The following is a 144179-nucleotide window of genomic DNA, read 5'->3' as shown; positions in this document are numbered from 1 at the left end:
TGATATCGATAACGGCGACCCCAGCGAAAAAAGAGGCTGAATTCAATAGGTAGATTGAAGAAATATAGCTCTGGTATCTTTAAACCGATAACCTTTGTCGGTTTTTTAAGTGCTTAAGACAACAGCACGGACATTTCGAATTTTTCGTCCGAAGCTGCTATTGAGCATCGCGTCAAATGCGATCAGTTCTGCTATAGTAAGATATTATTATTATATACAGTGACATCATATTAACATATGAAGAAATATTGACGCGTATACTGATAGGTAAAAAGATAGATAGAAAAAAAAGTACCATAACAGCAGCCCTTATAATTAAAACTCTGTCGATTACAATTACCAGGCTCCTAGAAATGATCTTCTTGGTAACTCTACCTATTGACGAGTGGCCCAAAAGCATCGGATTTGTTTCATTTTCATTCATTTTTTTATGCCATCGAAAATATTCCCGGCCAAAAGCTGCTGATGAGATCGCACATAGCTTAATTGAACTGTTGGGCTCTGGCACTGGTGGCGAACTGGGGATCGCATCGTTTAGTGAAAGGGCGAAACCTTTGACCGATCCGGAAAGCGAAAAAGGACAAAAAGCACGTAAAGGCCTCTTCATTTTCAGTAATGGCAGCAAAGACAGAATACCATCGCAAACGATATCTATTTCAAGTGACAATTGAAAAAAGACGAGGCTATTGGTCGGCTACGGTGGGTCACTGTGTGGTATGGCAACAGCAAACGCCTTTCTGACCGATTGCAAAGGCAATCATTCCCTTTCATCGAATTCACCAACCAGCAGTACGTCACCTTCCTCCAGTTCGTCCAAAAAGAGCCCCGCTCTCCTAAAAAGATTTTCGCTTTAGTCATATAAATCGAGGAAGCGATTTGTGGCAGCTTCTAACTCAGTCTGGTCCTGTGAAGCTCGCTCAACCTTTTTCGTCCTTCTATCTTCTCTAGAACTGCAAACGACGACTGGCAGACTCGTACGGGATTTTTTTTTTAATTTTGGAAAGCTAGAAGTAATCTTTCCATTGCCATAGTATAGCATTCATGTAGTTTGGTTGTTCAGTCAACCAATTGTTTCCAAGTAACTAATACTTTCTAGCTTCCCGATTTGTTAGCCTGGTCAGTTTTACGCACCATTCGGAAAATAATCAACGCTCGGATGCAACGAAAACGAGAGAGAGAGAGAGAGAGCGGGGAGTGAGTGTGTGCGTGTGTGTGTGTGTGTGTGAGAGAGAGAGAGAGAGAGAGAGAGAGAGAGAGATGAAAAACAAGTCGACCGTGCCGCTAAGGCAAGCGCACTTAACACTAAGCGATCACGCTGAGTTTTACGATAACTATACTGAAAAGAAATACATAAACTAGTAGCCGATGAAATTCATAATATCCGTTAAATAATTTGTTACTATTGCAGTTGTGCTATTGTTAGCTTATATAAGTGTGTCGGATACGCTAGTGGATGAGCGCTGATCAGTTATCGTTATAGCTGGTTTCATTCATAAATCTAAAATTTATATAGGATATAAATGGCATGAAGAGGAACGCTCTATCAGAAACTAGCGGCACATTTAATAAAATACATACGATTAGCAGAATCCATATATATATATAGTACTTAAAAGATCTGTTTAGAGAATATTAATAGAACTGCGGTACGTACTCTCAACGTAGGTTCTGCAAGACCACACAAGATCTGTTTCGGGTATTATCAAACTATACTCGCGGTTACCGTATTGCTCATTAGTCTTCGGACGTAATAAAAGCACTAGACCACCAAACGATCACATGCCGTGAAGCTTATACAATGCAGAGACCTGGTCAGCTCTTCTGGAATTGCACCGTTATTTCGCCTGGTGTTTAGGCGGTCCACGTATGTTACCAGCAGGAACTTGAACAGGAGATTTTCTGTTGGCCAGTCAGTGCCTGTTGGTAAAGCTGATATGGCATTTGAAACATCGTAAAGATATGTTGAGTACCGAAAGAGAAGCACCGTCGTAGTGCTTACCCTTGGCTTACTAATCGACCTAATTTACTTCGGAAGTTTTTGCACGTAAGCCAGCGATCTTTTTATAATAACAACAAATCATTGGACAACATTATATACCACATACAGCACGCATAATATCATGCTGTTTGTAGCACGGTTTGTAATATTTCAATTCTATTATCAGAATCGTTATTTAGTATTACTCTCAGTTTTTAAAGTGTTTCGTGCCCATCAATTTGACTTTCGAATATAATATTAATTTCATATACTATATAAATATAATTTCCTACATCCGAATAACAGAGTTGCAGTATGTGCCATGACATGCTTTGTATACACAGAATAGATAACAGCGTTTTAACAATATGGGAGTTTTCACGTCACTGTTTTTTTTCTACTCTGTTCTATGCTAATGCAAACACGACAGGTGTCATGCAGAAACCCCCAAACCGTCAAGTGGTTTTCTTTTAGACTATCAATAGACCTTTCCGCCCTGTAAATTTTTCTAAGTAAAAACATATACTTCAACGAATTTTTGCAAGTGCTAGAAGTCTGATCTTTGACATCGATGCTTTTCTTTTTTTTCAATTGCAACATTAATTGAGAACCTAAACATCTGACACGCTTGTTTCAAATGTTCTTTTTTTTGCAATTCTATGGCTCCGGTATTGACAGATGCACAAGCGGGCGACGAATCGACGTTATCTTGCTTGTGGGACTGTTGCCCAGGAAAATGCTTCATGCATAGTCGATGGGACATTTCGGCCATCAATGATTACACAAAAATTTATAGAACGTGTGGATGATTTTTTCTGATGCGTTTATTTAAGAGATCTACTCTATCTGTCTCTGACAGAGTCAGAACATGGATCTTTGGCCGAAAATTTATTTCTACTCATTAGTAGATGATTAGTACTCATTAGACAAATGTATATCCTCAGGATCGTAAACGAACCAGCAATCATTCGTTAGGTATATTTTTGCATTAAAGATCGAGAGTTTCTAGCTCGGAGAACATCGAAAACTATCCGTTGCTTAACTTTCAGGGAAACTAAGTAGCAAAAAAACGTCGGCTGAATTGTCATCAGAGGGCGTTTGTATGGCGTATGACGTACACCTAAAGTCTTGTCCTTATTTCCTCTTCCGACTTTCCTTATTAACGCTCTGGTTGAAACGGAACGATCTTTAGAAATGGGTTTTTGGACGGCAGCGATCGGTTCACGCTGTTCTTTTTTTGGCGTCGACCTTCTGTTTCGCTGCGCTTTTGTCTCTTCTGCAATCGACTATTCATTTGTGACGTTGTATCCTGTCGATTTGGAGTAGCCTAAGAGGTTTCCAATGCCTGTGGGAGTTTTTCTAGTGCATTATAATAGGATAACGGCTGACATTTGCCCAAAGTCTAAAATCGACACACTGATATTACGTATGACAGGGTTGCTGTTTCGTGTCCGCAGATATATATATGTATGTATGTATAGATTAGCGTGGGGCTAAATTTACTTAATGCTATCGTTCAAAACAACCGGCCGCCACGGAAGTGCCAGTATATTTTGTAAAGCATTTTTTATGATGTGGCCCAATTTGGCTCACGATGTTTGATTAATTTTCGAGAAAACAGTGAGTGAAGATAGTCACGTCATAAACCAATACAGCCCCACAAAGTAGGGTTATTCAAGCCGGAGGTAGAACTACATGGGCCACTAATCATTTCGTGCAGGAAAAGATCAGTTACTCAATAAAAATACAAAATACATTTATTTTTTTCTGAAAAGCTCTGTGAAGACACGACAGGTAGAGGAAGCGACGCTTTTTAGTTACTTGCCGTTAAGTTAGCTAGGCTAAAAGTTATGATTGTTTATGACAGACTCACACTCACTCTGTCTCAAGCCGAATTTTGCATGCATCTATTTACAAGTAGCGATTAGTTCGAGAGAGACAACATGCGCGTAAGACTATGTCTGTTGAGGCGGTCCTCATATACGCTAAGATGCCATCTTGAATTCTACGATATGTGGAGAACGATCGTGTTGGCGGCCAGAATAGCAGCGATATGAAAACGGCAAGATAAATCATCACCTGGCATGGGAAGCCGAACGAGGTCTTTCGTATCGGAACTGCGAATCTGGTGTGACAATAAGGGTGGCGACCTCATGTGTAACTCCACGCGGCTATTGGATACGATCAGTATTATACCTATATGATAAAGATAAAAAAAACCGTAGAAGAAGTAGGTATTATGCGCGTCAAATGAAACAGATAGCGTGCGCTATTTGAACGAGGAGTTTTTTGAAACGAGCGCAGTCGAGTAGAGTGGAGTATAGCTCGCACTACAATCAGAAGCGCCATTGGTCATAGATTTGAATCTATCGAGGAGTGACGTAAAAAGACAATTTTGTTGAGATAGAAATGAGCAAACAAAAATTTAAAAGGGGAGTACTACTTCCGTTCGAGGAATCTAAAAAATTTCGAAATTATTCTAGGCCTCAAAAGGAGTAGCAACAAGGATAGGGGTGCAGTAAGTACTATTGTGACCTACGCCATTAAAGTACGGTTTCGTTTTTATACAGGCAGATCGCTGAGCCTCATCAAATGAACTATAAAGGTGAGTAGGTCTGGCCGTGCTTAGATGCCTATGAAAAAACACGTTCGTTTCAGAAAATAGGGAAAAAATAGCAATGCACGGATCGTCCTTTGCCAAACTTCTGATATGCAGACTTCTGTCTGATCTGATTCAGGTATAAATCAATATTCACGGTAGATTCTGATCTATGATCATGAGATGTCAATAATATTATTTTGTCCAAGGAACGTATCGTATGAATCAAACAGTTGAAATTTCCCTTAAAAGCAAATTCATGTGATACGTTGTCAATAACAACAATATATCGTACGACAAATGCGAGACTCTAATGTAACTTGTCATATATGTTTATATAGCTTTTGCTTCTTTATAGATCAGTTTAAAGGTTTGATAAAATACCTTAGGTATTTAATATAATTCCACCATTAAAACTTGGTTATACAAAATTATCCTGTTGAAAGTTAGAGACGTGTCGATGTTACATTAGAAAGTTAAAATTTATACAAAGTAGTAACTATCTGAGCTCGCCACCATAACACGAAACCAGCAAAGCTTCCCCGCACAAAAGTAAGGTAAATGTGCACTGCTTGCTTCTGCTATTAAAGAACTTAATTGAGCCAATTTCAAAAAAATTCACGCTGGTGCCTTATCCATTTAATAGGTATATCTAGACTTGTAATAAATTTCCCAGTTTCAGCTTGGGTTACGATTGCGTTTCTGTAAACATGTCCAAGGTCGAGTGTCGAAATGCTCATCTTAGGGAGGATTATCGGGGAGTCTTTAAGAATACTAATTTTGTCTGCATAATGAAAATATGAAATAAATAACTTAAACATTTTTACCACCGTAATAAAATCTCTGTGTTAGAACTTTTTTCTATATTATTATTATTATATACCTTGATCATAACCATACTGAACCCAAGTTTTGTTATAATTGAAATGTACAGAAATAGATCGAATCAATACATAATGTATTGAAGATTGGACCCGATTTTTTGAAAATTTCAGGAACCGTCCACTTTGTGTCATTAGACGCTGCAATGACAGACGTTATCGAAGATAGCGGATATAATATCAAGGAGAGTAGAATTTTTACGGATCATCTATGTAGTTGTTTTAAATCTTTCACAACTATTCTAGGAGACGTTCCCCTTGAACAACGCTGAAAAATGGATCAATGCGGATAGACAGAAATCCATCTAAGATGTCCCATTGACTTGTTGAGAGCTTGTCATAAGAGAACCATAGCTACATAAAAATATCATCGGGATACAAAAAGTGCGTCGGTCCGACAACAGGAAAAGCTGACGGGAGAAAAGACCGGTTCGATTAATAGTATTTTTAGTAAAAAAAAAAACTCTAGAATAACATAGGATAATAACAACGTGCTGTCGTGCTTTTAATTGTATAGAAAAGAAACGGTGCAAGAAAAATCACAACCAATTAAGCTAAAGAACTATATAGAAGAATAGCAGTAAGCCTTACAATAATAATAATCATTTAAATTTATTTCCATATTATCCACTTATATTTTCGAACAAAGCAACTTTTTAGTTCATCTAGGGATACCTTTTAAAAGGCAAATGAGCAGATTTTTATCTATTTTAGTTAACATACTGAGCTTCAGCGAGAGAACCTAAAGGGAGCTGTATTTGTTGACGAAGTTCAAATAATCTAATAGTCGCCTTCTGTGCATTTCAGGTAAGCGTAGGAGATCATGCCTTGTCGTTTACCAAGATCATTTCGAGGAACTTAGTGACTTAGGTCTGAGTCAACGGATTTCAAACAAGTCCGATTTTTAGCAATAAACACGTTTGAGGCTAGCCTACTAGCGTAGCGAGCTATTATGGTTTTCTCTCGGCAATCTCTGAAAGCCTAATCAATATTCAAATTTTTGCTTCAGCTTTCCCATGCTAAGTAAGCGCAGGGCATGCCCCACGGACAAGATGTTATGAAGCTAAACAAGTACACCTAATATGTTTATTATCTAGTCTTTTATCGTCTATAGTAAGATGGAGCTACGCTGAGATTATCTCTCCTCCTCGCCCTACATATATATATATATCGGGAGAGAGAAAGATTATTAGTTAAAACAAAAAAAGCTTGAACCGGTATCCTACCTATGTGATTTCTTGTAAGTTAAGTTTTTGTACAGTCTTCCGGCAGAGAAGTGATAGACAAGGAATTGTTTTTGAAGAATTCTTTAAACTATGACAGATGGCTTTGTCATGGTCCGATTGTCGTTGTAGACAGAAATATGGCCAGCAATTTTCCTACAACTTCAAATCCAATTATCAAATTCGAGATTCGAAGCGGTATAACTGCTTTCGTAATTCATAATATCTCTGGTCTTTTTTTTGTTCCGTTGTAAACGGGACGAAGTGGACGACAACTACAGGATGCATTTAATTTCGATATAAATTGGCAAACATGCGGGTACAGAAAACTTTCCTTCCCATTGAACGGATCATAGCTACCCATTTCTTAACCCCTCTCGCGGCAGGACGTAGAAAAGGGGGAAGCTCTCGTTTGACTCGAACGTTTCCAGCCCACTCAATACACTGAGCTCGAAATTCGGTTAGTTATGGTTGTTCCCCGAAGAAATTTTTATTTTAAAGTAAAAAAATTTTAAAGAAAGATAGAATATTCAAAGTCTTACTTCGCCGTGTGCCTCCATTCCTACCCCATGATGCCGATAGAAGTTAGATTGGTACTATAGAAAAGCGTGCTATGCGTGTTCGTGTCCCCAGGGCATGCTAATCGACACTATCAATTCTATCGGCGCTTCCGTGGATCGCAGATGGCTTAGTCAACCTCGATACTGGCACCTCAAAGGAGGAGCTTTTCGGCCACTAACACTTCAAATTGTATCATGCCGCTTATGCGTCTTCTTTAATTTGACTAGCAAATCGCTATCTTTCTCTGTAACGCAACTCGACAGACTCGTCATTCGCGTGTTTCCAACGGTATACTTACTATACATGTCGATAATTCATTTATATCCTCCGTATTCTCAGTCGGTATTTTCCTCGCTTAATCGCCGTTATGACGCACGCTCGTTTATGATTATTATTAGATAAATTAAATTAAATAACAAGGTAAATGATTATTATGACAGATAATCACGATAGGTTTCATAGGTCCGTTGGCGACGGCCCGAATAAATCTAGCAAGAAACTTACTGAGGGTAGGTTCTTAAATACTATACCGAAGAGTTGATCTTAAAAGCTTGTTCGCTCACACATGAACAGCGCTACTATACAAAATCTCAGATAAACAAACGGAACAAAACTTGTTTGCCAATGATTTTGCACTCTATCACATAATCCAATATCACACGTATCGTTATTTGTTAATCGTATTATTGAATAGTCTCTCTATCTAAGCACATATATCAATGGCGGGACCTGATTCAGTGTTGCTCTTTTGAATATTCTCGAACTGTCGCGCATCTCGATGGCGATCACCCAAAACTGAATAAACGACCCATTAAATGTTACTGTTCATGTGAAACGATGCCTGGTACCGCGACATTTCATCACATTTAATGTGCTCAGAATCTTAGTCACAGTCGTACGACCGCACCGTGATTTGGCTCTACAATAATCTTTGGATATGCTCTTTCCCCCTCGCCTTCAGCTCTTGACGGGCTAATTAATCAATCGTCAACCACTGCGGCTCTGATGGTTTCGAAACAGAGTAGTCAAATCTAGTGTTAACAGCTTGAGTGTCGCGGCAGACGTTCGAAAAATGCTGCCCGTCAAGCTCCTTCTATCTCTCCCTGTTTCACGACCCGCAAAGAGTTTTGGATAAGCACGCTTGCACAAACGGGCAGAGTGGGCTGTTTGCCCCTTATGCAAATCTAATATACACAAACGTACTTACACTCGATAAATCTCCAAATTACGCCAATTCACACAGAAAAACAACTGCGTATACGCGGACACTTCGAGAGACTAATCCAATCTTTCGATCGGCTTTGCCATCGATAGCCTTTGTCGTCAGGGCCATTCGGCAGATTCCTTCATACTTTTTTCCTTCTACACTAAAATAGGAAATGCTGACATGTGAAATATAGATAAGATACCAGACTTTGTTGCCGTTTACTTCAATACGCCGTACCCATAGTTCAGCGTGCACGGATATGGGTGGGTAAGTAGGTTTTTGCAAATCGGCAGTGGGGAAAGTCGTTCTTACGTTTACGTAGACAGCTAGATGAAAATTTTTCATACTATCTACTTGAAACGTCTTACTAGGTGGATTAGCTTTTTTTTTTTCAATGCGCGAATGTAAACGAACCACATTCACGCTTTCCTGAAATAAATTGCAGACAATCATTTGTTTCGTAAAGATGTATTTAGTCATGCATGGTCAATATGACTGAGAAGATTAAGTGTAGCAGCCGATTCTATTTTCGAAACGACTAACAATCTTCAAGATGTATTGAGAGTTACTGACGCGACAAATATCGAGAATGAAGTTGTATACATCGGCAAAGGTTTCATTCATTTAGTAACGGAACAAGATACATGGCAAAACGTCAGTAGGACGTCGTTGTGTACACACATGCACGTGCAATACTGCGTCCCTATTCCTGACAACGAAGTGCAATGGGCATTGGTCGGTGCGACCGCGGACTTAACGGGATTTCAAGAAGTTTAAAGGAAAATTGCGATGATTTTGGGTAATGGGTATTACTTCAGAGAGCTCTATACAAGTGGATTTTATTAAGCGCAAATGTTGTTTCAACCATCCAGTGGTGCTAAAAACACTTACACTAGTCGACGATTTGTTTCTCACATGTTTCTTATCTAAAGTCGGTTGCTTCGTAATTTAAATATTGCATAAGGCGGGCTTCTCGCTGGATCTATAGAGTATAGTTTTGTTATTTGTTAATTCGACTTTTTTCGTTTCCTTAACTGAACTCGTCTCACTGTTGTTAGTTTGAAATTATAATAGACGCTCTCCCCCCTTAAAAGGTTCTCACCTTGAACTTTACTGCTACTGTACTTATCAACATGAAGAATATTCAGGGCTTTCTAACAATCTTACTGCCTTAGCTTCAGGCGCCTGACGACTTCTTCCAGCACAAAAGGTATCGTGCACCTGTCTACGCCCGGCTGGTTTCAAACCTAAAGCCCAGTTTATTTCGTGCTTTTGAGTTTAGCAATAGGCAAGCACGTTACTACTGCACTATCACTGGGATCGGAAACATCCATACACAACCATTTTAGCCCACACAAATTAAGCCGAATATATATAGACGCCGCTGCTTACGACCTTTGACCACTACCAGTGCGTGATGCTCCTTAAAACCTTAATGCCCTCTTCAATACCTACTACTAGGCTGCGTGTTATTACTCCTTTGAAACTCTGGAATAGTCATCAGTGGCCACTGTGCTCCCTTCTCTACTTCGCTGGTTTTTCAAACTTCCTGAAAAGACAAATCGAATTTCCGATACCTCTACCTCCTGTCCAGCCATCGTAGTGTTCTGAAGCGAGAGCAGCACATATTGTACAATAGGAGAATTCCAAGCAGCGTCATTGATGACGTTATAAATGGAATGCGACTGCCCCATCGGTGGGTCTCATAATGTCTGCAAGCTGCGCAGGTACTGTACGGTTACGGCGTTTGTATCCGTTGGGAGCCTTTTGGGTTGAACCCTCTTTCTTGACCGAGTCTATTCCGAATGTGAGGCGGACCGGACGGAGGAGACGAAGACCAAAGGAAAGCATTTTCCCTACAAAAAAATTGCGCATTCTCAAATGTCTTACGAGCGTGCTGAACATAGTCCAGAACACATAGGGTCTTTTAAAAATAGGATTATTGTTATTGTCAGTCGCTGCAATGAATATATTCTTATGGTGCGGTTTAATAGGTAAATAACGATTTAAACAGAGCTAAGCTTGAACATTTGTTTAAAGAAGGTTAAATATTTTGCCTTTATTGCAGACTAAATGAAAATGCCAAGTCTAAACATAAGGAAGATGTCTGTTTTTGCTTTTTCGACGCTACGCTTAAAAAATTAAGCGCCACAAGGTATATTTTAATGGGCATGCATTGTGAAACAATGATGCGATTCAGCGTACAATGACAAGATTCTGTAAGAGTTATCTGTTTAAATAGAACATTAAAGTCTAAATTAAAAAAAAATTTAAGTGAATTTTAAAAAAAAGTAAAGATTTTATTTGAGAGCACTAGCTTCAGATAGCAACTGTGGTCATGTGGCGCTTTTCGATTCATGCAAAACAGACATCAAGGCAGAAACTTACATCTATTTACTCAAGTTCCTCTATTTCTCTAAAGAGTCGGCGCTAAAGAGGCTAAAATAACTTCAGTTTCACGTCAGGTACCGCCGTTGATCAAACAGCTGGTTCTTACAAGGAAACGAAATTTGTCTACACTCGGATTCAAACTTAGACCATCACGTGCTTCCCAAGTTTAACAGGTAAACAAGCCATCATAGTGACTCATTGGAAATACCTACAATAACCTAACTAACCATGTTAGAATAATTTTCTATCCTTAACTATTGTTTCCGTTTCTTTGAAAGTCGTCGTCGTTAGAATCATAAACAATAATAGCACCGCCACTCGCTCATTGACATGTCTGAATTTCGAGTTCGTTTGAGAGTTACTTCTCAGCATGGGCCATACAATCAGACAAACAACGCGTCCGGTTTATTCTTAATAGCCTTATTTTCCTGTTTCTCATTGGCCATCCATAACACGCTTGGTGGACTCCAACCGTCTTGGACAATCTACCCCTTCGATTCGACCGTTCTCGGTGGTTCACTGATTTTCTATCGGCGCAGAGCTGAGCTAACAGATATTGTCACCGTTACAGTCTGCAGCGGTCGTGGTACGTAGTACGGACGTGGGAAGCCTCGAACTGTTATTTCCACTGGGTAGTACATGTTATAGATGGGCGGAAGCAGCGTCGAAACTAGCAGCCACAGGTCTGAGTGGAGTGGCTCGTGCTGTAGTTGTATTTCTCAGTCTGACAAGCTGTGTTCGTCTTGATTTGCATATGAACGAGGCGAACTGCACACGAATCGCGCACGGATGTGTTCGTCGAGTCGGGTAGACGAACACAAAGAATGCGCTAGTAGCAGACGAAAATAAGAGAAGAAGAAGGAAAATTCGTCGAGGAACGGGGGAAAGGGAAAGAGTAGACACCAAGATGGGCCTGGCGGTGTTCCGGAAGAAAAGACATATGTGGAGTTTGGAATCTGAAGGAACTAGCGTGGTCTCGTGAGCTTTCACCGAGCTCTCATTGCATATTAGAACGAAAAAGAAAAAAGAGGCATAGACCGTCGTACTCCGTTTGCTCGGGTGAGAGCCGGTGGCGACAAATGTGAATCTAGGCGCAGTCATGTATATAGATACATTGGCTGAGAGCAAGACAGTCACAATGTCGAGAGCTCAATGCTCACTAGTCGCCCCTAAAAGTACCGTTCTGCTAGGAACACAGCATCGCACTAACAACTACATTCAATGCAAACACCACGTCGGCTGTGTGCGGTATGCGGGACCGCTTGTCGAGTACGTCCCTTTTTTCTACGCTGTTTGTCGAGCCTCTTCTCTTGTATCGTTTCAAATCACACTCAAATCTAGATAGGTAGAGAAACGTTTTATCTAGCCGGCAAGATACATCGAACGAGAGGTACAGGAGCAGAAAGCCCCTGTGGATCAGAATTCCCTTAGGGGACCCTAGTTCACATGATACGCTGCGGATACGAAGAACTAGTTACAACAGAATTACTGTATCGACGATGATATCGGAATAATATTAACAAGAGCCTGATAACAATGTTGACCTAGCTTACAATTCTTCCCAGTGGGCTTCTTTTTGGTAGAAGCTAGAATCGAGTCGAGATCGACCACCCTTTTTTGGCTTTGGCGTCAATCTTCTGTCCATACATTGTATTCATTCCATCTGGCCTTTCCAAATGCTTCGCCCATACGGTTCCGTCGGTGTCCTTTGACCGGAATTAGCCAGCGATTGGACAATAATGGCGAGCTGTCGTCCTGGCCATACCTTGCATCCGGCTTCCTACCAGCACCTTCGTATAGACCCTACCCTTAATCCCATTCCGGTTCTCGCGTCCAGGGCTCAAGTCTATCTCGAGCCTCTTTCAAAGCCAACGATTCCGCCGTGTCGGTTTACGCCACTTCTGAAACAGAACAGAACGATGAGAATTGTATTTTAGCCACTGGCACAACGCTGGACGAGTTCAACCGAACCATTTTTACCGAGAAACACAGAGGGGTTTGAGAGAAATACCTATAAGCCAGGAAATAAAGATCCCGGTAAAAGTCTCGGTAGCCCCATCTAAATACTAACCGAGTGCGAATATATTAGGGTACAAAGCAAATCACTGACGACGGAAAAGCGCTTATGGGAGAAATTTCGTTGAGAGCAATTGATATACATAGGCAAGCCAGGACAAAGGCATTTTATGGTGATGTCTGGCCTCTCTGATGTCATGCCCATTCTGGACTTTTGTTTCGTCCGATAGTCTGCTAGTCGCTGATAGCTTTGCAGATGGTCTTAAATGAATATACAAGCGTAATCTGCTTAATTTTTGTAAGCGAATCATGCAGACGGCTGGTTGGGACCCATGATGATATAAACTCAGTAAATAATGCATACATTATCTATATATGTAGACTCTGAGAAATGAAATAACCCATACTTTATTTCACTTGTTAGAGTATTGAATCCATAATGGAGTTTCCTTTAATCAGGATCACTACGTCTGACATATAAAATCAAAATTTGGTTCATAAACGTAAAAAAAAATAGCCGTATCTAATTATCGCTGTTCATATTTTCGAGAGCTAAGTGTTTGACTTTATTACCTTTCAATTTATAGGATTAGTTTATAGGTTCATTTTGATTTACTTACAATTGTATGCGCTCATAATTGCTTTTCGGCATATTTGCTAGCAGCTCGAGGAACATAGGCGGTATTCTGTCAGTTACGTAACTTCATACAAGCTTGGTCGAAGTGAGAGGTTTGACAAGAAATCTTTTTCTACGAGTCTTTTCTTTTGGTTCTGCCTGAAAATATTTAGATACTGTTATATATATTAACTAATAATTATAACACCCTCAAAAGAGAAAACGAAGGTTCGTAAAATAAAGTGTACTTTATCTTGTCTTGTCTTCCTGGCAAGATCACTGATTTAACGAAGGTCCAGACGTTACCGCTAGGGCATAGTGGCTCGCTACACCTCGTCAACACTCGCACCGATTTTCTAAAGCGTGCTATAGAACTGGCTTAAAACTAGGCTTGAACGGCAAGGGGGAAAACACCGCTTGGAAAAAGAGTTTCACTCAGAGCTCTATTGGAAATGCCCTGTGGGGCATCTGTTAAAATCGCACGTAAAGCTGCCTTACGTCTTCGCCGCTTTCATCTGTCTTTCTTTGCATTCGAATCGATTACATTCCACCTACACGGGCAGTTGTAAACGTAGCTGTTCCCATTCAACGCTTAGAGGACCCGTAGATAACTTGCTAGAGCGCATTGCGGACTTCTTTTAAACATACTCATGAACAAGTCTATAATAAATACATGATTAAAGGAAAATCGATGCAAAAAAAATATACGTGCCGCTTCCTTAAGATTTGATGAAAATACTTAGAGAATCCTAGCGGTTTTGTGTGTTATCGCAATGGTCGAGCGGTCCGTATGTTGAGGAATTCTCAATGAAAACGCGAAATAGTAAAAGACGTGCAGTTCAACGTATAACAAATCCTTATATTGACCCTATTTATATGTTTTTCCTCACTTTTGCTATCTAAATTTTTCTAGACGACTCGATTTTATTACTAGGAAATTGAGTCACGCACAAAAATAGCCAGGCCAAGTCACGCGTCATCAGGAATCATCACAGACCACGAAGGTCCGCAGTGTGTGAGTAAAGCAGGTATTAACCTGTTATTTTTAAGAGCTCCGGAAGGATTCTTATTTAAACGAATGTATAGTTGTCCTCTTCTGACCCACTCCGTTTCAAAATGCTGTTTAAGTTATTCATCCGGACTGGAAGCTTCCTTTAAATAACGAGGAATTTTTTTAGAAACAAGACCTTTGTAATCGGCCATGCTTCTTGTTTATTATTACACTTCGAGAATTGCTAGTCTTTGAAGTTTTTGTTATTTTTTTGAATCGAAGGCGTTTTTAATTACACACAGAAGGTATAACTTACGCCTATTCTAATGAGCTCATCTGAACTTGCAATTCACTGACGACTGACGTTATTTTGTTCTTTGATATCCTATTATTATTAAAGGCATGAATATATCTAATTACTCCAGTCGATTAACTAGGTACCACTACAGAAATGGACAGTATCAGGTAGTGAGCTGATTCCTAATTTTAGTCTCTATAACTTTAGCATTTCGTCAAGTTATGCAAGTTCATATCCGCGACCAGTGCATTTCTGTATGGCCAGCTTTATATTCTCGACTAATCATATATAACAAAAAATCATCTTAAACGCGTCCCTAACGATATTGTTTCATTCATGCGTAGAGGCTTGGGTCCCTGAGATAACCAACTATATTCGGATTTAAAGCATATCGGTCAAAAGTAGCTTCATCTCTACATAGGATGTAAAAGTTAGAGATAAAAATGAGGGAATTCTACACGGTCAATTTTACGGAAATCGGTTAATAATATGCTATAATTCCAAATATTTACTTAGAATGCTCTTTCACTAATGTTGGTTTACGTTTAAATCTACAGAATCTGACATGATGCAAGTTTCGCAAGTAATTCTCTCAACGGCGGCCATCGCGATGTAAATTCATCTACCGCAACGAATGTACACGGCCTGTACGACGCACAGCTGGCAGCTTTGTTTACTTCACTAGACATAAAGGATCGGACCATCATATTGTGTCCGCCAGACTGACTTTAAAGCTTTGATAATATTATACAGTGCTTCGTTACATTATAGTATTAAATATAGGCACTCTGTTGCGCTTGCCTTGCCAAACAGACCCTGCATCAGGAACGGCAAGCGCTTCCGCCAGCCTTCATATCTAGCTGACAGAGCAATTAACTGGTTTTTGCTTTCCCTTCGAAATTAGCTATTTTTTTTTTCGATAACTTCAACAACAAACGAAAATGAAATTCGTTAAGCCGTTTACCTTGTATCTGAGCGGTTCTCCAATAGCCACTGTTATCAGCGTTCAAAATGGTTACTGTTCAATGGTACTGTCTCAATAACCAAGCCGGATCCTGAAGGATGTACCAAAGTCGTTCAGCAGCTGCCCGACAAGAAAGAGACGACAGCGCCAGACGTTAGTTTCTCCGATTCAATAGCAATGAGGCAATGAGCGAAAAAAAAATGGGGCACGTATTCCGTCATACTACATTCAGTTCAACAAGAGAGTAGTTCTGTGTACATCTTCTGCTCTTTTCTATTTCGTTTCTCATGAATTGAACAATTGATCCTTTCTAAGATTTTCGCCGAACTTTGTCAAATTATAGACCAGATAATGATTACGCCGGCTTTGCTGCTTTGGCACCAGCGGACATCAATAGCATTATTCATATATTGTTATTATGGCTATTATGTGCCGTTGGTTCATCGACAACATGGCGTGACTTCACAGCGGTTTGAAGCGATATTTTTGTGTAGGGAAAACCGCAGAACAGAACTCCATTATAGACTCACATGCATCTCTTTGTGAATTCTTTTTCTCTCATTCGATTGCGCTTTTGTCCCAAATCCCATATAACCCCAGGCCAGTGGGCATGAATGTGTGGTCCTGCATAAGACGCCAGTACTTCTGTTGCCTGCGTAATTTACGTCAGTAAGTCGCAATACTAACATCTTTCGACGTCAACAGACAATAACATTGAGCACATGCACAACAGTTACCTTCCTCCGCACAAAATGGTTGTTCTTTCGCCAATTCCTATTAATAAGTTCTCTGCGATTTCGCTTGATGCTGTTCTGCAGGCCGTGAGTTTCCAGCGTAGCTTGAAGATCGCGTCCTAGCTGACCGTTTATTACGTTATGCGGGCTTCAACTATAAGCTGAGTCTAGCTTAGCTGGTAGGCCAAGTAGTGTTCCATAGTGCTACAGCACAGATATGCTTCTGGTTGGAATAAACGTAATCCGAAATAATAATTCGTCAAAATAGCCATCGATGAATGAGAAGATGAGCCAATAAGGCAGGAAGAACGATCGTCTAGCCACAGTCTAGTACATTCAGATAAAATGGCGTGCGTTCGCAACTAACGGCTTAACAGAAAACGTTTGTGGGTAACTTTGCGGTCAATTCTATCCCATTTTCATCTGTCTGACATCGATTGTTGAGCTACATGGGTGACGACATAAACCACAATGTCGCCTAACCTGACCGGCGACTTAGGTGTGCCCAATTCCGTCAATGGCTATAGATGCTTTAAAGGTACGTACTGAATTCTGCCCTTGATCGAGGGCAGCTGACAAAGAAATCTTTTAAGCTTCATGTCTGGTGCTAGTATTTCAATCAAACGTCGCTTCAGACAGCCGGTCTTCTACAGCACCACTAAACCAATTTCTAAACGTTCGTTAAGGAAAAAGTAACGTTGTTGTAATAAATCCGAAACATTAACCTTTCAATCTACGAACAACCGGACGTTAGCTACCATCATCCACATTTGGGAGCGTGAAAAGGTAGAACCTCAACAGGTTTCTTCTCGGAAGAGTACACCCAGAACGACGACAAGATCTGATGAAGCGCGGGTTCCCTAAGCAGTAGCTTGCCAAGCTACGTGAGGTCAAGTCAGATACATGATGATCTAAGGTCGACAACAATGATTAAGACAAGGTCATTTACGTAACGTTATTACCAGATCGAATCGCATACGTAAACATAAGTGAACAGGGGAGAGATTTACACAGTAAATCGGTAGCACGGAACCGCTTTTAGAATCGTGCTATTTATTTGTACAGCCAGTAACAAATAAGAACACGACACAGTTGCTGGATCTAACAATCCATTATATCATGTTGGATGTAACATCGTTAGATCGATGATTTCGATCATGGGTTGGGAAGCCTGAACAGGCGGATTAGAAAAAGAAAACCTAATAATAAATATTATATTAAATCTAAATTATAATTAGTAAATAATATTTTTGACTTAGTGACTTATCAGGTAAGTCGTAGTTTATAATCAAGATCATATCCCTGTAACTGCTACGTAACATTTTGGATTTTCGTGAATTTGTTTTGAGTCTAAGACGGTAAGCAGATACCTCATAACTATCGGATGAAAATATTATAGTATACAGTCGACTTATCTATCATAAAGATCGGCTGTATTTTGCACACAGTGCATTATCCTATAGAGTTTGAAGCTATTTGATGGTAGGATTATTATTGCCCCCAAAGCAGTTATTCATTATGACACGATAGGGAAAAATAAAGAATATATGCTGAGATAAGTATATTTAACAGAACATTTGAGTATTTGTCTCTAGATAATCTGCTGACAACCTAGACGCGTACCTAGGCAGTTCAGGCCAAAGCACAGCGTCAATTTGGTACGTATGTGCAGTGTCCAGCAATAGCCCATCTGGCCGCAGCGTACGATTTTTAGAATCCCTACAGGTGAAATCGGATTATGACCTGCGACGACACCAACTAATGCTGCTTACAGAACGAGGGTATCGAGCAAGGCCTAAGCGATAAGCGAAGACTATACCTTCGTTGTCTTTATTGAGCTGTTATTATTACTTTACTTTGAGGGACGTCCCGTACTTTTTGTCTTATCTAAAATTTACTCATTTCGGTCGGGTTTAGAACGTTTGTAGAGACGTATTTGCCCGTTCTCCACATTTATATTACTAGTCATAACGCATTGAATCGCCGAAACATTATATATACGAAGTGATTTGTTTTTTTCGTATCGTTCGTACGATGAAACAATAAAAAAGAATATTGAAAAGGAATAATTAGTTGTACCCCAACGGACCGGATGGGAACTGGGTTATTGATAGGTGAATGCTCTGCATAGACGTTTATTTCATTTCAACATATCTAAGCAGATGGAGGACATGGTCGTTTTTTTTTTCGTTTTTGCGCACGAACTTACAAAAGGCAACAGGTTTCTTTAAAAAACGCTTCTTCCATTTGATCACTCTTAGCACAGATTGTTCTTACCACATGCTTTGGGAACAATTTGAAATTGGAAAGATGAGGTTATGGAAACAGCCAAGTGTTTTCCTTTTAATTTCATCGACTTCTTGTCGAGTTAATAACTAAAACTTATCCGAATAGCTTTACATTTATCCTATGTATTCATATGTATGCGGCTGGTTTTACCGTAATCGAACTATAGAACCTGTATCATCTAGGAAATACCAAATACCTATTGCATATTCTGGTACTTGAATACCTCTGTGAATGATACATTCCGTACATACATACAGTACGTACATTCGCATACACAGGCAATGACTGGGCAACTATAAGTGGCAAGCTTATTTAGAAAAGAACCAGGTGGAACGAGAGGCAATACATACCAGTAGATTCGCTCAAGACTCTTCTTTCTGCGCAATTGATTCATTTTCAAAATATTAACTAAGGACACCTATATAGCCTTGCAGGATCCAAGGATAAAGCCATATGGCCTGCTAATAATAATTTTACGATACGAATTTTAATAACGAAGTTATTCACGATATTCTCTAATCCACGCTCGTTATGTAATGCTTATTCCGGCAATATTGCTCTGTGCCAACTAGGCGTGCCAGGGAAGTAATTTAAATTTTCTTTAAACGTAACCATATGTGACAATAACATGTCGCATATGCACGTGTCATGTTTGTACCATAGCAATGATAGTCATACAGGGATGCCTCAATACTTCGGTCATTCAAAACCCAACTTCACACCGCGTAACCCAAGTTGATTTAGACCACCGATGGACGAACCATAATGTTTCATAACTTGGCACAGCGCTTTCTAGGCAGGAAAGCCTTTGCCCATAGCTTTGCTGAATGATTGACATCTTCATTATTAAATTATTACATCCTACATTTATATTTACATACATTAGTGGCCCATATAGCCTTACCCTCCTATATATATAATACATCGGATTGAATATATAATTCACATACGTATTATTTACCGCAAATATGCCTCCAACATACTGTATGTTTCGACAATCTTAGTAACAACCTATTGATAAAAGAGGTTCGACAGTTTAACCGTCCATGGTGATCAAACGCTCACACACATAAGTTGTCACATGATAATACACAGAGTAAATGTGGTTTTATGCCAAATTTTAAAAAGGAGGCACAATTAGTACTTATAATAATGTGATGTTATACTTATAGAGTAGGACCGTTTTGCCATGTCATCATGTATATCCGATAGTATTACAAACTGCACAATGAACGGTTGTCCAGTCAAAAAGTTCCTCATTCCCGGCTTGCCTAGCTAGACTGATTTGGAATTATACATATGGACATCGATCACTAGCAAACGTGATAGTACGGGCGGGTCCAGCTTTTATCTCGTGTACATTTCGCTTGAATCCCATCCAGTGTACATATACTGCCCATACGTTCTGCACTCGGTTCAGCAACAAGTTTTTTTTTTAGTTATTCTGCTAGTGTTATCGAAGATTAAGGCACTGCTACCTCGTGCCTGACGCCTGAGACTTGACAAATAGAGCGTGTTTTACCTAACGCGAGTAAACCTTCATTCTTCCTCTATAGAACAAAGTCCTGCTAAACCCAGAAACATTAAACAGCAGACAGCTCTATATATTTGGATTCATAGCCGGCTCACCTTTTACAGATACCGCTGTGGTTAGCCTAGACACCCCAACATCAGCGGGTTTGCTGAATATTCATATCTACGCCGAAGTTCACATGCTTACCAGGACGTACAATCACCTACGTAGTTATACAGACCGCAAACTTCGTTCTAAGTGGATATATTCTGCCCCGCCTGAGGCAAAACTATGGCGAAATTCGTGCATACTGCCCCTTTTGTAGATTTTGGGGCCGGGCAGCCGACGAAAAGAAACGAGTTGCCAAATGCGAATATTCACAAAGGTACCAGACACAAAACTGAGTGCCTCTGAAGTCAATGTCTGCAATAAGCATATCTCGCAATGACAACATCATTCCACAGCGCGTTGCGACTTGCTCCAGGCGGTCCTTTCCCGTGCACCCAAGCAAACTGAACAAATATAGAAAAAAACGTTCTGTATGTTTCGGGCGACGGTGAACGGTTTTCGTAGTCTGAGGAATTGCAGATTTCGTAGTATAATTCCGGGAAGCTCACCCGTACATATGCGTACGGACATATAGACTCATTGGCATAAGACAAATATACACAGGGAGACATTAATTTTCACACTCAAAAGACGTCACGCCGCAGCTACTGCGGGTGACAACTGGGAAACGCCGTAGCTGCGGCGTGACGTCTTAGTAGTTACAACGCCCTGTCGGTCGGCTGGCCGGCCGACCGGCCGTCGGTCTGAGTTGACCTGGCAATTATCTCGTCTCTCCCATAAGGTTCGGGCCTTGGAGCTTGACTTTTGCCAGAGAGAAATTCCTCTAGAGCTTTATAGCTGCCCGCTCTGGAGTCAAACTCGTCGCAGAGTCGCCCTTGCTTCCGAAGGCCCGAAAACAAAGCCTGCTTCTGCGTTGGCGGCAGACGCACCGCAGTGAGTACTGACGCTGGCAAGCAGATCCAAGAACAGTGTTACCATCCTTACGGGAGTATCGGTACCGCCGCAGGGAAAACATGCGCGGCGCAGTAGCGTAGGAAGTAAAATACACCGCTGTGTATGCTACACGGTACGGGTGAATATGCAGTGACTGGCTTGATACATAGTACGAAATAGAGTGTGTCTACTGTAGTATTAGATAACTGAGAAGCTATTATTATGGATACAACAGTCGGATGAAGATTCGTGCTGTTTGCGTGTTGCTTCGGCGTATCGTGAATCCTAGGGATTTGTGGTGGCCGCCAATATTAGCCTATGCACAACAGCATTTAGTTAAGAGGTACCAAACTCTGAATAGGACGCTGTCTAAATGAATGCTAAACGATAGGAACACAAAGGTCTCCTAACTATAATGATTATCTTTAGATGAGACAACTCTAGCGTTACTTACTTGCCGCCCTCAAGTTAACTGTGGTCTGACATAGAGTTACTGTGACCATTAGTTTGTTCTACTAAGCTTGCCTAGGAATATTACGTAGCTGCCTAAAACTTTTAATGATCTTGAACTCTCTTTTGAGTGATATGTCTTCATTATTATCTGTATGTATGTTATGAATGGTTTTTGTGACGATGGCCTGAATGGGCAAGTTCCTGGATCAGTCCTTACGACACCGTCTGTCCTCATACGAAACGTTCGCGTAAACTAATTAAATGGGACGTAATTAGACGTACTTATAGACATGTGTTTGTTGACGATTTATTTGACTTTCTTATATCTGGATATATAGTCACCTTTTGAGAATATTGACAGAGAAGATGATCATTTCATAATTATAACGTATTCGTTTACATTCGTCAATCTTTCAATTCAGTTTCACTTGTTTTTAGTTAAATCGTACGCGGGGTATTAGTACAAAGTTTGCAAGATACAAGTGGAACGTAAATAAAACTCAAGTTTTCTATGATCAGTAACCCCTAACTGAAATCTATTGGCGGCTGCGCATTTTAATATTATGGAAAACCATTTGAGCTATCGAATCAGTGCTAGGATGGTTCACTTTCTGGAAAAGGACATTGCCTTCTAAAGCCTTATTCCGTCCCTCTTCAAACATAAAACTAATAATAATGATAATTTTTTTTCATCTGCACACTTAACAGGCGGTCCGCAGCATGAGGCAATCAATAAAAGCGGTTGCATGAACTAGAAGACAATGTACACAATATGCAAATCTCACGTTTTCTTTTGTATCAATGCCTTACTTCGGTTCAACGCTTTCTCTGTTTCCTGTGATGTTACCCTCAATATGTACACTGTTCTTCAAAGTATTACCCATTATTGAACACATATATTGTATAAATATAATATCACCGTGTGCACAATGGAGAGGTAAATTGCTGCTACATCATCTTTTTTCTATCGAAAATTTTCCCTGGCATTGCGTTCGAACCAGGACCTAGCTTCCTTCAGGTGACACATGCGAACAGACGCTGCAGACTGCTAAAACTGTGGAAAAGCATTGTGGGAAAATGAGCAGAAAATTGAAAAAAAAGACTGAAAGATGTGCCAAAATTACGGAAAACATTGTCCAGATGTGATTCCAATGAATAACCTTATGATTTTCTTAGAGATATCAAGTTCACATTTCCTACTCCTAAAACCACGAAACAAGCTTTCGTGATGACAAATTCACCATGGCGACTCACTGCTTCGTTTTTTCGAATATCGACTATGACCAGCTACTATTCAATTGTTTTGCGGTGAACGAACCCCATCAAGATTAAATACCGCCGTTTTTCGGTCGACATTATTGCCTGTTTTTATGCTACCTTTGAAAAATGCGAGGAAGACTCCTATTTGGCAAATCGGAGGATTTTCAACAATGTATAGATATCACAATTTCAAAACTTAACCAAAACGCTCGAAGAGACATTTGTAATACACCTGGGTTTTTGATACAGAAATTAACGGTCGCTTTGGCGACGGCAATATCAATTACTAATTAGATTTTTCAAATAAGGCTTAATAGCTGGTCGTTTTAATGTTTCTTTGGACCTTTTAAACATCTTTGCCGTTTTTTTATTATTATCGATAGACGCATGGTTACTATTGAAACATTATCCACAGATTAAAGTAAAAATATTTCGAAAATGACTAGTTAGAAATAGAGGACCCGAATCGAAGCGGAGATCGCGATGAATGATAGGTACAATGAATAATCATGGCTATCAAAAATGATACTTTTAGATTACGCAAAAAGACGAATAGTTATAATATCTTTTTTTTTGTTTAAATACAAAAAAATATTTGATTTTAGGTGATCCGTTCTTCTCCAGCGTTTTAAATAATAGTCACAGTGGTATTGCTCTCAAACGTTTCACAATTTATTTTCAACGTAAATGCTGCTATACCGTCCTGTTCCGCTTAGCCTATTACCGAAATCATTCATCGTATAAAACGCACTTTGTTTGTATGTGTATCTCCCCCCTGCTCGTTAGCGTCTTAACACAATAGAAATGACCAAAGCGGCAGAAAATTATATACACATAGAGTTTTTACATGCTCCTGGTAAGCTATACTTATAGTAAGGAATAGAGACATCCCAGGTGGGTAAATGTATGTATCTAGCAGTAAGTTTAGTGGAAAATTTTGTATTTGCAGATCAGGGCTTGTTATTGTTATCAGTAACATTGCTAATATCGGTTGGTTATTGACAGAAACCATCGGAGCAATACCTTTTATTGACTTATAGAGATCTGGTAGTTTACAAATGTTTGTAATTATATTAAATTTATAAGAAAGCTTTCAGCAACGTCGTATATAGAGCTTTTATACACAGTATGCGTGGTTCGGAACACTTTAGTTCTGTTTTTAGTAGTTAATGTTATTCTTATCCTATTATGAAGTGTTTCATAGTTAAATGGCTTTTTATGTCTGGTGTAGAGCCCTGGTGTCTGCTGTAGGTAGGGTTGCATCCTATAATATAACCTTTGCTAGTTAAATCGGTTCTGTAATTTTCGAAAGAATGTCATTGGAAGTTTTTGCCCTATATCCAGTCATATTAAAAATCGAAAGCATTCACAGGTTTCAGAACTACCTCTAGGTGGCCCTAGAGATAGAGGGTCGTACAGACGGAGTGTTGCCCAACCATTTGCTCAGCCCAAAGCCTATAAATTTGTCTGGTTTGTCCTGGGAGATCTACCTTGACTTTCTGCCGCATTGTTAAGCTTGCCCCTGCGATCGTCGAAGGCCTGATATCATAAACAAATTTGGAACTGCTACTGTTTAAAGGGCTGAACTGCAGGTCGTATTTAATTTTTTAACTGTAGTATGTGTTAATTAAGGTTCGTGTCGAACTAATTGAATTGATGAGGCTATGCGCCAGCCAAACGCCGGCCTAAGTGTTTGTGGTAGAATCTATAACCAAGATGAATTTCATCGCTTGATCTATGGATGGGCTAAGAGCGAAACTCGAAATAAAATCTCATGGATGCTTATCAAGAGCTGGTATACAATTAACAATACTAATATAAGCATGGTCATATCCTTGAATGTCGTTATCCTTCGAAGGATCGTTTATTCGGTCCTTCGAGTTGACTAGGCTCATTAAGTACAATATGACTACACAGGGCCATTTCTCCTTTGGAGTACATTAACGTGTTCCTCAATATCTACTTTTCCTATCCGCATCGTTGTGAAATACGCTAAAACTCACAACATCCCCGGACCCTTCTATTAGACCAATCCCGAGTATAGCGCTTCGTTGACTGTCGCATCCTACAATAAAACGTGCCTATATGCCGTTTCAAAACGAAAGTTGCGAAGGACAAATACTGCAACATTATAGACGGACTATATCATAAAATGACTGAGCTATGTTGTGTCTAGCGGCTACGGATAATCAGGGTTTATGGTAACGACAACGCCTGGCTAATATCTGTAGATTCTGTATCATTGGACCCCTAAAGCTTCAACTACCACCACTGTTTCTGGTGCTTGGGCCGCCAGTTGATGTAGTGACCACTTATCGTCTCGTGTGCCTCTGACATATATTGCTATGGCTTCTATTTTCGTACAACTTGATGTCCTATTTGACTTGTTTTGCCTCAGTGATGGTGATGATGTTACAGGGCCGAGGGAAAAGATGTGTTCATGTGAATTCTATCCGTAAAGAAGAAGGGTTTCATTGTTATATGCGATTCTATGGTACGTCGGAGCTACAGAGCAACGAATACACATGAGTCTTCATGCTCCATCCAGAATCCATGTCTGTGTTGCATTTTGTTACACAGTTGATCGCTTGACGTTTTTCGTTATTCCTGGGTTGGCTGAATACCAGGCCAATCGAGCATTATCGGTAACATCACGAACGGCACAAAACAGGCAACCGCGCTGGACCGCAAAGAGGTCAATGCCCAAAAGGTTAGGTTGCATTACCGATATGATATACTATTCCTGAATCGATACGATCACTTCCACGAGATCAAGACATCATGACGGGGATGGTATTACTGCTACCGCATTCGGGTTAGCATCTATGTACATTTCTGTGAGTATTGTAAGTCTGTTGACCGTTGGTTTCTTATTCCTAGGTCCGCCTTTGGCCATTTTCTCTGACCCATTGGTCAGTCTCATAGTCCAGTCGTCTCTCTTCCCTTCGTGCACTTTTTCTAGATTTTTCTTTGGCGCGATTTATCTACTTTAGGCCTATCGTGTCGCCATGACAGGGGAGCCAAAAAAAAATCGTTCTTGTGAACGATAGGACCCGTGAAACAGTAATATGAACTTATTTTTTCGGGCTCTTGTATATGTATATGCATATATATCTCAAATATGTAAATTCTTGCTCTGTCATCAACCACGAGATGCTTAGAAGATGCGGGACTATCCTTAATTTAAGCCTACCCTAGGACATCGTTTGCTACAGAAAAGATCTAGATCAAGAACAAGCCTTGAGTTGAAAGAAAAAAGGGCAAAATGATGCAACCATTAGAACGGCTGCGATGAACGGGGCGGTACGCTAGGAGACTTATCAGACAAAGGCATAATCTATGCGGAAGGCCTAGTTCAGGCGGAGATATCAACGCATACGCATTTTGCGGCGGTGATACTTGGAATTTACTTCGGAATTAGCTAGGCGATAAATTACAATATTAAATGCTAAAAAGAGACTGGATGGACTACAGCCTGCGAAGGGCAAAGATCCCTACAGGTAGTCAACTATTGTCCTAATCGACTGGAGTTTTATCAAGTACATTGCTTTTTTTGTTTCTCAGACGTATAGAAGCGCATACGGTTACAAGTGCAGCTCATAGTAAGCAAATACTATGTTTTTTGTCATCGCTATCTTCTATTTGTTTCTACTCTTTAGGGTCTACGTGTTTCCTACCTAGTTTGTCCTGTATGATGGTAAACTACCTCCAATATCATGTCATGCAACGCATACATCCTTGAGTATGGACAGAAGGTTAGCCGTGGTAAAAACGAATTGACCAAACAATGATGTTAAAGCGACAAACGGTTATGTTGTTTACTTGAGTGGACTGGAGCAATAACGATCATAAATGCTGTTAGAGCACTCGGGGTTTGCAAGAAAAATATAGCGACTACAATGTTGTTTGGAAGCATAATCCACAAATAGAAACTTATTTAACTTGTAGTGACGTGAGAAGTTGTTGACGGAAAAGCCGAGAGGGAAGCTGTCGCGATAATGTGGTTCGGATACACACAGAATGGAACGGAGGGCATTTACTATAGTTGCCGACTGTTACGAAGCTGTTACAAGCCAGCTAGTGTCATAAATAAAGTACACTCGGACGGCTTGTTTTAGCACAAAAGTGAGAGATTCGGTCCGATTAAATGAGGTGCCAAGTTTGCCTCACCATGCAACGATGTACGGTGGCAGGGTAAACTTGAGTACGATGAATTATTACGCGGCATAAGTTACAATGAGCATTTAGTAGTAACTACGGTGAGCAAATCATTTTTCTAAGTTTGTGAATACCTAACTTGGCTGTGTGAGTAGATAGTACCTCTACGTATCGTAGCTAATATCTGCGTGTCATCTGTATTAAAGAAGTGTGGTTTATATATGTAGTTACTAAAGGTATCGAAAGGCGGAATGCATAACAACCCTAGCAAAGATCGGATGTCAGGGCGACCATTGTGATCAGTATCAGAGTGACGATCGAGCGCTGAAGTATGTGCGAAGCAGATCCTACAAGGTTTTGTTGGTGCGTCTATGGCATTGCTTTTCGAAATATGTCTTAATTACGATGGGGTAAACGTAGTGTAAAATGATGTAACCCCCTTAAGGACGATAAGGTATTTAGCTAATGCGCAAGTCTCAGTTTTAAAAATAGTGTAATCAGGTAGCGATGCTATGTTCGCTAATCCGGAAAGACAAGAGTCATTGACATGCTCTGATCACATAGACGAAAAATTATTCGATCCAGATTGTCTTGATCATTTTATGATTTATACTATAAGTAATCATAGAGGTTTCAGTAAATATATAAATGACCAGGATAATTTTAAGAACTCGAGAAAAACTAACTCTCATCATCGTTCGGCCTGACAAGAGGCCTTTGACAACTCTTCTCTCACACTGTCTTCGATGGGTTAAACCTTGTGCATGACATGGCTAACATTTTTTCCTATTGTATCTCGTTCCACAGCTCTCGACTAAGATTCAGTCCCTTTTACGAGCATTTTCCGTACCATAGCGCATGTTAAGGGTCTTCGCCTAAATTCCAGTAATACATTGAATTTGGTTTGTGGATGGCATTCTCGCACCCGTAACGTATCTAATTTTTAACTGCTGCTTTCTCTGCATTGGTGGAGCCGATTTGTTTCGTGCACCGCGTCCAGTTGTCTAATTCATATATCGGTGCTCTTGACGTCACGGCGTTAACGTCATGACGCGCGACCGCACATACGCTCAGCCATATAACTGCCAAATGAAACGTCCATTGCCAGCGATCCGGAATACGCGCATCGTGACTTGTTCACGTTGCGCGTATACAGACTGGTGGTTTATGATCTTACGGCCTCATATCACCGTTCCGCTGCAAGGTGCTTCAAGATCCGCTTTCGTGTTTAGGGCGGTGTCAAAACCGGACTGGAGTTAGAAATGTAAGAGACGATGAGGTGTCTAAAGTTTACACCATAGATTTGAGCTGATATGACTGTATATCAACCGGCGCGGCCACTTTTTTCCGTTGCGGGACGCTGTTTACTTGTAGATATGAAATGGCGCTGCGTAAGCGGTATGTTGGTTTGGTCGACGCGGCCTCTCTAGTTAGGATAATCACATAGGATTATGTAAATTAGCTGGGGGTTGAGTTTCCTGGAAGAAACCAGTAAGCAGAAACAGAAAGCAACCTGTCTGTCCCTACTTAACCTGGAGAATCAGGCAACGGCAAAGGTCTGCCAGGACGGTTCATGCTGCACACGCTAATTATATCACGCACTTAACATGAATCGTTATAATTATACATGGTATAATACTTTAAATGGGATACTTTCAGTAAAGTTGAAAAAATTGCAACTTTTAGCTAGACAGTTCCGGCTAGTGTTAATTTGTGGAACACCGTTATGTATCGGTTGCTATGACCATTACTTAGAGAAGAGCTTAGTAAATAATTGAATAATAATAATGCCAAGTTGCAGTTAAGTTACTCAAGGTAGAGCTTTTTTAAACTGCTTTAATTAATACGACAGTATACAGAAACGCTTGTGCTTCAGTGTAACAAAAACATCTTTTGTTATACAAAAACGAAGCTCTTTTTTTTTGTTTATCAGTTTAGATCTTTGTTTCATTCTTCTTTTCATTCGATTCGACTATCGTCATCTGGCACGCATGAGTTGGCCTAATCTTGTCCAACGTATATTACGTTACTGCACATATGTGCATCGTACAAGTTACGTGAATATATATAGAGAATCTGCACCTAATCGTTCTGCGACGAAACACTACAGACTGCCATATTGTTCAAAGGCTTCCTAAACATAGTTGTAATTAGAATCAAGGTAGCTTCAATCAAACAGTTGAATTTGGTATGTGGATTGTTGTTGCTCACACAGCAATAGACTCCCATAAAATGCGTATAATATTAATGTCGAGTATAAAAAACAACTCCAATTACATGACAGACATTAGCGTTAAAAAATATTTTGTGTAGATTTTCTTAGAAACACTGAAAATCTGTGGCATGATGTGTCTCAGGCTCGCTTTTCTAAAGCGCAGAACGAATTATTTTGTTTACATTTCGCGAACAGAATTACATCGAAAAATATATATTGAGCGCCTTGCTGACAACCTACGTCCGTATGGTTTTTCGTCGTAAATTTCGTTGCTTGCTAGATATATACTAAAGCGAGTAAATAACAGCTTCGTATATAACTCTTAATGTTATGCAATTTTCGAAAATGCGATGAAAAATAGCTACATTGAAGAAAAGACTGAAGAAGTTAACTACAATTTTGATGTTCGGTGCTAGTGAACACTCCGCTTGCCTCAAAACACTTGGCCTGAAGAAACATGCCATTGCCATCCAGGAGCGTTAGTACTGAACTAACGAGGATTCGCTTTAAGGCTTAACACCCAAGATCTCAGCCTTCTTAGTGTGGTAACACAGTGTTCGTATATGCTAGACACGCAAAGCCGATACACCTTCATTCCTCGACTTTCTGTATTGTTCATTGGACGTCGGTTAGATAAGGGGCGCCATTATTCACTTGCTTTTTTTTTTTTTTTGCGCCTTTTTGTCATCACAGATTGAGTGTGCTGGGAACAGGGTGAGAAAAGCCTCTTCGATCGATTCGACACATCTGGTGCCTCTATCCTTCTACTAGGGGTGTGTTACGTAGCGTTACAGCTGCTGCCGAAATTAGAAAAAGCCAATGTCGTCTCTGCAAGACTAGCCACTTTCATGGCGCACCATTGGACGAAGGTCGCTGTCGACAACGTCAAACATCGAAAGCTGCCGTCATGAAGTTGTTATGTGCAATCACAAGTATACCACACGATGTTCAACGGTGAAGTACTGATGTCGCGTAATCATGAGGCGACGTGCAGAGTCTTTGATATTTAGCACTAATTTTTTTTTTGTGAGATTAAGTAAAACTATCGAGCGAGGGTTTGGGTCTTCACTATTTCGAGAGCAGGTGTCAAGAGCGAGTTACATGATTGTACAAGTACAAGAGGGATGAAAAAGATGTCGATACATCATTGTAAAATGGTCGCTGGCAGAATATTGCTAAAATTAGTCATGCATAAGAATGAATATAGATGGGACGAGATTTGCCTTACAATTTCCTTCAGATCTTGTAGAGCGCTTATCGTTGATACGGGTAACCTGTGTGTTTCAAGAGCAATATTTAGATAAATGCACATTTTTCCACCGATTTGGGCGGTTTAAAGTGGCCCATAAAAATTACTTTTCGAGTGTCAACTCTGTTATTGTCTTAGTTAAGCATTGATTCGAGCAATTACCTCCTGACTCGAAGCGGAGTGTTTCCAACATAGCACATCTTCTTAACTTTTGTACGTAATGATACGACTGGTCCTGTAGCACTACAGGGCCGCAGACGTGTGCTATACGATTACCTATGGTTCTACACGAATTCACGGGTTTCGCGTGTTACATTCGCAGTGGTCCCCTTAGTCCAGTTTGTTTTATTCCACTGTTAGACAGCAAAAAAACTGCACGCAACAAAAGCTCGACACATGGCCAAAAGTCCTCTACGGAAATAGCGAGAACGAGTCACGAAATTGCAAAACAGTAACGACCCAGGTTACGGTACGTTATTGGTGCATGTGGGCGGCACTACGTGATTGCGAAAGTTTCAGATACAGTTGCATTTCCTGTCCTCTTGGGATATGACAAACCCTTCGCATTACCTTCAGTTGGCTGGTTCACTTACCCGTGATGAAGTAGAAATAGTTCATCTTTCACCCTGTGCGCGCCACCTATGCATTCTCATTAGGAGTTTTGGAGGCTACAACGCGGTCTAGGGCAGTTGCATGCTCGAAGGATCGGTTTGGAACATTATGTTTGCCTTAGCCATTAAACTCTATTTGAATGATAGTATTTAGGTCTACGTGATTCGTGTTGAAAGACTAGCAAGCACTGTAGCGTCAAAAAACACCTGCAGCTTTCGCGGAGTGCTTACTTTCCGCGCTTTAAGCCAATTTGTAGTAGGTACAGATGACTTCCGTAAATAGATGTTGCAATGATTACCGTTGCCATTTACCGTTGCATCTGCTGTTGGATGCGTGTATCCGATATAAAATCTGACAACATATTAGAGAAATCTTAGTCACCTTGTATCATGACCTGTACTATATACTAATCAGAACATCATATTCTCTTTTTGAGCGCATTAGGCATATTCCTATATATTAGATTAGCCAAAAATTTCTGGGCAGTCTGAAAAAGGTGCCCTCTTACGTGATGCCCTCTTCATTGCATAAATGTGCTACCTTAGTAAAGATAACTGGAAACTTTCTAACAGATTAAAGTTTTTTTTCACACTGAACAGTCTGAACTTTTAAAACTGTGTGAAAATCTTCTTACACTGCTTTAACCAGCCTTTCGTTTTACTTTGTATAGTATATTCCTAAAATAATAAATAAGCTTGCTAAATTGACAGTCTCTAAAAAAAAAGTTTGTGCATTTAAATTGTACCTTCCTATTACTGAACTTTACTCAATGAACGTGTTTGATTACCAAACCAAACTTGTTTGTTGGGTCAGTTATCCTAACAGGGGATGGTATAAATAGATAGAGAAAAAGTGTCGATACGTTAAGTAATATTGAAATGTATGGTGGTTCGATAAACAGTGTTTTTACTATGTATTTCTTTTTTGAGCTTGTTGTGCCAGACTTTCCCAGTTCCTTTTCCAGTAGGTTAGATTGTCTAAACTTTATTTAAACTGACCAGGTTTCGAGCAAACGGGAGCCCGATCGTTCTCACTTCCTACGCGCAAGAAATTTATCCGTCGGTACCACAGCAAGCGCTAGATAAAAGGGCACAGGTTAATGCGACTTTAATGGTCGGAAGAGGTTGTCTGCGGTCAAGTTCCAGAGAAAAAGAGGCCAATCGATGTTGAATAGGAAATGTTTGCGGGGAATCTCCCGACACTTGGTGCTTGATGACCGAGGTTAGAACTGTGAGTGGCTTTTGTGCCTTAGACCTAGGAGATCTCCTATTTAAAATAACGAGAACAAAGGGGAACGTTTTTTTCCGAACTTAAAATTCTCTAAATTGTCTGTTCGTAAACTCGTGTGCGTGTACGGCCACGTGATTTCACGTAATAGGCTAAGAGCAGGACTCAACTTCAACGTAACCTTTTATAAGCAAGAAGCCTTACAGGAGCACATATATTTCACATCCGTAACCCGCCATTCTATTACGACGCAGAGAGAGAGCTAGACAATTGAATGCTAATATTACACATAGTTGAAACGTCAGCTTGATCCCTACGAAAATTAAGTAATTCAATCTTTGAAACAGTCGTGATTATTATGATCTAGGGAACATTCAAACTTTGGAGAATGGCACAGACGCAGTCCAGGCATGACCATTATGATACTGGCAAAAGTGGCTGCATAGACCGAGCTCTACGCCGATAAGGCAATGAGTGTAATCTCGGAATGGATGACAAGAAACGAACTGGAGCTTGCGCCGTGGAAGAACGAAGGAATCTTACCCAGAGGACGAACATGTACGTGCGGAATCAATCTTCACGTAATAGGTGGACAGATTGGGACTGTTAAAAATGCTAAATGTGTTTGTGTAGACCAGGACAAGGGACTTGATATGTTGCTCCATGTTGGAATTACTATGGGTCGAAATAGTGAAACGGTAAGCGCAATAACAAGGATTCTGTTTAATATATATATATAGGAAAAAAGGGACGAGCAGACAGGAGCTTCAAATATCGGTCGCCAAGTCAACACCGCTTACGTCTTACGTTCATTCATTTGCTTCAAATTGTCTATAAATTTTAAAGTTAGTAAAAAGTTTCTCCGTAAAATACAAAGGGCTGTTGGAATGAAGATTTTCCAAGGGCATAGAATACCGAGTGCGCTGACGGCTCTTGCCGTGACCGACACAGCTTCCTCAAAGGTTAAAAAAACCGTCAGTGGAGTAGCGGTCTTAAAGGCTCTAAGGAAGCTGAGCGCAAAGCTACCATGGAGGCATGACAAGCTGGGTGGGCGGCTCGACCAGGCGCAAATCCGGGAACCAGAGTCCGTTAACTAAAGCGTCTCAGAGGAAAGATAGATTTTACGTAACACAGATGATTACGGTTCATAGGAGTAGTACCTGTATGAGATTGGAAAAACCTCATCTGATATACGTATTCACTGCAGCCAAAGGACAAAGAATAATTCCATCCGTATATTACTAACCTATCCCACATTAAAATCACAAGGAGAAGAGCCAGAAACAACCTTGACTAAGCTGAACAAAAAAGGCATTTACTTTAAAACAATCCCTGCTTTCAAATTGCCTGAACAGGGCTACCCGAACTTATAAAGTTAATGTACGCAACCACTAAAAATGAACTCGGAGTGATGACAGCCAGAGATGTCCAAAGCGAAAAAGGGTACCTTACGTGGCAGCGGGTAATTAAACACTTTTCTGAAGCCGTGGACGTCGCAATTAGATTTCGGGGTTCACAAATATTGGGACATAGCACGTTTTGTGGATCTCCAAGATGAACAATTGATCTGTACGCATTTACTTTTTTTGTTGCAGTTCGTAGTACTATTAAAAAATTTCTGACTCGCAGAAAGAAAACTGAAGTGTGCAAGCGCACTAATCGGTATCAGTCTCGGTCGAATCCGGCGCCAAACTGGGTGTCCGTATCATTTGGCACTAGCTGTGTGCGTCAGTGCTTCAATTCCGACTTGTAAGGAAAAGGTATACACTCCAGGAGGGCTTTGGCTTAGGTTAATTAAGTATTCGGCTCAAGACATACTCCGACATGTTTTTATCGTGCTACCACTTAGCGCACTTTTCCTTCTTGACTCTGAGCTTCTTTTCTATGTAGATTAGCATCGTCATCGTTGATTTGTCATGCTTTGTTACGATAGGACACCACTCTTGATCCATGCATTCACCTAATTATAGAGTGGCTAATACAGATCCTATAGATATTTAATACCACACGGCTATAATAATTTGCTCGACACTGTCTGTTACTATTTACTATTATCTTTCAATAACGACCATGCAAATTTTCGCAGCCGTAAATCGTAACCGAAAAATCGGACGTATGATAACATCGATCACAATTGCCGGGAGCTTCAAAATCTGCGCAAAAAACAGACACGGAGAATATAACGAGACAGAACCTTTAGAAATAACGTTGTTCGTATGACACTATACGAAATGTGTGCCCGTCTCTTCTATTAGGATAATTAGTGAGAAGACATTTAATGGCTAACCTAAGGTATGTTCATGCCAGCCTAAAGGATGGAAGTCACCTTGACCTAGAATTTGCCTCTGTCCCGACCACTGTTTGTAAGATTCCTTTGAATTATTTCCTTCTACGTTAGACAGCGCAGGGAGATGCTATTATACACGCACGTAAAGAGTTTGAACCCATCAAAAAGGGCAAATGGTTTGGATTCGATAGTGCATGTGTGTGAGGGAATGCAAAGCCAGATTTTTATTGAAAACTTAAAGTTGTGCTAAAAATGCCAGGGAATGGTAAAGAAATTTTATATATACCCTGGTGCCTGGTGTATAAAAATATATACCAGGCAACTGAATCGCACTCCCTGAGGCTGACTAAATTTAATATAGTCGCTTACCACTTGAACACGTGGAAATATATGTATGTCCACCACGTCTTATCAAAAAAACGAGACAATCTTTGCGTAGATTGTGCAAATAATCAGATTACATGAGACGAGCTAAGCAAATAGGACACTTTTTTGTTAGGCTTGCATTGCAGCGTCAGCGTATCAAGTGTGCAGTCAATCGCCACGCGCCTTGACTTTGAAACTGCCGAACTAACAAGATTTTCCTTTACAAGAATAAAGTTATAGCCTGTATGTCAGCTGCTTTCTCTAAATCCAACAGTTAACCCATCTTGCTTCGTTCTTCTGTTGTTTAGATCTTCGAAAGTGTGTAATAGCTTGATTTAGTGAATCTATCGAAACTTTCTATACCTTAAAGCGTTTCTGCCATCGCAGCTTCAACTATAAATGCCAGTTATCACGTTTGTTACTGACTCCCCGTTATTGGCACTCGTTGATAAAAAAATCCTCGAAGCATTGCCTAAGTCTGCTCGGTGCAATTTGGTTTTATTCCCAGTGACCTGCTCTGACAAACACGCGATTCTGGCAAGCTACCCTGAGCGCATCCGTCGAGACAGGCCTCCTCGTAGTTATCTATTCGTGCAGTGTTGCTACTTGGTTAACTGATCAGAAGCATAGCAAAGGCTATAAACGGAAAAGGGAAATGAAGATGAGAGAAACGCCGTCATTGTTTCAATGTTAGCCGTTCCCTTGCGGACGAATACTACCTCGATCCCATCTTTTGTCTTCGTGCACTATTTAAGCAAAGCTCAACGGCTCGTTAGCTGTTTGACTATCAGGCTGGAACATATAGACAAGCGCAGAATATGGCACTTCGGGCTACGGACGAATAGAACTCCAGACAAAACTACCTCAGCGGGTTTTGCCGACCCACCTTCTCCTCCAAGTGTCAAGCGTCACTCCTCAGAACTTTTCTAAGTCTAACAAAACTTTTACCGGTAAGTCTGCTACAGTTGTGGGCGATGGCGTCTAGATCTACTTCCTTCACTTGTGACACTAATTGTCCCGTGTCCATATGTACACGTGGTTTGATACCGGGTGTCGTTACGTCCAGCTCATATTCAATGCATGCAACTTTAATTAGGTCAGTATCCATGTCTAACTTTACGGTCTGTGGAGATGCGATCGTTTGCTATATTGTGTAGATTTAATACTATGTGCCGCTATGCATGTTCATATTACCTTAGCCGGGTTCTTTTTCCAGCTGAACGCCTGCTGAAATTTCCGGAATCGATATAACAAAACGGTGCTGTTTACTTTCTTTCACCTATATAATCTGCGAATGGCTTCTTACTGAGAGTTTGCTACAATAGGTCATTGTAAGGCCGATTTTAATCCGGTTCATTTTATGGACGTTAGGCGCAGATCCCTACGTAATCTACGAGCGATAATTGTTGCTGATTACTATCGTATGTATACTATCTTATTGTAGTAGTCGGCTTGTTAACAAGAAGTGCGCCTTTTCGCGCGATTTACTATTTTCCACTGTTTTCAAGTCGATATTGGTTGTGTACAGCCATTATTACGCCGTTTGATACCTGAGGTTGGAAGAGGTTCGTGAATTTTTCAACTTTACGGTAACCTCCTTGCTCTTTCCATGCGACGCATTACAATTCTGCGATCGTTTCTACAGCGGAAACGGCGCGTCCAGTGAGTTCATGTTGTTAGGTGCCGCTGGAAATCCCACCTTTTTTTTTTTTTTCTCTACAGACCTGTTGTTACCATTTTGTCGGACTCTAAAATTTGGATCAAACAATGAATAGCATTTGCAGTGTCGGATGATGATAACCGAAGTCGGAAAAATACTCGACGACAACGGTGAGTTCAATACGCCCGACATTTTCTAACTATAACTGCTCTCTAATGCAAAAAAACAGAAACACAGATATTTCAGAATGTTTGTTAGGCTTTTTCTAATTCACAACTCTAATGCGTTGGGGCGCTCCTATTAATGCACCACTGGTGCATACTCTTTGCTTTCCATGGAGCATTATCCTGACAAAGGAACTGGACCAGGGTTATTGGCGGGGTGTGGGCGCTACAGACAAGCAGAATGCATAAGAAAAAGGATACGTGATTAGAATGTGAAGCACTCCCTTTCCTTTCTGCCCTTTTCCGGCTTTGCCTCATCGCCGCTTAAGCGGAAAGCGATGATTCGGCCAGACAATATTCAGCGAGCATCGGTAAACTCGGTCGATACGAATGCTCCGTGGGGGAAAAATGGGCGAAAACGTTTAGAAACAAAAAATAAGGTTTGTTGCCAAGGTTGGGCAAAGCGCGGGTGAAAAAAGACCGTACGCATCGGGGTATCTGGGGCACTGATATATATAGACGCATATACATACGTGTTTTATTTGCCGCTGACTCGGAAGGAAATAGCCGGCTGGCCGCAATGTGCGAACACGCATTTCATTATCTCATATCGACTTGAATTGAATCTAAAGTTATTCCAGAATAGGCACGCCATTTAGGCCTAACTTTTCAATTTGTTGATATGTCTTTAACTAAGTAGGATCCTTGAAGTACGTAGAAGTTATTCAGCATGGCAAATGTAGTCCCGAATGTGAGATGCAGTATATGTACACCGTACAACTAAAATGCGCAATAAAACGCTATTCGTTCAGATGCTAGTATGAAAAGACCTAAGTTTGAAAGAAGGAGAAAACTAAGAAAAGGCATAAGATTTTTATTCACTCTTCTCAAAGTCAACATACAATCAATGTTTACATCGGCGTAGTCATCGTCACGTGCTATCTGCTTCAGAAGACTTCGAGCCGGAGGACTAAGTTTCTTTAGGTGTCCTAGGTAGGTCCTATACCTAAGAGCACCAGTTCAATATCTATTACACCTTCATTTTTTCGTTTTCCCTCTCGGTATTGACATTACTGCTCTCACTCGTAGTCTTTAGGTTCTGGATGGAAACCTTCTAGGAAATTAACCGTACTAACAAGCAATATAAGTATTGTCGGGCGACATTTTATTTGAATGAATGGACATACAAATTCTAATAAAATAGGCCTCTATGACTTGTTATGATCTGTTGAGGTTCTATGCGTGAGGTCCCACGGTAAAAAAAAGACGCAGAAGACCTATTGATCATACAAAAGAGACCTTTTATGCGAGATCTATATTGCTGTTTGTCCTAAGAACAGGTGTAGTTGTTTTCGTAACCGTTAAACAAGTTAAACTGTGTAAAGTGTATGGCATCGATCTGTTCTGCTTTTTCTCACTTACTCGAACATCTATCACTTGGGTTGCCACATATTAGTTCAAATGCGGTAAACTATGGGTTGTATCTTGCATTAAATTCCCGGCTGAATTCCGACAAGCGAAATGATACGCTATATGGAACATAGGTAATTTCCCATTACTTTTTTTTGCCTTTAGTTTATATCTCTCTGCATCTTTTACAAAAACATACTTAAAGGCTATATATTTCCCAACGTGATATAAAAATCGAGGGAGAGGCATATACAGGTCACGTGGACAAGCGATGAAATGATATAAGTAGAAATCAGTTAAGTTCATAAAAGGGATAACTTTATCGTTTTCCCTTCACCCAGAACTAAAACCTTCGGGTATCAGTAATCCCAAGGCCCTTGCTTATTATAGAATTATAAGCTGAAATATTTGCCATAATCGCTAAGTCCTAATTTAGGGAACGAATCCCTCTAAAGAAAAGTCATTCATTAGTTCATTCTTTAACCTTAGAAAACAAAGTTTTCGTTGAACACTTAAAATATCATACCGATGTCTTCCCGGGCCCAATCAGAAATACGAAAAAGACCGGTTCTTAATTAAAAGTCATATATTAGCGAACAATGAAATTAGCTAACCCGTAATACTATGATATGGTCGGTAAAGGATTCACAACAAGAGACTGTGCGACAGTACTAATGAAATGAATCCTTTGACGCTATTACTATGCTGATGCGTGTCCTGAACGTGCAACGTCACTCCTACCAACTACGTCTCTGTGAAGGCGCCAAGAAGATCCGTCTTGAGTCATAGCCCGGTGTTCCGCCTTTCGCTTTCCAGAAGTGCCCTTCCATGCTGTTACGTGCCATCTAAAGGCTGTCTTACCCAAAGCCAAGTGGATCAACAACGGCATAATCCACATAACGCGCGCACACTACGGTAGCAGCTGTAATGTCTGAAATGTAATTTTCCCCTCGGTTCTCCTTTCTCCTTACCTCACATGAAGCATCCGCTACAAGCAAAATGAGCTGTTCATTCATCTCGATGGATATACTTGGGACGCCCCTAGGATGCTCGGAGCAGAACCGTGTTTCGAGGGCTTATGGCGCAGCACATCTGTCTGGATGTGTCCCTACGAAACACTGTGCATAGCACACAAGTGTCAAGGCTCTGTCCCTGGAGTACTAGAAAAAGCCAGTGGGTTTAGACAAAACGACGGACACGATAAGGACAAGATCAATGGCAATACGTTTGGGGTAAGATTTGTAGTTGTAGTAACGTCGAAGCCACTAGTGAATACAGCCTGTCCAGCAGCCTTTCATCCAGGGGCATTATGAGACTGAAAGAGAGATCGTCGAGTTGTCAGTTAGCGGAAAGCAAGAGCTGAGGGACTGAAAGCTGTCTCAGTAGGTGCCCTCCACATCGGACTCGACATAAGGCATCATGCAGGCGTTTGCTAGCATATCACACAGGCGCTAGTCCATCATAACGTAGCCTTCTGGAGACCTGGTTCCATTTGACTTGTCTAGCACTGTTTGCTTTTTCTTCCTATATTGTCTCGTTCGCAAGTGCGCAGACGGACTGCTATCTGAATCAGAACTGGAATCTGGCGTATCGTTAGCGAATATCGTGAATTAGTCAACGCATCGCTATAATGGGGTCTGGGTTTTGGCCGCATTTGTGACTGCTCAGGCGTCGAACTGTTTGGGAGACTGTCAAGCACTGATAGACGCGACAAGCGAGCGTTCGCCCAACGTAAATGCCGTCTTCTCAAGGGACAAGTAAGCTATTGGTATTTGCCTTGGCCACGATCAGCAGTTGTTTTTAGTCGTTGTAGCTGACTTATCCAGTACAATTTAGCCTGTATGGTCTGACGTTGGCCACTACAAAGACATTGCATAAAGATAATCTATCTTTGGTCAAATTAGATCTGTTATCATAGCGACAATAACGATGAAAGCCAAGTCAATTATTTATTTCTTGACAATCATTGTCAATGGACATCGCTCATCTTAAGTACTATAGTAATTAATTATACGAATTATTTGCGTGTTTCTACTTTGCCCGATTATAATTAGAGCATCATCCTTACATACTATTTTTCTTTTTATTAATATAAACGCACACTCGTTATATGTAGCTATTTCATTAACGAAATCACCTAATTAATAACTAGATTTTCAAAATTCAACTATAACCGAGAGTAAATGATTTTCGCGCATCACCTGACGACCCGTGCCATTAAACATGGTTCCTTTTCTTCTGTCCGGAGGCCAAAAAGCCATCTTGCCAGTCTGAATGAAATAGCTATTTTCTTATTTCAATAGCGTTTAAGGATCACACGTGGCCATCGTAGTAGATGATGGGAAGACAGATCTTCGTTGCAGCTATAAAGAAGCTATATATAGCTATAAATAAAATAGAACCTAAACGAGTGAATTTCTTATATTATTCTTATTATATTATTGTTTCGCTCGGGAACAGCCAACAAGCATTCGAAACCCGACTTTAATGTGCTCTGACAAAGCGCATTAGAATATACGTTATTTTACGAAACGTTTTTAGGTATAATTAAGCTAAATTGCAAATTATCGTAACGAGTGTACGTTTGTTAACGCTCTTACAATCCTTGTTCAGCTAAATATAAATTTTTACAATATGTACGTATATATAAAATAGTTACCTTGTAAGCAACATAAACATGCCAAGGTGAAGGTGTAGCCTAGAGCTCTGTTTTAGGCTGAATACTACTGCGTATGTTAGTGGGAACGCCGGCAAGCATCGCTGACGCAAAAGTCAATTCATGTTGTTATAGCAGATGTTCTATCGCAGAGAAGAGCAGCTTGTCGCTTAAGTAGATTGTGGCCATCGTGTTATTTCCGCAACCATTTGGGCAAACAGTGCAGTTACCCCCCTCCTCGCCCCCGAAGGAACTTCACGAGAAAGGAACAGAAAATGTAGAGGGAACATACGGATGATGGCTGGCTAAGCTCCGTTCGAGGTTGGGTCATCTCCGTGTGTCGGCTGCTAGGCTTGTCGGCGTTGGTCAGCAATTGCGATTTCAGTAGACGCCATCGTTTTACCGGCTAGATTCTTGTTCATTGCTTGTAGCATTGCGTAAGCTATAAACGGGCGGAAGTATTTAGCCTCTTTGCCTGTGGCTTCCCTTTAAATTTCCTTCAATTTCCGTTACTAACAGCATCATTGGGGCTGACGCAGAACCTATGGCGACGCTGGCTAGAGCAAGCTGTAACTCGTATGTGTACGGGGGTATAGCTCATCGTACTGTTGCGCGTGTCTGTCACGGCTTTGATCACCTTTACTTCAGTGTTCACGGAAGAGATAATGACTTAGATAAAACTATTACAAGACGCCACACAAAGTTGAAGGCATAATGTGACAACCATGAATTTCGACACACTTTCTTAAAATCAATTAAATAGGAACCTACTTAGGCAGTGAAGAGTGCGTTTATACTTTACGAAATATGAAATTATGTGTAATCACGCTTGATTTGTTTATTACACACACTGTGCTTCCATGGCCAAACGCAGGATGTAGCCGTAGTCACAAAACAGTTTAATTATAACCGCAAACTTACAATTTTGTTTGTTTCTATGCGGGGGGTGGCTTCTCCACCCCTGGCTGGCAAAGTTAATGACGTAATTAAGAAGTCCAGCTTTAGATATTACTCGCTAGTATATGCGACGGACCAACCGATTTCATTTTAAAACGTCCCCATAATACTGTTACGTTACTACGCACTTCGTCGTTGAGAGCTAGCTTTACCTAGCAAAAATTATTACAGACGAGCTATCGCCTGTTGCTTTGTGGAATATTTGCAAGTTTATAGAATACAAGATGTCCGATCTTTTATTGTGCTCGTGCCCCTCATCTTACTTATCAATTAGAAACGCTCTTGACAAGTTTGCAAATCTAAAATAATGCCCTCTGTTCGAATAAATGTTTAGCTTTAACTCAGCTAAATATGCTATGGAGGGACTCCATAGGCACAGCTGAGTGCGCGGAGTGCCTTTTTACTATAAACTGAATAGTCTCTGTTTTAACTGTGACGTCTGGTCCGCTGTTCAACGATCCTGCAGCGTCAGCTTGGGGGTTTCCACATCTTTATGTTGAAACTGATCAGTTGGTGACATTCAAGCTGTGAGGCTTTCGAAATCGAAATAGTGAGCATCTCGAATGGTGCTCCAGTAAGCATTCTCATAGAAGAATATGCGCAACTAATTTTGAGGTCGTATAGGTTCAAGGCCTTCTACTATCAGCGAGGCTGCGTACCCATTCGAAACAGCGAACCCTCATCTTGGTGAGGATTTTTTTATTGAACAACAACTACTACCTTGTGATATTGAACTATAAAAGAGCGTTACAGCTGATAGTTATTGTTACACGTTGATGATGCTCGACAAATATGGGTAGGTTGTTGACAGACATGTCGAAGGATAACATGTAACGAAAAGTAAAATTCAGAATTCAACATTTCAATTTTCAGCGCAGCGTACGACGCGACTATTTCGACTCCTAGCACCCTTTAAGAAAACCCTTATAGGCAAAGTATATGATTTTTAACACATACTCAGAAAATTGGGAAACAGTGCCAGTAGGCTGGTAAATTTAAGATGAGTGAAAGCAATCGGACAAGCTCTAGCTGAGGTCAACAGCTTAAAAACTATCGAGATACCGGTACATTTACGTGGGTCAGACGTTTAATGATAAATCGAAGATGTGTATGCAATCAGACACATAATCATTACTGCACATCACATGTATACATGAATAGTACGTATGTAACGGTTTCGTAATAGCGGAACACGTTCACATAGTTCTTTTTAGCTACTGCTAACAAACACCGAACCTGAATTGTTAGCTCTATTTATTTTAATTTTACTTAGACTGTCTTACTTATCTACGTCATTCTAAAGTCGCATGATGAAGTCTCTAATAGACAGAAAAATAAGAAATTTCGCAGTGAACCGTCGTTTGGCCGCATCACTCCGATTTTCTCTCATTGAAGAGCATTTACAGGGTGGGACAAATTTAGGCTTACAGTAAAAAAACGAGGTGAGTCGAAACTTAGGACAAAACCGGGTTTGCATGTCAAACAGCGCCTGAGCGGACTACAAAATAACCATTTCCCTAAACAAAAGTAGATTAAGTCTAGATTTATGTCATGCCAAACTGCAACTTTACTTTTGCTCCACCCTGTATACTGTAATATCGCATAATATTAATCCTAACTTCTGAGTTCTTTTCTCGCCACTGCCGACAATGTTTTTTCCCGTTCTCGACCGCTCTAGTTATCCCATCCTGCACAAATATAAAAATTAATTAAATTTCGCTCCTAAATACACCGGCGACGGAGCTTCCTGCTGGCGGTGTTCTCGGTCGTTTCGAATGCCGCTATCAGCCCTGCGTACAGCTGACCCACTCGGCCGTCGAACATGAGCTAGACCGAATCGACCAGTGCACGCTAGCAAAGAAAAACTCGCCGTGAGTTGACGATGGTCAGTGTGTACATTTCTTGTTATTGAAAGTGGGGGGGGGGAGCTAGGGCGCCGTTAGTTCGAATTTAGACCTTATGCTTGTCGTCTGCTACAGCCTATACTGTTGCACAGATCTTCGACAGTCGCCAGCGTCAGCAAACGTCAGCCAGCGCCGGGCAACATCGAGTTCCACAGAGACGGAACCGCTGCTACCACGAGTGTTGCGTCCATGGAACATGGTAGCTGGCAATACTGCGGCGAAGCCAGGAGAACTTAGAGAAGTCCCATTAGAACCTGGGTGCCTTGTGTCCGCAGGCGCACCTGACATGGTTCGTTCCAGACTTTGGCGGACTATTAGAAGTAATAACAAACGCGGAAGGAATAGCAAAACTGCCCGTCCACTGGAGTCAAACCAATAGCAGGCAGGGTCAGTTCAGCTGATAGAAAAATAAAACCTTCATGCTTATCTATCAGAGTACTGAAACCGCGATGGTGGCAAACATAACAATCGTTTAACATGCGCGTCCGGAATACGTGTTCCCTTGGATGGGGATAGTGCGGACCGAGGATGTTGCATACAACATTGCAGGATAACTCGGGATAATTCTAATTGTCCAAGATACTTTCAGTGGATGTCACCTTGTCACCTCACTTCCCGTGCAGTTTGCTTTTCTCTGTAATCGGCAATAGAGATCTGACTCGTCAAATTAATTCAGAACGTAGTTCACTGGCGTTGGTACAGCAAGTAGCTACGACTCTCGAATTTGTGTCTCTCGAAGGTTTACAATAACGAATGAGGGTGTAAAGATTTAACTGAAGACTAAATAGAAGGGAAGAGAAAGTTTGAACAGATCACTTAGTAGAATTATTCAAGATGGAAAGCACGAGTTGAAGGTGAAGCTTTTTTTTGTGACGGTGCTATGCTAGAAATACTAACTGAAAGCTTGACTAATCGAAATGACGAGATTTCTTCGAGACTAGTGCGTAGAGACTTTCAAATTGTGTGAAACTGGCTGCCGGATTTGCTAGTAACGGCGATCGAGAAGAATAGATGCCTGAGGATATGTGGGGTAGGTCAGCAAAACGAACAACAAAGAGGCGTTGCGCTGTCGGGGTTCTAATCAGTTGATTGATTGGCATGTTAGGTGACCGAAGTGGACGTAGGACATGTCAAGAAGGCAATGAGGTGTATGGGGAAAATTAAGGGGAAACAATTACGAATTCCGAAAGTAATACGTTAGGCGTTATTTTGTATATAGTTTTAGGCATAACCATAACCAGGCAGTGAGAACAACCAAACCAACAGGAATTTATAGGCAAACATTTGAATTTTGCCGACCAGACCAGGATAGGACTTGAAATAGACAACGAAGACATTAGGGACCAGGGTATAGTTACTAGGTTTTCTAGAAGCTTTTTATAACTCATTGAATAAGCCTTCTCTGCTCTCTTCGCTGTTACCCCGTGTCTGACAAGATGCCAATAGAATATATGGAATTTCCGTTATACACTGGGTATCGTTTAATTTATAGGGAATATTTATAGCGAATATTTTGTGTGACAAATAGCTAGCCTATAAACTTCAGCAAACGTAGATTAGAATTATTAGACACGTGTCCATTGCGTGTGTTCGCCTTTTAGTCTGAATAACTGTCATTAATCGAATGAATCTTTTAATAGCTATTTTTACTATCTCAGCTAGTCTCTCTTATAGAGTCGAGCCTTTCATTGTGCCCCAGATCTGATCAGAATTACATGGATAGATCATAGCTACAAGTGGTTCTTTAGACTTGTTGGCCGAAAAAATTTGACTTTTAGTGTTCAGGCTCCGGAGCGCTCACTCTAACCTTATCAGTATTGATTTTCAATTTCAGGCTTCAAGTGCTAACGTCCCTTATCGCTTCACAGCTGCCCATCTTGATGAAATTTAAAGAAACTAGGCCAAATAATAATACCTAGTAATAGTAGGCTTAGATGTATGCCAAGTGCAACCAAACATACAAGCCAATGCTGGTATAGCCCAGCAAAGAGGCTTGGTAAAACAATAAGTTAAACGTTCGAACATTTTAACATGTGTAATTTAAGATGAAAACTTTTCTGACTCTACACAAATCGAATACCATTTGTCATAGGTACGGTACAGAGCAGAGACTCGGCTGTTCATTATAGGCATATACTGTGTACCTTTGCCCTATGTAATTGCTCCTTAATCGTAAAATCGAACCAAGCTGGAACATCTTTGCCACTTCGTATGGATAAGTATGCTGTAAAAGAAGCGAAACTATATTGCATACGTTTCGAGTAGGACTTGAAAATAACAATAATAAATAAAAGTTTATGAAGATCTGTTTGATCTAAAAATACTATTTGATCATTAATTTTCTTTCGTTTCTCATTAATTTCTTAATTCGTTTCTCATTTTGCCCATCTAAAAACTGTCACAATATATTATGGGTAAATAAAATGTGAGGGTTGAAGTGGTAGCAAAAAATTTCGATAGCACCAATGGTCGGCTCTGTAAAGGCGCACACACTTATTGTACAAATACGAATTTTGATATATTTCGTAAAAAATTAAGCATTTAACTTCTTGTTCAAGTTTCCTACTCCAGTTTTGTTATATTTTTACGCTTATTTTTCAATGACGTTTTCCTTAAATCAAATCTATCCATCATAACTATATGTAATAACCATTAGTAATAATAATTATCATCATAGAGTGAAAGCAATTCCGTCTTATCATCGATCCGCCAACGCCAAATAGTAATAGGCTTGTCGTTGACAAAACTCGTTTGCCCCACTTAGTACTCTTCCTCTTATTGCTCACTATGCGTCGAGGGGCCTCTTCGGTTGAGAAGCGTTTTTTACATCAATCATTTCCACCATCGCTTCTGAGACTCAAACGGTTCCTTTCGCATTCACCGGTGCTGCTGCTGCCGATAGGCCGTGGCTATGGATTATATCAGCATATATTTCGACTGAGGTCGCTCGCGCTCAAATATGTGCACGGTACCGCGCTATTCTCCACCACGTACACAAAATTCAAGGGGCTTAGTGTGACGAATAGGAACCCTAAACACTATAAACTCCCCGTGTTCTGCGACGTCTGCTAGTCCACGAGAAGGTCACTCCCTTTACTTTGGCCTTCGTCTGAGCCGATGGCGAACAGATGCGGCCGACCTTTCACGCAGTCGTTGGCACGTAGACTATACATTACCACCGAGTCCTGGTGGCCTAAAGTCCTGAAAAACCTTCCTCTAGGTCGCTAAGCCCCTTTGAGAGTGAGCACGCGCAGTTGGACTAAATCGATCAGTTATTTTTGCGTATTGCCCGCCTAGAAAAACTGCACCGTCGAGCGAAGCATCTAAAAAACATCTGTTTGAACGTGCAAAGAGCAAGCACTTACATGATGTATTGTGACGCAACAACCTTATTCAACAACATTATTTTTTTGTTTATCTAAAGCAATAGACGCGTGGAACAATCTACTTTTTCTTGGTCTAGACGGTGCTAGGAGGCTTAACCATAGGAGGGTTATTCTACGATGGATCAATCGATCAATTGATAGACGACACTTGTCTCTCTTTTTTGTATTTCTGTTCTCAATAATCGAGAGTCGTATGTTTATCGTGTCGACCACTAGCTGCGTGGCAAAACTTCTGATTATTCAAGAATTACAATAAGTCCACTTTGTATTTAACTAGTTTCATTAAAGCCTCCTAGCAATAAAATTATCTATTATTTATGTGTATATGCCTTACATAAATTTGCAAGTATTTTATTGTGTGTTGTTATTGTTGTCTGATTACTTCGGTAAAATGTCGTGGCCGAGGAGTCTCAGTACTTAATTAGTTAGCCAGTTCGTTTGATTTTGATTTGACATGTCTTTCCAGTTTCAGCAACACAGGGGCTTCACATTATTTAATAACCACGAGCTTGCATGTATATACATATATAAAACGAGCGAGAGAGGAGAGGGAGGAGGGAAATAGTAGCTTAATGCAATGCTAGGTATTAAGTTGTCCGACGCAATTCAATCGGTAGAAATAGGTGCACGATTACGTGCCATAAAAGAAGAGATTCCGAACGAGTATATATATACACTGAAACGTACGCGACATAAACTCTTTGCACAGGCAGGGATAAGAAAATTTTCGACTCTGGGGTAATGACAGAGGACGTGCATTATTTCGAAATAACTAGCATGCTCTGATGACTGTATGTGTATATATGGCTAACAAGACGACTTCACGGTTTTGCCGATGCTGCAGTCATGTATTTTACTTAAAACGGGTGGATGACTTTTTAGTGGTGATATTAGACAGCTGCTGTTCGCCGGAGCACAGGATACTCTCGCGAATTTACAACGAATTTTTAATATATTAAATTATCAAGCAAATTACAAGCTATTTAGTGATATGAAATAACTTTTTTTTTGTTGCCATTCCATAGTACTTTGATTTATGTGTTCTTAGACACGCAGTCTTAGAATTAGTACATTATTTCAAACCGTTACGATACTGAACAGATACGACTATGGGGCTTTTGAGGCCCAAAAAAGCCAGCGGAATTATTCGCTTGCTATCGATGCCTCTTTGGAATACCTACAAAGGCTTTCCCTGAAACGCAGGAACGCGATTAGTTAGGGAAAATGAGCGCTTTCAACTAGCGATGGAAATCAATAAAGACTTACAACGGAAGTTGTTTATCAATATGAGCCGTGTAACTTCACTGAACGCGCTATACTTAGAAGCCAGTGTTATGGTGAATTAAGTTCAGACTCGACAGTTTATCTGTCTGCGCCGCAAAATCGTTTAAGCCCATCAAGAAATCAGGTTATCGATTTCTAACGGTAGGAACTATACGAAACAAATGGAAGATTTTCCTAGTTATATGAATTATGTAGTCGGAAATGTCAGCTAGATACTTTGCAGCCGCTTGCTTGTTTTTCCCCCTTTTTCTTTCTTCTTTTTTTTTTTAAATGATTTTCCTACTAAATTCGATTCCACTAATCATGGTAAACACTTTCAATTATGTAAGGTCAAATCTGAAATTGGTGAAATTATAACTAACATTTTTTTTTATATATAATATAATAATATATAAAATTATAATTAAACTCATTATGTCTATATAGTAATATCTGCCTTGCCGTACGCACTTAATAAAATGTTTCGTTCCACATGTAGTACGATAACAGAATAAATTCAATTACCTTAAATGATATCTTCTAGTTCAATTTACGTACGTTTATCTTTCAGCGATTATCTACGCTTGTAGTTGGTCCTTACAGTATCATTAGTTACCACACCTCACGAGTATACGCTAACAGCAAACTATAAACAGTCAATACCACTACAGAAGCCCTTAATTTTTGCTTGTTTCACGGAAGTTAAACAATGCATATATATATATATATATATATATATATATATATATATGACATTGGCGTTCACACTATTCATCGTTGTTGTGTTCTGCCGTGGTGCTGATAAACCCGATAAATAGTTTAGTCGAACGAATCGTTCAAAAATGCTTAAAATGAGTGCTCCCGTCGGGCCGATTTCAGGACCCAACACGAAGTGGATTTCTCGCTGACATGTACGGCGGCGGGCAACGCTTTTCCGTTGGGCATAGAGATGAGACGCAAGCGACCAGCATCTCGAAGAAAACCAGGGCGAACCAGTCGGACAATCGAATCTCTTGAAACACTACTGTGCTCTTTGGATCGGCATTTCGGATTCGAATCTGGTCTCACGGGAGCGACCGCAGGCCTAAAAAAAGACACTGCTCTTTTCTAACTGCAATGGCTCCTTCGTCCTGCTCTTGTATACGGTTCCGTTAGCTGCTATAATATTGCAGATATCCTGCAACAGAGAAAAAGCTTGTTTATTGTTGGTTCCGGTGAATTTTTTCGACAAAACAAGGATAAAAAAAATGCTACCGTGTCACGGGTTCGAGTATTAGGGAAGATGCGTCTAACGTTTGTAGATTATTTGAACCAAATACAGGTTCGAAGTGGATCCATTGAGGTGCTACACGAGAAATAACTTGCCTTTATTGCAGCTTACATCCGTTTAGACCCATTAGTTTGATTTTATTAAACATTTTAAAGTATTACGATTATGGGTTTCGTGGAACCTTGGTTGAGCTGTCTATGCACCAATCAGATTATAACCAAACAGTTCGATCTAAAATACAATTCTAAAAAACGTAGTTTATTATGCGCCGACGTGTATTTATATGTTTAAAAAAAAAAAAAAAAAAGCATAACAACTATTGAAAAGTCAAAGACAGATTAAAGAAAAAGAGTTTACTTTGTCACTACAATCTACGGTCTTATATCTACAAAAAGCCCCTCGTTTCCAAATGACATCTATCTTTATACTCCAGGTATGTTAGTGAGTAAAGAAGTTTAACATCAACAAACAATCTAATACTGGTCTTTTTTTTTTTGTATGAACACCGTTCTAGAACAGAATCAGCTGTGAAACTTTGTGAAGCATTATGGGGCATATGTTTATGAGAGTTTCGGCCTAAGTTTACAGTATCTTTATTTTTCACACGCATAGTTAGTCAAGGATTTTTTGCGCTCGCCTCGAGGACTACGTGTTTCTACAGCTCTGTCGCCTTCGCCAGACCCAGACTTTTGCTACATTAATTTTCACTACTGTTTTCACAAATTTTCGTTGATGGTAACAGTGGACGGCAACAGTAATGTGAGGGGTTAAGAAATCGTCCACCTAACTCGAGTTACCCGCAAATAAACTAGCTGTATAATGCTCTGATCTGTAGAGGCCGACATGCTCTTGTTATGAAATGGAAGAGTGAAAAAAGTAGACTTGATCCAAAGATTGATCTTCGTTAGTTTTAACATAGGCATGCCAATTTGAATAGGACCGTGGAAAATAACTGAAACCTGAGGTAATTGGCTATCCTGCTATGACTTTAGTACTATTAGGTGTAGAAAAAAGTTACCACTCCGTGATCGACTTAATATAATGATTTTATTTCTTTATCTATCACTGGCTATATTAATATGAATTTTTTTTTCTTTTAAAGACACTGTAGTATATACATATACAGTATGTATTCTGCGTCCGTTTAAAGCGACTATTTAGATATTTTAAATAATATAGTCAAGGAGCTTAATTCGCACTGCGGCCTGCCCAGCTAGGACCAAGCGCGCTATGGGTTTGCGTTAGCGGAAGGCAATCACAACAACTAAAATAGCTTCAGCCAAAGCCTACCAAACATGCAGTACTAATTTAATGATATCATATCATAATGCACAGTTATATGCAATAATGCAAAAAGATCCGTTTCAAACGATTTCCTGCCTGAAACAGGACGATCTGCGCCCAGTTCCTACTAGCGAAATTGTCAGTTAGATATTTTATTTGTTATAAGTTCATTAGCCGTAATAGCAAAGCGCGTGCGTGACCTCCAAGCGTGTAACCTTCTGCAGTTTTCGCGTTTGATCCTAACGATTCGTCTCTGCCGCTGTTGTTAACCCTTCTAACAAATTTAGATCATTCGCGACAGATCGGTGTGCTCAAGATCACCCGATGCGGCGTCTAACAGCTTAGAGGAGTCCAACGATCGGGCAAGTCGCTTCTGCGAGGTCTTCTGTTATTTGAACCGAAGCCGGAAACCCAAAGGGTCCGAGAACGATATTTTCCTATCGTAAATTTTCGGTGAGCTTAATTAAGGCCGTTTAGTCGCCTGGATTGCATGCCTGAGTTGCCAAAGTTTGCACAAACCAGAGCCGGGACATGAGTCAGGGACATATACCTTTCTAAATCGTCTGTTCTCGCTTCCTCCACACCCTTCTATTTGCCCCTCCGCCATACATTTGCTCTTTATTTAATGTTTAGCGGTATAGTAAGGCTACAACGAGGCTAGAGAGACTATTGTTTCTATTATTACTATACCATGGTTATCAGTAGCAGTACTGAGTCTCGGCCAATTAGGGCGACCCACTTTGTCTTTGGAATACATAAGCCTATGACGAAAACTCTATCACAGCTCCCTATGAACCCGACCATTGGACCCACGCAGTAGTCGCTATTGTGGGTTTTGGTACTGTGTGAGTACTGAAACAGAGACAGGAAACATTTGGGCTCGTGGGCGAAACTGCCCAACACAGAAGCAGCTCGGCCGATTGCTGATGCCACTACTCGTCGTTGATAAGTTCATTATCCTCAAACAAGACAATGTATCCATCTCTCTCCATTTCGTTGACCGACAGGCGTTGCTTGAATGGTCCTTATCGGAGAGTTTGTTGTTAAAATAGCGTGCGACAAATATCGAAAAAAGATGGCCTACTTTAGCTTGCTGTGCTTAGATCCTATGCGACATTGTTAAAAATGAACGGGATGTGGTTGGTTGGAATATTAAAAATTGTTTACCCATTTTTGACACGATGCCACACTACAAGCATACGCTCTATGCGTAGTGTTACTTTAGTGGATCAGTAGAGTAATAAGAATGTATAACTAATGTAGAATGTGCTAGTTAAAAAAAAGTCATAGGAACTAATAGTTGTCATCGTCTTTGTAACAATATAGTGGTGACGACTGGGAGACGTGAGGTGGTCTAGGTGCAGACCTGTATAATATAATAAATTTGGCCTTTCTAGTAAAAATCTGAGTAGCATTGGGAAGGGCAATAAATAGAGCGATCATTTGCTCTACCAAATCTTTCCGAATTGCTCTTATTAAGGCCGTTTCTATATTGACAACAGATTCTTGAAGGCATGCCATACAGCGATAGCGAGGCCCGTTGCTAAGGGTACGACTAAAACTGTTCGCTATGGGAAATAATTTTAGCTGATATTGCTATTACACATTAGCCTATACCATATTTAGTTGACGTTATCAATAAACATCCTTTGTCCTTGCACCTGTTTTCTGAATAATTTTTATATTGCCGCAGGTTGTTGCTTTGTTGTAGCAAGTAGGAGTGCCAAATAATGTGTGGAACTTTATTGGGAATATACTCTTATTGCACAAAGCTCGTATCAATAAATATGAAGCAATATGCCGAACAGAGAGGAAATACAAGAGAGTTTGACTGAAATCAACACCTAAATGTTTGTACTAGCCTAATATAAGGTTGCAAGTGCTGTCATACTTTATGTCATCCCCGCACATAATCGTACGCTTAAAGATGTTTTAAACAGAATTACTGCATAATGACAGTTAAGAGGAAATGGCAGTAAAAAGAGTAACCACAGAATTTTTAAAAAATCTGACTTTAGTCTTCCAGTTTTGAATTTTGTAATTTCATTTGCCACGGCTAGATCGACTGTAGCATTCATGCATCACATAGAGCATAGTTTGTGCTTTTGTGTAGAGTTTTTTGGTTGGGTTAATTGACCAGATCTCCGACCAAACCCGCTATCCCAACTGTCGTCCCATTGTTTTTAGCGTATTCGCTCATTCAGAATCCATGAAAAATTTCTCGTCAAATATTGATACTTACTTACATTTGAATGACAACACCGGCGCCAAACAAATCATTGAACAATATATCGGAATTATGCATCTGCTTTGTATATTTTTCGATCGCTCGCAGCTCTCAATGGCTTGCAATCTCAGCAACTATAGCACCAGAAGAGCGGCATCTACACTGACAACGTTATACTTATTTCTGCTTGGGTCGGTTTTGTCAGATCTTAAGAACGACCCATTGGACATAATGGTCTTTATGTGACTGTATGTTTGAATATATTGTGAAAAGACGAGAAGTCTCGAATACTGGCCGGGTGTGTACACGCTTTCGGATTTGCCTAAGGTAAATGATAAACGAGAGAACCAGCGGAGTTCGAGCAAAAAGGCACCCAATGCTCTGTGTACCTCGATCTGGTCTTTCGGGATTTGTTCTCACCCCACTGTAATACACGGTCGTGTGTTCCTGTTTAAACGACACGTAGCGTAGGGCAAGGAGTACGGTATAGTCAACCTAAATTGACCCAGGCAAACGGAGCTTTGCACATTTTAGAGCTGCCGAAATCTTTCTGTACTAATTGCCTCAGCAGATCAACCTGGGGTAGACGACGACATAATGGCCGACAACGAAATCCTATTTCCCATAAAAATTCAGCGCTTTCAATCCAATTGTACATACACGCTCCAACGTAAAGTTTCTCAGAGGGAATCTCATGACTGAGTTTTATAGATGGCAGTTGAGAACAAGAGATAATTTGGCGCCTGTAGCGTCAAACGCCCTTGAAAAAGCAGATTAGAGTGTAACCGTAGTCATAGCAGGCGAAAGGGCAAAAATATATAGGGGCTTAACAAAGCAACCGTTATGGTCGAAAAAAACAATCTCTCGATGATTAACTCAAGAAGGCTCATGGGGATAATGCTTAATAATTCGAGAATTTTACACATACTGAAATATTCTTTATACATTTATTTATGTTGGTCAGGGTTTACTTAGATTTTAGTTATACATTGGCTAACAACGTTGGTATTAGGCACGTCGCCTACATACCGGTTGATTACAAGCAGGAAATTGCTTCATTTTCTTTTCCGGAATGGGCCCTTTCCCTAGCTGCTGTGCAGGGTGGAAGCCGAGAGTGCTTCGAGAAACCGAACAGAAAAATTTTTGCGCAAATTGGCTCCGTATGAGGCTAGCATTTCTGTACCTAGACCAATGGTCCCCGATATACAATTGGGCCTGAAATAGGTGCATTATCATTTGCGATTTTGATGTTTTGCAACAAGACGTACCTCGTATTCTGATGCTTGCTCTCGCAATACTGCACGAACTACTGATCCACATTTGTTCCTGAAAACCTTTCCAAAGTGACCTTTTGCATAGTAACTATCTTGAAAAGGTCTCAGTTTCTTAAATTAACGAGTCAAGCGCCATTAGTTACCATGGTCAATCTCGGCAGATGGAGAGTAACTCATCCAGTCGTTCTTTTGCAGATGTTTTTAGAGAATCTCACACACGTCAAGCTCAACACTATCACATTTATCATTCGTAGTAGATTACGTAGTTTAAAACCAAATAATTGACCAGTTCAAGCAATAAACATTAATCGTACCATTAAGGGTTCGCTTCGATGTTTCGAATGGCTTGTTCTCCTTTGCATTAAACGATGAAGGATATTTCGGCCTGGAGAAATTTGGCACCGCTCATGTAACGCACACTAACTTCTGTTTAAATTTGCATTAGCCTTGACTCGTCGAGGTCGCCATATTCCAGTAGGCCTAAACAGATGGTATACCACACCTCTAGCGTACTTCCCGAACGAATCTAATAAAATAATAATCATGTTCCATTTATCAATAACGGAGAGAAAATGTATCACAAATTAGTGATAAACGATGTAGATCGCCTGCCAGTAAGCTAAGATACTGCTGACCACTGGACGCCTTTCAGCCGTAGTTTTTCTTAAACTGTTGCAGGTATATATTTGAATCCTATCAAAGAAGCGCTGTGCTCTGTATTCATCTAAATATATTTGTTTAAGCATGATGCGTCTTAACGCTACAATGTTAAATAACCTTTTGTAGGAGCTTGTTCTGCATCTTGACAATCGTGGCCTTATTACTTTTATGTCTGCATTCCATACGTGTACAGGAACGTATTTTGTACAGTGGCACGTACAATTTAAAATCTTTCATAACAAACTTGGGTTGCGTGACGTATTCTTTAAGGCCGTACTGAAAGCGGCATTTCAAGGCCAAAAATAGGATACGGCCCTTTTCGGCACAGAAAGCGTGAGGTCCAAATTAAAAGACCACCTTCCGAGCCGTTTTAGCGATTCTTGAAAAGTAGTCGTCTGGTATTCGTCATCGACTACTATCTACACTCCTACGTTGTCAGCGTAGACTTTATTATGTAGAGTGCTACACGTAATATGTTTACATGAATCAGTATAGAATATGTACACACGAAAGTCAGGAATCGTCCCCTACAGACGGCCTTACGTGACCGGGCAATAAAAGGGGAAACTGTCGTTCAGGCCTTCTGGGCATTTAACGACTTTTTATGAAAAAAACGGTTCACGTTTTCTTTCTTTGCCAGGCAACTTTTAGTACTAAGTAAAGCTATCGTTCGAACAGAGCCTTATTAGGAACCACTCTAAGGGGCGGTCTTTTAGAGCGACTACACCTTTAGATGAACCCTAATGAAAGACCGACCTGCAGAAAAGGAACGCTTGGGATACGATGGAAACTAGATCGTTTAGGTTGTGCCGTTAGGTCTGGTACGAATTTTCATGAAGTACAGAGCGCAGGGCCATCCGCCTGTGCTCGGAGCTGAACTTCCGTGAACAAACGTCTCCTTTACGACTCTAAGTACCGCGGTGCAAATCAACGCGGTCGCCGAACAACTGACTTCGATAGACTCGCTTATAAGTACCAACGATTAGTGATCTATAACCCTTGTGAATTGCGTACGTAAGTACTTGTATGAGTGTCAGCTTGGTGTTGCCAATAAAGTACGCCTGAAATCCCTAGTCCACCATTACAAGTACTATGTTTTATAGAAAACAGTTGTTAAATATAGAATCATCTAAGACCCTAAACATTCAAATGTACCGATACGATAGCAATGTTAAAAAGCCGCAAAGAACCGTATATAAGTTGTTTAGTTACGAGGTTGAGCGCGCTCAGCTTACGCCAATTCCCGTAGCAGTGAAGGTCCTAAGAGTTCCAAAAGGCTAAAACTTTGAGGCCACGGTAGCATACAAATGTTCTCGTTAAGTATTTTCCCAACAATTTTAATCCCAAAAACGCGCCTTAAAGCTTCTTATTGCTGACACGTGGGATACTAGATATGGAACTGCGTATTATATGTGTTTCAGTATTAACTACGTTAGATCGTGCACCGTTTGCAAGTCGGTTTTGAAGTTCGAACGCGGCTGTATAGATATGCCCATTTTGGCGGTTGACACACTCACCTCTGAAGTCTTTACTCGGTCCTTAATGTTAAAAGAGGCTACATTACATAAATGTGCGTATTAAAGCCACATCGATAAATGGTCTGACTTGGGGTTTTCAGATTTCCATCAATAAATGACAGGGCTCAAACTAGCGTTAGGGCGATACGAACATGCGAATACTCCAATTGTTTTTAGCGAACTAAGTGGAATCGCCTTACCTACTTCAGTTTGGCTCAAAACAAGCGCGCGATTAATCTGCAACACTTCCTAGAGCCTTTATCTTGAAGTTGTCGAAGTTGATTTGAAGCAGTTTCTATTACTTGAGAGATTTCTCTTTCTTTAAAGTATCCCGGGCGGTCTCTACCAGCACGAATTGAGCTGCCCGTCTATCAACACCCGGCCACTTCGAACTTCAACCCCGTCTCCTTGCTTAACGTAACTTACTTTAGTAGCAATTCAACTGATGACCAGTGCCCTAACGAACATGGATAGAGTCACACGGCTAAGTTCGTTCCAAATGTTTAATGCGGTTCGGGGAATTTTGATGGTAAAATTTGAAAGGCTTTTTTTGCCTTTAAACGAAGCCGTTGGCTTTTTTAATTCTAGGAAGGATTCTTGGGTCACTTCATGTATAGTATCAAGGCATGTATGGTACCGTGCACAGAATAAAAGTCGCACGTGGAGTCGATATATTTTAGCGTTTATGAATCCATCTAATGGTCGGATATCCGCTTTGCCAAAATTTTCGCAGGAAAACTGTACAGGATGAGTACAAGCTATAGACTTTTACGTTTCGATCTTGTTGTTGCTTTCTTCGTCAGATAGTTTTTTTCATATGAGGCTGTAATCCATTAGAATTCATACGCGTTCCTCTAGTTTTTAAGGACGGGGCCAAGTTCTTTATGGCTCACCTTCGTCGGAATACAGCGCATTCTAATGGGATCTATTTGATTTTTTTTTTTCGTATAGATTTTATCGTGCTCGAGATAGGTAACACCTTCGGTGACTTGCCTTAAATGTTAGGTGATCTTAACTCGAATTCAAGCGTAGACACACGAAACGTGAAACGCCAAACACTATACTTATAAGCAGCTGCATCCCCCGAGCCACCTCGAATACTTTTCCTGATACTCGACCTCCGATTTCTCTGATACTAAATCTCGAATATTCTGATCTTTTAGATCATCCAGCCGTTGTTAATTCCGCTCTCCATATTCCTTCTAGTTTTAATTGAATTAGGCAATAGACTCCGTAAGTACGACGGAAAACGTCGTATCAGATGGGGTCTCTAACAGGTTTTATTGTACGTGACAGTGAGGGGGGAAAGATTGGAATCACAAGGCAAATATTGCTTAATAGCGGCTTAACGGACGTGTGATAATATGCAATAAAATCATTGCTTTGATGTAATTTCAATAAACTCGTAGCATTCTGCAGAAGATAATGAAATAAAGTCAAAAGGCTCTCTGAGCAGCCTATATTCCATCCGTGACCTTAACCTAAACCAGATGTAATACTATAATAATTAGTCTATTTGGTAAAGCTGCGAACCGAAGCCCGCAAAAAGATCTGAGGATACACAATAGTACTAAAAATATCCCTGGTACATTTTAGTAACTAGAAAAATTTTAAAGCCAATTGACGTTGAAAAAACAAACATATTCGAATAGGCTCAACTCCGCTTTGTCGGTGCAAGATTACAGGTCCTAGGTTTCATGGCAAGCTTTAATCACTTGACCTACTGGGTGCTTGTCGAATCGAAACGTATTCGTTGAACGTACGCCGACGTAGCTCTGAAGATCTAATGAAAGTTAGCCAGTTCATTGAGCTGATATCACTGAGCCCCTTGGGGCGTAAAGCGGTCTGTTACATGTTTATTTTACCTGGACGCCACACATAATTTAAACAGATTTTTTAACAGTACAACGAGTTAAACTCTATCTAAGCGTGAAGAAATAGATGTTGCAATGGTTAGTATACGGACGTTGCTGTGGCTGCTTGTACTGGTTCGGCTACCGTAAAGTATTACAAATACGACCATTTCAGTTGGTTTATGAGACTGATGAAAAACCGTGTATAGCTTGCGATGGTTATTTTATATTGTTGGACGTTGTAATGTTCTATTCTCTAGCAGTGACGGAAAGTAGAGCGAGGCTTCGGGAGACATTATGTCAAAGAGCTATCCCCAATGGTCGTCACGTCCTCGACCAAATCACGCACCCCAACAAAAAGGTAGTGTTGAAACAGCACGTTGCACTGGTAGCAGACCGCATCCGCCTGTTGCAGCTTTTATGGCAAGGGAGTAACTACATTTGACACCAGTATAGCTCTCCTATTCTGGTCTCTGGGAAGTCGACGTTTTTCGGCCTGGATATGAATGTACGTTGCTAGGAACATGCACGTATAAATATTATATGTATAAAAATGGAAACGTACCAGAAAGAATGAAACTGGAAAATGTGAGATTTATTATGACCTGTGTATATACACAGTATTCATAGTAGCGCTTGAATAAATATACGTGACTGAGATAGGTGTCATTGAATTGAGGGACACAGTGTAGCAACAATAGTTGTAGGCATTAGGTCAATGTTGTATACAATATTTGTCTTTGTTTTCCTTTTTGATTTGATTAAATAACGGAAACTGAGTGAGACATTAGTCAGAGACACGAGCAGTCGACTGCGTTGGCCGTGTTATCCGATATTAAACGTATATAATGATAGTCGTATTATAAACATTCGGCCCAGGGTGCCTCACAACCCGCGCCGGCTACAAGATGTCTCCAGATTGCACTACTGTTAAGGCAGTACAATTTTTTCGACTTTTTATTAATTTCCCTCTATTTTAGAAATATTTTTTACTGCAAGTAGTTCTTGCGTTAGATGTGCGCGTTATATGCCCGTTCCATAGATAAACGAGCTGAAACAGCATCGTTGTCTATGGCTAGCTAATGGCAGCTCGAGTTTTGGCCTTGACCGTGTCAAAAAAGGCCAAAAACTAACAACATGGAGCATGTTTTGTTTGTACTCTTCGATACCAGATTTCTCTCGATTAACATATGTTGCATGAGATATGTGAAATGTATCTGCATATAGTCAAATATCTCATCAGCCATTTGTGGTAGAGGTAATTCACCTACATTTCGAAGGCGCTGTATGGTTACGCAGATGCCAAACCGTCTCTCTGAAATTCCTTTAAACTTCGGTATCTCAGATTTGATGAAAATCTAATTAAAACTAAAACCTTTATTCCGTCTCGTGTACATGTATACATTAGGACGTATTTTGCGGATCAGCTATGGATACCACAACTTTGAGACTGCTTAAAGCCAGTGTAGAATTATCTGACCTTTTAAGGTTTGCTTCATTCGTACGTTTGACAAAGAGGCCAATTAGTACTCGAACACAGATTTCATTTTTAATTGACTAGTCATTGCCCTTATAGACCAGAAATCCACTGAATACGGCGCGGTATTAAAAAAAAAAAAAAACTGTTCCGCTTCGACCAACACTGGCGTGCCCTCGATCTAGATTATTCATCTTTACAAAGCATAGGATAAGCATGATCTATCGCTATGTGCCTTTGGACATAACCCGAGGCGGCTGATCGTCGTCTTACGAGACTAAAGGCCCGACAGAACGATTGTTATTTTTGAAACAATTCAATTATAAGGCTAATTGCATTCAGTCTTGACGTAGGCACCCGTTCGAATACGATTTTTTTGTCGACCCGTCTGAAAATGGCAGAAGCAATAGACTAGGCATCCTAAAAAATACTAGGCACAGTCAGGGCCTTTCGCTAATCAAAGCGACATGGCTTCCGTTCATAATTACATTCAGCTAAGAGCAAATGTTCAGACCAAACAAATAAGCAGACGAAAAGTTGTAATAATTTAGTAGAATAAATAAAATTTGGCCTATTTGACGGTCCTCTACATTATTACAATATCTGCATACACTATAAATAAGGCTGTTTAGTGATAAATAATTGATGAAGTGTATACATAGTGAATAATATCAGCCATTAATAACTTACATAATTCAATTAAATAATAATAATTAAAATTGAATTATCATTTAATTTAAGATAAAATGTTTGTGTTTTTATAATTCATTAAGAAAAATAGAAATTAATTAACAAAAACAGTTTTGTGCTTATCAAAGATTGTGATGTCAGTCTTCTATTCAAATTTGACAACAGTTTTAGATCGCGGTTGGTGTTATGATTGTGATGCTTAACGCTGAAAGAACAACGTTTTCCTAACAGGTTTGCGATAGCATCGACTAGCTTAGCTGGTAAATGATCATTCTGTGATCGATAACGTCTGCGGCTATCTGATTGATCCGGAAATATTTAAATAAAAAAAAAAAAAAGGTTAGTGAATAAGAATTATCTGACCTGGGAGTAAACATGCCTAGGCTGTTCCGGAATGTTCCGGAACGTTTTCTTCGATAACAAAAATCGACTCGGTGATGTTTCGAGGAACGCCTTCGTTCTCCAGGAGGACACTAACTTATTTAAATATGAACATTTTTAAGCGTTCATAAAATTCATGCAATGGAAAAATTATAAGTGCAGGTCAAAGTGTCCTTCTGAGCTCAGCCATAACATTTTCTTCTATCGTTGTTATTATTATTTAACGATGAATCGAGAAAGGCGCGTTTCATGATAGGATTTCATATGTGATTTTAGTTTACATTTATGAGCAATAGAAACGTACAGCATTATGGGTAAAATGATGGAGTAGTGAGACACCTTTGTATGTATAGGACAATTTGTAGTGCGCCTTTATTTTCATTCATTATCAAAGTACGTACAATTAGGACGAGTATGGCAACCCAACTTGAAACTTGTTTTACCTTAGTATAGCATTTGAGGCGGCCCTTCTTTGCTCATAACCAGTTGTGATCGCTTATATTTAAAAAAGCTTGTATTTGAAAGCTTATATTTAAAAATTGAAGTTTCTGGTGTAAAAAAGTGCATTTTCGACACCTACTGCATTTTGCCTTCTGCTAAAACCTAGGCAACCAGGAATATTTATCCACAAAGTGAGCTCAGTATCTGAAAGGTCTGCTCAGAGCTGGTTTGCCTAACGGGAGACTTTTGAACCAAGGGAACACCTCTCGCTTTGGCTGGCCATCTGGTGCCCGTGAGAATCGCATGAAGGCGCTTGCAAAGCAAGCTAGTCGGTAAACAGCTCGTGAACCGGACTTCACGTGACTTCAGCCGTTGTATCGCGCTCATTATAAAATTAGCTTGAAAATTTATCTGAGAGTCTGACTGTTCGTTAGATCACGCGAAGAGTACGAAAAAATGGTAACTTTTTGGTCTTTTCTTAAGAACCGGCCTAACACTGAACCACGTACAGCCATAATAACAGGTTTTTTTTAATATAAAACTGTTACATGCACCGAGAGGTAGTATCTCTGCGTCTATGTAAAGCGGAGAATAGCTCTAAAAGATACGCTTATGTGCATAGTTAGAATAGATCTCCATCCGTAAAAAGCCGTGATGCACGTTTGCTGAAATTGGACCGGAAGAAAATTCCAGGAAAAGCAGGCAACCAATAGGGACCTGTATATGGCCCAGTTACATTAATCCTTAAACGAAGCTATAGCATAGATAAAATAGATAGACAAATTCATCATCCTCCTCAACGACAATGCCAGAGATGGCTAAAGCCGTCCGGCAGAAGAAAGGTTCCTTTACAGTCGACACGCCCATCAGATTTCACGTTAACCGATGGCTGTCGAATGAAGTTCGTATGAGTACATTAAAAATGTGGTAGATCTCAAAAGCTGGCTGGACGAGTTCTTCTACACCAACCTAGATATTTCTAGCGAAGAGCATAAATGAATTAGTGAATAGACGAAAAATGACCGTTAAGGATGACGGCAAATTTATAGTAAGTTATTGCACACGAGCCACTGAGATCATAAGCACACAAGCAAGTTTTTTTTTGCTACTAGAATGCAGTAATTAAAAACAATGACACAAGTCAGCAGCGGTAGATTGTTAATGAATTCCTTCACCTCAAGGTTGTTAAATAACAGCGAAAAATGATCATAGAGACCTTATTGTGCCCTGCGACGAGCTGCATCACTCGAGTCCCTAATCGACTTACACTCATTACTGTCTTGTCTATCCTAACTTAACCTGGCTTAGCAAACGATATTAGTAGCATATTCGCCTTACCTTTCCTTTTCAGTCGCCTTGTAACACTACTCGTTCTTAGTACCCAGTTCGCTGTCCATCGCCTCCAAATTGGATTACGTGGCAAGACCAACAAAGACTCCTGGTGCAAAGGAAAAGCTGAGCTCGTCCCGATTGTCGAGGGCAGTACCTTCACAGTCGGGCCCTGGTTCGCCCCTGTGTCCACGCCTTTCTTGCCAAGCAGTCAGGCATATTTATAGTGTTGGTCCGGGACTTTACACACGTCCTAGCCAAGCGCTGGTAAATCTCCGGAGAGCGTCGGGTCGTTTGAACTGGTTAGCTTTCGCGCTGGTAGCAGACGCCATGGACGTGGTAGCTAAGACTAGGGGCAAGTTTGACTAGCAGTGCTATGCAGCTAGTTTGTGTTGCTTTTTCCCTTTCATTACTCGTCGCTGTCGTCCTTCCTACTTTGTCCCCGGGCTATATCCGCACTTATGCCCAAAAGCCCCGGGAATTATTGTACTCAAGGGAAAGTGGTATAGCGTTGTATTGTACGGTTGTTGAAAGACCGCTAACGCTGGGTGGACAGTTGAATCGAGCTGCAGCCTCAATCCGCGGTCAACAACTGTGGTAATGTGCGCAGGTACTGTGAAACTGCCACTGCATCCCCAGGACATCAAGATCTATCCAGGAAGTGAAGGCTTTTTGTGCACACTGCCCTACATTAATTCTGTGCGTAACATATTGTAGCTTCTAGTTTCAATAATATACAAGAATCTGCTAGACGGCGGCGGTAGAAACCTTGTGGCGTCCAGCTGTTTTCTGCTTATTATCATTGCAGGTAACGTACAGAGACAACTACGGTAGTAATCCAACAGTACATTGGCGCTTATAGACCGAAAAAAAACTGACAGAAAAGCGGTACATGATAAGTGTAATCAATATATCAAATATAAACTACTTCAAACAAATTTTGTAATACAACGCTAATAACTAGTCACGTTTCGTTATCATGTCTAAACATATCTTGTCTTACTTTCCCTGATAATATTACTCTATTTTTCTTAAAATTATGCTTTACTTAGCAGAAAATTCTTAAATCCACAATAAGTTCAATTATAATAAAAATGTCTTGTAGTTAAGAAGTTCTCTTACTGTTACAAATCCTCTTACTATCACTCGAGCAACTTCTAAGTGGTAATCGGTTTTCATTTGATCATTGGGTCATCATCACATAATTGTCCTGGTCACTACGCTTAACGTCTGGTGACGTATATTTGGTGAAAGATGAGATCGCAAGTTAGTCGTACAAAGTTATTTGCTAGCCTTTTCGCAATCCCTACAAGTGACAGGGATTAGCGTTAGGTAACTTCATTCTCCTCTCGCCATATAAGCCCATAGTGTTCTTTGTTACATGATAAAACATGCATTATTGCCCGCATGCTTCATTGTTTAGCTCAGCTTTAGCCCAGACCTCACTAGGTCTCTCGCTGGTCTTTCTGGCTAACGGCACAAATTTTACCTTGATGTTTGATTATCGTAACCTGTGTTTTTAGCTCCCTACTACATCGACCGTTGATTTCGTCCGTATTACAAAGTGATATTTTGCTTGTCGAAGAAGGTCAAAAGCTCAAACTTGGAACTAAAGGACTCATGCGGTTAGACTTCAAGATTTAAGAGGACAGTGCAGTATCTTTCGAGTATTAGTAGCCATCAGCATAAAGGACATGTGATCCTGCATCCGTTGTCTTTCCATCGATTCCTATAATGCTTTTAGATCTGGATGCTTGCGGGTGTATGGGCAGTCGGCTAATAACAAAACATTTAAACCGTACAGACCGATATGAGAGCATGCGCAACACGTTTCATTCCGTCTTGGTACGTAATGGTCTATGTACTGCATTCTCTCTGTCGAAAAGGCGTGTGGCTGGATCAACTCCAGGCCCTTCCGCCTCTGAATATTGACATGATAACATTGCCTTGCCAACTTAATGTTTGACTGCTGAATGTTGCAGGCAAGGACGGCAACCAGATTCGTAACACGACGATCACCATTTCTGCCTGGCCCTCAGCTGCTGTCCGTTTGTTCGGACTTCAGAAAAATGAAGACAAACTACATTAGGAACGAGACACACTACCACTGCATACACGAAAATCAGAAACTTGATCCGGCCAGACATTGAGCATATATTAGTCAGATACTAAAAGCAAGCATACTGCGTCGCGCGAATTGGCTGACGCAAGGGCCATAATGATTATCTAACTTGTACCATATCACAGCCCCGACCCACAGATTCGTATGGGGATATGGCGCGTGGCTGTGAGCTTCGAACGGGAAGAGAATGTTACAGGAGTCAAATAAAGTCCCACCTTGTCCATCTCGTTCGATAGCTGTTGTCCCTACTGCAATGCTCAAACCAACTGTTTCTAGTGCCGCGTCCACTCGACTTGTTCAGGATATTTCCACGTCAACTGGACATCCGGTAGAGACATGACTACATTACTGGCCGAGCTAAGCTGACGACACAGTTCCCACCCGGATTTTAATGCCGCAGCTAAGGTAACGTCTATTTATGTTGTAAAGGTGGTCCAGCTTTCGTATCATATAGCCTATTAGCTCGTGTTCTTCTATGCTTGAGGTCGAAATCCAAATAGAAGATGCTGGACAAGTAACATACAGTGTTGTATAAAGCTAAGTAGCATCACTTAGCGGAGCTGTGCTTGTTGGCAACACGGAGGGTCATTGAGAACCACTCTATGGGCTAAATATATATATATTTTCATCATGATATATGGGTAATCATTTTTTTCTCGTAATAAAAACATTTATGCTATATGAATGGAAGGAGAAAAGGAATAAAAAATACTAAAATTGTCCCAGTTATTACAGAAAATAATTTTTTTTTTTAATATTGAGAATCCATGAGAATGTAAGGGACAACGACAAATCAACCTATTCTGAGCCTTTGCTTTTTTATAGTTGTCTATTAACCCTAATGCTCAACTGCGTATAGCCCAGCTATTAAAATACTATGTTTGGCAAACTAGGACTTTGCGATAAAGACTATGCAATAGGCCAATTCTATATTTCTGTACGAACACCTTCTCCGTGCAAAAATGCTGTCCTGCGCCAGAACTTTCAACAGGGGACAAAAACACCTAGAGAAAAAAAGGTCAGATCAATACTGGATGCACTATTGCGATGATAATTAAATACTTTTACGTATAATAGCTCCTTACACGTACGTATTTTCTATAGACTTTCCCGCAATAGCTCCTACTAGATAAATATTAAGGTCTATCGTGTAGCCGACTACGTCCTCTCTGCCTATCATGTAATATTCTAATTGGAGGCTTAGACGCAATAACTCCCTGATCCAATTGTTTTTTTGCTTGTTACCAACGGTCGAATGAAGTTCTACTTTGAGTACTTACTTTGAATGAAGTTCCACTCTAGAGCGAACGTGCGTTATGCCTTTTGTGGTAGTTGCTGAAAAATCAGGTAGTATTTCAGCAATTATCTTTCATATAATGTTCTGATTTTACTGACTTTTGTTACAATTCTTGGTCACGTAATATTTATTAGACTTATTACGTAACTGAGGTGATTTAGAGTTCGCAGCTTAGCTTAATTCTATACAATCTTACAACTCAAGTTGAAATTGCCAGATCCAAGCAATTTGCTGAGGCAGGGTCAGTGAAGTTCCTTCAATGCCGAGTTACACACGTTATGCTCCTGTCGAATATTATACATGTACAGTATTAGTTGAAGATGTCTCATTCAAAGCTGCCAACTATATTTTTTAGTACTACGTCACATCTTGCGCTGTCCTTCGTTCTAGTAAACACATGAAGTCGAACGTCACGTTCCGGTTACATAGATAACTGCCCAACCGGAGTAAGCATCGTATTCCTGATCCACGGTCACGTCGGGCGGGTCGACTTCCGATAAATCGAACTTAGAACAGCACCACTGGAACCGTTGTGTATCATTTCATACCGATAGTAGCAAAACACGAAATGACTTCGTATGGGGAAATTCACTTGCAAATGTAGGCTATAAACAAAAGCGGCAATGAGTCCCCATATTTTAGACTAGTCTATGCAAGAATTACAAGATCCTATACAGCGAGATGTTTCTCCACCGACGATTAGGATTAAGAACGAGATTATTACGCTTACTTATTAACATTATACCACACAACTTCCCTTTTCGAAAGATTGCTTCGGAAACGGCAGTGGTCCTAACGAAAAGCTTGGCTTCCACGTAGAGCATGTAGTAGGCGAATCCAATTAGCTTAAAATAGTCGCTATAAGCTATTACCTTATAGTTTTCAGCTAGATATTTCGAAGCAGTGAAATTAAGCTCTACATCGTGAACGGAGTAAATGAGAACGTCTCGTCTTTTTTTGCTTTATCGGATCGGCATTTGATGGTTGCTCGCAAGTGCGTCGACGAGTAACCTGCCCAAATCATGGGCACCATTGTGCTAAAGATGTTATAGTGTATGAGCATCATAATACTCTTATAGGTGTGTTTATTTTTAGAAAATAGTATCAGTAGGTGCGACAGGCGATATACTAAGTAAGTGACAAAGCACTTGAGCCAAGCAAGAATATCTGACTGTAAGACGTGTGTTATTTCCAATATTGGCCTGAAGCAGCAAAAATTTACTATTCTGTTTAGCTGCCCGATACCATCCCATCGCATTGGGTACCGCTAACAAGCAGACAGACAGCTGGTCATATTACTGACCCATGAAACATTCATATCAGGGCTGAAGCGTGCTCTTGAGAGTTCGTTTAAGCCGCTCAAGCGAAACAATATGTGGGACGAATGTGAGACAGTTTCTCCAGCTATTGCTGAACTCCTTAGACACTCTTCGTACAATGACTATCATTACTACTACGTTTGACCTTCGGATGGGCGACCCTGCGGAGTCACCTAGGCGACGCTAGTGACACGATTTTCGTCATAGAAGCTCCCACTGTGCCGTAGAGATGGCTGCCTTTTGATAGAGATTCCACACTGGTGTATATACGACCTACTTGTGCGAAGTTCTCGTCAGTGAAGTCGAAATTGAAGCCCAGCTATCAGCAGTACACACAATGTTGCCACACTTCGGTGGCGCGACCTCATCCTAGTCAGAGGTGGAGTAGGGCTAAAAGCCAGAAGGGTAAAATGCTGAAAATCTTGGTAACTGATAGCCATCTTGTGCATCTTGACAAGTCTACTGAAATGACTAACCATGGAAGGTAGCTTTTGTACCACATTCGGCTTTAGATACTAATTCGAATTGATTTACTCCTTTGAAGTTATATGTGAAGAGACAATTTGAAGGGCTCAGTGTCTTCGAATTACGAAATGCTCATATTTTTTTAACTCAAATTTTCGAATAAAATCCGGGTTTTAAAGCACCAATCAGGCAATAGCTGTGAACGATTCATTTTTTTCTATATATAATTTTTATTGTAAGATACATTATGAATGCAATGTGTTTCTTCAAAAAACAGATATTTTTGATTACATAGAGGCCGTTTTTTTTTTAGCTGTGTCGCGTTTTGAAAATTCAATTGTTCTTGATAGATACCTAGTTATATCAGTGGTCATTGCTTCTGTACCGCCTCGATATTGTCGAGTCCAATAGATGCATACTTTTCTTGAAACTCGATTTTTCTAGTGGTCATTGTTTCGCGATTTTTCAAAAACCCCAGTGCCCTTCTTTCCTCCGAGCCCAGCCACTAAAAGTCACAATTACGTACGTCACGCGTCGAAGCACTTGTGAACAACCGTCAAATTTCGACTATTGTTTCGCTTCTGTCGATCCTTAAACCGGAAATGGCACAATTTCCTTTCCTCTGGGAGAAAAGTTTGAGTGACGAAAGGATTCAAAAGATCCTCAGTTGATTTGAGATCATTAGTCAAAATCGATGTTCACACACTACTGTTACTGAAGAAGTTTGGTCAGTTCTTCCGGCATGTGAATTTAAATTTGAGCTTAAATTAAATAACTAGGATTATGCAGAATTTTAATATAATTGGCATCTCCCCACAACATACGTCCAACTATTGAACGATATAAATAGCGAGCTCCGATAATGGTGAAATGAATTAGTTGTGAGAATTCAATAATCTACGGAACGTCCTACAGTGACATCCATCACTTTATTACGAAAATAAAGTTTTTCACGTGGTCGAATTTGCAGCGTCAGGAGTTTGTTACAAGACACTGTTACAGGAGATGCCATGGGCTGTCCTAGCTCGCTCCCGTAGCCTCTACGCACCTCACATGTGTCCAAAATCAATAATCACTTGATCGAAGCAGTACGAGGAGTGAAGAAGTGTAAGCTGTTGAAAAGCATTGTACCAATCGAATTTAATCCTAGCTATTTGTTGGTCCAAAGACAAGGCCTAGATGTGAAATAATGCATTTAAATTCAGCCCTTCTTTTGATTTTTGTTAGTCCCTTCTCAAGAAATTTCTGAACTTGTTTAATATGTATCAAAACGACCGGCAACTATTGTCTCGTGCGACTTTCGAGAATGGAGAATTTCAGCTTTTGCCCAAGAACTCTGTTTAATAAATCTCTCGATGTTTTTGTCGATTGCAGGTGGTCTGTTCGACGTGTAGCCTGATTTCATTGTGAAGAGGAAGGCGGGTAATGTTAGGTAAGCTATTCGCAAAGAGACTTCTGTAAGTGTCTTGACGTTATTATCACGTGGCAGGTAGGACCTGATCGTCGTCTTAACAGCGAAAAACATCCGTAATTTTGTTTTTTTGTAGAAACATCATAGTGAGTAGGCGGAAGTCTTTGTATACAAAGCCCGTCAGAGAAGTTTGGTCTGTATTAACCTGAAAGCCTTCGAAATAACGAAACTAATTTAAATAAAGGTGACACGTGAATAATAAATAGTAAGGGTACCAGTGAAGTTGAACTTTTCGCAATTCCTGGAATCCGTATCTATTCGCTTTTTGCCGCGACGCAAGCCCTTATGCCGCTTTTTTAGCAGTGCTCAAAAGACCCATCAACCAAGAATGCTCTTTGAAGGCAGCGTTGACAAGTCAGTCAAGGGAAAAACTACAAACAAGTACATTAATAGCTTTTTCTATTGTTACTCAGATTTTTTAGGATCAAAGTGAATCTATGGCTAGATCGGAAATGAACGTTTCAAGTTTTACTTTTTACGTTCAAGGTTTACTAAGAGTTATTATTTCTGTAATTATTATTATTACCATCGAAATATGCTTACGTCTGCGTTCGGCCTTCACCTCGTCACCGCGGTTCCTCACCGCGGTTGGCAAGCGACCACTTTACCACTGCATTATACACTGTGGGAACGCCACCTATTTGCATACCGTGTGGGAAAGTTACGAAATCTTTTCACCGACTAACAATGTTGTTTTTACCCAAGCAATTGTTTTCTCTACGATACGATCCACACCTGCATTATTATCAATAAAGGTATCTTTCTAATCTATTGGATACCCAACTATTGAGCAGGAAATACGTATCCAATTAAACTAACGTCTTCCTTAAATTTCCTCCGAACCTAAAAGTCTGTGGCCAGTTTTTTTCAGGACAGCGTAGCAATTTGAGCAGCGCGCACCGAACCTGTCAAAGGCGACTGTGTAGTAAACGAGAAACAAACAAGTTAACAATTACCAGTACAGACTTATCAAAGCTGTTCTCTTTGAGTCGTCCTGGACTCGCATTGCACGACTGTTCCAGGTTCGTATTCAAATACCTAAGCTGTTACCTACCCGCCGACAATTTTCTATTGAACACCGGAAGTGAATACGCAATGTGTAAAGACTATGTAGATCTCTCCTTTATAAAATTGGCTTTCGGATAGCGATATATATGCATCGGCTTTGATATCGTATTAGATAAGTTGATGATGAGCTTCGTTCCCGGTGCCCCTAGCAATACAACTTTTTGCTATCAACTTAAAATTCCATTTGAAACCCCCAGATGGCCAAGTTAGATTACCTCTCAAGTTCTGATTCTCAAATTTGATTCAAAGGAACTCAGTTGAACCCTTAAAAAGCAATAACCTATTTCGGCGAAGTGCCACACCCTTGCTGTGGTACGTAGTCATGTAATGCTGTGACTGTTGCGCTTCGGTAACAGGAAAGATAGAGGCTGATGATAGATACCCCCATGACGTTTTTAAAGGCGTTAACGCGTAAATTAGGCCTCAAACCTCGCTTCCAGGATTCTGCCATAGCTGTGCAAAGTGCTAGTTAACGCCGTCTAAATTTATTTCGTGTCGTCCGTACTCGTTTCTACACAACTTCGGCTCTTTAGTAGTTTAATGAAGGTTGAGTAACGTTTGTCTAGCTGATCAAAAAACGCATGAGGAGAAATGCTTGTTGAAATTTATGACCATAGTGAAATACGGAAGTTATTATTGCAGCCATGAATTTGAAGGCGAAGGTTTTAATTAAATAAAGTGTCGACTACATACAAACACATAATATGAATAAAGTCTCTTGACATACCTTCCAACGTTATTTTCCTAATACGTTATGTTAAAATGTACATTAAAGCGTTACTGAATGTTTATTTTTGGACGAATATATTTGCACGAACTTGGAGGAATATTTTTAGATGTTTCACATATATGTGATAGTGACCGTGTAACAAGCTCATATAGAGATGCAACAACACATTTCTATTTATATAATATAGGTTCTCTATATATAGAGCGAGGGGAGGGGAGAAGTTCCGTAAATATTTGACGGCGAACTTATAATATTATCCACGTCCAGCTAGTTACATATAAATGCCCGCGTATGCCACCGATGTACACTAATTGTTATAACTATTGACGGCCATCAATTTTCCAACATGCCAACGTCACATAATCCAGGTTTGGTATATTGGCAATACTTCGCGCCCGTCGGACACAACATTTCATCGCTAAAATAGCAAGCCTAAATTAAACTAACACACCCTTAATTAAACATTAATACTTAACTTAATAGTAATTAAACAGACGCTTCTCAACCGTGTAAAAGTTACTCGCGGTTAGCAGATTTCCCCTTACTCCTATCGTTTATTGAATCGCTAAAACGGATAAGTTTTTCATTCAATGACAAAAATCCAGTCAATGCGTTCGACCTGCGATCGCCATCCTTACTAGCCGTTTATAAACAGCCGACAGCAAATATTCTGCAGTCCTCAAGGTTGTTTTAACAAGTAGTACCGTTACGATAGTAACGTCTGAGGCCCAAGTGAGCCTCAAGCGTGGGTGTACATATAGCCTAGAGCCATCATAGCTGGCTACGGTAGAACGTTCGTGCCAGCCGATAGTGACGGGTACCGAATATGTGCCGAGAAATGGAATACCTTATGGGATCGCAGCTTCATTTAGCTTTGGCAGTTCTGGCCTGTTTCGTTAACCGCTATGATGCATCTCGATTATCTTCATGTGTTTTCTCTTATGGTCCCTTGTTCTGTTTTGGCCTTCTTTTCGCGGTGTATGCGCCGCCTACTACCCGTCCTTACGTTTGTGCGCGTCAAACGTGAGGGCTAAACGCTGGAGTCTAGCAAAGAGGTTTTTACTGCTGTCGGTGGCGGTGTTGCTGCTGCCTAAGTCGCAGTAAAGCGGTAGTGGATTCAAGTGATATTCGTAGCTGGCTAGCCCCTGTGTGAGTTAGAGTCCGATGTAGGTTGGGATGGATTCGCAGTAGCAGGAGAGTTTCATCTAAAGTAGCTCATTCCGCCGCTACCATGGCCGGCACGCCATTCGCTTGGTGCTATATGGTAATTAATACAGGCTCGTCGTATGCTATTTACCAGCAGCAGCAGCAGCAGCAACAGCAATCGCAGACCCTGTGGTCAGTAGCTTGTCGAAATGAATGCAGAGACTTTAGGCCTTCAGGCTCACGCTGCTACGCGCTGCTGCTGCTGCTGCTGCTGCCAGGGCCCGAAGGAGTCTCGTGGGAATTACTCGAGCGCTTACGACCCTCTGGTAGCAAAGCTACTAGTCTGTCAGCTGGGTTGCCTGCCTGCAGAGCAGTCGAAGATTCAGGCCGAATTTTCCATTAGGACGATGGCAGCTAGGTAGCACCGTTACGAGTGGCGTAGCGGGCGAACGTCCAGTTCTGCACTGCAAATACAGCTTTGCTACGCTATCTTGCCTCGGTACGGTACACCAGTCGTGGCCATGACAGGAATCGCAGCAACCATATTCGTATAGTCACATATGCATATAATAATAACAATGAAATTTCCCAGTGTCCAAAAAAAATATCTGTTTTGGAAGAGGCCAGCGTGTTGGAGCAAGGAGTAAAGGGCTAGTTGGGCCTTGTAGTTCCGCCATTGGTTAAAAAGACACTGTGGAAGCTGAATGGACGGACGTGATTTTCTAAAAAAATCTTTCTTTATTGATATTTTTGCGTCGCCATCTTTTAGAAATGAATGCTAATAGGTCTGTGTATCCTTTAGAGGATATTGACAAAAGTTTAGGTTGAATATTGGAAGCTAAATGACAATGAGTTTTTAATGCGGTTCAGGTGACTTGAGTGACCATGCCGCCTACAGCTTTGAAAAACTCGATTTATAGGGGAAAGATCGTCACATTTATGTGACAGAAAGAGAGAGAGAGAGAGCGAGAGAGAGAGAGAGAGAGAGAGAGAGAGAGAGAGAGAGAGAGAGAGCGAGAGAGAGAGAGAGAGAGAGCGAGAGAGAGAGCTTTTTAGAGAACTTGTTAGCTCAATCTTTGCCTGAGATGAACTTTTATGCCTTTACTTGCATGGTAACGTGAAGAATGCGGAATCTTTAGCTCATTCATTAATGAAGACACGATCTATGCACTCGATAGGTTTAACCACCTGCTAAGTAGGTTGTCATCTTTCACTTACCAGCAGCAGTAATAGTGAAAAATCTTGGAATAGATTTGTTTATAACGCCGTAATGGTAGACTGCAATTTCTAACCTTTGACATGACGAGTATCGCGCTATACCCTCTGTACTTAATGTAAGAACATGTCGTAGCTAGAAGATTATAAGAGTATACAAAGTCAAATACTAATAAGCTGGAAAAACGGGGGACACAGAAAAGAATGTTAACACTACTCGGCCTTCAAATCAACTCTGCTTTCCGACAACGACAGATAACAAGAATAGCTACAATGCAGTGCAACGATATCGTAAAATTAAGCTTTACTTAATCTGACGAAGCTCAATGCTCTTCCGAGTTACGTTTTCGCACAACGTAACGCTAGTTTTAACCACATCAAAACATCTTGTACCTAATACAGTAACATGGAGTGCTTTTTCAAAATTCACACCCTTAATGCCTGTTCTCCAGGCAAACAACTGTCAAAAAGATCATTTGACTTAGGTTACTTTTCTAAATTATTCCGTTCAGATTTGGAGAAACGATCTACGCACCTGGTCATCTATCAAGACTAAACAAGCCCCCCAAATGATGCTCCCCACCTAACCTACCTGACCTCACCCCCTATCTGTAGAAAGGATTAGGTAATGTTTACACAGCACGCTCGGCAATACCATCCCACTGGCAAATCAGACCTGTGAGTGGATTAAGAATCAGACCCGTTCATTTATGAATGCTAACGCATTTATTGAAGCCATTATGGTTTTTCATAAACCAATCTCTGCGAGATACTGTTGCATTTCGCTCAGAATGGGGGCGTCTTCGCTAGGGGTTTGGAATCCCTGAGGGTTTTAGAAATATTGCAGTACTGTGTATCAAAAAATATAGGCCTTATATAAGTCTGATGTATTTTTTTTACCAACGCAGCTCTTGGGTGGATATTCACGACTTTTTTGGTTTCACTGCCCAGGAGTTGTTTACGTGCTGTTCATTTGAACTTCCTATAACGTTATTCGGCAAGTTTATTTTTGAATACAGATAAACATTAACGCGCTGACTCTTTGACAACTGGACCAGCGGCTGATACTAAGATCTCAGTCTCATTATTTTATAAAATTACAGCATTTTTTTTTCCAAAGACCCGTTTATGTGGGAGACATTCGTTCGGATGCTCTAGATACTGTGATATTTTTAATGTCCTAAATAAATATGTTACACGTATTCATGGTTTACAAACATGGTGCAAATGGCAGAGGAGCTGGATAGCAAATTGTTTCGCTTTTCGACATCTGCTTCGTCCATATAGTTCCGCGAACTAGACCAGCAAGTTATTTATATAAACCCATAGTTATTATATTATATTAACAAATCAGCCCTGACAACGAATTATTGCATAGATCGATAAGCTTTGTTTTGAGAATCTGAATTTTCAAACGAAACGGGCGTAGTCTGAAGGTTAAACTCGGACCCAGAAAAGTGTGCTTGTCCTTTAGGCCCCTATGACTGATTGATCTGTTCCAGTCATCTTGTCGAAACGAACCGACATACACAGATGTTGAATTATTCAAACATTCATTCAGCCATAGACAACGAATACACGGTTGCTATTCTGACGCTTCCCGTTTTATGTAAGAGATAACGAAGGCGAAATACTTGCCGTTGCCGAAACACCCATTAAGCTAGAAATTAACAGTACATGTTCCGCGTTTGTATAGTTCACTGTCGAGTGTTCGATGACAAAACCTGTACAAGGATATACGATCGCTAGAGGACGGCCATCTGACCTTTCCATCAGAACGATGATTGGCACACACTTAGAAGATTAGGCAATACTTAAGGAAGAGCTATTTTTCAAACACCCTATACCTTTCTACTGGTCACCCTGGCCGTTCAATAAAACTTGTCCAACGAGTAGCCCTAGTGGCTAATAACTATGCTTCAATGAACCAATTTCTTATTATGACAGTCAATCAAGGACAGAGAAAGAGGGTAACACAGTTTTACATTAGTATTATTATTTGTATTATTAGATATTATATATTTTTTTTAATTTTAAACTGTTCTGTAACTTGTATTTATGACAGGTGCAATTAAATTAGGACGATAATTTTATATTTAATGAATTCAACAATTCAGCTGCGCAATTAAATAAACAAACAATTACTTAATCACATCTGTCAACATTGAACCAGCCACTCTAGTACTTTGATTCTATTCTATACTATAATACATTAACAAAATTCATTGTAATTGTCCAAGGACACTATATATACGCGTCATGAATCGCGCTGAGCCACCGCTGTGAAACACGCCTCCTTTTCATGTTGTTTTGCCTGCGTATATCGTCTTAGTCCTGGCTACGTTCTTCTCAGCGTTTTCTTAACTGGCTTAATCTCTATATAACAGCTCTCGTAACTATATGGTGGTGGATACTCGCTAAAACCTCCGATTAGCTGGATTCTTCTGACTATAAAAGATGAGAATGATGTTTAGCCTAAGGCAGATGAGTGCCAGCGCAAGGCCAGCCCATCAAAATGACAGCCCACATCCCAGCAACGCGCTGACGGCAAAAACTTGTAGGAAAGTTACATTATCGTAAGGACATCTCATCCTCCGAATCGTTGCATATTTTCCAAGGTGAGCTGAACGCTATCCAAAGCGTTAAGCTGGTTGATCTTTTAAAGACTAACATTCGAGTTTTCACTCTGTTTTTATGGAAGGTCCAACAATTCCACGTTTGCTATCTAAAAATGGCTTGATTTATTTGAGATTTGCCACCTACTATATGCGTAAAGTGATAAAAACACTTCATGTAACTGTCACTACTTGCCCCTCATGTTACCTTTTCCATCCAATTTCTATTCGTAGATTTTTCTTACGGCGAAAATTCTTGTAACGTTTTTCTTAAAGCCGCTGGTAGGTTTTCCAGATATTTCTCATGGCGTCAGGTCGCATTTTTTTTAGCGCGTAACAAATATGCCTTGGAGATCTTTATTGCGATAGAGGATTTGTTGCAAAATTGGAGACTAAAAGCAAAATATCGTTTTCAAATTATACGTACGTATATTACTTCGGAGTATCAGCCTGCCTTAAATCAATTGGCCTGCCAATCTCGTAATAACCTAATATTCTAGGTTGGTTATGGTATAATTTTAAGTCTGTATGAAATTTATCATAAATATTTCTTAGAAGGTGCTATTATATCTTATATACTAATCAGAACTAAGGTATACTCAACCAAACCTCCGATATCTTTATTATAATGTATGCTATGCAATCAATTCCAAAATTCATCTGAACGCTTCTTTCTATCAGTCCGGTAACTGAAGAACTACTATAGGCTTTGATACTGAAAAAGCTATGTTATATTTAAATTTCTTATAGTCCGCTTTCTTTGATTGCCCCAAAACGTTTAACATAATTATTTCAGGTATGAAATAAAACTTGTCTACGGCCGCTTTTAAATTGAGACCACCACATGTGGCTCCTCCAAGTTTACTAGTTAACTCTAACACTGCACCATACACGAAGACCTCTTCGAATGTTCATTCTCGCATCGAAGTCTTGCCTGACCGTTTTCCGTTTAATTCGAATACACACATAATTCTGTCTGAAAGATTCTTCTGAAAGGGTTCCACTGTTGCCTCTCAGCACCGCTGCTTTACGACGTTATTTTCCAACTGAAGGTAGTCTTCTCTTTTTTTTTTTTGTTCGATTTTGTTAGATGAACATTTCGCCTTTTTGCGCGCTTTGTCTTTGCTGTGCCATCTCCGATTGTCAGGTCGGAGCTCTTGCGATCTATCGGTCCTCAATAGCCTGCCGTCGGTTAAAACCTTTCGAGATAAGTGCGCAACGGGTCTTTTGTCACGGACCCATTTTTGCCGAGTTCTAGATTTTGCTGTATATAGAAAGTGATGCGTTCAAATTAGGAAAAAATTTCTATATTCTATACTGGGCATGCATTCATTCACTATTACTCGTACCAGATGAGAGCTCTTACCTTCTAGAATAAAACGACAAATCCGTCGTATAAAGGTCCGCTATCATCTAACATTAATTAAAAACAATAAAAAACTCAACTGAAATCGGCGCTCTGTATTATTGAAATATCTATTTATATATTTCGACACAATCTTACGAACAATATATAAGGGGAAAAAATTTATTCAGACACACTGAGCTGAAGGTACGGTTGTGGCATACAGGCTGAGCTAAGTTAATGACGCGCAACGAAACTTCGTAGTGTACGAAGATTGTACGTTTGGCGTAACCGTGAGGTCTAAATGGCTGGATGTTTCTGAGCCGCAACGAGCAAAAAGGAGTGACGTGCGGCCAGTGCAGGTTAGTTAAGATGAACTCGTCCGCTTTTTTCGAATCCAATGTTCTTTGAAGACTTTGCCGGATACAGGGTATGTTGCTGCCTCTGCCTTTCGCGTCAAGACACGCCTTAACGTACGCGCGACACCTGCAAAGACGCGATGGCTCTTATGTATCCGAAGATCAACTGTACAACACTAACGGTAAGCATGCCGTTTAAACACGCTTTGAGAAAAAAGAACTAGCAAGTTTTATGCCGCGTTGTCTAGCATGCTTCGTTATTTAACCGCTTTTCGATGAGTTACTTATTAGATGTCATGGACAATGATACTCGAACCCACGTTTATATGCCCAGAAAAAAAAGCACACTGACATATGTACATATGAACGAAGTTCGTGCCTCGGTGCGGCATGTGCACGGAGTTGGACGATAATGTGGAACATCAGAACACTCAGTAACATCAAACGCAATGCTGTAGTGCATTGCCCAGCAGGCAAAGGGTGCTCAAAGCTAAGACTATGGTTATCAAAGGTCGAGAGAACTACAAGATTAAACTAAGAAGTACTAATAATGTGACAAATAGTAAATGCACTATTCTCGATCTAAATTCGTGAGACAGACATTTTAGATAGCCAATATCATTTGGCTACTTTCACAAGGCAAGCAATATATAGCAATTTAGGAAAATGATCGGCTCGTGATTTTCCATACGAAACGCAATAACAGCTCGATACTATTCATCGAGCGACTTCGTCATAACTCATAATGGTAGTTAGTTTTATATAACGTTCGTCTTTTATTCTTTAGTTCACCCCATAATTTAGTATAGTACTTTTCCTTATATACTATAATACGACGACGCTTCAATCCAATATGACATGCCTACATATTCTGTCTAATGCCCTAGCAAATTGTCATGCTCAATGCTATAGATACAGAGGCATATGTCATCGTTTCGTATCCGTTCTTGAATACGCCTGCATTCTCAACCGTTGTCCCTACATAAGCGAAAGTGATTGTGTCTGCGCCCCCTAAGTAGTGTCTACGATCCGCGCTAATGACACGTGCACTATCCAAGACATGGGGTAGTCTCAGAGTAAGGAGCGCCAGTCACTTCAAACGCTCCAACCATTTCGCTTCCATTTTCTTTTTCCTGCTCTGCTGTTTCATTAATATATATGAAAGAATGACACTAACTGGAGCAGCAGTGTGGTCCGGCATCTCATATAGCCTTACCCTTTTCCCTTTTGTTCCTGTTATATTTTACTCGGTCCCTTAGATCAACACGAAAATTTCTCACCAATTTCACGCCGTTTGATGCCAGTATGAACGAATAAAGCAATGGTGTCGCTGAGGGCATTAAGACGTTTTGGCTTTCGTCGGGTGCGTTTAGTAGTACGTTCATCATCAGCATGCTGTGCGGTCTAAGAGGCCTCTACATATTACGCGGAAGCGCTGTTCTGGGGACTGATACTCAGGGTTGTAAAAAGGTTTATTTGAGGGTGCGGGTCAAGAACAAGTGTTCGCAGCAGAACAGATGTCCTTCTGACATAGCTAGCCATTGGTGCTGCCTGCTGAGATGTTGAAACTCATGGGGCTCGTCCGCGAGCGCAGCAGTAGCAAGCACAGTAGCAAGCAAGGTATTAACAGTCAATTGGCTTGTTTGGTACACTTTAGGGAACGATGGGCTTCAACTGGAACGCGTTTTGGTGTTTCGGAGTCTTATTTGCTCTTTTCCTTCCTGCTCCTGTGCCTTTGCGTTAGTCACAGTCCTCTCACAGGATCACCTGAGCTGGAGTGGGTTAGCACAGACTCTTGCTTTTCGACCCTAATAAATGACGACGTTTACACCGATTGCGGCGGCACGAATGCCTCTGCTAGATGAACGGTACTAAGACAACGGAAGACCAGAATAAAAGATGACGATATTCTCCTGTACGCACTTAGTAGCAGCGGACGACTACTTGTATGGAAGTCGATGCACTCGTGCTTCGAAGGACTTCTACAGCTTAAAACAGCTCCCTGTCGACGAGTATGTAACCGATACCAGAGAAAGGGACAGGATTGTGATTTCAAAACTATGGGTCCTGCGACAACTTTTTCCTTTTTTATTGGCACCCGCGCATACTCGATCTGTCCTCAGTCTCTGTAAAGCCTGTCGCATAGTAGCATTTGACCAATGCAATCAACGGCGCGTTTTTACTCGTTCGATAAAAAGAAACCGTAGTGACGAAGTAGCATCATGTATCTATATAGTGTGGAGTGAAGCTGGTGACTCGTTACTCAGACTGACTTATTGTCAAAGCACCTCTACTTACGTATGTTATTGTTCGCAACTCCGTTAACGACCGTAGCTGCGTCGAAATTTCCGTGAACCTAATTTAAGGTAACCTAGTCCATTCTGGACATATGAAGCGCAATAGCTAATGCGGCTGGGTCTCGTTTAATGGCTATCGACCAATTTTTACAGGGATGTGTGAAATCAATTGAACCCACTCGCGCACGGGCCGATATTTCTGATCGTCGTTTTGGCCTAGCAGCGTCGATCGAATTAGAACGGGCCGATTTTCAGTGGCTTACGTGCAAGTGAAATATTCTTCGATAATAATATTCTTTAATAATATGATATTCTTCTGTTTTACCGCAACGTACGCGATGCACTAAATCGAGACGATTACGGAAATGCTCTCTAGCCAGCGAACGTTTTCAGTAGATAGCACCGGGCAGATAACCTAACTAATAACTAAAATATACCTTGCTAAAGAAACAAAACTTTGTCGTGGCTTACTTACTCATTACCGGTGAGCGTCTCAAAGATAAATAGCAATTTACGCTCACCATTTTTTTGTGCCATGTTTATGCCGTAGATCTCGCTAGAGAAAAACCATATTTTTCATTCGTTTGCAATCACTATTACTATTAAGATTGCCGTTATAACCCAGCATCACTGAAACTATGGGCCTTTTCAGTGAAAATGTCATGTTTCGCTTTCAGAATCAGAAAAAGACACTTTATGCGCTAAGACCTATTAGAGATCCTATAATAATGTACGATAAAAGGAACAGAAAAAAAAAAACTTATTTGACCTTTATCACTTTTCAAAACATTTTCAACGGAAACAGTGTACATTTACATCACCATTTCCTGCAGGGTAGAGAAAGATTTTAAACTCAAATGGTGTCGCCGCTATGCGCGCAGCTGTCCAATGCCAAAAAATTCGAGAACGTCGACAATCCTATTGTGCGCACCGTGCGAACATTTCCGGAACATCGCCAACACTATCAGATCTAGCCATACTAAGGCAGCCTTGTCCTTTAGCTTTTACCGGGTAGATATGTCTCTCCTCACTCCAATTCTCTATCTGGACAATTGCAAATGATACTTGCATGCCACGTTTTAATGGCAGTCAAGTAAGATATTGCTAGGTCTTACGTTTGTCGTCAAGGTTCCTGGTGACTGACCATAGGGTGCAATGTGTTAGACGCATTCGCCTATCTGTTTAAATGAATATCGAAGATGTTATATTGTCTTCGTTATTAACATATTTTTTAGTATATTGTAGGACACGACAATAGTGACGGCGCCACTTGATGTCAGTTCTAGCTTTAAGTAAAGCCTATAAGTAGCGTACCTTCACGCGGTTTGGCATTTAGGGCTGAATACAGTGGTATTATGATACACTACTATGGCGCTAAAATTCAATCAGCCCTCCAGCTTCAGAGGAAGAATGTCAGCTGGGTCTTCATCTGCAACTAAGTTGCCGTCGGCAATTGTAATAAGGTGGCTAATGCATCTACTATATTTCTATCAAGTCGTCTTTTTATAACTGCGAACCGTTTGGTTTTTTATGAAGAGACGTGACATGACAAGACCTTGCAGCCAAGGTTGCAACGCCTTCAGACATCTCAGAAAGAAAGACAAGATGAATCTCAACAAGCTCATGTGTGAAGGCCCCATAACAATAAGACTTAAAAGGATTTTAGCGAATATTTCTTCGGCCCATTCTCTTGATATTATTACATTTCTTCCACCTGCAGTTGCTATCGTTTTTCAGATCTTTTTCAGGTCCACTGTTCAATGCCGGCCCATTTTCACCCCTGACGAAATGAGTACCTGTGAATAGATAGCCGGATCTGTAACACAAGAATGGATCATCGAATGGTTGAGACTCTGTTCCACCTCGACTATTCACAATTGTACAGCAGCAAGGAGCACCGCGCTTATCTACCTAGGCACAGAAGCTGCTAATCTGCCCAAGGCTAGCGCCCATCTCGCATCGCTTGGCTCAACGCGGATCGAGCTCGGACCAAACCCAAGCTCAGCCCCTTCATAGCGGCCAGCAATTCCCCCTGCCCATGTCCGATCCGAAGTAAATAACGTCGTATAAAACCAAAGACAAACACACTGACGTTCAAAGATAACACGTAGCAGAGGCAGCTTTTGCTGCCGGGGCTCTTTTATCTGCTAAATGTGTGACTCTGCTGTCTCATCCCATAGCGTTAGCTCTACGCTATTTGACGACCCCAGCCAATCTAGTCTCGACTATCCGAAACTGTGTACTTCACTTTGCAGTCAACCTATCATTTTTGCGCGAGTGATGGAAAACCTTTGATGAGGTTGAGGGTTAGCCGGGGTCAGAACGTCTGCGTTAGAGACGCGGCGCTTAGATGAGGATTTGGTTTTCTAACACCTTCCCCCACCTCTCTCGCACGCTTTCCCGTTCTGTTCTTGTTTTCAAATCTCCATGGCATCTACTACACGTATCACTCGATAGGAATTTTGCGCAAAGCTGTACCGTTAAATACCACCAGTGGAGACTGTCCGACACGAAGAAACGTACCAACGATAGGCTCTGATACGGAGCAGCTGGACGAGGAACAATATGGAGAAGGACGCGCTGATCCCTTGAAGTGTTTTTTCGCTTGCCGAATATCAAACACCGTTTGTAGAGAAGGACAATTTGCAACGAACGGTCTTGTCATTGATATACACATGAAGTTTGATCGAAGTAAATCCCCCAGAAAATTCTTTTCACAGTATGATTTGGGCTTCTGCAGAGAAGCCTGTGTATCGACCAGGGAAAGAGAGCAGGGAGAAATTTAAAAGGAAGATTGTTAATAAAAAGTGAATCGAGGTAGAATCGGACGTGGGTTAAGCAGCGAGATCGTCTTCATAATACGTCAGACGTAGCGCTGCACAGACCGGCAAGACGACGAGGGAGACGCATCGTGCGTTCGTTCACATAACTACAGACAAAATCGTTGATGCCAGAGTGGCCTGTTTGTCGTTTCAAGCACCTAAAGGCATAGAGTGACATAAGACAGATTGCGGACTGAACACAATGTGATATGGTTTGGGACGACTTGCTTGCGATGTATTGCTTGTTTGGCAGCATGTGGTTGTTTCATTTTTGATAGGATTTTATCATTATTACCTAAATGTCAATATGGAAAACGTATGTTTTTTGGACGGGTGAATATAAGGTACCTCATAAGTGCAGCTGCATAACCTAGATCTGTGAATGTTTCTACCTCGAGTACTCGACTCAGAGAGCTAACTCTACACTTTTCGTTGTTTGCGCAGGCTCCTATGGGTCTATCCGTAGCTTATATCGACTTGAAATACTCGTTGTATGGTAACGCGTCGGTTGGCACCGTAAAGTAATCCATAAAGTAGGACAAAATTTAAATATCAGCAAAGAGCAACGAGTTGTTATAAGAATATCACTTTAATAACCTATAATAAGTGGCCCATCAACGTCAAACGAGTTGTTTATCGTTGTACAATGTAGTGAAGTTACGTCGGAAACAACAAACACGTATAACTTCATTCGTACGATTGAATGCTTCCTTCTCTTAGCAAAGGTCTCCTACGAGGTTTAGAAACACGATTGTCTTCGTTGATTGAGCAACGTGTTGCTCATTTAGTTCAAATGAACATGTAAAGATAGCCATGCTAATACCACAGGATTGCTGGTTCACGTGCCGAGTCCATAGGCACCATAGCTAAATATCTATACGAACTAGAAGAAGTACGTAGATCTTTATCAGGCTCGAATCACAAGAGCGCTATACGCATCTTATACCCTATAATAGTACCCTAAGCTTGTCTTCAGTGCCAGCTTCGTAAATAATCATAGATTTTGATAGAGTAGCCTGCGGCTGAACTTTGTTTCGTAGCGGCAGCAGCAGCTAATCGCCTATAGCAACGCTTAAACAAAGCAGCGCAGAATGTAAAACTCGACATGTTTGCAGGCCACGAAACGATAGGATTAGACATGTTTAAAAAATAAACTGCTTAATTAGACGCTATCCATTATATGTATAAACCAACTGGGATACTTTTTATAATATGGTCAACCGGTAATAAGGCTTATCTTTTATATGTTTTCGTAGTGACACCAGTGGCAGGACGGTACTCGGTTAGTAAGTACTTAACTCCAAGGCAGATTCTTAGGGATTGGGAACTTCTTCCGGGCAGGTGTCGTCTAAATTTTCGTACGTATCTAACTTTTTCAAGTTTTCTTAAGGAAAGAATACTTGATCAATGCATTTGAGGTCGACTACACTGCATAGTATATCAGGCCTGTCAAAAGTGAGGACTTCACTTTTATTGCCTGCATGGTTACGTCGCTACCTTCTACTGGGCAAAGCTCAGTAAAAGCATCTCGCACTAAATCCTCTGAAGTTGGAGGTTTTACTTACCGTTGCAGAAAGCCCGTAGCGATGGTTAATATTGAATAGAACTTGACGGATTTGCTTAATATACATGCATCGGCAATCATAATTCGGCTGAAATCTAGTATCATACGAAATCTCTTCTGATTCACTGAAAAAAAACATCCATATGAATTACAAGTTACACTGTATGTTATGTTAAAAAGAAATATAAGCTTCTTGCAAGCTGCGCAGGGAACAATCTGAAAGTTATTTTAGCTGCCACGAGTTCTACCATTTATCAGGTACTAATACAGGAGTAGTCACACTGACGCAGAGAGTGTGGAAGAAAAAGCGATGTCCTTGATTTAAAGTAGGCCTCATCTTATTTTACTGTCAGGACTAATTTTCAGCTCAACTGCCGCCGTCCTTCACCCTGCTGCCTGTCGACAATCTAGGAACTAGTTAGAAATTTTAAATAATCTAGTGAAACATTTAAATTCGCACAGTTACCAAGAATCCTTATTCTTTTTTTATCACTATCTTTATATTAATTATTTATATTTATTTATTTTATTTTTTATTATATATATATATATATATTATTTATAATAACTAATTATAACAAACTGATTTTGAATTTGGAATCAGCATGCAAATGTGTACATCTTTCAACGACCCAGACGAACTTTATCGAATATTAGGGATGTTAAAGTCCTCCGTTGTCCTATCTTGAACTGATAGGTTTTTAGTTTATGTAGTATATATTGCATTGTAGATCATTGGCCAGGTAAATATGATATAATATATTATAAATGTAAAATGATGTATTCGGATCTAATAATAATAATAATAATAATCTTTAAATGGATGCTTCGATGATAGCTGAATATATATATACTTCTATGAACCATCAATTATCGCTCACCTATTTATCATCACTACGTATTAATAGGATCTTCTGTTGGGATTTGCTTTACTGTTGAACACCTGCATACTTGTAAAATATGAACAGTAAAAGTAAATAATAAAATAAGGCAGATACACCCTGGTAGGTTACAAGTCACTGGGCAAGTTGACGGTACTTATCTTTCTTGTATACGAAACGAGCGAAGTGCGGTAAAAGTATAAGCAAAAGAAAAATAGGTGAAAACTCTCAAATTTTTATGGAACTTTTAGAGAAACTCTTAAAAGACCTTTGCCTTCCCTGTCCGGTTTATAAGTGCAACTTCCCGCCGCGCTAGCCTCATGTATGGTGAGTACGATACTATCTACACGTCTAAATCGAACCGGTCCGGTGATTTGGACCACCTCGAAGAGTTTAACATAATATAGCAGTTTAAAGTGACCTAGATAGGCCTAACTTTCGATACATTGTCGGTGTCTATAGCATTTAATATACAGTATAAATTTATTTCAATAGCTGGGTTACAGAATAGAATTGGATGCAAATGAATATTTACACGGTATTGATGTTAACCACTCTAAAAAGGCGGAACTGATTTATCTGTATTATACAATAGACGCGTGAACACCGTTTATTTCTTAAACAAAAAAAGTACATTTTGCCATTGTTTCGGATGGTGCGCCGTATAAAGCCGCCGGTATCGTCTCGAAGCTCTGTTCTTTGTTTTAGTCTCGCGGGAGTAATGTTATTTGTACTGGAACCATGGGCATTTTAAAGGAACTATCTGCAATTTATACGAGGGCCGTTACGACAGAAAGTGTAGACAACTTTATACAGTGGATGCTGATAGAAGCGGACTCTGATTTAAGCACAGATCGGCGTATCAATAAAAGTGTGCATGGTATGATAAGTGAAGGCTATAAAATAAACAAAATGCCATAATAACTTTGTTTGTGAACTATCGTCACGATGTTTATTTTTTTGTCGTGCCGATATATTTTTCGCCTGCAAGTAATTGTCGTCAAGTTCAATGCTGAATGAAATTTCATGTTTTGTAAAATGGATTCTCATTTTACCTTAGTATCATAAGCTCATTATACTATATACTTATATTCGATGGGTATTTGTTCGTCAGTTAAACCGGCCTCGCTTATGTCCAGTAGAAACAGGAGTGGTGGTAGTACTAACTGGACATATATACGACGCGCGTAATGCTATATCATGTATGCCTTCATAGAGGCATGATCATTTTTTGCCTGCGCGTATATGTGTTTTTCTGATGAGGAACACGCGTGTTTTAGCTGGCGCGGACAAGGCCAGAAACTTGAGTATCATCATAAGGAATAAATAGGATAGGAAAGATTCACGTCAGTTGCACCTCTATGTCACGGATACGTACAGGATATAGGTATAATTGTAGATTATGTCCTAATTGGTAATCAGAAATGAGAATGAGATCTACATCATTTACTACTATTCTTCTAATTAACAGGGTCTAGAATTATTTTCGGATGATGTTACCTTAATAGCACGCATACGTACTCTGTTCACGAGTTGCCATAATACAGAGGCTTTAAAAGTAAAAAAAGAAAAAAGTGCCCCCTTTGCAAACGGAAGTTCTGGAAAGGAGAATTGAGTCTGCAAACACCGGGGGAAAAATTTTCTATTACCCTTTTGGCACTTCTACGCACTCTGTACAGGCACTTCGCATTGACTAAATAGACATTTGAAATCCATGATTCGAATTAAGCTTAACAATAACGAGCTCATTTCGACGTTTATTATAAACGTTGCCGTATGTTTAACATGGTCGCTCATCTAGATATTTACATGACGCCCATACAGCTCATCCAAAATTTTTGGACTTAAAGGACACGCTTGTTTATACAACAGACGTGCCCGCTTTCAACGTGGCATGTTGTTTAATTGGACCCAATTAAATCCGACAGTCAATCCCCATTACGGTACAGTGGTATCGTGTTTACCTACCAGGTGCGAAAGCAGACGCGCAAATACTTTATTTCAAAGTTAAATTCGAATCATCCAGTATGACTATTTATGCGGAACAAACGAACACTAGCAAGATTCCAAAAGCACAACTTTCTTCCCAGCTCTTCTGTAGGTTCAGCTGTGTTTTTTTCTCTTTTAAATACTTAAATTGCATCCCTCTCAGAGAGCCAACGATGTTTGGACTATGGACAAGTTTAAGCAAAGCAGAGTACTTTGCCCCTCCGCTGAAGCCAAAAATGAAAACGAGATATGCGTATCTTCATTGTCATGTTTATTCTGTTTTAGACCGCCATTGTACAAGAAACGGTATCTGTTCGACGAAAATGGCTGGCAAGCTATATAAGTATTTAGTAACAGCCTTCGATTGGTATTCTCAAGCAGAGAAGATAATCAATAAAACATATTTACGGCATCCAAATCACATCTCTCTATTTAACGATCTAGTTTTAAGCAAAGACAAAGGGTTGCCAGCACTTGACCAAAGGTTGGCGCATCGTTGTTGTTGTTCTTTATAGTCGCCTTATAGTCTCTTGCAATATTCTTAGAAGTGCCAGTTAGATACGCAATCGATAAAGGCGCAATAGATCATATATTTTCATCTTTCCCCCTTCTCTTGGCTGCTTCTCGATTTTATACAAGTATGCTCTCGATGTTTTTGCCCCAAAGCAAACCGTCAGGAAATTTTCTGCGAATTAAGTAGAATGATCTGCGTCAACATGATACCTTGGTGCATACGCCTCTTAATCCTAGGAACACATTGTGGACTAGGTTCGGATACGAAGATAGGCAAACGCTATTTTGTGGATGAGAACCAATCGTGCGATAGGATGCGGAAGGGCAATATCGGACGTAAGATTTGCAATATAGATAGGTAAAATTATCTTTTTTTTTTTATTGGAGGTTGAGGGAAAATGCGTTATGCAGACCGGACTTCACAATTCTGTTGTTTTTCTGATACTGTGGGAGCCTCACTCACTAAACCCTGGACCCCCCAAAGGCTTGGCCTTTGGTTCGGGATATAGTTTGATATTACTTCGAAACCGTAGCGTGCAGGAACAAGCATCAGGCTACCTTCCCCTTTGTCGCATTTCGGTAAAATTATCTGTTGACTAACAACAATGACAAATTAGACTATAACCCACAATTGCATAATTTAACCCTGGCCTTCGCACTTGCAGACGCCGCCTAACTTCGAACACTGCACTGAGATGATGGCCATATTTATCAATGACACTATGATATATCTGATCAAGTTTACAAATAGTGCCCATACAGCATATCAGATGGGAAAAGGAACAATTTCAGATACACGAATTGCAAAAACCTATGTGGAAGGTACGATCCGTGACCGCAACCTACCCCTCGAAGCAGTAATAGGAAAAATCCCAACAGGCACTTTCACAATCATCGATGTCTCTCTTCTATGACTCGTAGGACTATTTAAGTACAAAGTATTAAGACTATCTGTTGAAGCGTCTCATAAAACGAGAAAGCTACCATCGTTGAGTTCATTTTCCCCCTTGCACTATTAAAGACTTGATCGAAGAGGCGATTTCGAGTAAGATTTAAATTTGTAAAACTCAGAGGTGAATAGGAACCGACGACGGTGGGGGGCATGGAGCGTTAGACCCAGAAGCTACTTATGTTGATCGTTAAAATACATTGGCTGATGTTCGGCATTGAGCCGCTGTGTTTCTTTTTAGTGTGGGTGATTCGGTAACATTTCGTTTCCATTTATCGGTGCAATATGGCATGGAATTGTAATGAACATGGCGACTGTTTCCCGCGGGACGTTATTCAAGCGGTGCGAACAATATAACGATAAGACAGTTCATCTTATTACTAAACTTTTAAACGACTAGATATTATAATAACAGTGGACTCGATAGTTTAAGCGGCTAAAGCTCGGATTAAAAGCGACCTGGGGTAGCTATTCCAACAACACATAAACTAGCCCATTTGAAACAGTGGTGATCGTTACAGACCCACCAACGGGCATGTTGTTGCACACAATATGTATGTTATGCTTACATCCAAATAGCGTTATACAAATAAAAACACGTATGTATATTTGTTTGGTCTAAAGAGTACTGGTTCTTCCTATCCGCACTCAGGCATTCAGATACCTTACATATCGCTATCAAGTGATTATTTGTTCAATGTAGAAATTTGCAAAGGCATAAAAACGTCAGGAAATTAACGAAGCGAATCACTTCTTGTCCATCCCGCAACGAACAAGATGCGACAGAACCAGGCAGAGGCCCAAGTACAAGCTACTTTATCGATGAGAACGAAATAGGACGTCGTTTTTCCACTCTCTCGGGGACAATTTTAAAACAGGCAGATCTCAGCAAGCTGCTAGAGCGATAGCACTAGACAATGAAGCAGCGCTGAAGGCAGTGGCGCTGTCGTTGTTTCTATGCCCTGCTGCTTGGCACAACAGCGATGAAGACGAAGAGGAGGAAACATAGGAAATAATAGAACCGCTCATTTCTACCTTTCGGAGGAGCAGTTCACTATGGCAGAAAGTTGCACCAAGGTGAACGCCACGTTGGCTTCGTCGAGCCACTTGTACAGACCAGACCGGTTAGAGCGAAGGACCCGAGACGCCATCGAAACATTGCGCCAGTCCGGAAGTACGAAGCCCTAGCGTTCTAAAGCCAGGCAAAAAGCTTGTTCAGTACCCTTAGCGTGATAGGCGTTTTCAGCACTCCTTCGCGCAACTGCCTTCGAGTTGTCGTTAGTACTGCTGCTGCTGCTGCTGCTGCTGCTACTACTAATAAAAGTTTTCCAATATCCACCACAGAGTCCTGCATTGCCCCTCAAGCAATGCAATAGATTACATATGAGTTTAATTTGTAACGGCTTTTCAGCCCTTCCTGGGGGATAGAACGGCGGGAAAAGGAAAAAGCGGTCAGCGCTGTCAGCTCTCAACACATCAGCTATAGCAGGATTGCCGCTGGGTTTAGAATTGCCGCTTATCAATTAGCCCCGGTAAACCGGAATCGAAACAGTAGCTTTTTAATGTAAAGGTCAACACAGGGGCTGGTAGGTAGCGCAGGACTAAACAATGTGATCTTTATAGAGAGAAAACACCGTACTAATGTCTATTAAGTTGTTGCACGATTGCATCGATGGATAAGCGTTCGTCGACTATGAGTTATATGGATCCACAAGGTGATGATAAACCACGGTGATATATGGAAAAGATCATTTTGTAATTAATAGCGATGCTATAATATAAATATATTATATAAATAGCGATATTTTTGTAATAGCGATGCTGGGTAGCAGCTAATGACATTGACTTTAATTTTGCCTTTGTCTGATCCTTAATCAGGCGTATATGGCAGGCGAAAGACGTTGGCCATTTTCTTATCTTTTTCTGAAGAATCCTGCCGGCTGTAGTTATGGTACACATCATACGAAGCCTCGGATCCCAACGAAAACTCAGCTAGTGGTGGCACCCGTTCTGTGGGCCTTAATGCTAAACACAGTTGTAACAAGGAAGCGTTTTGATCTATTTATGCCTTCGAGATATTTGATTTTATTTATTTAAATTATCTTATAATTCGCTTCTACAAAAATCATATCCGGCAGGAAGATCGAATACATAAAATTTCATAGTAAAATCCATGTCTAAAGATGTTGAGCAATGAGATTGCTCATAATTCCATCTAAATAAACCAATGATTAAGTTGTCTTTGACTGCCTTACGAGATATTGACATAGCAACTATATGTTTTCCCTAAGGAAATCCAAAATCCATTTAATAGCGATGCGTTAATAAATCATCCATTGCTAACAACTGTGCGCATTAAATGTGTTAGTGATAAAAACAGGCGTTTCGTGTAAAATAAAGAAGGGTCAACTTTTTATTTAATATTTATTACATACTTTTTTTATTTATTTCTATACACGTTCATATGCGTTTACGTCTATATGAGGCATTTCGGAAGTAAATATTGTAGGTTCGTCTGTTTATACCCATTCCAAACTTATATATGTTCAGTAGGAACATATATAGGTCTCGTTCCACCTCGGTTGATATCTAGTTCCTAAGCTGTCGGTGAGTTGTTAATATCAAGCAGATGTCCAATCAATCAGTTGATGTTGCAGTTTGATCAGACGTTGACGAAGTGTCCAGTAATATTTGCTCTGAGTTTGCCTTTTAAAATTATTACCTCAGATCCATACTAAGAAGACGATCTGACATCCTTGCCTGGTAACCATTTAGTAGAGTTCTTTGCATATATGTATAAATCGATCAGGCCAGATTAGGCTGTTGATCGCTAGCCGATAATAAATCGGCAAACGGCTAAGGTTTTTACACCCTAACAATAGTCGAATTAATAACTGTTCATTGTTTACATTTGTTACCGTAACAGTCGGCTACTGCTGTCAGTCATGCTCCATCCATAAAGCATTCGCGTGCCTCTCCTGCGGCTGCGTTTTTGCATTTTCATGCCTGCCTGAATCTTCTCGTGTGTCTGATGCGACGCCTCCGGCTGCTGGCCACACCCCTAGTGATCGTGTTCCGTCACTGTCGGCGCCCGGGCATCTCCGTCGAACGTTGTGGTATGTACCAGACGCTCTTTCTCGGTGGAATTTTGCTGTCTGAATCTGACGACTCTGTACGGTATACGGCGGCTTGCTGCCCTTACGGCAGATATCTTGTCTCTCTTGTCGGATTTCCGTCGGTACCGGTACTTCGTGTTTGTTTTCTCGTCCCTTGCCTAAGCACCGGTGATTATATGAATCGAAAGTGGTCTGCCTACTGCAGCAATCTGACTGGCAGGTCCCAGTCTGATCTAACGACAGTTGACCGGTTTTCAGGTCTCACTGTTTGGCCGCTGCCACAGGTTCGATCAAGCATAGGCTTCGTAACGTCGGGATTACACCGACCTGTGATGGACTGACTGGTTCGTTGGTCGAAAACTGTCAATATATGAACTAGCAAGGAAAACTTTTAAACCCTAACCACACCCAGCCTAGTGGTCATTTATTATTTATATTCTTGAGTATATATATTGAGTTGTTGAAAAAGTACCGGGCTAGATGGCTCCAAAGTCATATACCTAGGTGTTCGTGTCGAATGGGCATTGGGTGGCATTTGAAATCTGACATATGACAGTAGTCTTTTAATATTGTTGAAATGTCCTCATTTCAATTTAAAGTAGAACGCCTCGAGGGTAAATAAAAAAAAAAACAGGTTTCTGCAAAAAAATTACTATATTTCACAATTTTATTATAACAAACACTCAAGCGCTACCCAGATCCATGTAAACAAAAAGTCTGCTATTTATGGTCAAGATGCGTAAATCGAAAAGACGGGCCAAACATGGTCTTGTCTGGAAATTCCTATGTTTTCGGTAGTGGTTAACTAATTACTAGAAATACTGTATAGTGTAGTCTATTCAATCAGATGTCCACTAAGTGCTTAATCTTAAAGACTGGAACTGGAGTAACATTGATATGTAAGCAGCCATGATATTACCATGGGACCAAATATTTACCAGAAAACAGTTTTAAACCATTTGAATAGAGCTGGCTAAAAAACGAATTTGCGATACAGTAACCACTTTGAGCTATTTATGAAGCGGTTGGTCACTGGTAATCAAAAATAGATTACATACAATAACAATAATGTGCAAATAAACAAAAAAATAGAGAAGAATGGTATCATGAAATGCTGTCCTCGGACCTCTAGCGTCAACAACCTACGGGATTACATCAGATCATTCAAAAAATTATACCGGAAAAAAGCTATCCTAAAACCGCCGTGCAACATGCATGCTTAACTCCCCAGAAAACTTAATGTATCCGCCACATAGCGCCGGATCCTGCATTTCCAAAGCAACATTATGGTGCTATTAGAACAATGGCAAAAGGTCCTCGATTAAAGTGGCGCATATATAATTCGTTTTATTTCGGATGAAATCGGTCGATACTTTTATCGATAACCTATTATATATATATATTAGGACCCAAAAAAGAGCTAAGGAACAAATCCCTCCTTTATAGTAATAACCATAGTAGCTTTCCTGCATGAGATCATGCTGGTGGCCAATGAAAGCTACCAATTCCTATTAAAGTTCTCTCGTCATTATTCTAAACCGGTTACTTGGACGTCGGGGCCATCGAGTGCCATTTATCATAATATATGCTCGATGGAAAAGTTGAGTGGTTAGGCGTAGAAGGGCGCGAAAAAATGCATATCGCTGCCACCGGGTTAATCCACCCTGTTCATATCAACTACTGGGTCATAGAAAGTTTCATCCGAGGGTCAGCCACTTCACACGTGGCAAAGCAAGTATTGTTGTACTAGGAAATCTACGAGGGTGTTTTTAAAAACAACGCGATTCGTGGAGGAAGATGCGTGTGAATCAGGCACTTCTATATTATCTCTTCTAGGTACTCCATGGAGAAAAATAGTTTCTACAGGACGTTCTAAACGCACTCAGCTACTTTTTTGCAGGTATCGTGTATAGCTTTTCTGTACATATTGATCTTGAGTTTTTCTACTATATCTCCTCTGCGCCTGCTATTAGATGCATATACGGCTATCAACTCTGTATTTTTGCAGAGATATGAAAATTGATTAATCCTGAGGCTTGGTACCAAAGTTGCCGTTCGAAGTTCTTTTCTAGACTGGCCTTTCTGTCCTTATGATACGTGTCCATCCGTGCCATCTTACTCTATTTGTTTGTCTAACTATAATAATAGCGATGGTCCTTTTATTGTGTAGCAGGTAACATGTGCGCGTCATAGATGTTGCGCTATTTTAGCGATGCTCTGATCGCTATAATATTTGCCTAAAATAATGGGCACTGGGATTGGTGACTGCAAGCAATCGTGTATTCCAGACTGTAGTGTTCCGAAAAACTCAACCGATATTAAGGCTAAGTATCTTCTATTCAAATATTAACCGTTCGCATTTTAAAAGCTAGCTGTGTACTAATATGTTTCTGATTTTTTTTTTCTACTTTTGTTTACTTGAATAAAGAATATTTATGATTGTCCGTTGCGAGAGTTTGTATTTCAAGCGTAACAAACGTGAAGTATAGAAATTCAATCAAGCCGAGTATTTTTTTATTATTCATTAATATTACATACACAGGGTAAGCCCTTGATAAGCGATTTTCTACTCTAATTACATCCGCTGTGGTCAGCTAAAGCTTATAGGGTCCTAAACCATGTTGAAAAAAGCAATTTCATTATAAGTGATAGACTCCCCGCAGTAAGTAGCCTAGATAGCAAAAAGTCTTCCTATGATTTTTGTCTCTAATATTAACCGACTCCCCTCGTCGTTATATGTAGTGAATACGAACACCTGCATGCTTCCAAGTTGGGGTGCGCTACTAGAATACGATTCCTATTGTAATGCTTTGAACGGCGATACTGACGCCGAGATCTGTTAGCTGTTATAACAACTTGACTGTGGTTTAATTGCAACTCGGGGCAAGTTCTACACTTAGATCTGAATGTTTTTTGAAAAAAAAATAGCCTGGTGGTTCTATTCGTACATAAATGCATTTGACCCACACTGTCTAGAAAAGAAAAATCCCATCGAATTACCTTTAAGAGTGCTTACAAAGATAATATCTCTACCACCTAACATCAATATATCAAGCAGTGTAACGCATGAGTAGTATTAAACGGACTTCGTCTACCTGTTTACCTGATCGATCTTACCGCAATGTCTTGATTTTCATTAGTGCTGCTGGCCGTGTTATTTCTAATGTCCAGAGTCCTAGCCGTCCCGCCAAATGGCTGTTTTTATGCTTTCACTACTTTGACTCTGTGATTTAAATCTTTTTCGTACCTTCCGACCGCAAGCTATTCTCTAACGAACTCTACCGATAAACCGTAAACGCCCCTGTAGCTCTGGCGTTTGCCTTGGCGATTTTCGCAAAATGGTAGATATAATAAATGGTTGACGAGTTGCTTCAACCCCCGTCTTTTGTATAAGACTGGTAGCATTCATTATGGAGGCATTCGCGCAGGACAGATAGGCGGTCTTCGGCCTGAGGAAGTAGGCGACGCGGTCGGTTCCCTTAGCATCGGCATCGGTTGCTAGGCTACGAGATGACTGGTCCAACAAAAGAAGAAGTTGCCCTAGATAATAGCGGAAGCTCTTTTAGGACAGCCACCTGAAACGGACGTTTTTGCCCACAGATTTTGCCGACGCCGCGTCAAGGTCGATAGAAATCCACGGGATATTTCAAAGCCGCGTCGTGTATTTGATGCCGTTCGCCAACGCTTGCAACGTTCCACGTTAACAACAGAGGGTACGCCATGCCTCAGCCCCCTCAAGACGCCCACAGCTGAGAAAACGTTACAAAACAGATTATATGAAATTGCCCTCGAACGACAGGATCGGGTACCAGGAGCAGAATTTACCATGAAGGTGCAGGACACAAATACTCGGCAGGACCCAGTGATGGGAAGAACAGCGCTAGCTGGCTGTGACGGCAATAGAGGTCTACGGCGTAAAATGAGATAGGAAAAGAAGCGTGGCGCCAGCGAAGGACGGCCGGGCCTCTCATGTGTGAGCCACTGATAAATTTCAAGTTCAAAGAATATATAATATATCCTTTGGGAAAACGCTTCTTAGGGTTGTCGGTACTCACCTTCTTTTGGTTATCCAGCCCTTTGCCTTACGCTCTGGCTGCAGCTTGAGCAAGTGACCTGAAGGAGGATGCGACTAAAGACGTTGTCGAAAATAAATGGTCCTAAGGAGCAGCATGGTACGAACATTATAGGATATAATAGATAACCAATATCTTTTGTTTTATAGCCCGCTTTATGTTGAAGGAGATTATTTTATAGCGATTTGTTTGCTAGTCGACGTGCAGGATTAGCAATAAATTAAAAACGATTTTATTCGGCAAAGGGCGAATGGTGTGGCCCATATTACTACTATACATGGTATGCGGAGTTAGAAATTTTGATTGTTTTTAAGGGCAAAGCGTTGAATTCACGTCCTTCGCACAGTTCATAGCAAAGGTACATTTTCATAATTGAATAAGACTGCTAAATAGATAGAAATAAGACCATAAGTACGAAGTAGACAATTTCTAAGTTTCATAGAGCTAATGATAAATACATTGAAGTCATTAAGATTAAGCATTTTTGGTAGGGAGAATTGAGAAAAAAGCCTTAAACTTATTTATAACCTTACCCTTTCACGCGATTATAATGGGTATATTTATTGAAATTTGAAAGCTTATTTGTTTTACCTGATTTTGTCAGCAAAAAATAGATTGATCACAATTCATCTCGCGTTTATGTGTATGACCGAAGCGGTGGCACTATCACAATATTAAAAAATCGACTACGCATATTTTCTGGGTATATATTCAAATGTAAATTGTGGGGTTAAACCAGACCAGCTTGCAACCCAGGTACACTACAATCGCAGGCCCATACCATTCTTTTATCTCATCGAACGGACGGTGATGACTCACTACTTCAATTTAAAAATTTCAGTCTATTCGACTAGCAAGAAAGCAGTGTCTGTACGAATTACAGATGTTAGCCAACCAAGCAGAACGCAGTAGCAAAGAGAAAGAAAAAATTTGCTTTCTATAAGGGGTGCAGTACTCTATCGAGAGGTTTCAAACGTATGTGAAAATAGAAGTAATTTTAAAATACCTATCCCAGCCTCTTGCCGTTGGCGTTGGCTTTCTACGGTGATGCCAAAATCAGTCGCGTCGTTCGATCGGTTCGCCTGTATTTCCTGTTTTGGCTAAGTGTTTCTATTGTCGATATGTGAAACATCACTAGGCACAACCAGAGACAGCTTTCCAGGATTGGAAGCTGTTGGTTTTGTCGGGGGTAAAATGAGGGGATGGGTTATTCGTTGCTCGCCTGTAGATGGGGCAGACTGAATCGTGGTAGGAGCCACTGCTAAAAGAGATAAGCCATTTCTTTTTCAAAGGGAAAGACAGGGGCGAACTGGCAATAGGTAGAAGGTTTTCCTAGTCGTCAGCTGGAGTAGCTAGCTTTTTAGTTAGTGGTTGTCGAAAGCGTAGATCGCTGGTTCGTGCGGGGCCTTGTCTCCCACTGGCTCGACTAGTCATCGTCAGTACTTCGTAAGTGTCAGTAGTAATACGTCCTTTAGTTCGTACTTCGAGGTCGTTGCTTGTTGCATTTAACGCATGTACATTAGATGATTTATTACCCAATTCAGTCATAAAATATTGTTCAGCAATAACAGGGAAGAGACAGATACAGATTGAAGTACAGAAATAGAACATTCGATTGGTATATTTTTTTACGATGCCTAGTACGTCAAGCCTATAGCTGTGTACTCGTCAGTCGAAACACCGCGACATTGTTGTTAGTATCTTACTACTACTATTATTATTAGTATAATATAGGCTCGAATATACACTAAAGCTTGGGAAAGAGTAAACTTACTGTTTATATCCAAGGGTGCCAGTAATCAATTTTGATCGATAAGGGAGCGTGTACTAGAGAGAAGATGCAAAGTACATCCTATAGGGGCTTAACCCTAAACTAGCGAGATTTTCAGTTGACCTTATGTTGTATAGTATTTACGATTTCGATAAAGAAATAAGCTCTACTGTACTGTATATACACATTAAGTTTTCGAATTCAAGAACCGCTCACGTATATTGGAGGATCTGTGACATTTCAGGCTACCTTCAATATATTCTACAATTTTATGGATTTTCACTATTCAATGTGTCACAGCGTCCGTGTTTGCACATACGCCCGTGCATTGAATGTACAGTTCATAAATTAACGCACGATGGAATTACAGTTTTCAGTTTCATACGCTTTTTCGGCTATTTCCTACGCTGGAATCTGATACAGCCGATTCGTATGAGGTAAAACAACAATGCTGGTCAAGGAATTTTTTTTCAGTCCTTAATTTTGCCCCGTTTTTGTCAAGCTGGCAAACAGCATTTGGACATAAAATTATCGGTAAGACATTTTCTTAACTAAGATACCATTTTGTGAAACGGCACCGATAACACAGTAGTGATCATAGACATAGCGAGATTCGACGTTGGACGGCGTTAGTCGCGTCTTTTTTCAAAATTCAAACTTCAAGTAGATCGCGTAAATCTGCTGGTCAGCGAAATCGATTTTGGGTATCTGCATAGTGTTTTCAAAGTAACTAATTAAATCGTTCTTTTTGATGCAATCTGGTAGATGAAGGGTCCAGCTATGGTCCAATGTAATGCAGCTGAAAAAACCTCCGCTAAGTAGTTCTTGGAAACGCCAACGTTTGAAGTAGCGAATACTGCAAAAAATTTCTAAGTATCTATATTTGCCGCATATTCTCGATCTCGTCATGAACGGCCGTTGTCCTTGTGGGGACAGCCAACATATATATATATATAATTTTCTGCCAGCTTCCACCCGACATTTGCTCGAAGCGCCGGCTAATCTTCGTTTGGAATCGACTACAAAGTACCTGCTGAACTACTAATTAGAATTGTGTCGTTCACACATGTACATACGTGTATAATACACGTAAAATAGATAATCTTCTTCGCCTTCAACTGTTTATTGTCACAGAGAAACACCGTCCAGGTATTGATATTGTCATCCAGTAACAATCCATAAAATCTATGTAATACTGCTAAACCCGTTTCGAGCAGTAATGCTTAGGGAAAATTTTCATCATAATCATGTTCTCTTTATAAATTTTTCGCTCGACCTAAAAGGTGTGCTACAGATTGACGTCGCCATGTTACGCCGTAAACACAAACAACAACCGGCACTGATGTCTAGGCACACCGATGCCAATATCACAACCCAGGTTTCAATGTGAAATTGGCTGTCGCGATTCACTGCTACCTAATGCCATTTTGTCGATGACGTCGAGAAGAATTGTTCAGCTGAAGAAAACGATTGAAACTCATAAGATTTTTATTATGTTGGGTTGTGGCGAACGCCAGTTCAAATTGAAGGCAACAACCTCGATAATAATAATACACTGTCTCCTTTAGTGCCGTCGGAAAAAATCGCACAGTCGGGAACACGCTATCAAAGAGGCGAGACAAATCAAGGCAAGACTGTTGGCAATCTGCGAGTTATCAGTGTGGGGACGACTGTGTGGCCAGCAAGCTAGCTAGTTGGTTGCCTTTTTAACGGCCGAGGCCACTAAGTGACCAACTCGATGACTGCGTTTACTGCTGCTGCTTGAAGTATCTCCACAAGAAATAACAGAAGCAGTACTTGTGGTCACCTTCATGGGCGCGGCTACTTGGGTTTGGTTCTGTGCGTCGGGAATAGAATACCAATGACCAGCACAAGTGGCCGGGCGGATTCGTCGGCATTGAGGGTGAAACACTAAGAATGCGTTCTCTTTGCGCCCACATCGGCGTCTTGTGCCTGTCTTATTTCAAAATGCACTTTCTAGGCCCAATGTCGACATGCGGGGCCAAGGGGTTCATTGTTTGGGTGATACAGTTTGCTTCGCGGTCTACGGAGAGGCATCTACCGATTAAGAGTCCGGTCGTGTTTGTATCCCTGGCTCATTGTTGACATCAACCTACTAAAAAACAGAAAGAGAAATTGCACGGGCGAGGGTTTACGTTTTAGATGGAAACGATGTGCAAAAATAGCGTGAAACGTTCCGATGAGACAACGTTGTCACAGTCTACTGACACCATACGTCCTAGCTGATCAGCCTTCGTGTTGTGTTTGCCCCTGACGATATTAACTGTTAGGCTGAGATATGAGACTATGCACATTGCATAGTCATTTTTGCGTAATTTTCAAGTTGCTGACTGTGATGGATGGAAGGAATAGTATTTGTAGCTCGTGTGTGCAATGGCGATGGTGGGGCAATCACGAGTGTGATGCATAAAGTTGTCTAGTCACTATAAAGCCAGTGTTAATTCAAGAGGCACTTTGAACCGTCAGTCAGTTTTGCAGGGCCTCTTGAGAAACGCCAAGAACGATAAGGGCCGAATTCGTTTTCAATAATAGTGCTCTTCGCTTACCAAACGTTTTAGTTGAGGTCGAATCTAAATAAAATTTCATATTCAATTCAAAAACAGAGGAAAAAACACGATTCGATTCAGCTTTCGTACGCGAATTCAATAGGTACAGTTTATACCGAGGATGTCGTTTATTAACTTCAGCAGCAATCAACCTCACACGTGTCGATGCATTGGGTCCTCCTTTACTCCATGTTAAACAAGACCAAATCACGAACTGTTAATTAATTTTCGGCGCGTCGCCCACACCAACAACAAATACACCTCAATTGCGGTCAGCTTTGGTAGAAATAGGCTTTCTGTGCATCGGTTGCTACCCCAAAAACGTAGAGCATTTGGGTCTCTCCGCAATACAAAAATGTGGGTCTCCTATAGAGTTCTTAAATACCCATGTGAGGATAAACATTATGATTTATCATTCGCGAACGTTTATTTGCAACTGCGTTTTAATTCGTTCTAATCTTCCTGGCTCGTTGCGTTCCACATTAAAGTTGATACACATGAAATGGGTCACTTGGTACGATACTGACCCGCCATCGCTTTTGCAGCAGATATATAGCAAATAACCGTATCGACAACAGCCTTATAGAGTGTAATCGAGAAATTCCGTATTTTTTTCACGCCTAGATAAACATGATAATTGCCTTTCAAGTAATAGGACGATTTGTGACGCCTTCACGGAACCAATACACAGTGAGGACTCAACGAATGTTTGCCAAATGTCAGCCTGACAAGTTCAGGACCTTTCGTATTCGGCTCTCTTGTAGCTGACTGCTGATTCATCTTCTCTCACTTTTGTGTATATTGCTTCGAAAAATCACTTCTGCCCTTTCGACATGAACTAGAAAGATGCAATCAATCAGAGCGGCACCGCTCATTGCTTACCGAACGAAACGCATTTAGTGTTAAACGACGTTGTGCCCCACAGGCAGCAAATATTCCACCGTGCAAAAAATGCACTCACGGAAATTTGCCGGCCTTCCTTGATGCCCGAGTAAGCACAAATGGGGGCATATCGCCGAGCGCGCTCAGAGTTCACTACTTCATTGCGTTCAGTGGTTCGTCTCTTGATTAAACTGAGATCAACAGCAAACCTTGAATTTTCTATTTCTGTGGTTTTGGCCATTTCATTCGAAAACGAAAAGTGTTTTAAAGTTAGGAAAAGTAGATGTACATAGTTTTTTTTTTTTGCCTCAAAACGTTTTATCTCGTAGTTGCTATACGTTTGTGGGGCGTCCGATTGTGGCTAAACTATTTACTCATTCAAATGGCGACTGTCTGATTTAACCGATAGTATAGAAAGCTGATAGGGTAAATGAGAGTGATGTTGTTCTGATATACTATGGCAGAATATGTATGCAAGGTTTCATGTAAACACATTATATCTACCGGCACTTATTAGCTTTTTTTTTTCTCTAACTTAGTCCATTCCCTTTCGATTTATATACACCCACGTGATCATGGCAACTCCTGGCATGTGTAGAGACCTGAACAGAGAAGCTGGTCTGATCCCGACATGAACTGTTTAGCTGTTACTACTTAAAACGATGCCTCCTTCGAATTCTCTCGGGAACAGATAAACTAAACCATGCAAAAATGTTGGCATTGAAATATAATTAACAGTGAGACACACAGACGTCCTTCAAAATTGGAGGTTCTTCTATAGGTTATAGGTAGCGTTTGAGTCGTACGTCGCTCCGGCTTCACCAAGATATATGGTAGGGCACGTCCTAATGCCACCGGAAGGCACATAATAAGCGCTTCCACTTGGGCCAAATTATTATATTCTTGCGTCCGACTTAATTCAGTTGGTAAGGCTAGAGAACCGATAGATATAGGTTACGTAGAATCAGGCTTGGAACAAGGGCTTTCGCTTCAAGAAATACAACCCAAACAAATGTAGAACAAATAATAAAGCAATAGCCTCTTTTAGAAGCCAATAGTTTACTGACACTACGAACAATTTGTATGCTGACCTGTCACTATGCTTGGTTTACTAATCTGTGACAAATTAATAATACTGCACAAATGTCCAACGTTTTTATCCAACTTAGATACTACGTCCGAAATATCGAAAGCCCTATTTCACCTATATAATATACTCATATCGCGCCCGTGTATTGCGATAACTTCTTTCATTTGGAGTCCCAGTTCATATATGGTCAACACCTTCGTTCACTGCATTAACTAGGCCTATCCCGTAGGTAATTCACTACTTACACAGTCATCAATTATTCCTATACCTTCTTCTTGTAGTATTTCATATTTGCTATATTCGTACAGATATATTATCTGGCTATCTATATCTAAGGCTCCTCGCCAATGTTGTTTCTAACATCGGCCACCATTATCGCCTTACGCCTACAGCCGTGCACGTTTACATTCGAAGTGATGAGCGGCTGGATCGAGATGTTTATGCTAACTATAGCAGACTCTCCGACATCTCCCACCTGCGACACGGTTTGTTGTCATAGAAGGTATTATCGTGATTTTCCGCCAAAACGCTAACATTGTCATGATGACTACTGCTATTACTACATTGAGTGAGAAACGCGAGTATCTCGACGTAGCATCTGGTTTAGGAGCGGCGTTTCTGATCAGATGTCCGACAGACCAGTCCTTAAGGCCCTAGTCTGTGATAAAAGACAATGGCACTTTGCCCCACCTGCATACAGCGGCAGGGGAAAGGAGATAAAATCGGCTGATCAAACATGCGTTCGGCGACACCAGCAAAGCACTAGTGCGGTGTGCAGCTTATGTTTCATTTTCAGTGAGGCCTACTTGTACTGATTTGTCTGTCTAACGCATGTGGTGAGCGTCATCTGGAGGCTTGGTAGTACGAGCGGCTCTGAGCGATAACGTGCCGCCTATTTTGGCAGTAGTTTTTTTATAATATATATATACATGTGTGTATATGTCCTTCCCCGAACACATGTTGACCTTCGCGATTCGTGCGGTGGCATACACTCACTTTAAGTGGCTCGACTGTGGCTGTTAGCGGCTGATGCCTGTAACGAATTGAGGTTAGCACTTGAGCCGACGTCATCGTCTCACCGTGTCGTCAACACGTAACGCGTGAATGTCCGGTAAGGATTAACGGGTAGAAGTTAGCATCCCGAAAACACTTCGCGTGCGGTACTGATTGATTAGTCAGATCGTAACTTTAAGTAATCGAAGCCCGCTGAGCACTGTAGAAACGACAGAGATATACGAAGGCCAGCATTTTTTGTATCATCTCACGAGCAGGTAAATCTGCTACTAACATTTGCTGTTGCTTCGTGGATAAAACCGCAAGGCATATGCGTTTATGGGAGCAGCCGGGTCAACTTAAACAGGTGACGACTGCACAATAATTCAGTCCCGTGAAATTGTTAAAAGGGATTTCGAAGGATTTCTAAGGCAGCCAATGTCGCCGTTATTATCTAATATTCTGCTTTCTAATACATTTAAATCATCCATGATTGCGCGATAAAGGTAGCTAATATCCTGTGCTGAATACGGTCAGATTTTAATATACCAGATGTAACAGTGTCGGATTTGAATAGGTTCGAGCCTACTTGCAACAGCTGGACGCTTAGTAAGCCCTTGTAACAATTTAGTGACCTATGCCGTTTTTTCTGCTCTCGCTTCCTCATCTTCATACTGTGAGAAATACATCTTCATAATGTCGGAAACCCTGAAATGGTCAAACTGAACGTTGTGACGATATCCGAAAATTTCAAAGAATACGGGAATAACAGAACATTCATCGTTCTTCAACATTACGAAATGGCGATCTGGCGATTTGATGGATATGGTATACTTCATCTTTGAAAATGATTTTCTTGCTCGAAATGAAGCAACGACCAAGAAAGGATGTACGAAAAACAAAAACCTTTGAAGTACGCCAGTACAGTCGATAACAACCGATTGTATGTTCCACGTGTATGATACAATCCATGTCAACACGTTACTGTCGATAGGATTCCAATATTTTCGCAATCATATCGCAATAAACCATTTCATCGTTGAACAGTTTCACGTCTAGGGACGATTACCTTTCAGATTAGGACACAGTCTAAGCTGGACTTTTAAAAATAAAAATGTAGTTTGACTACAAGTTTTTTGCGGCGGTAAAGCTTACGAGTATTATTGTACTGTGAACTTTTACCAAAAATAACCAGACCAACTTTACGAGCGATCTATTCGACATCACTTCTTACAAATTGTCGATGTGTGCGCATGTTTCTCTACTTTTACAAGCTGATTTTTGCCTCGTCCTGTAAATCCATCCGTTTTCGTCTTCTAGGGGACTTCATCCCAAGGTCTGTGTCTCGCAGAATTGTTGTATAAGCACTAGGTACTGACCACTAGCGCTTCATTCCCTTGTTTTACATGTCATCAATAATGACAGTAACGGGTGTAGAAATATTCGTTTTTGAAGCGGGTACTGAACGTGACATTGTTGAACGTGACACGCTATCAAGAAGACATAACCATGAATGAACATATTTCAAGCAGGAGAATATATCTGTGATCATTCGCTTACCTTTTCGCTGTTCCTTTTTTCTTTCCAATCGAAGACGCTTTTGAAAGGTTTTGGGGATGCAGTCAACAAAGCTTCCATCATTGTCCTCGGTCTACATTCAGTAGGACCACCGATTCTTGAATATTTTATGTGGAAGTTTACACAGATATAGCAGCATGCAAGATGTCACGGGCGTACGGAAGTTTGAAAACTGTGTGCGGGACTGAGTAATGCCAGTATTCTTATATGTGTAAATCATTCTCTGCGTATGCACTGCGCGCCTATGTTCGGTGAGTCCTTAATTTCCACTGCAACGTTCACAGCTTGAACATACGATACAAAAAGGTGGGCTTCACTCCGCGCATCTTTCGACTAAGGTCTAATGTAGTTAGTAACTAATTCATCTATTTGTGCATGATAAGCGCCCTTCGAAAGACGTTCTTCGCTCCACAATATCTTCTTGATGATACATTGTATTTTGTATATATATAGAAATATAATCTGAAATACTCCAAATACCGCAGTATAAACTTGTACGCTTAGGGAACTTCCGAAACTGGAAATTTTTGTTGGAGCATTATTCAGATGTGGAGAGTTGCCTAGCCCTCTAGGAATGGCATGAGGGAACGAACGCCTTTTAAAATTGCTTAAGGAGGACATATTGTTCAGTTTATTATATGATACGATACGACCACGCTTCATTTGTCACAGATGACGCCTGAGGTCCCGATATAACCGAAGCCAGCGGTTTATTGATCTAGGGTTGTGCAGAAGTGCTCACATATCATTTCTCTAAGTGAAGTTAGAGTTTTCCTGTGCTTCCTATTTCACTATAGGAAAACAGAAAAGTCATACGAAGCTATAATTTATCACATTTAGATCCATATTTATTGATATAGTGCAATGTCACGACCTTAGCATATTCGTATTTTGTCGAATATATATATATATATATTTTTTTTTTACCGTATTTTGTATAAGATTTAACTTCCTTCTTAAGTATATTCTTCCCTTATAGTTTGACATTGTCTTTCAAATATCTGAGATGTACATACGCGCTTTGTCGGCGTCGGGGATTAAGTATTGCTTGTGAAAGACGTAAAGTGGGAATAGACAAGGTACGTATCATCACCAACACCCATAGCGACGAACACATATAGTCTCCGTCTATTTCGTTCAATGCGTCACTCATTGACAGTATGCTCTTTAAACAAGAAACCTCCTAAAATGTCACCGACCCGTCGAATGTAAGCATAAACTCACCGCCTTTTAGTTCCTAATACACAGTAGCTAATATATATACATATATGCATATATATCTCTTTTGAAAAATGAATCGGCTTTTATCTAATTATGGGTACCCTATACTATATCCCATGTAAGCTAGAATATGTATCAGTCGGATCGATAAAGATATTTTAAACAATTTTTATCCATCTAGCATCTTCTAACGAATGCTTAGTTCACTAACAGAAAAATAATACTTTTTTTTAGCGTGGCAAGTACATCTGATCTGTATGGTTCGAATTTTACATCCGCTATTGCCGTTAGGCAAGCATTTCATCGGATAGACGGCCGACTCCCAGCGATCACGAAACAAAGTCTGTCTCTCTATGCACCCACTGGAACCTAGATCACAGCGTGTCCTTGAGATTGGTAGGCAAATACGTTACCCACTAGGCTATCACGGGAACGTAACCTCATACAAGTCACAAGTCACCCACGCGTCAGCCGCCGCCTATGAAGCAACTGCTAATAATCGCAATTATTTAGGGCGTGGCAATTTTTTTCGTAGTCCCGCGTACCTGCTTGTACTACTAGAACTGCTACTATCGCTATTATCTTATACTTACAGCCTTGTCATGTCATGTTAAACAGGAAACTTACGTGTGTTTAACCACCAAACCTGTTTCGAAAGAGCTCAACTTGAGACTTCTCGAACGAAACTCTAACAAAACGACGAAATAGACTTATCAAACCAATTTTCGAAGAATGGATGTATCCGCGGCGCTAAAAGACACGCGATGTTGTTCTGTGTTAGAGATGAACTACTAAATATAGATTTTGAATAATCAAGCACCATATAATATTCTCAGGGGACAACAAGCGGCATGATATGTATCACCATTTTTACTGTTGTTAAAGTATCCACATGTGTCATCGGCTGGTAAAAACCTGGGTTCCTATGGAGTCTATAGTGGGACCGCTGCATGGAAAAGGTAATGACGTCATGTCTGTTAGCCGATTGATTTCTTCCCACTCGATGCGTCTGATCGCACCCTAAACAAACAAATCCCTATCGACCTCGGCGAGTTTTTGCACTCGTTCATACCGCTTGTTTTGAAGGCTTCTGTTGCTCAAAACGATGTTGAAGATCCTCAGACACTAGTGGGGAGTCGACAAGAAGATACGCCAGGCCATTTCAAGTTATTACGTTTAGTCTTAATGCTTCTTTTGATGAAAAAGGCTTGGACGTGATGTTAAAAATATTATAGGCTATTAGTTGGCCGAGTTTAACCTAACGAAACGGGTTTTTAAAAGACTGTTGCACAAGCGAGCAAATAGGGCCATAACTGACCTTTGCATAGGGTCAGCTTACAATATGCCATATATGAATATTTATGCGTGTGGCTTAATCTCTATATATAGATTATTATCTCTATATATATATATATATAGAGAGAGAGAGAGAGCGCGCGCGCATGGGGAAAGGTCACTTGACAGGTATATATGGTATGTAACTGTATTATTAAGATGTAAAATGGAAATTTTTAAACAGCCAAATGACTCTTGCGTTACCCTGTACGCTTACAACCGGATTAGAATTACGGATAAAATATCTTAAATTCAGTAACATCAGTACTTTGTATTTTGTTGTCTTCTAACAAATTATTCCTACAACTCTTACAATCATCTGTTAATGTAGCAAGTATGCCTCCTTAAGCATTATATCAAGCGCGCCCAATGAACACGTTCTTAAAAGAGGCCCTACGGGAATCCTTAAGAAAAGGAAAAGAAGGTAAAGAAACACGTCAGTTTCTTCCCCATGTCCGTGTACTCTAATTGACTCGCAAAAGTTAATAGCTAACAATGGGATGAAGCCTCGGTCTGGTTTTCTCCGGAGACCTTCTGGTTAGCCACACCTACCTGATAACGGCTCATATTCGATGGTCTCGTTGAGATTTGGTCAGCTTTGAGTGGTTTCCCTCTATCAGCTGCCCTTTATGATCCATTGAATTTTTTTCAGTGTGAATGGGCCATTTTCCTTTTCTGGGCCTATTGTTGGCGACAGCAGTTTTCTAAAGTGACCGCATAACTGATTCATACCCGATCTACAAACGAAAATCATAATGGACCGGGTTTAGCAATCGATAGAAATACTGGTATATTGCAAACTTGATCGCGACCGTGAAAAGAGAAAAAAGCCATCCATAATGCTGACCGGATAGCCTGGATATTTTTCCACTGAATAGCAGAGCAACCAGCACACGTGCATGGCCTCAGATCATCAATTTAGTAAATTCAAAAGGTGCTATAATCAACTCAATAAGTTACTTTAAAGTATATATATAGCGTCTTACGGTATCCCCTGGCGGTTCAAATATATCGTACACAATCACACAACTCTTCGCTTAAATATTAGAAGGGCCATAAATCACTATATCCTACCGTCTTTATTTTATTTCGTTGTTTTCCAGATGTTTGGATATCTGTGTACCTCCAGGCACTGCGTCCCGATACACATGTGTAACCAATTTTGCAATTAACTTTTACGTATTACATATGCAGCTGTCGATGTACCAGATAAAATATTTTGGGAGTATTAATTCAGGTGACCTTTAGTTGGCTAGCTCTACCACTGATATTTCGTATACTACCTAGTAGCCAACCTGCACAAAATCCCATAGAAGGTCTAACTACATCGACGGTATGGGCGGCTAGACAAACAGCGTGTTTCTCAACGGAGGCTCCATCTGCAATCGACTGAGATAAATCTGCATATGTGTTGTCTTATTCTGACTTCTGCCCCATGTTCAGCCGTACAAAGCACGCCTACTATGTCTCAGGTGTTTCAGCCCGAAAGTAGGCATACATACCGAGTTTTTATGATATGAGTTTTGAGATGTTCCCTACACCCTCGAGGCATTTCGGCTGGCTGACCGATTCACTAACCAAGAACTCTGAGGTGAGACTTAGTCTAGTCGGCGTCACCGCCAGCTTCGCCGCTGACTTCGTTGTACTGGTTCTATTCTATAAAAATCTAGATCAAACGACCAGCAGCTGGCCAGTGAATCGCTCTCGGATTAGCGGACGTTGGCCGTATCAGAGCTTTCGACTTAGCACAACTCAATAAAAAAAACGGCTTTTGCTTCTTCATGCGAATTGAAGAGGATACTCTTCTCTTCTTCACTGTGTCTTTGTCCCTATGACTACCTCCTTTAGAGCGCACGTGCAAACTGTGCCGCATCGTTGTGCCCAACTTTCAAGGGCAGTGAGGCGTAAGGAGTTAACGCATGGCGACCTGGTGGGGCGTAGCCGGGCTTGAGCAAGTATAGTCCTCTTGCGCTTGATTATTCCAGTAAGAGCTCAGTGCATTAGTGGCCTCTTCAACAGAAGTATGCATGATGCTAATGCTCATGAACGAAATCGTGGAATAGAAAAACACGGCGGTATGCAAGGTCGCCTCACTGGCTACCCGCCGACCGCGCGCTTCCTCCACCGCAAGGGCACTAGAAAGAAAATCCCAGACGTCTCGCTTTACCCTAACTTTATTTGTCTCGCTTTCTGTTAGAATTCAGAAGAAAACAACGTCGCACTATTTCATTTTCAAGAGAAATTATTGGTCAGATCTCTTCCTTTTGGCGCTAAGATTTTTATACATTTCTGTTCTTTAAATATCGATATGGACACAAGATCGTTTAATCTGTGAGGCGGTTTTAGAAGCTTGACGGAGAAGCTAACGATGAGCTTTCGACGAAGGGCTAACGAGGCGTGGAAGCATTAGCCATTAACAAAAAAAAAAAAAAAAAATTAGTATCTAAAAGAAAAGCGACGAGAAACCACCTTATAATTGAATTAGTTAATGTAGATCAACCACTTGTGATAGTCTAAGTAGGAAGAACGCTACTATCTACCGATACAATTGTTTTGTGTGATCTAATCTAACAACAAATTCATTTATCAGTTGTGCCTAGAGGCAGACGCGTGTTGCCTTAGAGCTGTGTACTTGACGAAGAAAATCCTTTTTCATAATGATCCTATTGATAGGTCTGCCTATTTAATTAACGTTACATAGATTGGTCGAATTGACCTTACGGAAATAAACAATCAGAAGTGAGCTTGGGGTCCCAGTTTTATGGTGCTAATTCTTCTGTTATATGCTGGTAGGAAATCCTTTCTCAGATACTATTAATTATGCTCTAGGTGCAATTAGAATTAGGTAAGAAAGTGTTCTACTATTAAAAAAAAAACTTAATTTAAATTTAATTAAGTTAAAAACACATTACTTTTTCACTGTTTCCAACTTAATTGTACATAACGGCACTTGGAATTGATACAATAGGAGGTGAGAATTTGTTAATAAGTTTACTGGAAAACGTGGCTTTAAATTATATCTTGGTAGAGTTATATATATATATATATATATATATATAAAGTGTGATAAGAAAATATTTTATAGTATATTTATAAAAGACACAATCGTCACAATATCCAAACGGATCTTATCGATAGAATGTTTCAAAGATGTATTTTATTTGAAGGCTGTACTAAGTATAAATAGTTGCGAAATTTAGTCAATACCGATTTACATAAACTTGGACTTATATCGCGCACTGGGAAAGTAGCCAACTCCTTTGAATTTTCAAGGTATGCCTCTATGAGCGACGTAATTATTAAGAATTTTCGATGAGGAACAACACTTCAGCAGTTAAAAGCTTCAATAATCTTCACTTAATTTCCACAGCCATATATTCAAGGCTTTGCAAAGGTTTATTCATTATTTTTTCGTTAGCGCACGCACTAAGGCCTGTTCAAGCCGGAGGGAAAGAGGCAAAAAGAAGCTCGGAAGTATCTGATATACAATAAGGACAAAGACCTCTTCACTTAGATGATGCAATCATCACAAATACGTAAAACATACGTGAGTCATCTTAATTTGCGAAAATTAATTAGTTAAATTGGCAGCTGAGTGCAGGGACCACTTTCATATATTGCCAGATATGATTTCTATCAGTTATTACTATTCATATATTCGTATGTGAGAAAAATGAGCATGGATCCAGACGCATATGTTGGCATACCTTGATTTTAAAATGCTACCAATCTCAAAATTTTTTTCCTACGTTTGCAACTTAAGGTTGCTTTTAAGTATTTTTAGTTAACGTCCGATCATCAATTATTTTGAATTATATCTGTCTTTAAATATTGACTATGGATTAAATCGTTGACTTCCAATTCATGCTGATCAATAATTCATGTGAAAATTTACCTGCTTTATTTATTTTAAGATTTGATAGAACTATCTTAGGTGAAGCCATGACCAGTTTACCGTTTCGCCATTATCACACACTTACTGACGATGTCGCTTTGTTCCAAGTAACGACACCGTAATAGACAACAGCCACTGGCCAAGCAGCCAAACGGAACCAATGAAACAATAAGTGGAAAGAACCCACAGGCGAGACCAACCTCTTCTTCCCAAACATATTAGTCTCATCAAAGATAGCTTACCACCCCTCAGGTGCCTTTTGGCCCTGTTTGTTTGCTACTAACCCATTCCTGTTTTTTATATCATACACAGTGTAACTGTACTCCGCCGCCGTGACGGCAGCGCCTGTCTGAGAATTCCACTGTATTAGCTATAAGCAGCCACTGCAGTCTAAGTAACGAACAGGGACCTCAGAAATACCCAGTAGTGAGGCAGTTGTAAATAGGGCAGCTACTAGGGTTATTGCAGTCTACTCAATGGCCCATTTACTTGAAGTCCCCCTTTGTCCCCGGGGCTTTCTTGGCCCGTTGCATACGTCCCTTCCCCGACGCCCTACCTGACATCAGCAAGAGTGGTCACTGCCAAAGAAATAGGCGAGTGTGAAAGACTCTAATAGTGGGTGACGCTGCTTCCTGCTGCTACGTCCACTACAGCTGGCGCCGACGGCACTGCCCGTGTTCGCCTACCGACCTGTCTGTTTTTGTATCTCATATAGAGTTGTGTATTGGATGACAGCCATCTGAGCTTGTCCTAAACCTAGCCCAGTGATGTCAGGCAAGCTTGGCGTACCCTAGTCAGGTCCAATCCAAGCCAACGACGGCCTGAATAAAGTATGAACGTGTGGTAACTTTCTGTGATCGCGGAAGGGACGAGAACGGGCGAGGGGGAGGGGGAGGCGGAGGCGGAGGGGGGTGTATGAAGAAAAGCAAGAGAACTCAACTTGCGATTGCCGTGGGACATCGCCGCTCCTCCGCTGCTAAAAATGCTTATCGCATTGTGCGTACTTTGAGGCCGACATGAAGCTAGCCGGAAACGCGACTGCACGAGCAGGCTGAGAAGCCACTTTTTTTCTTTCGAAATAAAAGGCAGAGGCAAACGTTATTCAGACTAACTCGCTTAGGCGTCAATGCTGTGAAAGTCCGCTCACATACAGACACTGAAACAGCAATGGAGACAAACCTGAAGAGAGCGAAAGAAAAACGAGGCCAAGCAAGGACAAGGAGAGACCTCGAGTAAGCTTTGGTAGCCCGCAGTTGTGTGAATGTGTACGTCTCGACGGCTGCGACCATTTTATTCTTGGTCAATCGATTTTTATCTCATACTTTTCTTTTTCCCTCTTTTAGCTTTTTCCTTTCCTTTCTATTTGCCCCTGGTTATAACCAGCCCTTATACCATTGATGCAGAGGAGCTGGCGAACGACAAGTGTGAGCAAGGGCAATTTCACAACATATCGCAGCAGACATGAGGTAATGGAAGACATCGAGCTATCTGAAATGCTACTGTAAAAAGAAAGGCCCTGCAGTTCACGAATATATATATATATATATATATATATATATATATATATATTATACTTGTGTTAATAACAAGGAGCTATCCGGACATTGCCCACGGTTTATGGTTCGCAACACAACCTCGCATTACCATTACACCCAATGACCCTTTGTAGCTTTATGATTTTATCTGGGTGACCTCTTTCCCTATCTCTTAAATAAAAACAAAAATGCACTTTATTTAACTATTTTAACCTGCATTTTGCCCCCCTTTTCGCGTGCCTTAGTCCACTTCTCCTCTCCTCCTCCTCTCATCAGTCATCATCCTTTATTACCTATTATAACTTCGCTGCGCTGACAAACGCTCCGTTTACTGTCCTTTTGGAAAATCGCCACAGCAGCAAAGGCTCTGTGTGGAATAGGCCACAGCAAGGGTGAAAGTTTGACAGAGAAGAAAAGCGTACATCTTCTACCCAAAATGGTCTATGACAGGAAGAGTCTTATTTTTCTGTCGTTTTAACAGCAGTCGCTGTCGAAGTAACCCAAGGGCGAGTGTCTATCCTTCACCGAAGCGGCAGATCAAATCCAGTCAGTAACTAACGGTGGCCGTTGGTAACTGCTGCCCCTAGGCGAAAACCAGACACACCGAGAAACATCCGCTCTGGTTTTTCTGACTAGTGCCTCTTCTGACAAACTTTTCTCTGGTTTTTAAACGGGTTCGTATAGAGCCGGGTATAACATTGTCAGTTGTTGTATAAAATGCGTTACTTGCCCTTGCCTTGTTTCCTCGCCTGCTCTATTCCTCAATCCGGTAAGTGATACGTCACTCAGATTCGCTACGAGTATCCTTTTTTTTCGTCGCTTGCTCCGCCTCTAAACTTTTGCTACCGTGTAGCGAGCACAGTCAATATTAACTCTAGTTGCACCCGATGCTTATCCTTTTGCGCCCCCGCTGTAAGAACCAAAGCTGCCGTCACTACTAAACCTTTTCTAGCTGTTTCGTACCCCTATTAGGGTTAATTAATGGCTAAGCGATGTAGTGGCGCAGGCACCTATGTTGATGGACACGCTTGCTTGGAAGGTTCGAGGTTGGGGTAAGATGAGCTCTCCACAAGTTAGCGATCGTGTCTGCTGTCGTGGAACGTCGATTTTAGCAGCGCAAGCGAATTTAAAGGACTTTTTTTGGATGTAGGGCTTAATTCTGTATCTGCCGTTAACCAAAGAGAAGTTAGTGTTTACATACCTAGAACTACTCGTATGTTAAATCTAGGTTTACCTAGCTAGTTAGGTAGGGAGCAGTCAAAACGTATAATGCAGAGTAACGTATATGAATGTAGACCTGCTTTTAACACCAATTTCTCCTATCGCAGATTCTACACAACACATTTAAACACCTTCGATGCAGCAGCCAAGATAACTAGGTCAGCCTTTTTACGTTTCGCAGACACAGTCACCGTCGATCGGTGTAACGACTCTGTTTCCATTGAAGAATTTAATTAAGTTGTTAATATTTGAACGATTTATTATTATTATTTATTAGTGTATTTTTTTTCGGGACGCTTCTGGAAAAAGTGGGTTCAGTTAATCAACATTTGGCCGAGGTTTTTGAGTGAAAACATTGAATTCACGTCGAGCCATATCAATAATAATTCATCCTAACCCGCCAGAATATATTGGCTGACAAAAAGTATTCCTTCCCCCGTCACATGTATTTCTACGTGATACTTGGTCCGTATCATTACACAGAGGAACTTCAAATAGTATTTTTAATTCCTCTATTGAGCCTACGTCTTCGTCTCTATGGCTTTCCAGCAGACACCTAGAAGAAGATGCGGATGTCAGAAACGAGCTAATTCGTCTGTGTCTATATTCTTTTTGGGCACAATTTCTAAAACTAACTACTATTTTTAAGGGTTAGCCCATCAGGTTAGTCATGCATAAACGACAGGCCAATAAGCCCAGTTGATGGCGAACAGAAATGAAAACTCCTTATCATAGATTCTAGCGCCGCTGGCCTTTTGCCTTGGCGTTACGAGTCGATCGGCGACAGCTGCTCGATGGATCTAATGCTGAATTTTTTTCCCCCACAGACTGAATATAGCCAGTCACCCAGTCACGATATTGTTCCATATACTCTGCCTTTGAGCCGCTGACCAAAACTCGTTCCCTGTCATAGCTTCCTGTTTACGCTTCTTCTGTTTACCGAATTTGTCTTAATTACTCGAAACGTCAAATGAATAAAAATGAGCACAACCGTTTCATGAAGTCTGTCCTATAGGTGACTTTGTTTATTTACACAAATTACATAACATCTACATTTCTGCCATTGATGGCATTCAAAGTAGTTCCGAACAAGGAAGATAATCATTTCTATTATTATTACTCCTCAATCGTCACAGCCTTTGGCGCCTAGGTAAATATTAGGGCTCCTTGTTCACTATAAATGTTGATAATACATACGCATGTATTGTATGTTAGCCTATCTACGTGTAGCTGAATCTGTCTGTTCCTTCTTAGAAAAGACAACCGTAAACAGATGCCTCGCTGTACAGTTGGTATTTTTGCCTGTAACCCCGTTTCACGCCCTTTGTATGCGTTATAACAATGCATACAGCATGTCGGCATTTCATATCGTCTTGTCAACTCCATTCTCTCCAGTTGTCGTACAATTCTCTAAAAACTTGCCGTATTTTGGGGTGTTCCTGACGATATACGTGCGATGCTATGCTGGTGTGTTTATGCTCAGCGTCCACCGATCTGCCCCCAGGGCGGTCACGAAACACTAAGAAATCATTACAGTCGTTAGTATATGGCGTCGATTGTTACTGCCTGCGCGGACAATGCGTCCGTGAATGCTTCTTACTTTCTTCAAAACCCGTGGCCCCCTTTTGCCAACGCTGACGCGTTCGCTCCCGGCGTCAACAGTTCAGCGCCTCCATTTCCCACGACAGAAATTTCGTTATCGTTTGCCTTTTCGCGAATGTTGGCCAAACAACGGGCGACGACACGGCCCTCGTCGTTGTTCGGACCGTCATAGTTCCTACGCAGACTCACCCGTGGTGCATAGTACATGCGATACGGGTCGTGATTGAATAGACGCGGTTTCGCTTTCGAATAGAAGACCATAAAATCCACTTTGCCAGCAGTAGCGAACCGTGCGACCCTATATTTCAGCTACCGGCCGAGCGTTTGAAGTGGTGTCGAAATTTAGAAACTAGTAATATCTCAAGTTGCAACCACACCGAGATTCACTAGAGTTGGCACTACATCCAGCTAGTTATAGCTTGTTGTGGCGCCTACATCGACCCGGCGACGTGTGGGCACGAAGTCGGCTGTAACAAGAAAAATTCAGTACACAGAAACAAAAGTTTAAACAACGCAAGAGAACAAGGCAGAGTAAACGAGTCTGCTATGTGACCAAGCGGTCGAGTGAGATTCTACGAGGTGCAGCCATTGATTAGGTATCAACCAGCCAGCCAGCCGACGGTGGACCAATGGAAGTGGATGAGGCCGAACCTATCTATGGATCGATGTCGAGATTAACCTCTGGTAACTTTTTGGAGTGCACGTGGGTCTGCTTTGCGGAAATGGCCCACATGTTTATGGTAACTCCATCTCGAGTATGGAGGTTGTATGAGTAAGTTTATAGGGGTTCAAAGATTTGAAGCAGTGTTTAGCTCCAGAATTATGAGCCTGCCTCTCCAAAGACAAGACATTTGTTGGCAATAGTATCGACTTTAGTTCTTTTTTTACAGTGTAGTATAGTTCGAAATTGTTTTTACTTGCGCGTAACTTCGAATTGGGTACCCTGAGAAAGTGTTTCGGAGAGGGTCTAGTAGCGGAGCTAATTTAAAAAATCTCTATGTTTCGCGTTTTACGTCCAGTATCGCCGTTAAGCGTTCCATCAGATAGACGGCTGGCTCCCAGCACGAACCCCAGACCTAGTTCGAACCTAGATCACAATGTGTCCCTAAGATTAACAGAGGAGTACATTACCTACTATGCCATGACTTCAAGGATTTGACGGATGGCCAGAGTCTGACAGTTGTGCAAAAGAAGCCACACATCACCCATAACATCAACCCAAAATCAAAATGATAAAAAATAGTACACATTTGGCAAGATCAAATCCAACAGAATTATTAGACAAACACAAATAATAAATGGGAAAAGTTTTTCAAGCTATCTTTAAAGATAACGAAGTGATACGCCGCAAACCAGCTTACCTAAATGAATACTCAAGCTCTTAATTACGGTAATGCTGTTTACGTTTGATTAGGGTTTACGGAAATGATATTGGCAAAAAAACAAGCTGCTCTGAAAGTTTTTAAAAATAAATAGTTGTGTATTATGCGCCGTTGCTTTATTATTTGTTCACTTCCGATGAGCCTGTGGCAGTTGGGTCACCCTGTTGGACCGCCTGCCGACACGTGCTTTTCCAAAGGACTTGACAACAAACGGCCTTCTATACGTTTGTAGAAACAAAATCGACATCCCTGCTGACCAATCTTCATTTCTGTTAACCGTACAGGCGCTCTGCATTTTTTATATGTGGCGAGTGACGTAGATAAGGTAGACATACCAGCTTTTGAAGAACTCTCAAAAGCGAACCCACGGAAGAGCTACGCTGATATTATAAAGGGTTATATATAAAGCTGGGTTATGAGTAAAATGATATAGGATGTAAAAACTATCGGAATAAATATACAGATAGGTACGTTTTATATATGTTAATAAGTGCATGCAGTAAGTAGTGAATTCGTCCGTTAATTGATTTTCTGGATAGGGTTCATCAAGACATATATTGTGGCGAAGTCAATGATAAAAATATTATACGTCTGACTGACCTCACTCTCTTCAGTAGTCGCGTTATTGGCATTACAACAAAACTTACGACAGTATGTCATGGCTTAGCATAAAACTTCAATCTCAGGTCTTCGATAAATCTCATAGTTTTCAACAAAGGATACGCGAATTATTTTTTTTTTCTGTAGAGTCTCATCAAAGTCGAAATCTATTGGTAATCTTCGCTTAGGTTTAATCATTACTATGAGCTGGACGAGTGCATTATTTTTTTTCTAAATTAAAAAGTCCGTGATATGAGATAGGTTTCAATATTCTTCTATTATTAAGTTGTCCGCGGTTTGAAGCGATGTTGCATCTGCTTCAAACTACTGCGCCTTTTTCATAGTATTTTTCACGTATCTAACCTGAATTAGGTAGTCAACTCGCTTGACCTTCAAATTAATTTGATGCCCACCACGTTGATTTTTAGCGTTCTAACGAATTTCTACCATTCCACGCAGTGACTTCCATGCAAGGGTACGAGTGACAGTGAACGTTAACGCGTTTTTACCATTCACGTTACCTTGCTAAATATAGCAGTGCATTATTAGTTGAACTAGGCCATCTATTGTTTTACCGTATGCGCACCACCATGTGCGCGTATGTAGGTACTGAAGCAATCTATTTGACGCGCCATTATGAAACGACCGCTGCAGTGTAGGAACGCAGACGAAATTACGTGTGAAATATTTGTACATCTGTAAGATGTCAGACTACAAGCCTTTGCACAAATTTGGCTCAGCACGCCAATTTCGCCGAGAATCCTTCCATCTGCATTGCTGTATCATTATCATTCTTAGCTTTGCGAGGAAGACCGAGACAACTGGGCCTATCGCAGGCGCACGGGGATTTTAGATGAATGGGTGAGCTCTTATAAGCGTTTGAGATCTCAGTGAATGACCTACGAAACTGGGTTGTACCCAGATGCAGGCTTAAGGGGAAATGGGTGCAGGCGATTTGACATAAGAATGAATGCGTAAAAAAAGCTGTTTGCCAGAAGGCGGCGGCGGCGGCCGTTTGTAGACAGAGTTACATGAAAACTCGATCAGGACAATAAACGAGAAACTAAATAAAAAACGTTTCCTACTTAACTAACAAAGCAGGCCTAAATCACACAGGACGTGAATCTGTGTGAAGAACTACGGAAAATTTCGAAGTTTTTAGAAACGCCATTATATTTCTTGGAAGATATTTTGCGAGAAGCAACACCTGATTGCTTGACGGAATTTCCGAGTTTGTCACATATAGTCGTAATGAAAAACGGGCAGTGATCAACAAGCTTGGTCTCAATAAATGACTTGTACTTCGATTACTATTATTATTACTCTTACTTTTCTAATTCATGAGAGCCCATCAACGGCTCTGCGAGCCATACGACGTTTCGCTATTGTCACCAGCTGGAGAACACGGCTTGGTCAACTGCGTGTTGTGGAACAAGGCGTACTCTGTGGCTTCCAGTATATATCATATTATGTCAATTTCTTTTGCAGTCGATCCTTTTGAGAGCAAGCTTATCGGGACGGACGCCTTCTGTATAGACAAAACTAAGATTAACGTAGTGGTAAAGATTAGAAACTCATCAGTCGAATTACCAGCTTTCACATTGCATTCAAACAGCGGACGCTTTTTTCAGCACACATAGAAGGACAACAGAACAGGTCAGAAGAATGAGGTCTATTGAGAAAGATAGAACACTATCCACGAGTTGCCTTTTACTGGCCTCATTTGTCTAGCCGTCGGGTTCCAGTGTAGCATTCTTCCTGATGCACATGTTTTTGACTCGCAAAAAGATCAAAAAGACTGTACCCTTTATGAAATGGCGCTCTTCAGGCCATAAGGAAGAACAGGCGCTATACCTCGGATTTTACCTAAATCTCAACTGGTGACACTATTGATAATGTGCCTGTACTCAAGCGAAGGATTTGTTTTGTGCGTAGCTATTTTTGCTATATATAGCTTAACTAAATGGCTTGTGGAGTGCTAATGTAAGTGTCCTCCGAAGTATCGACGTCTGTGAACTTGTCTGAAGATTGGTACCTGTGTAAGCTCGTGCCTTGTCAATAGTTAAGCTAACTTATAATAAGCTACGCCATATTTGATATTTTTGGTATATCGGATTTGATATTTTTCGATGAAAATATTTTCACCACCTGTTTGATGAAACTATTTTGGTAATTAACGTAGCTTGATTTTACTTTTCATAATTGTGAAGCTATTTTTTTTTACTTAATCTTTAGAATCTCTCACAGGTAATGCCGAATTAAGACCCTTATACATAGACTAGTTTCATTGTTTGTCAATAGTTTTCAACAATTGGCTAGAATTTTTGCTGAGGTAAAATTTTTACCGGAGGAACAATCATCGATACATGCCGAGTAGCTTCATTTTAAGATTTCTTCAACTATATTCCTTCTTTTTTTCCCTTCGTACGAACGTCCTTTTAAGATACATAATGAAGCAATTGACTAGCGCTTGTTCGAAGGCAAGGCAAGGCAAATCCATACATGTAAGTACTTCGACTAGATCGTTATCCAATTAGCACGCCTACAAAAGATCGACAGGACGAACCATGCTTCTGTCCAGGTAATTATCCAGCTACTATATAAACTATAGATACCCACTCACTATGACGATCAAAGCATAAACTCCGTTAGCTCATCATTTCATTTGATTTCCTGACGATAGTCTTTGTATTTGCCGCCAGGGTCTCTGCCTTATCCCGATACCTTCTGCTTGAAGATATGGTGGTGGCCGATTATGTTACTAAAGTAATAAATTAGTTAGCATGGTGCAGCTCAAAGATCGTCCTTCTTTTGTGCCATGTTTATGTGCACCCCTAAGTAAATGTACGTTAAGAGATACAGATGGAAGAAATTCATATTAGCCGGTCCTAGTATCGAACACCGCAGAGGCGCAAGAACTAAAATAATATCCTTTCACTTCAGGACGGCACACCTCGACAGGCGAAGCGTATGAGACGAATCATATCTGGAACACTGCATAAACGGTCGACCTTACTGGTTGGCCTAATTGAAAAGCTAATTGGTTGAATTGCGTTAGAAAGGGTTATTGACTCTAGGTGTCGTGTAGTTATTGTGAGCTGCGTAAGTGCTCATTAACAAGTTGATGAAGATAGAGAAAGAAGGTTGCGTATACTATACACTATGCAGCTATACAGTAGTAGGAATCTGAAATGGACTAAGAAAGAGAACGACTTTTCGACACTTAATTAGAATCACCAGTTAAGTTCACGATTCAACTTACGCTCATAAGCAGCACTTATCGTACTGTATTACTTTGCTCGCTTGTTTTATAAAAATAACTATTATAGAAACGGTTTGAGTAAAAACTACACTTAATGTATATCTTGTTATCACGAATATGCTAGGGGTTCAGAATGAAACCACGTTTCATGTACATATTTATGTTTCTGAAACCCCTTTTGCCTTATTCAGCTCCACGTTACTTGCTAGCTTATGTTTATGGATCGGCTATGGAAGTTTTGCTAAGGAATCAACAACCTTCTCGTCTGATAGTGCTAAGTTTCCACACTACACTGACCGGGCGGAAAATATGACTAGCTTCTTTACTTCAACTCGTCCCCATTGAGGCAAGCACAATCACCTAGCCAGCGTCGAGCTTCACCGTCGGTCTTCCTGACCGTTCGTTCCGCTCTTTGAATCGCCCTAGGTTTTTTCCTGGGAAATCGTGAGTTGAGATATGGATCATCTTACAAGCCGTAGCTCAACCTTGACTTCTGTGCCGCTAAAAAGGCTCGAAATCTGAGTATAAGCATGTATTCAAATGATGCCATAAGTCTAACGGGCACAAAATGCGGCTAGTTAGCGCAAAGCGGGTTAAGCTGCTTGAAAAGCAACTACTTCCCAGAAACTGCGTCGTTTGTGGTTAAGGTAATGTATTATCCAGTGCTATTGGCTTTTGACTCGGGCGAGCCCCACTTCCAGTTCTGCGTCCTAGTCAGACCTATTTCGTTTTTAAGTGCGCCAGCTTGCGTCGAGCAGCATGAACCCGATGTCGCCTTTAAGGAGATTTTGAATTGACGGTGTTATATGTCTCAATGTGTCTTCCAACTGTAAGCTGGAGTTAAGGATGTGGTCTGGGTCGAGAAGCGTTCCTCAGGGTTTTCCGGAGTCTTTTGTTATCGACGGAAATTGAAAGTTGGAGGTACTTGTAAATGGCGAACTAAACCTTTATGCACTAACCCATCTCATGCTATGCAGGCAGCTGTATTTATTGAACGGACAGACCAGTGGTTGCCTCCAGACGGTCAGAAGAAGTTAAGTTCAAGGGTAAGGAAGTTCCAATAGTTAGTAAAAACCAGAGTAATCAAAGACAGGATTGGGACGAGTTTGCCGACCCCACACTATGCGGCTATCGTTTCTAGCTTTCGGTGTCTTATTGCTGATACTCAATGCTCAAGATAACTTGGTTATATGGGCCATGAATACAGCAAGAAAAGCACAAAGGACTAGGTAACATTGTGCTATGCTCCTAGTTGCTCTAGAGAGAATTTGTACGAAAAACATTTTGAGCGCGATGGAGCCCGGAACAGCAAAACTATGTAGGCTTTTCTGGCTTATCCATAAGCGTAACAAGAAGACTTCGACTGATTTGCTATACGAATATATGCTACGTTTGATCGTAGTATAAAAGAAAAATCAAAAATAATTTGTCAAACTTATTTGTATCTATGTACAGTCACCGTTCGAACAAGCGTTATGCAATTCCGCGTAGTTTGTGATTGTGATGAATGATAAAAAAAGCACCTCCGGATTACTTACCATAATACTCATAAGAGTATACCTGTTAAGTATACCTGAGATAACCGTGTTAAGTTACTTTTTCTTGGGTGGTTTTATGTGGCGCCTCTATTGTTCCTCCAGATTAGACACCAGTAAAATTTCATTTCAGCTGATTTACTTCTCTGCCTTTCCATCCTTATCGTACCAGATGTTATTTCAAGGCGAACGCTACACCCTTTTCAATCGTATATTTTAGTCACCTACTTAACAAAGAACATTATGTAGATCGCCTGGCTGTCGTCAAAGCGGGCCAAACCTCACACAGTTATTCCTAGCGGTCCTAGTGTTCCCTGTAACGAAACAGATACTTTCGTTTTTTAGCAGAACATGACGACGAGGAGTCGTAAAGGCTTGTTTATAGATGCATCTGTGTGCTGTTGTTTACAGTATGAGTTCAGGTATCCAGTACTGCAGGCCGGACGGATCTGATGAGTAGCCCTTTTAACTAATTTGCCTTCCCAAATAAATATCTGTTTCTAGTTTTGCATCTGGTGCTATTGCCCTAGCTGAGCAGTGCTCCCGAACTTAGAAGGCAGGAAGTATAGCGAAATGTAGTGCTTCTGCCTGTGTTCTCGAAAACACCTTCCGGAACCGTGCTAAAATGAGCGACGGCCAAAAGTGAGCAGCTGTGTGAACTTGATTTATTTAGGGTGGTCACAAGGGATTCATTGCCACGACTGTCAAGACAGTAAGACCCAATTGTAATCCAGCCAGTTAGCTTCAAACGGTTATGGACAGTAGCGAGGAACAACGCAGCTTCGATGGGGGTTAAACTGGCGGGGGTCCGACGACAGATTTGTTTGCAGAGCGGAAACGAAACGCAGATCGTTTTGTCGCTTTGTCGCCTATGGAGTTAACGATACTTTAAAGACCGCAAATGCTTAAATTTTCGTGCGTGTGTATATCAGTCACCTTTCGATAATCAGGGATATTGCCCTATTGCTAAGGCCACTTTGCGCCATTAAGACTTTGAATTTATTTGTTCATTAACTAGAAAGTCTGGTTAAGCTCGCCCTAAGCTACCATTTTTCAAAGGTAGCTACGATGTATAGTAACAGATACGGATCAATGCGTGACCACACGAGTTGAATATTCATGTAATCACTATTTATATTTCACGCGTGAAATAAACCTATAGAGCATTTCCGAACATGAGCTCAGTGTACCTGGTTTATTTCCTGCACAAAAAATTCGTTTGAGCCAATATAGGTCACTGTGTATTTTTTCTTTTAAATTATATGATCTAGGATCACTGAAAACATCAGTTAAAATTCCAACATTGAAACTAACAGACCAATGAGCAAACTATGACAGATAGATTTTGCAAATCCTAATAATATAACCTGCGAAACCGACCAAAGCTTACTCTGCCTTAGCTATATATAAAAACGTCTCCATACTATAAGAAAGTAATAACTTAGTTCTTCCCAAATTGCCCTACATATACCCAGCACGATGGTGATCACTTACTGTTATCATATCATACATTCATTCTATAAATGGGCGAGCACGCAGCTGCCCAATGATCGTTCAGACAAAAACAACTACCTAAGTCAATTTTACACCAGTCAAGTAGATTATTTTACTGAAAAGTGGTTCAAATTTGTCCCGTTTATGCAACTGTGTGGACCTAAAAACAACGAACGAGCTTAAAATGACAAGAAATCGACTTTGGGTTCTCTCTATCGTTATTTGCATAAAATCTAAGCATTACACGGTACAGCCGTGTTCGACGCTGGAATGGCCCATGGCAGAAGAGTCGGCCGGTGGACTTATTTAGATCCCCGATTATTTCGCTAAGCCTTCCTTTGTTTATGTACTACAGAAAAAAACGCACATATTCTTATACGCTCAGATCTATACACGTACTTCGATCGAGGCATCGAGGACTGAAACTCTGATGTGCTCTATGTAATGCTAACAGCGGACGAGTGAACGCTTTGAAAATTTGTTATACGCTTTGCATGGAGAACGTAGAGGTGTTTTAGTAATACTGGAGCTCAGTTCGAAATGGAGAGCGTAAATGATAGATAAAAATAGTTTATGTTATTTAATGTAGAAAATTTAACGAAAAGTAGTTGAGGAAAGTATGTTAGAAACCATTGAAGCGGCGTAGATATTTGCTGATATAACTCGTTTCTATCTATCCATTATTCAAGTACGTTAAAACGTGTTTTTTTCTCCTTGAACGATTATGCGGCGTAAATTATACAGGTCCTCGAGAGTAGCGGATTGAAGGCCGGCCTAAAATGCATTTTACCCATCTCGTTGTATTTTGCTTATCAAAACGAAGCACATCAACTATCACTAGGCAATGGTTGTTCAAGTCGAAACACGACTTCAGGCACTCCGCAATCACTTAGAAACCAAGATCTGATACCGAGATCACTTATAACGTTATATTTAGCTTCCAAAATAAGTAAAGACAACTTACTGAATAAAACTTTCAAGTACTATAAGCAAAACAATCTTATTCTAAACCCGAAACGAGAATCGACTGTTCTTCAATTGAACGTTGAGATCTTCGGCAAAAGTCCCCAAATATAGAAGCCTCTATCCACGTAGATACGTTTGTTGCTTCTCGCATTACTACCAGCCTCACAGACACGTGCATAAGAGCGTGTCTGTGTATAATATATCAACTGTGATGAATGCAGACGTGTCCGACCTTTTATTTGGCTTAGGGTTATCTCTTCCGCGGTTCGCTGAACCATACCGAACATTACAATACTACAGAACCGTAGCGTGCCACAGTGAGTGCCAGGCGAGCTTAAGTTAGTGCAGTAGTCGAACACTGGACTAGGGAGTCTGTTGGCGTTGAGGTTTGTCGGATTCCTTCGGTGGCGCGACGAAAGCCACCGCTGAATGGCCCTCTTTTTACTTTCCTGTTTCCATTGTATCTAGCTGCGCTGTCGGACGTTCTTCCAACGGGTTTTGGTCATCGGGTCTCGATGAAGGGCGATCTCCACAGGCTGCCACGTTCACGGCCATAACCACCGGGCCATCAATGCTTTCATCCAACATTGGAAGCCACAGCGTAACGAAAAAAGGACATTGCGGCGTTTTCCGGCCACAGGCACACCGGATACCGCAAACATACACAGACGTCTATCAGGGGACCGAGAGCAGAGGCGCGGAAAGGTTACTGATGACGGGGAAGACTAATGCTGGTCAGTGAAGAACGAGCAGGTATGGCAGAGGTCAAGCAAATTAGATTACTTACTCTAATAAATATTAGAAATAACATTTACTATAGAGAAAATGTGAATGAATTTACAGGTGTTGCTTGTCGGCCTTCGAGATGGACGTGGTCTTAGTCAAAATACAAAGTACAAAAAAGATCTACCGATTAATACACGATCAATTTTTCAAACGTTGTTATTTTAAATTGAGCATAGTATTGTTTTTGTTAAGCTAGTTTATATTTTTCATTATTTTTTTTTATGTCTTATTTTACGTTAGAAAACTCGCCAATTTGATCCTAATTTCAGTAAAAAATGTCAAAATATTTAACTTAAAAAAGAGTGTAATTGCAATAAATGGATTAATTGGTATGAGCAACATTAATCTCGTATCTCATAACTCCACTCCAATTTCTTCGGTGCTTAATACGCGGTTATACTCCCCGAATTCTAAGATCAGTTACTTGAATACCGTCACTAAAGCTTCTAACAAGCGAGTAGTAGTAGTAGTAGTAGTAGTAGGGAGCTGCGTAAAAGGAGGATCTCGCCGTAGAAACCTTGTGAACAAAACAGCCTCAAAAAATCCAGAAGGCAAATCTTCAATTGATATTGAGCGCTCTCATAAAACAAACGATATATTTATTTAACATATCTTAACAGCTCAATTTTACTTTGTAAAACATTGCTAAAAAGCTGCCAGAACTTATAGTGGGAAAGAAGAACTTATAGAAAGGGATCTAATATTGAAAGAAACATATAATAATAATAATAACAAACGTTTATAGCCATATTTCCAGACAGCCTCTGCTAGAATTGTTGTTCTAATCAAAGCATATGGCATTAGCCTTCAGACAAACGAACTTACTGATTCCTACTATCTGCTAAATTGCTTTTAACCAGATGCAATTTTCAACCCTTCTCATCGACGGAGTCCGAACCTGCATTTAAAACTATAGCGAATTCTATATTTGTTTTTTTTTCTAAATATCAACATACACCTTGTGTGTATGACACTTCATCTAAATGAGTTCTATTAAAGTACTTAACAGGTGACACGTTTTGAAGGGAGAATGATGACCGGGAGGTTCTTAACTTAAAAACGGTAACTCATCCATTTTTTAGATACCTACAAACTTCTCACACAAAGGATTATCATTAAGCATATTAGCTTCGACTCTTCGTCTGTGTTAGCAGCTTATCCATGTATCATGTAAGTCATGATTTTGTCCGGGTTTGGTGCACGGACCGCCACTTTTCCGAGGCCTGTACGTTCGAACCATTCTTACTCGTTGCTTCGTACGAGACCACTATGGTACTAAGTATAATTATGTTTAATGACTGTGTATCAAGCGCGACAATGACGATGACGACGACGACAACAGCAATAGCTCAACAACGGAGTGAGCAGAATTGTCGCGCCTGATAACGTGTCAAAAGCGTCTTATTATGTTATCATACCAAAGCAAGCAGTACATCCGCGAGGAGGCTTTGCCGCGTACCAACATATCTGGGCATGTTTTTCAGACAAGCTATGACGTGCTATAGATACGTTTTACGTAAATGTAAATTCATACATCCGCTGTGGGCACCATGAATCTGAAGTAGCGTCATGAAACATGCGCTGTCAAATCACATTCCTTTATCCTACAAGATACATAGAATTTCCTACACCTCAGACCTCATTTAGGTTTTTCCGACGAAGAAGTTGTAAAAGAATCGGCATTCATCCATCGAGTAGTTATCTAACAAACGCATCCAGCCCAAGCGACAACCTAACATTGTGTCCAGCTACCTTTGTGCATATACACTGACGTGTTCGTGCATCTCTCGAACTTATAGTAAATAACGCCCCATCTGAGGCCATACATACGTACGCCCACAGCTAGCTCAATGCTAACATTCTGTTCCTTATAGCGACCGCAGTAATCGAATAGAAGCAATCCTATCAATGCTATACGACGTTTATCTGTACCTTTACCAAGAAGCACTTGATCGTCTCGTATCCTGAAGAGACGTCGTACGTTGCAGACCTTGACGTCGGTTAGAGGCTGCTTTAATGCTTACTGCCACACCAATTGCAGGCAGCGAGCATGCAACGGCACATATCCAACGTCAACGGCTATGCGCATTGCCCCTTCGGTTCTATGGGAATCTAGCTTTGTTAGGCAAACTGGGACATCGGACGACGTATTCGGAACAACTTTTTCGTGTGACTGGTCTCCGGCTTTTCGCAAAAATAAATTGTGGTTTGCTGTCGATTTGTCCTCTTTCCCTCTCTTTCTCTCCCTCTTCCTCTTCTTTCCCTTTTTCTTTTCGAGTGAACAAGGAAGCGAAGCAAGACCCAGACATAAAGATCGAGTCTAATTTCAACGCATCACTTAACATAAGACAAGGAAGTGTAAAAGGAAAGAACGTGAGAAGAGACACGAACAGTACCATGTCTCGACGCCGTTACGGGACAGTTCCTGCAGTCGGTAGAAGTAGTCGCGGCGAAAGCAGCGGACCAGGAAAGCAGCGAACATGACGGGGTGTACGGAAAACTAGAATTGACTCCGTGGGAATACGTCACAGGAGGAAAAAGCCGAAAAAAAAAGAGGAAGAATGGGGAAGAGACAACACGATAGAGCGGCACCGTAGGCAGGAGGTACGCTGGCTAGCAGCCAGGGTCGGAACGACAATAGGGATCGTTTCAAAGGCAGCTTATTGAGTACCGTGGCCGACCGTCGACCTTGTTCAAGGTCGCTGCGGCTCGCCACGGGAAGCGTCGGCGCATTTTGGCAAAGTGCGACGTGGTACAACAGAGCTGGCTTGAAGAGTAGGAATCGGACGTCGGCGAAGACGAAGGCAAGCAAGACAAAGGTAGGAGCAAAAGGAAGAAAAATAGTCGCAACCAGCGAAAAGGCAAGCGCATCCGAAGAAGCGGGTTCCAACGGACTTAAAAAACAACACAACTGGAGAATCGAGTAAAAACGATGTACAGGCAACCTGAATCGACCGGTTACGCTTTTCGCTGACTTTGCTGACATCGGATGTATCAGAAAGAGCTGGTCTAAGGTTCGAACTGAAAAACGTGTTTCGCGTGGTGAAATTTTTTTTCCCAAAAAGTATAAGGGAAGCGGAATTCTGAATCTGTAATACATAGTCTCCATTGGATTTCTGCTAATCTAGGATGTAACTGTAATGATATGATCGCATTCAAAAGTGTTTAAGGTTAAACTATTAATAAACAAAAAACAGGACAAAAAGTTTTAATGTAGTGATTGCATAATGGTTAATACAAGATGCAAGTGATATTTAAGTGCAGGAGAATAGTGGAATGATTAACACTAATCAGTCAAATAATTTAGTTCAAATTATCTCAGGGCCAATCCAAAAGCGCCTATCTGGCTCGTAAGTAGACTGGTGTAACTAGTAACTTACACCGAATTAGAACTTAACCCCATTTTTTACGTAGCCATGGTTAATCAACATGTTATAATTTAAATAAGCCGGTGTTGTCACTGCCCCACCCAGCCAACCCTAAATCAACAAAAAAATGTCTTGCCAAACATTTGATTTTAACAACAAAACGATTTTTAAATAGTAACAAAAAACAAAACATCTTTAAATACTACGCGACAACAAACTATACGGACATAAACCGATACATTTATAGCAGTAGACCAGTATTTGAAGGCGATGACGTATTTTTCGAAGGGTCTGAAGGGTACATAAAAAACAAGAAACAACTTGTGACGCTTATGACTCGTATCTGCCGCTACTGAACTAGGCCGATCTTTCATACCTGGCCGTAGGCAACACATTATGCCGATTCGCGCACTCTGCCGTGTTAAAAGCATCAGCAAATGGCCCACATCCGCGTAGCGCTCACAGTTCAAAACCCTTCTCGAATGCTGGGCGAGGGAGGATCGCATATCGAATAGCGTGGCATCAGACTGGATGGATCCAGCTGGCTACGGGCATCGTGTGTACGATCTGCACATCTTTTCCTTGTTTTGCCCCCACAAGGGTATGAGGAAGGGCCATCCTATCTTTTTCGGAAGTAATCGTGAATAGATCGTAAAAAAGGCTCGTCTGAAAGAAGGCGCTAAGGAGTCCAAACAAGGACATAGAGTGCAGCGAAAAACAATGATATGCAAAGTACACAGTTCATGGCTGCCAGGGCATGTCATCCAAGGAAACAGGAGGTAGCTTAGTGAAAATTACAGAACTGTGGAATAGTAAGCGTTTTGACGGGACATTTTTTGCAAAGCGTGAACATATTTTGTAGCACCTATCGGCATCAAAACGCGTGAAACTACAATGACCGCTTCTACGCAGTCTCACTTCTATAAAAAAATCTAATTGTATTAAGGCGACTTCACTCCATTCAAAACTAGCAAACGTTATTATATGTAAATCAAAAGCTTCACGAAGCGGCGAGGTCAGCTAAAAATTGTAATGTGCCAACTCTTTTTTTTACTACATACTTCCACATATACGTTTCTGTTTTGTTGTTGCTTTAGCATTACAAATATTTGATCTTAGAGGGCCTTCACTGGGCCGGCGAAAAAAGTCTCTTTACCATTTCTGCAAAGTTATTTCTGTTGACTTCACATCGAACTACGACACGAGAAACGTAGGACGTTTTGCCTACCTAAGTCGTTATGCACTGCTAAGATGCAGAACCCGTTAGGACCTATAGCGCTAAGTAACCTAAAATCGACGCTTGAGATCTGGGGAGCCTATGTCCTGCCAAGTAAACGACCCACTTACATAAACTTTACTACGATTTTTCATTTGTTCTCGGCCTCACCTCGAAACCGCGCCTGGAACCGATTTGTATAAATGAACCCGCGAAACATATTTTTCTGTCTCGTCGGAAGAAAGTGAACTATGTTGAAAGAAATCATCGGAGTTATAAGTTTCTTCCATATCTCACCTCTATATGATTTAAAAACTTTTCATAGAATCATCAACAATTCGAAACCTGTTAACCTCGACGGATCTTGCTTACAGGAAATCGAGTGGCCTCATTCGCTTTCGCGTTAGTAGAAAAAAAGACAAAACAGTTAAACTGGCAAAACATTTTAACCACCGAAACGAGGCGTCAGCTCACACTCTTCAGATTGGAACCTTTTTCTGAAGACAGTATTATGACATTATTAAGCAAAAAAAAATTTTAAAAAAAAACATCAACCGATTGCCGCACTGAATATCATCTAAAATAAATGCACAGTATTCTGATAGACAATGAAGCGAATGGGTGCGTCCAGGTACCATAGATAAAGAACACTCAGATCCGTTCGATGTTCCATGACAATGTTTTTACGCATACCCTTGTGCTGAGATCAACGGACGCAGGTTACGGCCTCACTAAACCACGTGTCATCTAAGCGAGGTACATCAAAAGGCGGAGAGCAACAATTAGTAGACAAGCCTTTAGGGGCACATAGATAGTCTAATTATTTGATTCAATGATTGTATATATATATATATATACATTGCAGCTCAATATTGATCATAATGGAGTTGTGCAAAGTACCTGCCCCATAAATGACTCGATAAATGGTAAAAGGCTGAACAGTTTGGAAAAGCATCTTTTACATTATTTTTCGCAAAGGCAAACATCTATGAACAGGTATTATTTAAACCCTAGACAATGTACATTCTCGTAACTCCTTCTCTAAAGTGACTTTCGCTTTTGTTATCATATGTTGATTATACAGCATCCGTGACTGCCAGCGAACCTTTAAGAAGCAATTTCGCTGTGAGCAGGGATTACTTTACTTTGTCGATGGCTAGCGACTTATCCTATGCCATTCATAGTCAATGGGGGCCCCCCTTTAGTTCGCATGACACCCTTCTTTTCGGACTCATAGATGAACGATTCAGCCATGAGCGTCAATGACGTTTTGCAGGCGACGGTGTGGTGGCCAACAAGCTTTTCCCAATGCTCACCCCATCCGACACCGCTAGCTGAGTCTCAATATTAGTACAGCAGTAGCTGTTAACAATCCACATGGGAAAATTGGATGTGCTAGGGGATCTTATTAGGAACGCGGAGTAGACTCGTTTTCGCAAAATTAACACTAATAAACGTTTTTGGACTCTTATTTTCACATCAACGGGAGCGTCGCTTTATGCTGAAAGTGTTGTAAAGCTCTTCTGATAGACTAGTTTGGCAGTTGTGCAGTTCTTGCTATCAAAGGATTAGACGGCGGGCGTACCATGAACGAGGGGAAATGCCTTTTGAAGGTCCGTTAGCATACTGTTCCATTTCAGGAGCAACGTCGTCCAACGTGATTTGCTCGGTAACAGTAACTTGTTCTGATGCAGTGCGAGATAAAAAAAAAAAACACTTCACAGCTTGACTAACGCTTCATTCTACATCCGTGAGAGTAGTAGGATGGTAAAATGCAGTAGAACTGCGGTAGAAGAAAGTACATTAAACCGCCATGTGCTTTTGCCCCACGCAAATTTATAGAAACAAAAAATTACATTTACAAAAAAATAAACAAAAAATGGTTCGCTTTAACTGAGCATACACTTTTCTGCTAGTGAGTTATGAATCAATGACTCTTATGTACCGGGACAGGTCCTATTACTATGGTAACTTTAAATTTAATTCTATTGGGGTGGCGTCGCCTGGGGGGTTAATGCTGACTTTTTTAAATACGTTGCCATTATAACTATCACTAACAAGCACGCTGCCACACTAATTTAGATCCGAACGCTGGACAAAATAAGTATCAGCAATGAATAATAAAGTATTAAAAGGAAATTTAAAAAAATATTATTAAGGGTAGTAGCTGCTTGTATGGCCGCGATGTCGTTTCATAGATCTGTTGCGGAAAGCCCAGATAAATCTAGGTAGATTCCCAGGTGGGCAAGTACTTGATGCTGTACTTAAAAATTCGAGTAGTTGTTCATACGAAGAGAATAACTGAAACATTTCAATAAATACATAAACCCGATTCGATATCTGGCATCGACACACTTCCTTTTCATGTTGGCGATCAGCCCCTGGAAGCAGTAACACCTGACGACACTGGCCCTAGACATCGGACTCAAAGCACTTAGTACCTTTCAACCGTTCATTTCATCTTTCACAATAATTCCTATACGATAGTGTAATGTTTATTTGATACGCCAGTTATCTTTCATTCCCAGCAACATACACAGCTGAAAGGCCCACACATGTAGCTAATTAAGCCTATGCCCTTCTGGTCGATAAATTCTCGTACCACTATAACGAACAGAAGTTCTACATTTGAAATGACTAAGCTTCTTTTTTGTGTTTAAGACAAAGCACGTACAAAACACAACGAGAAAGCTCAGCAGACAGCGATCCAGTTACGAAAAATCACAAGCTACTCTCGGTAGGCAGTCATCGTTCAGAAACTTTCGTCTTGTACCTGCCTTAAAGTTAACGTCCCAGAACGTTTACGCAAAAATGTAACTTGTTGCTTAGATATGGAGCACAATGGGATAGCACAATTTGAGCTAGAGATGATGCGGAAGAACGCGAATCAGTTAGATCTATTGAACTGGATCTGTTGTTTGCTCCAAACGAGTTTGCGAGTGGTTAGAGTTTGCCGGGTGTTTTTAAATCCACATAATTCTGCTAAATTAGCAATTACCGCGCAAAAATACAGCAAATAATTTCATAAATCTAGATTACTTGTCACTTCCTTTTAGGTCTATTTATGTACTCACGTTGGCTGGGTCTACACTGCGCGACATCATAATAATAGCGGACTGTTTATTCCAAGGAATGATCCTAAACAATACGTACGAAGGGCACACGCAAGTACTCTGGACCACTTCAGCCTTAGGCATCCGACCGCTGCCCAGTCCAATAATAGTTGCCATATTCGTGTTAAAACATTAGTCCACTTAGATATATCCACTATTACAGAAAGGCAGGTGTCCTTGACAGGGTAACACTTCCTTCAAGCAGAGAAGGCCCAAGGTTTCGGATACTTAGATCCGCTGCGATTTCTGATGTTCACTTTGCTACTCCGTTAGAACGAACCTCTCGAAACAATCTCGATCGGCCTGTACATCATATACAATGCATTAGAAACATGCCGGGAAGGCCAAATAGTGAAGCTGTGCAGTACGGCGGGCCGAAGCCGTCTACATAGGTTCCGCCGACGCGTAATAGGCTCATGGTTGACGGCTCGGTGCTACGAGAAAGGATGTATAGAAAAGGTGTCGGGCACTGATAGGTGACAGATATTACTTTTATACAGCTGTGGTCTATAGTAATAAGTAGATGGGTGTGCACATAGTGTCCATATGTACACACGATACAGGCCTAAGCGAACCCGCTGTTACGCGATGTGTTCGCAGTAGATAGGGTAGGCATAAGCCAATATATAGAAAAATACGGTGACACGATACGATCTAGTTAACGGTCAGTTAGCTTATCGCCCGAAAACATTCTTCGAAAATGTTCTATTTCTGTTCAGAATCATTTGTATCGTCGATTGCGTCAGCTCTTCGCTAGTAAGTGTCCTAGGCAAAAAAAAAACTAGGCTTTGCGTCCGGTCTAACTTAGTTGACGTTGTACCTCTATGTCATAACGAGCTAGCGTACGACAACGCTGCGTCAAACCACCGCCTGCGTCTTCACTTCAAGACGTCATCGTTTTCAATTTTACCCTTCCTTCATTCTTTCCGACGATGTTTTCACGCCTTCAAAGTTACAGAGCGATCGAGATTCGATGGATACAACGTTCTAGAATTGGCGCAAGTTATCGTTGCTTGGGGGGTGTTATCGGGTAGACTCAAGCTGGAACTCGACCGTTTTAGCCACACGTGCATTGCATCAGATGAAAAATGGCAACAGCAACATGGAAAAAGTTCTATCGTGGCCGAAAGAATGAATGGAGAGGTGCATAGCTAACTTACGATCCTCAGCCCAAAAACAATAATATAAAATACTGGTTGTCATTTGTATTCATTGATGATCATTTACATATGTACGGGCTCTGAATCGAAAAAAAAAATACAGAGCAGAAAATTGTCCCCTAGTGGCTATCTTATCATCGTAAATCAGTCGGAACCATACAGGAGTAGCATTTTTGTATTATTGTTAACTCATAAATGTACCGATGAACCTGACGGCTCATAATTACAATCGCAGTGGTAATCGCTTTTGGATGTACGCGAGAACAACCCCCGGAATGGGCATCCAATACTATATCAGAGGAGTATTCCTTCTTTTTTTTGAATACAAGTGATTTTTTTTTTATCAAACCTCATTACTTGGTAATGTGTTATTTATATGATTAATAATGGCAACAACCATAACTATAACGTGATTGTAATGCCAATAAATTCGTTATCTAATTGAAGCATACGTTGATGCAACCTTGTTCAGATTTTTAAAAATTTTCGTTTCCTAAAAATAAAGTGTTATATACTGTTGAAAAGGATTTCTTTGCCATTTGCTACCATTTCGTTTCTATTGGGAGACCGCATTCCGAGTTTAGACTTCGAGGCGCATGTGCTCGTTTTCAAAATGCTTTTCAAAAAAATCGTTTTCAAACGTGATATTGTGTGAAGAAAAAAGTCGTTTAAAATCCAGAAAGATAAGATTCAAACGCCGCCACCCTACAATATAACAAGACAAGGCAGATTAAAAATCAAAGACAGCAGTTATAACAGCCAAACAACAAGCATCGCAAGAAACGGAAAAACAGTTGGGGGCAACTAAAATATAACGAATACAGTTGAAATCTCTAATTCCCATTATGAACTTATAACTATTTACTAAGTTACTTTGCGTCTGTTTACCTGCAATACTTCTTAATGTTCTTCTTATGTGTTTCTAATTAATGTATCTGCATCTCTGCCTTCTAACCAATTTAGATTTCTCATCCTGCATTATTACAGCTCAATTTTAGCTTTTTAGGAAATTTAAAAAATGTCACATTTTGAAACAAGGTGCAACAATTCAGCTCATATGAGAGACCTTTCGATCTGCACAAGATGGTGGCAATGGGATTCAGCAAATAAGCCATTGGAAAGATGCAGTAATGGGAAATGGCAAAAATAATAGCTTCAACATAATTATTTATCATATCAATGATATTCATGGGCCTATATTGTCCACTTTCATTTGACGTAAGTTTATCTTTACTGAAAACTACCAAGTTTTACTTATAACTATTAATCTTTGCAGTGTGAATTTTACCCCAACCAGAATCGTATCGGCTTTATCCTTATATTGGGTCAAGGCCCACATGTTCGTAATAAGTCTCACCTAGTCTACTGTTTTTAACCGAAACTTTGCTCGTTAGATCATTAAAAAAAAAAAGCAATAAAGTAGACTGCACCCACTGATGTTAGGTTAACGATCGATCCCACCCATGAATAGGCAAAGTAGTACTACACTCATTGTTACAGTCTCAGGATAGTGAGTATCCCAATGGCAGAATTAATGGGACACTGTTAATTGCCTTACCCTTAACTCTACTCCTTTTTGACCTCGATATATACCCCGTCCTGAGTGAACCTATATGTCGGTGATGTGATACAGTGCAACCGGATAGCGCCAGGTCTTTTTTCCTTTCGTTCATGTGATAATGCTTATTCTATCGCTTTTTTTTGCCGCGTTAGCCTCCTGGCAACGAAACTTTCCTTTTGCCTTTAGCAATTTGGTGAACGCAATAAAACCCTTACGAGGCAGACGCAGATGAAACGGAAAGCAACAAAGTATGTGAAAGAGACCGGAGAAGTGGAGCAAGAGCTCACGAAACCGAACGGGCAGATTCCGAAAAAAGGACCCTGTCGGGCTACAGTGGACAGTTGTTTAGGAAAAGCACATCGAGGCGACCAACGACAAGCGCAACTTGAAGCGACAACCCTAGACACCCCAGCTCGGTCAGGGGTTGCTTGTTGAATGTGTGATCGAAAGCCGCATGTCCCATATTACCCTAGCATGGCGACACAAGTGGCAGTCGCTTAGATTATATCCCAGCGAAATTTATTGTGTTTTCAGCAGAAAAGAGCCACATAGGGATAGCGGTTGAGTATGATGGTAAGAGATCGGAAGGTGAAAGGAACGGCAAGCAGGATAGGAGAAAAGGAGAGGCAAAACAAAATGACGCGCAAAATGTACTACAATGATGGAACCCGCCTGCGGGAAACTGACAGGGCTCGCTAAGGCACAGTAATGGCGAGAGTACCAGGCGAGAACACTGGTAGTATATAATACCGCAGACAGCAACGCTGAGCAGCACCCCTCCCCCCCCCCGCCCTTCCTACTGAGCGTGGTCGCGCTACACTGGAAGGAGAGGCACCACGACGAAGCTTCGCCGTGCTTCTCTACCACGACACTCGCACCATACGGCCCTGGATAGAATAACATTATTCCTAAGTATAAAGTGAGGATGCGGAGAAACACAATTATTGCGCTTAACGCGTTGAACTTTTTTCCCATGTGTTCCCCATTCCGAAACAACCCGTTGTGCCCATTCTGACGCAATCAATCGTGGCTCCTGTGGCAGTGTTGCCTTGCCTACGCTTTGCGTTAACGCAATGTCACCCCATCTCTGATCTTAGTGGGTAAGTGAAATATTAGAACTTAGCTTAAGCCGGGAGGCCTGCAAAAGGGACCGTTGGTAACTACCCCATCTGTCCTGACTCCCACTGGGTATCCTACCCAAGATCTGTGTGATGGGCGGGTCCGTCGAATAACACATCAAGGTGTCAAAGGCTCATAGCAAAGTGGCCAGCACCAAGAGGCGAAAATGGTGTGGGCGATGGATCAAGCTTCATAAGTTGGCTTTCGAGAGCTTAGTCGGAGAGCATCCGCTCGGACGTAAGGGCTGGTCGTGCGTCTAGCGTCAAGCAACGTTTATGAGAACGGGTAAACCGTAGGATTGTCGCGGCGCTGAACAAATCTAACAGGAAAAAGCGAGTTGGCTCTCAGCTGGGTTGCACAGTAGCAAAACACTGAAGAACATAGAGGGGTGTCAAGGGGTGACGCGCAACGAAGTGAAGAGCCGGTTCGTCGGGAATGGGTAGCAAATTACGTCAGAGTGGGATATCTTTCTGCGAGACGATTCGCAGCGTACGCTGATATTATCGCTCTTGTCGTTGCTGCTGTCGTCTGCTCTCAGCACTGTTTTTTGCTGTCTAGCCTCAACTACTGCTGTAGGACGGCGTTTGGCTGGCGTTTCATGAAAGGCTCATCTGCGTTGTTCCGCATAAGTTTTGCCCTCCCTTCCTTTCTTTGAAGCTTTTATTAAGACCTGCCACAGGACTTGCCTTGATATAATTTTGCTCTGTCACTTCGTCTGCTCGTCGGCCGGTCTGCTCTGGCTTCGCTTATGGCTTTCTCAGTGAAAGACCTGTTGCCAGGGTGGTGGATCGTACTTACCCAATTTGGCCGTTCCCAAACACTGGACTGCAAAACGCACTGCGAACACACAAGAAGAATAAATAAAGTATAAGAGCACCATAAACGCACTGTATCCTGGCGGATATAATCTTTACGTTTGGGGGAAAAGAATTCTGTCGCGGAATGCCTTCTTTCTTGAACGGGATGGGCATAGAAACGGGTCGAGATGGATGCATTTTTTTTAACCATTCATCTGACCAGTTTGTTGTAGCGTACGCACTAACTGAAACAACTTACAGTCGAGGCACAATTGTCTCAATCTTACAATTGTATTTGGTAACGTCCTAAGTAAAAGGTCAAATAACGATGCGAGGTCCGAATCCAATCGTATTGTGCATGTTGCCTACTGACCCTAGGGACACGTGAGTTCAATAGGCGAAAAAATTGTTTTTTCCGTCTCGATTCGAAATTGGACGTGGACACACTTTATGCCCTACTAGAAGGGAGCGCCAGTCGTCTAAAACAATGTTGAACTAAAATTCGAAACTTTAAGAAGATTTATTTAGCTTCAAGAGTTTAAGGCTATTCTGAGAAACAATACCTAATATTTCTAAATGAGCTGTATTGCTAACTTCTGATGTATGAAGTAATCCGCGCGCACGATATGCATACCGTAAACATGGGTTCCTGTAATAGCTTAGTGGGTAATAGCTTAGTGTAGAACGTGTTCGCCTGCTAGTTTTAGCGATACGAGCACACACAGAACTTGTTTCGTACCGGATGTAAGACTTCAAACATATGTAGCTAAGCGGAAGTTCGATATCCAGAAAAGCAGAGACCCACACAAGGTATGTCGTCTAGTAGTATACACACAGTTACACGGATAATATACGATTTGGGTCGAAGACAGAGAGATAACTAATTTCTCTGTCTGGTGGGCGCCTCTTTTTGGAACACCTTAAATGGAGATCGACGACCTATATACCGTGGCGTTATAGCTTCGCCGGTCTGTGGCCTGGTTGCTATGGGCGAGCTTTTGTTCTTTCCATATCAAACGGACAACCAGAGACCTTTAGAATTTTTGTCTACCATAGAATGTTTTGTTTCGCTGAAGTAACTTCTACGACGCCAGTGGGCGCGAGCGCGTTGAGAAGATAACGAGAATTGTAAGGTGGCCTGGCTTCACGGCCCGTTTTTACTGAACATCATAAACAGTCAACGGCGAATAGGGACGGCAGCAGAAGCTGATCGTGGATTTATCTATTCGCTTTCAGCTAACGTTTTGGATATCTAAAACAATACCGGTCGAATTTACTAGCAAGTCATGATAGCTATATAGTGCGAACAAGAGCTGACATTTGGACGGAACGTTTAGCTTTCGACATTGAAAATTCAGGGAGACGCAACTATCATTTAGGGTTGCCGTAGGTAACAGTTAGATTGTTTAGTTTATTTTTATAAAGTTAATTGTGCATTTACTTGATTGATTCAACTAGATAATTACGATGAAAGACAGTAAAGTATATGTTTGTATTATATTACTCTTTAAGGCCATTGTATTTATGTAGAAATTTCGATTCTGTATCACAGATTAGTACACAGCGTTGAAAGTTAACAATGCAATTTGTATTATTTAACTTAATGTAACTCTGCGCATTATATACCATTGGTTTTATCAGTGAGTATCACATTCTGGATATAAGTACTTCATTACCTAGTTTGTCGTGAATTACTATCTACGTGGCGCGTATTATGATTTTCAATATAATTAAAATCAGCAACGGTAGTGGGGAACAACATAGATGCTTTTCGACTTCTCTTTTGGGTAAACAAGCTATAAAAATTTCTTCAACTTCAAAAAAAGTTAAACTGCCCTTAATTTGCTTACAGCTTACATTAATTGTTTGAGATGAACATAGTACATTTATCGCTGATAGAAATTAATGCAAGGCCGGATCATTAAGATAGTGCCTATTACAGGTACGACATTTCAAGGAAATTTGCGTCATAGTTTTTCAGGTAAGTTCGAATCTATGAAGTCTAAGTACTTGAAATGTAACGCAGACTTGAAATGTTTTTTTTTGGCCAAAAAAGGTTTTTGAGTTAAGTTTTTTTTACCTGTGCCGCTTTCTTGCCTTGGAAAATACGCTAAGCCTTACTTTAATCGAGACATTTGGCATAATTCGTCACCTGACTTATATTAGGCCCCAACTCAAAAGTAGCTTTATTAACACGTTTGGGCATTGTTGGCCCTAACGGTGTCCCTAGAGATCGCAAACAGAATAAGTAGATATGCTATTCCCTTGCCAATGACGTACGTTGGAAAAGAATCAGCTTAAACCTGTGTAGGCAGAAATAGGTGATAATCTCTCCTATCGGCTTATATTAATTACAGTAATCGGAAAGGAATTACCGATTTGGAAGATCCAATTGAAGCTGTTGATTTGTCCAAACGCTAACAAACTTTAAGGGTGTCCACTATCGGCACTTCGATCAGAATCGGCTCAAAACTCTCGGACTCAAAAGCTTTTACTTCTAGGCAAACATGTAGCTCAGCATGTAAGCCCCTAAGCGTTGCAAGCATTGCCATATTTAGAAACTTAAATAGGTTTTATAATTCGCTTCTCATGTCTAATAAAGAAATTATGTTTATCTAAAGCAGTCAACTGAAGTTACATCTTCTCCTCCCTCTTTTTACTACAGCTACCAATCAGAACGTTGCAAAAGATAAGCATGTTGATGGCAAGGTTGCCGCAGGATATAGGCCCCCCGGGGCAGCCATTATTGCCGGTAGCATAGTCAGGTTGTGGTCCAGGCGGTCGCCGACGCTGCAACGAGAGACAGAAGGGAGGGCTTGGTGTAAAGACTGGTGCCGACGAAAAGAGGCTTGGCTAACAGAAGAGATGAGACCTATGTCGTGGGAGAAGCGAGAAATCGTGAATCGTACGAAGTTACCAGATCCAGGCCGCCAAAACTCTAGGAAGGGAAAATGGCGATGGACGAAAGAATCAACGATTTTTTAAGACAATTGGAGAGTTGTGATGACAGCATCAAGCCATTAGAGAACTAACAAGTCGGGAGGCGTTGCATCAAGCGCGCACGATGCACTAACTTGCGAACGGCACACCTTCACGGAGGACGCGCGAGGGCCACCTGGACGCAGCATGGCTGGTCGAATATTACGGTCAGAATCGGACGGGCTTAGGGTGCAACAACCGCAGATTGGCAAGATCGAATTAACGGCCTTATAATATACATATCTATATATACTTACTGTACAATATTGAGTATGTCAAGCTTCATCAATATGCTCGAACACAATAGGAATCAAATAATGGCACGCTGGTTTTCAGTTGAATTTAAAGATCCTTTTTTTTTTTTTTTTTTTCCATAGATAATGATAACGAGTTAGTTTACTGTGGAAAAAGTTCAAAGACATTTCACCATGAAAAGTGAAGAAATGTTTCGCCCTTTATTTGGGGGTATTTACTGGTTCTCTCCCACTATGTCCGTATAGATTTCAACGTTGCATGATGTCTGCGGCATCGTTCTCCTAATAGCTTTAGAATAACTCGTGTGACTACATTTACGCCACACGTTTCTCATGCGACTAGATCTTACGATGGATAAATAAACTATATATTATGTATAAAACTATGACCTTATTTATTTTTGATCATTTAAAATAAGATTAATGAATATTTTCATTTATTTCTATTTACATTACATTTTACAATTATTTTATATTTAAGAAAATAATTTTTGAGAAAGTACGATCTCAATGTTGAATTAATGTATCTAGACAATAGAATTTTTGAAGCAGGCTGCTTTTCTGTTAAGTCGCTGTTCAGACCGACGCAAGTTAGGCTGTTTTCCATCTATTGCAAAACTAACTTACACTTAGTACAGAAGGAGTAGTAAACATCTTTACAATGAATAGTATATTATATTGCATAGAAATCTAAAAAAATTGAACGTTTTATTTGTTCCCCTAAAAAGATAACAGATTTAATATGATAAATTTATTTATGAAATATCCTTTTGCTTTATTTTTAGTTCTACATCTGGAGCTTAAGGGCTTAACTAAATATTGCTTCAGACAACTGGCTCCTTCCAGCGCGAAACGATGTGTCTACGCCCGACGTCAAGCTAAATGGCCATATGTATCGCATAACATAGTAAATTAAAAAGCTACTACTGCGTTATCGTGAAGGCACTTACCAAGGCCTAATCCAATTTGCCTTATGCTACTATACGGGAGCCGAGACGGCAATGAGCCTGGTGTGCCCATAAGGCATAAGTCACGTATTCTTCACGTAAACCTTCCCAAAAGGTTGTTATTAGCGTATTCGCTAGCCTGAAAAACTACAAGAGGTAAAAAGCTAAAGATCTGTTGCTGTACGCACTTCCTTGTTTGGACGAGGCTCCAAAAGTGTCCCATTCAACTGACACCTCTGAATACGTACTATTTTTACGGGAACACCATGAGCTTTTATTATTATGAGAGCTATTACGCTACAAATAACGCATATGAAACGCGTATGCGTATGGGTACATATATAGGTGTTGCACTGTGTAAATTTCTTGATAATTCATTCGTGTTAATCTTAATATAGACAAATTAACTTGATCATGTTGCTGCTTCTGAGAGGTTGTGAGCATACATTGTAAACTTCAACACATCTTTTTTAGGTTTTCTATTGCAGTCGAGCCACATTCATCTCGAACTTTGTAATCTAACCGCATTCTATCGCAAGCCCTGGTAACGGTTGGCTACCGTTAGCTAACCCAAACAGACCTTTTTTTTGCGCAGCTCACATGCTTATTATACACCATCACCCCATTAAGCGTGCAAGCAAATCTACATTTGTATACATTTACAGAACGTTACGCCAACCACGAAGAATGGATTAGAATGAGTCACTGAGCTATTACCACAACCGGTTTCTAGTTTGAGTTCAGAGTTCCGATTTGGGCCAAACACGTGCAACTTATGGACAAAAATATCCCGCCATTTGTTTGTTCAATGATTAGCTGGCGCAGTTCTTCGAAATCTCATGGCGTATCTGCCATCAGCCTACCGGGGTCCTACGTCCCTGGCCTCTCTCGGTCGGAGAATAATTGTTATGCTAATTATTGTTTTATACGTTGGCTGGATAGTCGGTTTGGACATGCAGTTCTTACATTCAAAGCAGGCTTACTATTGGGTAGGGCTCCACTGGAGTTCCCGGACGACGCTCTGGCTAACACCGACCCGTGGAACGGTAGTATTCATAGAGCTGTTTTTATTTGATGTTTGTGCCTAAATTGTGTTTATGAGCTGATTCGGCCTTGCGATGTGATGACTGAATGTATGTCTTTTTATTCAAGGTAGCCATCGGTATATGCAACGTCTTCGTCAAAACTCTACTCCTTGGCGGGCTAGTGAGCTCATTGGTTCATAACGATCAAATGTTTACAATTTGTATGCCGACATATATGCTAAATTAGCTGAATACGTCTACTGGCGGACTGTTGTTTACCGCAGTGCAGTACACATCCAGACGGAACGATGGTGCACTATGACCGCACGACAACATTATAGAGTTTTCGTCCTTCGCGTAGGCAGCTGGTGGCAAATGAAAATGAGGAGCGCAAAAACAAAGCTGCATAGCATATGTGTTCGAAAAACGAAATAAAAACCAAACAGTCACGAGCGTTTAAGGAGTCCATAAGTAAAGCTATAGCCAACTGGTTCTCCCTCTTTGTATATATATACATATATGCAGGAAAGATACCAAGGAAATGTCCTTAAGCAGCTCTATATATTACAGCAAATCAGGCGTATGTTTCTAAATAAACAATTACTTTCTGTTTTTTCCCCCATTTCTAATGCCTTTCCTGATTTTATTGTTTAGCATCCGCTCAACTTCTGCTCGC

General features: G+C 40.7%; 1 protein-coding gene and 1 long non-coding RNA gene across 6 annotated transcripts in view; one reads left to right on the top strand and one right to left on the bottom strand.

Moving 5' to 3' along the window:
- Positions 1–8033, bottom strand: part of LOC111266164 (uncharacterized) — a 24031-nt gene extending 15998 nt beyond the window's left edge. Inside the window, exons 1-2 of one of the 2 annotated variants that reach the window (XR_002683913.2) lie at positions 7747–8033; positions 2768–4174 (exon numbers count right to left, since the gene is read on the bottom strand). This is a non-coding gene — a long non-coding RNA (uncharacterized LOC111266164). Of the gene's footprint in view, positions 1–2767; positions 4175–7746 lie in introns of those variants that run through there. The other variant, XR_015313323.1, reaches the window with a different exon arrangement.
- A 61440-nt stretch (positions 8034–69473) lies between these two features.
- On the top strand, positions 69474–142148 carry LOC111266163 (uncharacterized). Of its 4 annotated transcripts, none has more exons than XM_086970800.1 (4): positions 69474–69528; positions 125647–125931; positions 140241–140279; positions 140964–142148. In XM_086970800.1, exons 2-4 carry the CDS (start codon positions 125907–125909, stop codon positions 141281–141283), a joined length of 384 nt encoding a protein of 127 aa, XP_086826926.1. In that variant the 5' UTR covers positions 69474–69528; positions 125647–125906; the 3' UTR covers positions 141284–142148. The 4 variants fall into 4 exon arrangements, 3 of the variants coding, with proteins under 3 accessions (XP_086826926.1, XP_086826925.1, XP_022699128.1); XM_086970799.1 differs by lacking the exon at positions 69474–69528 and adding an exon at positions 103142–103670; XR_002683910.2 differs by lacking the exons at positions 69474–69528; positions 140241–140279; positions 140964–142148 and adding exons at positions 103142–103670; positions 126022–126309.
- Positions 142149–144179: the final 2031 nt, after the last annotated feature.

Source organism: Varroa jacobsoni, unplaced genomic scaffold (genome assembly GCF_002532875.2).
Source record: "Varroa jacobsoni isolate VJ856 unplaced genomic scaffold, vjacob_1.0 scaffold_1061, whole genome shotgun sequence".
Taxonomy (NCBI): Eukaryota; Metazoa; Arthropoda; class Arachnida; order Mesostigmata; family Varroidae; genus Varroa; species Varroa jacobsoni.
Note: the sequence above shows the minus strand (reverse complement) of the source record. Positions and strands in the feature narration are given on the sequence as shown.

Excerpts from the sequence above, each read along its gene's own strand:
- LOC111266163 (XM_086970800.1), top strand. The coding sequence starts at position 125,907 with ATGCTGGTCAGTGAAGAACGAGCAG. Across the intron at positions 125,932-140,240 it reads GGTCAGTGAAGAACGAGCAG|GTACGACATTTCAAGGAAAT; the intron begins GTATGGCAGAGG and ends TGCCTATTACAG. Across the intron at positions 140,280-140,963 it reads TTTGCGTCATAGTTTTTCAG|CTACCAATCAGAACGTTGCA; the intron begins GTAAGTTCGAAT and ends TTTTTACTACAG.